At 46.3% G+C, this 126,868-nt stretch overlaps 1 protein-coding gene across 1 annotated transcript; it reads right to left on the bottom strand.

The window, feature by feature from the left end:
- Positions 1-5,176: 5,176 nt before the first annotated feature.
- Positions 5,177-86,372, bottom strand: LOC141258598 (uncharacterized). The gene is made up of 17 exons (XM_073673566.1): positions 86,209-86,372; positions 86,002-86,125; positions 85,784-85,881; positions 82,188-82,245; positions 80,098-81,571; positions 79,756-79,840; positions 73,164-73,626; positions 73,006-73,061; positions 72,722-72,853; positions 71,528-71,685; positions 71,023-71,116; positions 40,758-40,868; positions 40,479-40,646; positions 40,272-40,395; positions 40,054-40,151; positions 8,816-8,873; positions 5,177-8,197 (listed from the first exon to the last, which is right to left on the bottom strand). The coding sequence occupies exons 2-17, from the start codon at positions 86,084-86,086 to the stop codon at positions 6,618-6,620; spliced, it is 4,842 nt and encodes a 1,613-aa protein (XP_073529667.1). The 5' UTR covers positions 86,087-86,125; positions 86,209-86,372; the 3' UTR covers positions 5,177-6,617.
- Between the last annotated feature and the right edge of the window lie 40,496 nt (positions 86,373-126,868).

Below are 126,868 nucleotides of genomic sequence, written 5' to 3'. Positions count from 1 at the left end.
CTATGGGTCTCGGAAAATGGTGCCAATTTTTTCTTACAAACTTCGGAATTTTTTTTCACCACTTAAAGAAAAAATAACCTATACATCTGTGGCGGCCCTGAGGGTTCAGTCGCCACAGGGGTACTGCACCTCAGATAGAGGTGTGGTATCTCCTCTTCCAGGTAAGGATGGAGCATCTCACAGGACCCCACTTCACCACTCAACACTACACCACTCCTGTCCTGAAAGGGGGCCTAAATGCACCAGGGTGCTGCCCCGGCCCCGGATAGAGGAGATGGGGGGGAACCAAAGATAGGGGGAACCATGTAGTGGGTGAGGGTGGAGAACACACTTTTAGGAAACACATATTCTTTCATATTTAATCTACGGCCATCTTAAGTTCAAGGTTTTTATTTGTTGTCTTCGTCTTTGATTGTTGTCTTCTGCCAAAGTCCAGCGGAAGTCTGCAGCCGACTGAAGATACACGGTCCTCGTACTCTGGCCTTGAGATGAGGAGCGGGTCAGAGTTAACCACTGTCTCTACCTGGTCAAGGTCCTGACCTAAGAAGGCCTTGGAGGGGAGCGGAGGAGATAGGCTCCACAGGCAAAAGGATCCCAGGTGGATACGGACGGAGCGGAGTCGCCACCTGTATTCTTTACTCTGGCCTAGTCAGAGGGATTCCTGCTGAAAAAGGGGTGACCGGCCCCCGATATCTGACTTTGTTACTTCATGTCTAAGTCAGAAAAGCCCGGAGGCTTAGTGGATCCCAGGGGGGTACAAACGGAGCGGCCTACGCCACCTGTATCTCTCACACTGCGTTTATCCAGTGGGACCCAGCCTTACACCACGTTCTAACCACACACAGTCAGGAGAAGACTCAGTGGGAGAACCTACCAAGGAAAGGAACACACACCAGAGGGGTCTCGACAGGTGCTCCTGATCTACCTGGCAAGTGCTGGACCCCCTTCCCCGTGGCCGCAGTACGCCGTGTGTAGCAGAGAGAAGCTTTGCGGCTGAAAGTTAATCTGAAAGTGAGTAAAGCCCCGGATGAATTCACACACCGCCTCAGCCTGTTATTTCCTGCGCGGCACTGCACCCACCATTCCTTCTCACACTGCCCTGAGGCCTGCTCCGCCTGCGGGGAGCCGTCCCATCTTAGCTGCCCGTAACACCGGCCTCAGTGGACTGTAGCAGCGCTGGTGTCCATCACCGGAAACCACAGGTGGCGTAGTCGAAAATACCACTCTTACTTGAAAGCCCAATATTTTTATGTGACGGCCCTGGGCACGGAACGGGTCCAGGCCACGACTGCATCCCCCGTAACACCTACACTTACCCGGCTCCGAGTAACCCAAGCAGCTCAGGGTGGGCTTGAGAGCGTCACACATGTTTGGATTCTGCGTACTCATACTGACCTGGAGAATCATATTACCTGGTCAATTTTAGCATTTAGTGAATATGGTAAATAAAGAAAAACCCCAAAAATTGTGGAATTGAACTTTTTTGGAAATTGTGGAATTGAACGGCCAACTGACTGTGGGGAAGCACAGATGGGCGAGTCTGCAGAGCTGTCCACACATTCTATTCCAGGGCATCAGAGGTCTCATCCAAAGCTTCACAGTATCAAGACGGGGAAAGCATGTGCAGCGATGTCCAAAATTTCAGCTGATCCGGGGCCCGACGAAGTAGGTGCCGAGCAGAATCCAAACCCTCATCACCAGACGTTAATGATGCGCCCCCTGGGCCATGGGGTACTTGGTGACGGGCCGGTCGTTACTAGGGGAGATGTCACAATGGCAGTGACCCGGTCCGTGACCCAGGGCGGTCAATCCAAAGGGGAAGATTTACAGGGGAATTAATAAAGTTTTATATATATAGTTTGTGACGCCACCTGTGGTATGCGGCTAAAGGGAGCCGCCGCTGCGGAGCAGGTCCTCTGGAGTTGATGTTAGTGCAGCAAAGCTGGTGTGGCTCTCCACGGGTAGAGCTTAGCTCCAGGGCAGTGTAGATGTTGTAGATGTTATAGGTGATGCTGGGCATTGTAGTGGAGGGGTGATGGTGCAGATAATAATCACAGAGACAGTGGGGTGCAGTCTTCCGAATTTACTCACAGTTGTTAAGTTCCTCAGGTTGCACTGTACAGATTACAGCCTCCCACGTCGTAATCTATGTGCCTTCCTCAGTCGTCTTCCTGCGCTGGCTCTCGCCCTCCTGTCCTGCGCCTCACAATCAGTGTCCCAATCCGGTAGCCTCGGGTCTTGTCGGGCGACCTGCAGTCCCCTGGACCCTCTGTGGCCACCTTTTCAGTGATGTAATTGTGGTTGTGGCCACTGCACCTTGCAAGTACAGCAGCCTCCGGTTTCTAGCTGAGCCTTGTAGTTCTCCACTAGTTTAGGGGCCGGTCCCCTCTGCGGCTTGATCCCTCCACACCAGGTAGATTCGGGCGTACCGGTGGCCTCCAGCACTGCCTGTACCCCTAGGATCCCCTATTTCCTCCTGGAGCCTTCCTTCTTGCTCCTTTCCTCTCTTCTCTCCTTCTCCTGGGCCTCTCACTAGGCCCGCCTCTGGAGCAGAGCTCCTGCAGTGCCTCTGCTCCCCTCACTTTCCTCCTCCAACTGACCACACTCTCACAAGATGGCTCCTCCTTTTATACAGCTACTGAAGTGCTCCCCTGATCTACGTTCTCCACCCACACCCACTACATGATTCCCCCTCACTTGGTTCCCCTCCACTCCAGCCAGGGACCAGGGACTGTGCTCTCCCTTAGGAGCAATCTCGCCCTGCTCTACTGAAGTGGATGTGTTGAATGCAGCACTCTGTCCTTACCTGAGAGTGGGATACCACACCTCTGGGTGAGATGCAGTACCTCTGTGGCGACTGAACCCGCAGGGGCGCCACATTAACCCCTGGGGGTGGGCATGCATGGGTTGGAGAATGAAACAAATACACACCAGAACATGGAGAACTAAACTAATAGACAACACAGATTGGAAAACTAAACTACTAAACAGCTAGGGTTGGAGAACTAAACTGTTACATACCAGGGGATGGTGTGACAGCAAGAAAACTAGACAGCAAGTGTTGAAATCCCCAAGGCTTGAGGGACAAACCTCTGTATCTAACACTTCCTCCAGTGTTTCTGCTTCCTCCACCTCCTCTAGGCTCTCCACCTGCGCCATCAACCTCTGCCTTAATGAGACACACGTTATGACTGTGCAGATAGAATCCCCTCCACCTCCGTACTGTGCAGCCAGGGCTCACTACAATCAGGCAGTGTTAGAATTAATATGCCTTGGATATTGCAGTCAAATTGAGCAAGAGTTGTGGACAGTATAGTGCGGCGGTGTTCACACTGTGCGGTAATGAGGTAGTGACCCAAGGAAAGTTCAACTTAAATGTCTTTATTTGCAAAAACTCACAACTTAAATGAAAATCATGTCCTTCGAATCGCAGCCGGGTGGTCCAAACAGTCCGTGTAAACTGGTTGCCATGGACGACAGCAGCGCCATTTTGCTCAGAGGTGCACCCGTTACGTTGCCTTCACAGGCCTGTTATGCCTTCATACAGGCTTGCGGTGCACAGAGCCTCTTGCTCTGCAGCTGGCAAACAAACCACTGGCACACCCAAACCTTTGCTGAGGTTTAATGTGAATCCCGGCCATGAGCCAGTTGTAAGACCCGTACTGAAGAGAGTGACCCGCACCACTACCATCCTGTAGATCACTCAAAAAATAAAAGGCCAGGTCAGCTTTTCTTAAATCCAATTTGGTCAAATAGCTTGACCAAGTCCAAACTTTTACTTTTATTTTTCAATGCAAGCACAGCTGTTTCTGTGATTGCAATGCACTCCAGCGGGTTCAATATGCGCATCCTGGGGGATACATACCATCCCTCGCATATGATCCCCCTCACTGCCTCACAACAGCTATCCATGCTGAGTTTGAGCAATGGCGGTCTCCACTGAATCTGGAGCAAGGAAAGGCCGTGTGCGATAACGGTGAAAAACTGGTGGAGGCCCTATGCCAGGGGAACCTTACACACGTGCCTTGAATGGCTCGCATCCTCAACCTGATGGTACAGAAATTTCTTTGCCACTATCCTGGCCTGGATGTGCTGCTGCAGTAACCACGGTCTCTGTGTTCTTACTTAAAGCTATAAAAATGAGCAGTATCTTTATTATAAAAAACAGATTCGCCAACGTGACTCCTTAATCCTTGCAATGCCTTCATCACAATGTACACAAGGTAGACAGCACCGGTTGTCAGTCTCCTAGACAATGAGCTAACTCCTTCATGATGATAGAGGCCACCATCTCTTTAGTTTGCTGGTTGTCAAGAATATTTTGGATATTTGTGGCAGCTCTGGTTATTCTGTAATTTAAATGTATTTTTTTCCTTTTGGTCCAGCAAGGGTTATTATTAGTCTCTTGCTGGCAGCCTTTTGTTAGCGGTCAGCTGATGTTGGTTGGTGCCACTCCCACCTCACTTTAAATAGCCACATGATCCATCAGCTGACTGCCGGTTATAGTTTATTCTATGCTGACCTCTTTGAAGAAGCCAGTCTCTGGAGAAGCTGTGGTATTCGTTGCCACTGCAGCGGTGAAGTTTTCTGTTGGAGAGATAAGTGTATTTTATGTTGTTATCTTCCCATTATTTGTTTTATCTTCCTTGAGATATCCTATTGTAGTGCTGAGACTAGTGTCTTGCTGGCCTGCTCACTAGCCAGGTTAAGTCCAGGGCCAGCGAGGGCTTAGGCATGTGTTCGCACATGGGGGGGGGGAGGACCCGTCCAGGGACGATAGGGGAGCTAAGGGACAGACACAGGTTGGTGTCAGAAGATGTCCCTTCCTTTGTTCCCTACCGCCAAGGCCCTCCTTCCCCCTCTATCTCCCGTTGCATCCGTGTGTTGACACTGGTACTTTTCTGTGGGAATGAGCTTGTCTCCAACAAGCCAGGAATATTTCCAGTGGTTTGGCATTAGCACCAGTATCAGAAGCGAAGCCATCCACAATTTCCTTCTCATGAATTTTATTTGGTAGACTGAGTGGCTGCCCAAACATTAGTTTCTCACAAAGGAGCTGAAGACACTGAGTGGCAATTGGTTGCAAGTTTCTCCAGCATGACCTGTCTGTTAGATAATCCATAATTAAAGAAGGAAAGGACGCCGGGTGTCATAGAAACTGTGCACACCCAGAATAGAAATTTATCAAAAAACTTTATTATAACAATTATATAAACAGCCACAGACACACAAGATAAAAACATTTAAAATAGGCAAAACATTGCACTAAACAATCATAAATAGAGGTTCAGGTATAATAACCAAAGTGGAAGAACCCAATAGCATGCAGGTAAATAATTAGGTACTGTATTTTTCGGACTATGAGATGCACCAGACCATAAGATGCACCTAGGTTTTAGAGGAGGAAAATAGAAAAAAAAATGTAAGCAAAAATATGGTCAAGATGCCCTGTTAACGGTGAGGGGGTCTACTGCTGACACTGTTATAGGGGTAATGTCCCCCAATTCTGTTAATATCCTCCATCCTGGTATATATGATCCTCTCCTTCCTGTTATACATGGCCCTCATCCTCATCCTGATATGCATGGCACCCCAATCCACTATCCTGGTATGCATGGCACCCCAATCACCCATCCTGGTAGGCATGGCACCCTTTATCTTGTTATGTATGGCCCCCCTCACACCCATCCTGGTATGTATGGCACCTTCATCCCTCTTCTTGGTATGTATGGTACCTTCATTCCTCTTCCTGGTATGTATGGCCCCCCCCTAATCCTAGTATGTATGGCCCCCTTCATCCCTGTATGTATAGCCCCCTCATTCTTCATCCCTGTATGTATGGCCCCCCTCATGCCTCATCCCTTTAAGTATGGCCCCCCTCATCCTTGTATGCATGGCCCCTTCATCCCTGTGTGTATGGCCCCCTCATCCTGATAAGCTTGGCACCCCCTGATCCCCATCACGCTGCACAGAAAAAAATAAACAATCATACTCACCTCCGCGCTCCTCCAGTGATGGGGATCAGAGGGTGCCAAGCAAACCAGGATGAGGGGGGCCATACATACAGGGATGAAGGGTGCCATACATACCGGGATGAGGGGGGCCATACATACAGGGATGAAGGGTGCCATACATACCAGGAGCTGCGCTGCGGGGACAGTGTGCCGGTTAATAAGGAAAATTAACATTCACTGCTCCCCACGCCCATGGGTAATAAAGCCTGCTCAGTCTCTCTCTTATTGTGAAATCAATCTTGTTCTTATTTCCATCCTGAAGTGTGAATGAGGCCAAATGTTGTCACACTTGCTTTCGCTCCTCTTATATCCTCTTTTCAGTTTTCTTCTTTGGTTGAAGCTTACAAGAGATAAAATGATGGAGATCATCCATCTCCTTTGTTAGAGCAAATCAATGATGCTCCGCTCCGAATTATAGAGTCACAATTGAAGAGTCTACATGATCAAAATGTCATAAGAGCACAGGTCCCCTTAGGACTCTTGCCTGTACCATTCTTTTTAGAAAGGAATTTTGGAAGGTACGGTAGCTAGGTAGAAGGTGTAGTTAAGCAGCCGATCCCACAGTGAAGCTTCACACATGAAATATTTCATAGAACCTGAACACTATATTGGCTTCTCCTGATTGTGAGTTCTCTGATGTCTAACAAGATTTGATTTTTGGGAAAAACTTTTCCCACATTCTGAACATGAAAATGGCTTCTCCCCTGTATGAATTTTCTGATGTTTAACAAGACCTGATGTGTAAGCAAAACATTTTCCACATTCTAAACATGAAAGTGGCTTCTCCCTTGTGTGAGCTCTCTGTTGATGTTGAACTAGACCAGATTTGTGGCCAAAACCTTTCCCACATTCTTGACAGGAGTATGGCTTCTCCCCTGTGTGAATTCTTAGATGTTCCACAAGATTTGATTTGTAACCATAACACTTTCCACATTCAGGACATGAAAAGGACTTCTCCCCTCCGTGAGTTATACGGTTATGTCTACCAAGACCATATTTGTCTCTGAAATATTTCCCACATTGAGAACAGGGAAATGGCTTCTTCCCTTTCTCCCCTATGTGGGCCTTCTGATGTGCAACGAGACGTGATCTGTAGCCGAAACATTTCCCACATTCTGAACAGGAAAATGGCGTCTCCCCTGTGTGAGTTCTTAGATGTGCAGCAAGGTTTGATTTGTGTCTAAAATATTTTCCACATTCAGAACATGAAAATGGCTTCTCCCCTGTGTGACTTCTTAGATGTTCCACAAGATTGAATTTGTAACTAAAACACTTTCCACATTCAGTACATGAAAAGGACTTCTCCCCTCTGTGAGTTATACGGTTATGTCTATCAAGACCATATTTGTCTCTGAAATATTTCCCACATTGAGAACAGGGAAATGGCTTCTTCCCTTTCTCCCCTATGTGGGCCTTCTGATGTGCAACGAGACGTGATCTGTAGCCGAAGCATTTCCCACATTCTGAACAGGAAAATGGCGTCTCCCCTGTGTGAGTTCTTAGATGTGCAGCAAGGTTTGATTTGTGTCTAAAATATTTTCCACATTCAGAACATGAAAATGGCTTCTCCCCTGTGTGAGTTCTTAGATGTTCCACAAGATGGAATTTGTAACTAAAACACTTTCCACATTCAGAACATGAAAATGGCTTCTCCCCTGTGTGAATTTTCTGATGCATAAATAGAACCGATTTCCGGTTAAAATGTTTCCCACATTCTGAACAAGGAAACGGCTTCTCTCCTGTGTGAGTTCTTAGATGTCTCTCAAGAGTTGCTTTATCACTAAAGCATTTCCCACAATCAGGACATGAATACGGCTTCTCCCCAGAGTGATTTTTCTGATGTTTAACAAAACTAGATTTGTGATAAAAAAATTTCCCACATTCGTAACACGGAAACTTCCCTATATCTTTGTGAACTGTCTCAGGTGAAGAAAGTTTGGATTTCTTCTTAAAATGTTTTCCATGTGGAAATATTTCCCCCTGCTTGCTTCCTGTTACACCCATCAATGATTTTTGATGAGATGAAGGTTTTTTGTGACCAACATCATTTTGGGACAGATTTCTACTGTGATGGACTCCGGATACATTTGGAATCACTAAATTAGCTTGTGTGGTATTGTTATCTTCTACTTCATAGGGAGATAAATGCTGATGTCCATTGGAAGCTCTCGTCTTGTCTTCACCTGTAAAAAGAACAATTATTTCCTATTTTTGTTAACAGAATTTATATATTTTTTGTCAAAGAAGTTCTCCTAGCGTTTTTCCTTGATCCTGACAATGAATGCCGTAAAAACGAAACTCCAAAACACAATGGTGGAATTGTGTTACTTTTCACTATTTCACCAAAATTGGATTTTTTTCCCCCAATCTTTCAGCACATTATATGGTAAAGTGAATAGTGTTGTTTAAAACTGCAACTCATTCTGTAAAAAACAAACCCTCATATGGCTATGTAGTAAAACCTACCAAGTCCTTACTGAGAGTCAAAAAGAAGCCTAATGCTATTCATAGCTCAGGAGTGGCCAATAGAGGGCAGGCTGGCATTAATGAGGGAAAATAGCCAATGTGCAGCCATTATGACCAGGTCCTAAAAGGAAGAGGAAAGACCAAATCTCTGTGAGCCGGCCAAGTATACTTATACTCAAGACCTAGGGGGAGAAATATCCTGGGAAATGGGAAGTGGACACATGATGGACAGATAACTAATTATGGTTTGTGGTCACATTTTTTCTCATCTTCCCATCACTGATCCCAATAATAAAGTAATTTATAGTGAAACAAGATGTAGAAGCTTCTCTTACCAGTCACTGATGCTGATGTGGGAGTTTCGAGTCCAATCGTCGTTCCACTGGAACTTTCCTGAAGAATCCAATATTATATACATGAGAAAAAAAGAAAAGAAAGAAATCCTAGTTTATCCAGGCGAAGGTGAAATTCAACTCATGAATAGAGATGAACTCAGAACATGGACTTCTCCTGGAAGTTCGTTTCACAGTTTGGAGAGTGAGAGAGTGAGTGAGTGTGAGAGAGTGTGAGAGAGAGTGTGTTCGGGTACAGTTCTGGTACGCGAACCGAACTTTGGATTAAAGTTCGGTCAAACCCGACGAACCTAAACTTCCACTGGTCCGATCATCCCTAGTCAAGAACCAATTTGCCAAGATAGAGAAGGATCGCTCGCTTTATAATTCTTGCTATTAATAATAGTTGTGAGCGAACATGCACGGCTAAGGTGTGTAGGGTTTAATCACTCAGCTGTGTTTGAGGTAGGTTCAGGAAACCCGGTTTCTTTAAAATGTCCAAGTCAGGTTTATTAAAACCGCATAAACCACACTTTAGAAGTAAACAAAACACAGCCTTGTTTAGCACAGAGTGACAAGACAGAAAATAAACAGTCCATTCAGTACTGTGGATTCGCCCGCTCACGGTCAGTGTTCTTTAGCACCTCTCCACACCTCCAGCCACAGACAGTGAATGATACACTTGGTCTCCATTTTATTTACAAAACCACACCACCCGAGGTGGGGATATGTGAACCGCCATTCCCTCCCATCTCTTATGACTGCTCGTAAAACCCCACCCGGGTATTCCCTATTAACCCTCTCAGCACTGTATGTGCTTGAGCATGCTTTCCCAGGTTTACATCACCGAAGCTACCAAACTCGATGATACATATCTACCCTCAAAGACCTGTTCAGTGGCCATCTTACATACTCCCCTCTGCCCAAAGCCGGAGGAGGGTTGGCACTTTCCGCTATCAAACAGTGGATCCTTGACAGTGCGTCGGCATGGCCATGCAGTTTCCCAGGGCTATGCTCTACATGGAAGCTAGGAACTACCTGGTCACTTGGGCGTTGTTCTCCTTCTTCTCCCTCATCCATCTTAGTGGGGCATGGTGTGGAACCTGCCTGAACTTCCTGCCTAAGAGGTAGATATTAGAGAGTCCAACACCTACTTGATGGCCAAACATTCCTTCTCCACTATGGAGTAATTCTTCTCACAGGATGTCAGCATCCGACTTAAATACATTATGGGGTGCTCTTCCCCATTCACCTCTTGTGATAGGACAGCACCCGGCCCAACATTTGACGTGTCCGTCTGGACTACAAACTCCTTGTGAAATCCGGTGCCACCAGCACTGGCTGTTTACACCAGTTCCTGGAAAACCATCTCAGCCTCTGGAAACCACTCAGCCAAAGCCGACTTTGTCCCTTTCACCCTAGAACGCATACCTGGGGCCTCGCAGGCCTGCCCTGTTAATTGTTTTCTATTTTCTGCAAGATTACTTTAGTTAGAATTTTGAAACTCTAGGTATTCCTCAGGTATATAGTTGTTTGTCATTTTTGTTTGAGTTATTCCATGTTATTTGCACACAGGCCTAAAAGGTCCCAGGTATCTGAAAATGTAGATATTTATGGTCATGCGTTCTAGGGTTAAGGAGATCTGTCAAAGGGGCGGCTATCATGGCGAAGTTAGGGATAAACCGGCGGTAATAGCCCACAATGTCCAAGAATGCTCTACCTGTTTCTTTGAGAGGGATTGTGGCCAACTCTGGATCGCGTTGACTTTATTTATTTGGGGCTTTATTTCTCCAATGCCTACGACATAGCCCAAGTATTTGGCTTCCTCCATGCCCATGGCACATTTCTTCGGGTTTATGGAAAACCCTGCCTTTCGTAGAGCATCAAATATCGCCTGGAATTTGCTCAGATGGCTTCCCCAATCGTGACTGTAGATCACGATATCATCCAGGTAGGCCGCTGCATACTTCTTGTAGGAAGCTAGGATCCTGTCCATGGCTCTCTAGAAGGTAGCCGGGGTTCCTTGCAACCCAAACGGCATCCTTGTGTACTGGAAACAACCGTCTGGTGTTGAGAAGGCCGTCTTCTTCTTGGCATCTTGGGACATGGGTATTTGCCAATATCCTTTTGTGAGGTCAAGGGTGGTAATGTACCTGGCCCGCCCCAACCCAACCAACCTTTCAATCAGTTCGTCTACCCTGGGCATTGGGTAGGTGTCGAACTTCGAGACCTCGTTGAGCTTCCTATAATCATAGCAAAACCGCCATTTTCCATCTGGTTTCGGAACAAAGACTATGGGACTGGACCAACCACTCTTGGACTCCTCAATGATTCCCAGGCTCAGCATCCGCTTCACCTCTTTCGAGATCACCTCTCGGTGGGCTTCAGGAATCCGATACAGCTTCATGTTTACTCGGACATGAGGCTCTATGATCCGAGTACACCCCAGTAGTCCTGAGAACAGGTCTCTGAAATGTAGCAACTCTCGACACTGTTGCTACTGGGCACGGGACAGCGACTCTGCCACCTTGACTTCCTCCACATTGGCTTCAGTCTTCGCCACCAAACAAGGAACTTCCACAGGCTCCCTATCTCGTCATGACCTAATCAGGTTGACATGGTACACCTGGTAGGGCTTCCTTCTCCACGGTTGGTGGACTCTATAGTTGACGTCGCCAACCTTTTCCACTACTTCATAAGGACCCTGCCAGTTGGCCAGGAATTTGCGCTCCACCGTAGGTACCAGCACTAATATCCGATCCCCAGGGTTGAAGTGTTTCAACCTTACCGATCTATTGTGCACCCTCGACTATGCCTCTTGTGCTTTGAAGAGGTGTTCTTTCATAAAGGGCATCATCTCAACAATCCTCTCTTGGATCTGGGCCACATGTTCGATTACACTCCTGTAGGGTGTAGACTCAGCCTCCCAGGTCTCCTTTGCTACATCCAGGAGTCTGTGGGGGTGTCGGCCATATAACAGCTCAAACGGGGAGAATCCAGTAGAGGCCTGTGGGACTTCTCTAATCGAGAACAGAAGGTATGGAAGTAGATAGTCCCAGTCCTGGTCTTTATGTACGACCTTCAATATGGCCTTCAAGGTTTTATTAAACCTCTTCACTAATCCGTCTATCTGGGGGTGGTAGACTGAAGTACTGAGTCATGTGATTTGCAGGGTTTTGGTCAAATCCCTCATTACCCTTGATAAAAATGGGGCCCCTTGGTCCGTTAGGATCTCCTTAGGCAACCCCGTTCTAAAAAGGATGCGGAGTAGCTCCCGGGCTATGCACTTGACAGAGGAATTTCGTAGTGGTACAGCCTCCGGGTACTGTGTAGCGTAGTCCTTTAACACCAAGATACACTGATGTCCTCTGGTGGACTTGACCAGGGGTCCTACTAGATCCATGGCGATGTGATAGAATAGGACCGCAATGATAGGTAGTGGCACTAAGGGTCTACAGAAGTGAGCCACAGGGAGGGTCAGCTGACAGGTGGGACAGGACCTACAATAAATCACGATCTCTCGGAGACAACCGGGCCAGTAGAACCTCTGGAGGATCGTTTCCTGTTTTTTTTCTACACCCAGATGACCACCTACGACATGTGCATGAGCCATATCTAACACTCTGCGTTTGTACGGCCCTGGCACTAGTAACTGCTCAATTACCTCTCCTCTGAGCTTGGTGACCTGATATAGTAACTCCCCATTTATGGCAAAGTACGGATATCGGGTGTCAGCCCCCAGCTCTTGAGCAACACCATTCAGAACAGTGACATTACTGAATGCCCCTTTAAGAGTAAAGTTCCTCAGCTGGGCGGTTCCAAAGTTTCCCCTAGACACCTCCAGCTCAGGAATGTTGGCCTCCGGGGATGCTGCCTCATCCTCATCCCCAACAAGCACACAAAATGGAAACTCGTCGGCTGCAGCCTGCGATGAGGTTTCTTTAGGAGCAACCTAGTTGTTGTCCGGATAATCTGGCTTCCTCCCTTTCTCCCACAAGTCCCAAAACAAGGCAAAGTCCCGCCCTATTATAACAGGGTGCAACAGGTTCTTGACTATACCCACCTCATGGGGCTCGGTGCCACAGTTTGTGTCTATGACCACTAGTGCCACAGGGTAGTCCTTAGCGTCCCCATGGATACAGCAGGCGCCCACCCTTTTCCCCGGAATCAGACGATGAGGAATTGTGACCCTCACTAGGGTTACCAAACTCCCTGAGTCCAACAGAGCAGTCACTTGCACTCCATTCACTGACACAAAGCATACCTGCAGTCCCTCGCCTGGTTGAGGGACAGCACTGCAGGCAGGATATGCAAAGTACGAACAGCGCCATCCTGTGCTGCAGTCCATTGGCTCGTTGGTCAAGGGACAATGGGAGTCTATGTGACCTGGGGTGTGACATCTCCAACACATTATGTTAGTGGACGGGGCCTTTGGCAGCAACTTAGACTCTTCCTGGGCTCTAGGATGCCCCCCAGATGTGGCTCTAGTTCCTCTCTTTTGGGTGTCCATCACCCTTTGGGAACCCCAGTATGAAGATGCTTCAACCCTGTAACATACCTGGCGGCGTCCTTGCATAGTGGTCCATCTCCCACTGTGCAAGAGCGCGCACTTGATCTCCAATCCAGAATGTCTCTCTGGCTTCCCTCCATGCTGTCTGTTTGCTTCTGTGTGCTGCTGCTTAAGGGCGGCGCCCGATCACTTCCTGCTTTTTGTACCTGCTGCAGGCACACCCCTTGTGCGTCGTCAGCCTATTGCTGTCTGTCACCTGGTATTTAAACCAGCTGCTCCAATTAACCCATGCCTGAGCATTGTGTTTCATTCAGTGTGTGCTTGCACTCTGAAGGTGCCAGGTCCCGTTCTGTGTTCTGTGCCTATCCTGGAGGCTGTATTTCCAGGCCTGTCTGAACACGCTCCTAGCCTGTTCCTCCCGCCTTCTAGGGGCCGATTACCTAGACCCGCTCCTGTATCTTGTCTGTCCTGTCTGAACACGCTCCTTGCCTGTTCGTCCCGCCTCTCTGGGGGCCGTATTCCCAGACCCACTCCTGTATCCCGCTGCAGTGTCGGTCTCCTCCGTACACTCAGTTCCAGTCTGAACTCTCTCCTATCCTTTACCTGTTTTGCCTCTATGTCCATTCCTTTCCTTTTTCTGCAGAGTCTGAACTCGTACCTAACTCCTGCTTGTTGTCTCTGTACTCCCGTTTGTGAGTTTGTGGTCCACTCGCTACTTCACTGCAAGTACCCTGTGAGTATCTGGCTCTGCCTTTCCCTTCCTGTCTGTTCCGTGTGAACAGAGCCTTGTCCCCCCTGCTCTGCCTTGCTCACCGCTCCGGCAGCCTTGCTCCGCTCTGACCCATTTGCTCACCGCTCCGGCAGTCTCGCTCCGCTCTGACTCCTTTGCTCACTGCTCTGGCAGTCTCGCTCTGCTCTGACTCCCTTGCTCACTGCTCCGGCAGTCTCGCTCCGCTCTGACTCCTTTGCTCACTGCTCCGGCAGTCTCGCTCCGCTCTGACTCCTTTGCTCACTGCTCCGGCAGTCTCACTCCGCTCTGACTCCTTTGCTCACTGCTCCGGCAGTCTCGCTCCGCTCTGACTCCTTTGCTCACTGCTCCGGCAGTCTCGCTCCGCTCTGACTCCTTTGCTCACTGCTCCGGCAGTCTCGCTCCGCTCTGACTCCTTTGCTCACTGCTCCGGCAGTCTCGCTCCGCTCTGACTCCTTTGCTCACTGCCCCGGCAGTCTCGCTCTGCTCTGACCTCTTGCTCACTGCTCCAGGCGGCCTTGTCCTGCTCTACTCTTGCTCACCGCCCCAGGCGGCCTCGTCCTGCTCTACTCTTGCTCACCGCTCCAGGCGGCCTCGTCCTGCCCTGCTCTCGCTCACCTCTCTGGGCGGCCTCACTCTGCTGTGTTTGTCCGCCACATCTGTGGTTCTGTTCCTGAGTCCCAGTGTGTACTGGGTCCTATCCCGCCTGTGTTCCTACCTGCTAGTGCCTCCCTGTCTGCACTCTAGCTGTGCTTGCCTGTACCCCTCTGCCTGCATAGTTCCTGAGTCCCAGTGTGTACTGGGTCCTATCATGCCTGTGTTCCTACCTGCTAGTGCCTCCCTGTCTGCACTCTAGCTGTGCTTGCCTGTACCCCCCTGCCTGCATATCCGCCTGCCTGCATACCAGTCGTGCCAGCCTATACCCACCAGTCTGTGCGCCAGCCTAACCAGTCTGTTCCTGTATTCCCCTGTGTGGGTCAACAGCCGTGTCCAGGGTCTGTCCTGGAGTAGCACCTGGTCCCTCTGCTCGGTTCCTCCTTGGTGCACTGGCGTCGTATGCCGTCGTGCGACCCTGGTCGGATCGGGTGAATACCTAGTTACGCCCCTCCAGGCATTCACTCTCCGGCACGGTCCAGTGGAATCACACACACACGCCGCTCAGCCCGGGCGTGTGCATTACAGCATGCTCAGGCCATGGTTTCCGTTGAGCCCCACGGCCTTCGCTCTCTGAGACGTTTTCCAGCAAATACGTGCATTAAAAATGAATAAATATATATTTTTTTTCTCTAGCTGAGTTCCAGGCGAATTACGCACCCGTCCAGATGGATCTATCTGCTCTCGTTCCTGCGGATCCGCCACGTTACTATGGGGATCCAAGACAAAGTCGTGCATTTGTGGAGCAATGCATGCTACACTTCAAGTTCTACCCTCTTTATTTTCCCACTGATCGGGTTAAGGTGGGATTCATGATGTCTTACCTAGCGGGTGATGCCTTGAATTGGATCACCCCCCTATGGGACGCACAGGATCCTATCGTCCTGGACATAATGGCCTTCCTGGTGGCCTTTCTAATGGTCTTCGATGATTCTAACCCGGAGGCTCCTGCTGAAGCTTCACTTCCCAATATCCCGGAGCAGTTCCAATGGGTAATGTGTGTGGGTAGCGCAATAGTCCTCCAGCCCAATGAGACTACTGCCCACCCAGAATCCTCACAGGGTGACTACGCTCTCCGGAATACTTCTCCCAACCTCAAGAGGCAGTCCAGACGTGCTAGACGTAGAGGCAAGCTGTCACGCCAGGGTCTGTCCTCCCTGAGACCTCCTGACCCCAACCTTGAAGTCCCTACTGAAGCTTCATCTCCCTGTATCCCGGAGAAGCCCCAACGGGTAATGTGCGTAGGTAGTGCACCAGTTCTCCTGCCCGAAGAGACTGCTGCCCACCCAGAATCCACACCGGAGGACCCCCTGTTGCCTCCTGAATCCCCCGGGATACCACTTGATGACAATTGGAGAGAGACTTCCCTATACTCTGTACCTGATACCTCGGCTGCTTCATCCAGTGAGTCCGACCTAGTGTACTCCGAAGCAGAGGTTACCCATGAGTCTCTTCACCCCTCCGACCTGGCGGAGGACCTCCAGTTGTCTCCAGAACCCTTCGGGGTGCTACCTGGTAGCAAAAGGACAGAGACTCTCCTATACTCTGTACCTGATACCTCGCTCGCTTCGTCCAGTGAGTCCAACCTAGTGTACTCCGAAGCAGAGGTTACTCCCGAGTCTCTACACCCCTCCGACCGGGTGGAGGACCTCCAGTTGTCTCCAGAACCCTTCGGGGTGCCACCTGGTGGTGAATGGACAGAGACTTTCCTATATCCTGGATCTGATACCTCGCTTGCTTCGTCCAGTGAGTCCGACCTAGTGTACTCTGAACTCTCTCCTATCCTTTACCTGTTTTGCCTCTATGTCCGTTCCTTTCCTTTTTCTGCAGAGTCTGAACTCGTACCTAACTCCTGCTTGTTGTCTCTGTACTACCGTTTGTGAGTTTGTGGTCCACTCGCTACTTCACTGCAAGTACCCTGTGGGTATCTGGCTCTGCCTTTCCCTTCCTGTCTGTTCCGTGTGAACAGAGCCTTGTCCCCCCTGCTCTGCCTTGCTCACCGCTCCGGCGGTTCTAGCCTGCTCTGCCTTGCTTACCGCTCCGGCAGCCTTGCTCCGCTCTGACCCTTTTGCTCACTGCTCCGGCAGTCTCGCTCCGCTCTGACTCCTTTGCTCACTGCTCCGGCAGTCTCGCTCTGCTCTGACTCCCTTGCTCACCGCTCCGGCAGTCTCGCTCCGCTCTGACTCCTTTGCTCACTGCTCCGGCAGTCTCGCTCCGCTCTGACTCCTTTGCTCACTGCTCCGGCAGTCTCGCTCCGCTCTTACTCCTTTGCTCACTGCTCCGGCAGTCTCGCTCCGCTCTGACTCCTTTGCTCACTGCTCCGGCAGTCTCGCTTCACTCTGACTCCTTTGCTCACTGCTCCGGCAGTCTCGCTCCGCTTTGACTCCTTTGCTCACTGCTCCGGCAGTCTCGCTCCACTGTGACTCCTTTTCTCACTGCTCCGGCAGTCTCGCTCCGCTCTGACTCCTTTGCTCACTGCTCCGGCAGTCTCGCTCCGCTCTGACTCCTTTGCTCACTACTCCGGCAGTCTCGCTCCGCTCTGACTCCTTTGCTCACTGCCCCGGCAGTCTCGCTCTGCTCTGACCTCTTGCTCACTGCTCCAGGCGGCCTTGTCCTGCTCTACTCTTGCTCACCGCTCCAGGCGGCCTCGTCTTGTTCTACTCTTGCTCACCGCTCTAGGCGGCCTCGTCCTGCCCTGCTCTCGCTCACCTCTCTGGGCGGCCTCACTCTGCTGTGTTTGTCCGCCACATCTGTGGTTCTGTTCCTGAGTCCCAGTGTGTACTGGGTCCTATCCCGCCTGTGTTCCTACCTGCTAGTGCCTCCCTGTCTGCACTCTAGCTGTGCTTGCCTGTACCCCTCTGCCTGCATAGTTCCTGAGTCCCAGTGTGTACTGGGTCCTATCCCGCCTGTGTTCCTACCTGCTAGTGCCTCCCTGTCTGCACTCTAGCTGTGCTTGCCTGTACCCCCCTGCCTGCATACCCGCCTGCCTGCATACCAGTCGTGCCTGCCTATACCCACCAGTCTGTGCGCCAGCCTAACCAGTCTGTTCCTGTATTCCCCTGTGTGGGTCAACAGCCGTGTCCGGGGTCTGTCCTGGAGTAGCACCTGGTCCCTCTGCTCGGTTCCTCCTTGGTGCACTGGCGTCGTATGCCGTCGTGCGACCCTGGTCGGATCTGGTGAATACCTAGTTACGCCCCTCCAGGCATTCACTCTCCGGCACGGTCCAGTGGAATCACACACACACGCCGCTCAGCCCGGGCGTGTGCATTACAGCATGCTCAGGCCATGGTTCCCGTTGAGCCCCACAGCCTTCGCTCTCTGAGACGTTTTCCAGCAAATACGTGCATTAAAAATGAATAAATAATTTTTTTTTTCTCTAGCTGAGTTCCAGGCGAATTACGCACCCGTCCAGATGGATCTATCTGCTCTCGTTCCTGCGGATCCGCCACGTTACTATGGGGATCCAAGACAGAGTCGTGCATTTGTGGAGCAATGCATGCTACACTTCAAGTTCTACCCTCTTTATTTTCCCACCGATCGGGTTAAGGTGGGATTCATGATGTCTTACCTAGCGGGTGATGCCTTGAATTGGATCACCCCCCTATGGGACGCACAGGATCCTATCGTCCTGGACATAATGGCCTTCCTGGTGGCCTTTCTAATGGTCTTCGATGATTCTAACCCAGAGGCTCCTGCTGAAGCTTCACTTCCCAATATCCCGGAGCAGCCCCAATGGGTAATGTGTGTGGGTAGCGCAATAGTCCTCCAGCCCAATGAGACTACTGTCCACCCAGAATCCTCACAGGGTGATTACGCTCTCCGGAATACTTCTCCCAACCTCAAGAGGCAGTCCAGACGTGCTAGACGTAGAGACAAGCCGTCACGCCAGGGTCTGTCCTCCCTGAGACCTCCTGACCCCAACCTTGAAGTCCCTACTGAAGCTTCATCTCCCTGTATCCCGGAGAAGCCCCAACGGGTAATGTGCGTAGGTAGTGCACCAGTTCTCTTGCCCGAAGAGACTGCTGCCCACCCAGAATCCACACCGGAGGACCCCCTGTTGCCTCCTGAATCCCCCGGGATACCACTTGATGACAATTGGAGAGAGACTTCCCTATACTCTGTACCTGATACCTCGGCTGCTTCATCCAGTGAGTCCGACCTAGTGTACTCCGAAGCAGAGGTTACCCATGAGTCTCTTCACCCCTCCGACCTGGCGGAGGACATCCAGTTGTCTCCAGAGCCCTTCGGGGTGCTACCTGGTAGCGAAAGGACAGAGACTCTCCTATACTCTGTAGCTGATACCTCGCTCGCTTCGTCCAGTGAGTCCAACCTAGTGTACTCCGAAGCAGAGGTTACCCATGAGTCTCTACACCCCTCTGACCAGGCGGAGGACCTCCAGTTGTCTCCAGAACCCTTCGGGGTGCCACCTGGTGGTGAATGGACAGAGACTTTCCTATACTCGGTACCCGATACCTCGCCTGCTTCGTCCAGTGAGTCCGACCTAGTGTACTCTGAAGCAGATGTTTTTTCCGAGCCTCTGCACTCTTCTGACCCGGCGGAGGACCTCCAGTTGTTTCCTGAATCCTCCGGGGTACCACCAGATAACAAAGAGACAGTGACTGTTCCTCATCCTGTAACTGATAACCCGTCTATTTCTTCCTGTGAGCTTGACAAGATGTACCTCGAAGCAGAAATTACCCCCAAGTCTCTGCTCCCCTCCAACCCGGTGGAGGACTTCCAGTTGTCTCCTGTACCCTCTGGGGTGCCACCTGAAAGTATGTGGAGAGAGACTTCCTTGTGTGCTGTTCCTGGTACTCCACCCATTTCGTCTGTTGCTAAGGATGGCTGGATGGGAGGTAGCATCCTAGCTACCCAGAGGAGACCAGTTTTTCCGGTGGACAGTGGAAGTGATCTCCTTGAAGTGAAGAATTGGCCCTCGAATTCCCTGCGGAACATTCTGGCAGGCCTGAAGAAGAGGGGGCGTAAGGGGGGGGTACTGTAACATACCTGGCGGCGTCCTTGCATAGTGGTCCATCTCCCACTGTGCAAGAGCGCGCACTTGATCTCCAATCCAGAATGTCTCTCTGGCTTCCCTCCATGCTGTCTGTTTGCTTCTGTGTGCTGCTGCTTAAGGGCGGCGCCCATTCACTTCCTGCTTTTTGTACCTGCTGCAGGCACACCCCTTGTGCGTCCTCAGCCTATTGCTGTCTGTCACCTGGTATTTAAACCAGCTGCTCCAATTAACCCATGCCTGAGCATTGTGTTTCATTCAGTGTGTGCTTGCACTCTGAAGGTGCCAGGTCCCGTTCAGTGTTCTCTAGTCTGCCTATCCTGGAGGCTGTATTTCCAGGCCTGTCTGAACACGCTCCTAGCCTGTTCCTTCCGCCTTCTAGGGGCCGATTACCTAGACCCGCTCCTGTATCTTGTCTGTCCTGTCTGAACACGCTCCTAGCCTGTTCCTCCCGCCTTCTAGGGGCCGATTACCTAGACCCGCTCCTGTATCTTGTCTGTCCTGTCTGAACACGCTCCTTGCCTGTTCGTCCCGCCTCTCTGGGGGCCGTATTCCCAGACCCGCTCCTGTATCCCGCTGCAGTGTCGGTCTCCTCCGTACACTCAGTTCCAGTCTGAACTCTCTCCTATCCTTTACCTGTTTAGCCTCTATGTCCGTTCCTTTCCTTTTTCTGCAGAGTCTGAACTCGTACCTAACTCCTGCTTGTTGTCTCTGTACTCCCGTTTGTGAGTTTGTGGTCCACTCGCTACTTCACTGCAAGTACCCTGTGGGTATCTGGCTCTGCCTTTCCCTTCCTGTCTGTTCCGTGTGAACAGAGCCTTGTCCCCCCTGCTCTGCCTTGCTCATCGCTCCGGCGGTTCTAGCCTGCTCTGCCTTGCTCACCGCTCCGGCAGCCTTGCTCCGCTCTGACCCTTTTGCTCACTGCTCCGGCAGTCTCGCTCCGCTCTGACTCCTTTGCTCACTGCTCCGGCAGTCTCGCTCTGCTCTGACTCCCTTGCTCACTGCTCCGGCAGTCTCGCTCCGCTCTGACTCCTTTGCTCACTGCTCCGGCAGTCTCGCTCCGCTCTGACTCCTTTGCTCACTGCTCCGGCAGTCTCGCTCCGCTCTTACTCCTTTGCTCACTGCTCCGGCAGTCTCGCTCCGCTCTGACTCCTTTGCTCACTGCTCCGGCAGTCTCGCTTCGCTCTGACTCCTTTGCTCAGTGCTCCGGCAGTCTCGCTCCGCTCTGACTCCTTTGCTCACTGCTCCGGCAGTCTCGCTCCGCTCTGACTCCTTTTCTCACTGCTCCGGCAGTCTCGCTCCGCTCTGACTCCTTTGCTCACTGCTCCGGCAGTCTCGCTCCGCTTTGACTCCTTTGCTCACTACTCCGGCAGTCTCGCTCTGCTCTGACCTCTTGCTCACTGCTCCAGGCGGCCTTGTCCTGCTCTACTCTTGCTCACCGCCCCAGGCGGCCTCGTCCTGTTCTACTCTTGCTCACCGCTCCAGGCGGCCTCGTCCTGCCCTGCTCTCGCTCACCTCTCTGGGCGGCCTCACTCTGCTGTGTTTGTCAGCCACATCTGTGGTTCTGTTCCTGAGTCCCAGTGTGTACTGGGTCCTATCCCGCCTGTGTTCCTACCTGCTAGTGCCTCCCTGTCTGCACTCTAGCTGTGCTTGCCTGTACCCCCCTGCCTGCATACCCGCCTGCCTGCATACCAGTCGTGCCTGCCTATACCCACCAGTCTGTGCGCCAGCCTAACCAGTCTGTTCCTGTATTCCCCTGTGTGGGTCAACAGCCGTGTCCGGGGTCTGTCCTGGAGTAGCACCTGGTCCCTCTGCTCGGTTCCTCCTTGGTGCACTGGCGTCGTATGCCGTCGTGCGACCCTGGTCGGATCGGGTGAATGCCTAGTTACGCCCCTCCAGGCATTCACTCTCCGGCACGGTCCAGTGGAATCACACGCACACGCCGCTCAGCCCGGGCGTGTGCATTACAAACCCCTTGCTTCCTCAGGGAACTTTCTACCGCCTGGTATCTTTCCACCAACTCCACCAGGTCATCAGCATTACGGGGATCTCCCTTGGCAACCCAGGATTGTACAGACCTTGGATGGGAGTGTATGAACCTGTCCATGACAACTTTCTCCACCATCTATGCTGGGGAGGAAGATTCAGGTTGCAACATCTTTTGGACCAGGTGTAGGAGGTCGAACATTTGGGACCGGGAAGGTTTGTCACTGCAATAGGCCCAGTGGTGCACCCTTTGCATCCTGACAGTCAGAGTCACTCCCAAGAGCACCAAGATCTCCGTTTTCAATTTAGCGTACTCTTTTACGTCCTGCAAGGCCAGGTCATAATAGGCCTTCTGTGGTTCCACTAATAAACATGGCACCAGATCCTCCGCCCACTTCTCCGGAGGCAATTTCTCCCGCTTCACCACTCTCTCAGAAACCGTCCGGAACGCCTCAACGTCATCACCTGGGGTCATCTTTTGTAAGGCTCTTCTTACCGTCTTCCTCACGTGTGAATCATCACCTGGATGTTATGCTTACGCCCGGACTGACTGGCGTGAGCGTGGTTTGTGGTCCCACTGGGCCACGAACCGAGAAGTGCCTGGCGGGGCGTGACTAGGGGCTTCGCCAGATCCGACCATAAACACACGGCGGTTTAATCGACTCCGTGGTCTGAGGAGGTACGTGGGAGGTGGCCCAGGTGCTACTCCAGGTCAGACCCCGGTCAAAGCTGTTGACCCACACCGGGGAATGCAGGAACAGGCAGGCCCGGCTGGTATTCAGACAGGTGGGTACTGGCAGGCATGGCTGGTATGCAGACAGGCGGGTACTGGCAGGCACGGCTGGTATGAAGACAGGCGGGTCCTGGCAAGCACGGCTGGTATGCAGACGGGCAGATACTGGCAGGTAGGAACGCAGGCTGGATAGGGACCAGCACAGACTGGGATCCAGGAACAGAGCCACAGGTGCGCTGGACAAGCAGAGCTGAACCGCAGGTGCGGAGGACAAGCGGAGCAGAGCAGAGCGAAACCGCAGGTGTGGAGGACAAGCAGAGCAGAGCGAAACCGCATGTGCAGTGGACAGGCAGAGCAGAGCGAAACCGCAGGTGCGGTGGACAAGCAGAGCAGAGCGAAACCGCAGGTGCGGTGGACAAGCAGAGCACAGCGAAACCGCAGGTGCGGTGGACAAGCAGAGCAGAGCGAAACCGCAGGTGCGGTGGACAAGCAGAGCAGAGCAAAACTGCAGGTGCAGTGGACAAGCAGAGCAGAGCAAAACCGCAGGTGCGGTGGACAAACAGAGCGGAGCAAAACCTGTAGGTGCGGAGGACAAGCAAAGCAGAGCAAAACCGCAGGTGTGGAGGACAAATGAAGCAGAACAGAGCAGATCAAAACCGCAGGTGCGGAGGAGCAAGTGGAGTAGAAAAGAGTAGAGTGAAACCGCAGAGCAGAAGGTGCAGGCAGACAGGACAGGGCTCTGTTCACATGGAACAGACTGGGAAACACAGGAAGATAGTTAGAACACAGGAGGTAGATACAGAGGCAGGGAAACGGGAAACAGGACAAGCAGAACCAGATACACACAAGGTACTTACAATGAAGTAGCGACTGAACACAAAACTCACAAACAGAAGTACAGAGACAACGAGTTGGAGTTAGGTGCAGGTTCAGACACTGCAGGAAAAGGGAAGGTACGGACATAGAGACAAACAGGTAACGGGCTAGGACAAAGTTCAGACAGGAACTGAACCCGGAAAAAGATATAGGAACGAGCCTGGGAACACAGCCCCCAGAGTGGCGGAAACAGACTAGAAGTCACAGATGCAGATAACAGGCCTGGGTATACAGCCCCCAGGGTGGCAGAACAGACTAGAAGTTACAGATACAAGTAACAGGCCTGGGTATACTGCCTCCAGGGTGGCGGCAGCAGACAAGATACAGGAAAGGACCTGGCAACTCAGTTGCACAGAACACACTGAAAGAAAGTGTTGCTCAGGCACCTTCTACTGGGTGGAGGGGGTTTAAGTATCCAGTGACTCACAGCAATAGGCTGGGGACACATTAGGAGTGCGCACACTGTAACTTTAAGAATCAGGCAGTAACTGCACTGCTGCCCTAAGCAATCAGACAAGAGACATGCACACAGCAAGTACTGGAACAAAGTGTGCAGCCTGGACTGATAGGTAAGTCGGCGGTCTTGCATGGTGGGAGATGGTAAGCCATGCCAGCATGCTGCTGATTGTGCTGTTGCATCTGCAGTTGCTGCTGCCAGAGGTTAGCCTGCACAAATTTCTTTATCAGCTCCTCCATGCTGCCGGATGTCTCTTGCTGGCTGACGGCCTTCACCCAGGACATACAGTAGAGACCAAAAGTTTGGACACACCTTCTCATTTAAAGATTTTTCTGTATTTTCATGATTTTGAAAATTGTACATTCACACTGAAGGCATCAAAACTATGAATTAACACATGTGGAATTATATACTTAACAAAAAAGTGTGAAACAACTGAAAATATGTCTTATATTCTAGGATTTTCAAAGCAGCCACCTTTTGCTTTGATGACTGCTTTGCACACTCTTGGCATTCTCTTGATGAGCTTCAAGAGGTAGTCACCGGAAATGGTTTTCACTTCACAGGTGTGCCCTGTCAGGTTTAATAAGTGGGATTTCTTGCCTTACAAAGGGGGTTGGGACCATCAGTTGTGTTGTGCAGAAGTCAGGTGGATACACAGCTGATAGTCCTACTGAATAGACTGTTAGAATTTGTATTATGGCAAGAAAAAAGCAGCTAAGTAAAGAAAAATGAGTGGCCATCATTTCTTTAAGAAATGAAGGTCAGTCAGTCTGAAAAATTGGGCAAACTTTGAAAGTGTCCCCAAGTGCAGATGCAAAAACCATCAAGCGCTATAAAGAAACTGGCTCACATGAGGACCGCCCCAGGAAAGGAAGACCAAGAGTCACCTCTGCTTCTGAGGATAAGTTTATCCGAGTCATCAGCCTCAGAAATCGCAGGTTAACAGCAGCTCAGATTAGAGACCAGGTCAATGCCACACAGAGTTCTAGCAGCCGACACATCTCTTCAACAACTGTTAAGAGGAGACTTTGGGCAGCAGGCCTTCATGGTAAAATAGCTGCTAGGAAACCACTGCTAAGGACAGGCAACAAGCAGAAGAGACTTGTTTGGGCTAAAGAACACAAGGAATGGACATTAGACCAGTGGAAATCTGTGCTTTGGTCTGATGAGTCCAAATTTGAGATCTTTGGTTCCAACCACCGTGTCTTTGTGCGACGCAGAAAAGGTGAACGGATGGACTCTACATGCCTGGTTCCCACCGTGAAGTATGGAGGAGGAGGTGTGATGGTGTGGGGGGGCTTTGCTGGTGACACTGTTGGGGATTTATTCAAAATTGAAGGCATACTGAACCAGCATGGCTACCACAGCATCTTGCAGCGGCATGCTATTCCATCTGGTTTGTGTTTAGTGTGACCATCATTTATTTTTCAACAGGACAATGACCCCAAACACACCTCCAGGCTGTGTAAGGGCTATTTGACCAAGAAGGAGAGTGATTGGGTGCTACGCCAGATGACCTGGCCTCCACAGTCACCAGACCTGAACCCAATCAAGATGGTTTGGGGTGAGCTGGACCGCAGAGTGAAGGCAAAAGGGCCAACAAGTGCTAAGCATCTCTGGGAACTCCTTCAAGATTGTTGGAAGATCATTTCCAGGGACTACCTCTTGTAGCTCATCAAGAGAATGCCAAGAGTGTGCAAAGCAGTCATCAAAGCAAAAGGTGGCTACTTTGAAGAACCTAGAATATAAGACATATTTTCAGTTGTTTCACACTTTTTTGTTAACTATATAATTCCACATGTGTTAATTCATAGTTTTGATGCCTTCAGTGTGAATATACAATTTTCAAAGTCATGAAAATTCAGAAAAATCTTTACATGAGAAGATGTGTCCAAACTTTTGGTCTGTACTGTATACGGTTTCCTTTAGCAGTCACACTGCCTCTTGGGATTCGTGCCCGTGCTTCTAGCACCAATTGTAGAGTTTACTCACTCTGCTGCATTTGAGGTAGGCACAGGAAACCTGGGTTTCTTTAAAATGTCCAAGTCAGGTTTATTAAAACTGCACAAACAGCACTATCAGCGACGACACCGGGGATACCACGCAACATCTCACCATTGCCGTCACTTGGTCATGGGTTTCGTAAGGGATCCTCGAAGGTGGTAACAGACAGTCCTTGGACCCACTGCTCAAAGTTGGTTGTGAGCCCATCCACCACATCACTGTAGCTATCATGTGGTCCACGTTGGAGGGCTCTGAACTTTATCGGGTAAACCTCCGGCATCAGCTGGTACTTTTTTATCAGGGCCTGCTTGATGGCCTCGTAGTCTCCATCTTGTTCTCGAGGGAGAGAAGCAAACACCTCCAGGGCTTTTCCTCTGAGCCCTGGAGTTAAGTACCTTTCCCACTGGTCTGTGGGCATCGGATACTGCCGGCAGGCCTTTTCAAAGCCTTGCAGCAATATGTCCAAGTCTCCATCCTTTTCTATTACAGCTGTTAGTGCTGTTGGACTCACGGGTCTGTGTGGTGGAGGTCTGCAGCTGGATTCGGGCTAACTCCAGCTGGTGCCGCTGCTCATCTTGCCACTTTCGCTCAGCAGCCTGTCGGTCAGCTTGGGCCTGGCGCTCACCAGCCTCTCGGTCAGCTCGGGCCTGGCGCTCAGCTCTCTCAGCCTCTCGCTCCTGGAATTTCAGGATCAGCTGCAGTCGTCCATCATGATCGTCTGCGGCGAGCAGCTCCAAGGCCATATGCAGATGGGGGTCCACACTACCCTGGCTGCTGGTATGGCTGGCAATCTCAGGTGGGACCCCTGCAGCAGCGCCATCCGGGCCTTGGCTGGCCGCCCTATCATCAGGGCTCTGCAGCACCTTGCAACAGTTCACCAATCATTCGGGCATTGTTCTTACCTGTGGGGTCAATCTGTGGCAGCTCACAGAGGGCAGTGATAGTGGCCTTCGCCTGCTGTTGATACTAGGACTCTCCACGTGTTGCCATCATTACCAAATAAAAGATAAAACAGAAAAACAAGAGAAGGGAGGGGATGTTACTGCTATACGTACAGTAATGTCCCAGATAAAAAAATATAAAACACTAATTCTGATTTCTTAAAACTTTGCACAGAATTCTCGCAAGAACCGTGCAAGTTTCAGTGACAGGAGTGATTGCTCAATCCAGCCACTGATGTTCTGTAATATCCCACCGCTGCCACCAATTTGTCAGGGACGCCACAGCGACGACACCGGGTAGACCACGCAATATCTCTCCGTTGCCGGCACTCGTCATGGGTTTCGTCAGGGATCCGCGAGCACACAGTCCCCACTACTCACTATGGAGTTATCGGTAAGCGACCAGTGAGCGTATGGCGTCACACCTCTGGATATCATCGCATGGAATATGTGTTTAAGTCCTCCGTACAGTCACTGTCAGCTTCACGATAGCCCAATTATTAATATTATTCGCTGCTACCACCGTCCAGATTTGAAATATAATACAGGCCTGGGCAGACACCTGCTTAAAGTAGCGTATAGCTTCGGGGGAGGGAACGATTACAGAGCAAAAGAAACAGAATTATTAAATTTTATATTTAATCCAAAAGGGAGGCAGTTTTTAGGAAAAATGTGTACAAGGATTTTACAAAGGAGACAATACAATACATAAGCAGTTACACAAAATAAAAAGGATTAAAGAAGAAACTTACTCTATACAATTCGCAGGGACGAATCAGCATAGGTGGAGGAGGGGCTCCCCAGTTTGATTTGAGCGTTATCGAACGCGATCCGTTGCTTATAGTATCTATACCACCCTGGCAAAGAATACTACCCCATCCTCAGCAAACTATTTTATGCTGAAAAGATAGACCAGTACACAACCCCTGTGCTGACATCATGGTGTTGGTCTCTAGCCTGTACATTTTTATTAAAAACGCTAACTTCTGCGATAACTTATCCCTGGTTGTTTGCAGAATCTTGCAAGCAATGCCATTTTTTCCATTATGAATTTGCCTTTCTGTAGAGACCACGCATGGCGTAGCTGTGCTCTGCTATTTTGTTACTTTTCCACCACAGCCCCCTGGAGGGGATTAGGGCTATGGAAAAATAAGCATATTGCTCCTTGGCTGACCCTGCCACTAAAAATATAGGTCCCGTTATTATCGGAATTATGGAACGCACAATATTCCATATTCCGTATCGGTGCCGGCCTGACTATAGACTTCCTTTTGAAGCTCGGGAGTACATTTTCCTCATCTCACTGTAAATTATTGCAAGCCTGTGTCTAATCATCCCCTGCCTTTGCCAGGGAGACAGACTCTCGCATTTTAATTAGGTTGTAGTTTTATAAGTCACTTCTACTGTAGGTGATAATTTGCAGAGAGACAGATGCTGGACTGTTAGCTCTCCTATGACAAATGGGGATAAGAGAGGGATGAAGAGGGGCTTGGGAGAAATGGTCAATATTCTCTTGACATCTATGACAGGGGAGAAGAAAAGATTTTAAATTTTTCGATGACACACTTTAGAAGTAAACAAAACACAGCCTTATCCGGGCACAGAGTGACAAAACAGAAAATAAACAGTCCATACAGTAGTGCATGTTCGCCTGCTCACAGTCAGGTGTCCTTTAGCAAAAACACCCTGGATGTCTCCACACCTCCAGCCACAGACAGTGAATGAGACTTGGTCTCCATTTTATTTACAAAACCACACCCCCCGGGGTGGGGATATGTGAGCAGCCATTCCCTCCCATCTCTTATGACTGCTCGTAAAACCGGCCTTAGTACGCTCTATTAACCCTCTCAGCACTATATGTACTGGAGCATGTTTTCGCAGGTTTACATAACCAAAGCTATCAACCTTGATGATACATATCTCCCCTCAAGGATCTGTCCGGCGGCCATCTTACAGGTGTTAACCCAGCATGCTCGGGTGTTATCCGAGTATTTCGGGCGTGTTTGGATAATATGTTCGAGTCCCTGCGGCTGCTTGTTTTACAGATGTTAGACAGCCACAACATATGCGGGGATTCCTCGTTTGTTAGGCAATCTCCGCATGTATTGAGACTATCTAACAGCTGCAAAACATGCAGCCGCAGGGACTCGAACATGTTATCCGAGCACGCCCGAGATACTTGGATAACAGGATAACAACTTATTAGAGCACGTTCGCTCATCACTAATTATTATATATTTATGCAATAGCTGCTGTGACAGAAAATAATGAAAACATTACTGCTGGCTATGACAAAAAGGTGTCATGACATGCAGAGCATCGCAGCTATGACAGAAAGATGCCAGGACACGCAGAGCATCACAGCTATGATAGAAAGATGTCAGGACACGTAGAGATCGCAGCTATGATAGAAAGATGCCAGGACACGCAGAGCATCACAGCTATGATAGAAAGATGTCAGGACACGTAGAGATCGCAGCTATGATAGAAAGATGCCAGGAGACGTAGAGATCGCAGCTATGATAGAAAGATGTCAGGACACGTAGAGATTGCAGCTATGATAGAAAGATGTCAGGACATGCAGAGCATCGCAGCTAAGATAGAAAGATGTCAGGACACGTAGAGATCGCAGCTATGACAGAAAGATGCCAGGACACGTAGAGATCGCAGCTATGATAGAAAGATGTCAGGACTAGAGATAAGCGTTGTTCTACTCGAACTGTTCGCCAATCTCAAATTCGAGCTGTTTTGGGCGGTGTTCGAGCCGTTCGGCGAACACGAACAATTTGAGAAAAATTCGGCTGTTCGAGGTTATGTTCGATAACTGTTCGTGCACCAAAATCATAACTGGATTTTTTCTCAGTAATGATGAAAATTAATGTTAATACGCAGTTTGAGTGTACAGCAGGGCGGGGGGAGGGGCAGGGGATGGATCTCTGCAGGAACAATGAAGATTTCCATTTTTTTTTTCTCTTTCCCGCATTTGCAGTGGGGAGGTGCAATCTGTCAGCCTATCAGCAGCGCACACACGGAGCGAAGTGCTTTTTTTCACACAAGCAAGGGCATGTGTGATTGGCAGTGTATGTCACATGTCCTTGCCCTATAAGACCAAGCCATTTTCCCCGTCGCCACCATTTTCTCACTGCTGCAGCTGCGTGTTAGACGGCACCGCTGTTGCTGTGTGCGCTATACCTTGTTAATTTCAAGCCAATTTTCGCACAAATATACAGATAGCTTGGGAGTAGGGAATAGTTGTGATTGCAGTCCTTTTAAGGACTAGGTTACAGCATTTCCTACGACTTTTATCAGGGAGGTCTGTGCTCTTAAATAGATAGATTGTGGGAGTAAAGACTAATTGTAATTGCAGTCCTTTTCAGGACTAGGTTACATCAGTTCCTATCAGTTTTTGCCAGGCAGATCTGTGCCAGTGCTGTGCAAGTTTTTTTCACAGCATTTGGCTGAATCTAGCAAAGCTAATCCTTTTTGGCCTATTGCAGAGTGTGTTAGTCAGTGGAGTAGCCTATCTGTGTTGCAAGATATACCACCTGTGTATAGAATACCAATTTTTTTACTGCACCTAGTGAAGTAAAATCTTTTGGGCATAGCATCATTCTATTAGTCCATCTATACTGACCTCCATCAGGTTGCAAACTGAATATAATTTTTTTCTGCATCTAGCTCTGAAAAAATATTTGGGCTTCTAGCCGTGTGTGGGACTTTCTCTATTAGTCCATCTATACTGACCTCCATCAGGTTGCAAATTAAAAATAATTTTTATCTGCATCTACAGTACCTCTGAAAAAATATTTGGCCTTCTAGCTGTGTGTGGGACTTGTTGTATTAGTCCATCTATACTGACCTCCATCAGGTTGCAAACTGAATATATTTTTTTCTGCATCTACCTCTGAAAAAATATTTGGGCTTCTAGCTGTGTGTGGGACTTGTTGTATTAGTCCATCTATACTGACCTCCATCAGGTTGCAAACTGAATATATTTTTTTCTGCATCTACCTCTGAAAAAATATTTGGGCTTCTAGCTGTGTGTGGGACTTGTTGTATTAGTCCATCTATACTGACCTCCATCAGGTTGCAAACTGAATATATTTTTTTCTGCATCTACCTCTGAAAAAATATTGGGCTTCTAGCTGTGTGTGGGACTTGTTGTATTAGTCCATCTATATTGACCTCCATCAGGTTGCAAACTGAATATATTTTTTTCTGCATCTACCTCTGAAAAAATATTGGGCTTCTAGCTGTGTGTGGGTCTTGTTCTATTAATCCATCTATACAGACCTCCATCAGGTTGCAAACTGAATATAATTTTTTTCTGCATCTAACCCAGCCAATAGTTTTGGCCTAATACCACAGTTTGGCCACTCAGCTCTGCTCGGTTCCCATCATTTGTTTTTTTGTGCAAACAACTCCAGAGTTGTGAATTAGTTAACCACCAAAATGAGTGGAAAAAGGCCTGCTGCTGGTGGAAAGGGGAATAGGCGTGTTGGGAAGGGGAAAAAAGGTTGTGTCCGTGGGGTAGGTGTTAAAGCAACAGTAACATCTGCAGAAGAAAGACCATCTTACAGCCAAACTAAAATGTCTACTTCTTTTAGCGGACAATGTGATAAGATCCCTTTCTTACGGCCACGCCAATCGCTACAAATTCCAGATGAGGCACAAAAACAGCAGGTGCTTCAACGGATATCAAGTGCTCCTTTAAGTGGGCTCTCCTCCACATCAACTTCAACATCACAAATACTCCAGTCCTCAAAGGTGTCACCCCAATCGCACTTGCTTCCTCACAGCTCCCAAATCTCCAGCTGCCCGTCTGAGTATGAGGTAGAACAGATGGTTGAGTCTGCAGAGCTGTTTACTCCTACTATAGCCTGGGAATCAGAGGTCGACTCCAGCGCTTCTGTGAATCCAGACGAGGAAATGATCTGCACTGATGCCCAGAATCTTTATGAGTCGGATCCAGGACCAGACGCAGAAGGTTCTGACCATAATGTAGACCCTCATTCCCAAACTGTAACTCCTGTTGGTGGAGACAATGAGGAAGACGATGATAAGACTCAAATACCTGATTGGAGCGACAACTTTAGTTTTTTGTCAGGGCAGGAACAGGTTGGCTCTGAGGACGACGGGTGTGATAACACACAGGGTGATGATGATGAGGTTGGAGATCCCACTTACTGTCAACCCACAGTCAGCCAAGAGATGAGGTCAGCAGAGGAGGTGGAGGAAGATGCTAGTGACGACGAGGTCAGGTTGCGCCTTCCTGGACAGAGACGTAGTACTGGAAGCACGTCAACAACTGCATCCTCAAACACAACTCTGCCTCTCACCACAAGTCGTGGTGGCTCTTCAGGTCGCATGGGTGCTAAGCCTTGCATAGCCTGGGCATTTTTTCAGATCGATAAAGATGACCCAACTCGTGTTATCTGTAACATTTGTCAGCAAAAGCTAAGTAGAGGCCAAAAAATACATAGTTTGAGTACTTCATGCATGAACCGGCACATGGACATGAAGCATAAGTTGCAGTGGGAAGCTCAGTGTGCTACAATGCGGCCTAGCCGGCCGGGCCAACCACCGTCTGCCATATATTGTGCATCCGCGGCCTCTTCATCCTCTGTGACTGGGGGGACAGCAGTCACACCTGTTTTGGGGCGCAGACCTGCCACCTCTTTACCCGCAACAGCCAGCGTGATTGGCAGGTCATCATTTTCTTTGGAGGCGGGAACACCAGCTGGTGTTGAGCGCTGTCCGACATCGATAGCACCACCTTTGGATCAAGGCAACCTAACATGTCCGCCTGCATCTTCCTCACAGACCGGCAGTTTGCCGGGGACAACCTTATCAACCCCGTCTAAGCACAATAGCCAGCCCTCGGTCCCTCAGATGTGGACAAGTAAAAGACCATTTCCTCCTAGCCATGAGAAAGCTAAGAGGTTGAATTTCACCATCTGCAAGCTCTTGGCTACAGAAATGCTGCCTTTCCGCCTGGTGGACACAGAGGATTTTCGAGACCTTATGTCCGTCGCAGTGCCCCAGTACCAGATGCCCAGTCGGCACTACTTCTCAAAGAAAGGTGTGTCTGCGCTCCACCAGCATGTCGCACACAACATCACCGCTTCTTTGAGAAACTCTGTGTGTGACAGGGTGCATTTCACCACAGACACTTGGACGAGTAGGCATGGACAGGGGCGTTACATGTCGCTGACTGGGCACTGGGTAACTATGGTGACAGCAGGACAAGGGGCTGCTGTCCAAGTCTTGCCGTCACCACGAGTTGTGCGTCAATCCTCTTTATGTCAAAGTTCCTCCACTGCTTCTGCCTCCTCAACCTCCTCTCGGTCTTCCACCTGCACCCAAAGCCTGTCTGGTCATGCCACAAGCTTTCTAACTGCGCAGAAGGGATCCTGCACACCTCTTTACTATGCTGGCAGTAGGGCTCAACGTCATCAGGCGGTTTTTACATTGAAATGTCTGGGAAATGTGAGTCACACAGCTGAGGAGTTGTGGTCAGCTCTGGAGAACCAATTTCATGAATGGTTGTCTCCACTGGACCTGAAACCAGGGAAGGCCGTGTGCGACAATGCTGCAAACCTGGGTGCGGCCCTTCGCCGGGGCAATGTCACACACGTGCCTTGTATGGCTCACGTGTTGAACCTGGTTGTCCAGCAATTTTTAGCCCACTATCCCAGACTAGATGGCCTTCTGCAGAGGGCACGGTTGCTGTGTGCTCACTTCCGCCGTTCGCATCCCGCAGCTCAGCGACTTACATCTCTACAGAAGTCGTTGGGCCTGCCACTTCACCGGCTAAAATGCGATGTGCCTACCCGGTGGAATTCAACTCTGCACATGTTGCAGCGACTGTGGCAGCACCGACAAGCCCTGGTGCAATACGTTCTGACGTATAGCCTGGGCCAACGAGATTCAGAGGTGGGGCAAATCACGCTGGAGGAGTGGTCTCAGATCAGGGACCTATGCACCCTTCTGCACAGTTTTGAAATGGCGACGAAGATGTTTAGTGCTGACGATGCCATTATCAGCATGACTATTCCGGTGATTTACATGCTGGAGCACATGTTAAACAGAATTCGGAGTCAGGTGGTGGCACAAGAGGAGGTGTAGGAAGTAGAGGAGGAGGAGTTGTATGCGGAAGGGCTAACATCTGCAAGGTCCAGACGGTCGGCAGCACCAAGGCGGCAGGCATGTGATTGTGGGGGAGATGGTTTTACCAGGGCGCATGGTAGCAGCCAAACTAGTGAGGAAGGTGCAGGAGCCCAGGAAGAAGTGGAGGACGAACTGATGGAAGACTCATCAGATGAGGGAGACCTTGATCACATTTCTGTTGTGCGAGGTTGGGGGGAGAGGACAGAGGAAGGAAGCATGATTGTTACCTCGCCACCAACACAACAGGGACTTGGTGCTCCTGGATGCGCAACACACATGAGTGCCTTCTTGCTGCACTACCTGCAACATGACCCTCGAATTGTGAGAATTAGACATAATCCTGACTACTGGGTTGCCACACTGTTAGATCCCCGGTACAAAAGTAAATTTGCAGAAATTATTCCTGCCATAGAAAGGGATGCACGCATGCAGGAGTATCAGCAGAGACTGTTGCAGAATCTTACATGTGCTTTTCCACAAAATACCAGTGGTGCACGTAGTGAATCTCACAGTTCCAACTTGCCAACCGTGGGACCGTCAAGTGTTCAGCACTCAAACCGTAACAGAACCACAGTATCTGCTGGTAACATCAATTTTGCGGAATCATTTCACCACTTTTTTAGCCCATCCTTTGCAAGGCCACAGGAGACAAGAAGTCTGACACATAGTCAACGCCTAGAGACGATGGTACAGGAGTATCTCCAAGTAAACATTGAAGCCACGACTGTGTCACTGGACCCTTGCTCTTTTTGGGCTTCCAATCTGGATAAATGGCCGGAGCTAGCCACTTACGCCTTGGAGATCTTGTCATGCCCCGCAGCCAGCGTTCTGTCTGAACGTGTGTTCAGCGCTGCTGGTGGTGTGCTGACAGATAAGCGCACGCGGCTCTCCACTGATAATGTAGACAGACTCACGTTCATAAAGATGAACAAATCATGGATCCGAAACGACTTTTCTACCCCTGTGTCATCCTGGGGAGAGTAAAAGCTTGATGATTGGTTAAAATCACCCTACCAACCGTTTTAAGCTTTCAAATTACTAATCATGTTTATCTGTATCTTGACTGGAAAATAATTTGGGCTTTGTAGCAGTGTGCAGCACTGATCCTATTAGGCCATCTATACTAAAGCTTCACCAGATTTAAAATTAAAAATAATTTTTAGCTGCATCTAGCCCGGAAAATAATTTTGGGGCTCCGAGATGCGCAAGACACATAAGTGCCTTCTTGCTGCACTACCTGCAGCATGACCCTCATATTGTCAGAATTCGAAGTAATCATGACTACTGGGTTGCCACACTCTTAGATCCCCCAAACTTTTCGATCAACCTTTTCATTTTAATAAAGACCAAAAAAATGGTCATTTTTGAAATTATAAGCATTAGCAGGTTATTAGAAACTGAAATCAAACAGTTTTCAACTCAAAACTTTATTCTAGGTGATGTTACATTTTCACATAGGACCCCTTGTTCGAAAGGAGCTTCTGAACTCTCTCGTCCATTGAATTTGTCAGGTTTTGGATGGTTTCTGCTTCAATTGTTTTGCATGAGGACAGAATACCCTCCCAGAGCTGTTGCTTAGATGTGAACTGCCTCCCGCCATCATAGACACTCCTTTTAATGATGCTCCAAAGGTTCTGAATGGGGTAGAGGTCAGGGGAGCATGGGGGTCACACCATAAGTTTGTCCCCTTTTATGCCCATATCAGCCAGAGATGCAGATGTTTTATGTGCAGCATGAGATGGTGCATTATCATGCAGAAAAATGATCTTGCTGTGAAATACACGGTTCTTCTTCTTGAACCATGGCAGGAAGTGCTGTTTGAGAAAATCCACATACATTATGGAGTTCATCTTTAGCGCCTTCAGGGATCCTAAAGGGGCCGACAATCTCTCTCCCCATGATTCCAGCCCAAAACATTACTCCACCTCCTCCTTGTTGGCGCTGTAGCCGTGTTTGCGTGGGGTGTCCATCAACCAGCCATCCTCCACTCCATCCATCTGGACCATCGAGTGCTGCACGGCACTCATCCGTGAACAAAACTGTTTTGAAATCAGTCTTCATGTAATGTTTGGCCCACTGGAGCCGTTTCTGCTTGTGTGAAGTGGATAGAGGAGGTCGACAGGATGGCGTATGCACAGCTGCAAACCTCTGAAGGACCCTGCATCTTGTTGTTCGGGGGATGTTGGAGGCACAAGCAGCTTCAAAAACTTGTCTGCTGCTATGACAAGGCTTTTTTGCCGCTGCTCTTTCAACCTGACGTAATTGCCTGTAGGAAAGAGTCCTCAATTTGCCCTTATCAGCACGCACACGTGTGTACTGTGAATCAGCTACATACTTCTTGATTGCCAAGACACTTCATCCTGATCATCGCACAATGTTGATTGTAGTCATGCCTTGACCTAAACACTCCACAATTTGTTGCTTCTCAGCAGCCGACACATCCTTTTTCTTTCCCATTTTGGCAGAAAATGTAGGCTGCTTAATAATGTGAGAGAGCCTTCTTAAGTAGTCTTGCCTTTCATTGGACACACCTGCCAAACTAATTAGCACAGGTGTCTGCAATTGCTTACAGTGATATAAAGAGCCCTGACACACATCACCATCAATGAGTTTAACTGACAAACAAACAAATTCTTCCCTTATCACTCCTAAACACTTTTTGTATAATAATTTGGAACGCAGTGTACATGTGCTTTTCCACAAAACACCAGTGGTTCACGTAGTGAATCTTACAGTTCTAACTTGCCAACCGTGGTCTGTATGGAGTTGTTCAATAAAGGGCCCAAAATTAAGATAACATAGATGGGAGAGGTCTCTATGAATAGGAATTCCTAAGTATTTGATACCCTGTGAGGGCCAGGCAAAGGGAAAGTTGTACTGGATGGAATCCTATATGGATTTGGGGAGGGAGACATCGAGGGCCTCAGACTTCGCTGCATTGATTTTAAAATTTGACCATGTAACAAAGTGATCTATTTCAGCCATAACAGCATGGATGGATATATGTGATTGAGTGATATATACTAGGACATCATCAGCAAATAGAGAGCACTTGTACTCGGTGCCTCCCACCTCAATCCACCTAATATTGGGGTTATGGCGAATTGATGAGAGCAGGTGCTCCGTCACTAGGATGTATAAGAGAGGGGACAGAGGACATCCCTGCCTTGTCCCATTGGTGATTGTGAAAGGTGATGAAAATGTTCTGACGCACCCCCTGGGCCTTGGGACACCCGGAGCCGGACCCTTTTTGGTGGATGCTGGTGGTTGTAGTCTCCGTGGCGGCGACCCGGTTCCGTGGCTCAGGGCGGTCAAACCAGTGGCGGAACTATTTATGTGGTTTTGATGTTTAAATGTACGACTACGCCACCCGTGGATTGCGGTCAGAGTGAACCGCCGCTACAGGGCAGACCGCTGAGGCTGGTGTTGTGGGTGCAGCAGAGCGTAGCATAACTCCCCACGGGAGGAGTATAGCCTCAGGGCAGTGTATGCGGAGGATGGGGGTGATGGTGCAGGGCAGCAGCAGTAACGACACGGAGTCAGTGATGCAGTTCAGGGCCTTTACTCACAGTTCTTATTATCCAGACCACGTCTGCAGGTAACGGCTGCCCACGTCGTACTGTGCTCACCAGGTGAGGGGCTCAGACAACTCCCAGATAACTTTGGAGTGCTTCACAGGACCCCCTTTGTGTGTCCTTTGTCTGGCCTTTCTTACCAACCCTTCTGTCCGGCTGCCTCGGGCCTCCTCTTGGTAAACTTGGCGCCAGTTTCCCTGACCCTATGTGGTGCCTTCCTAGCGGGTGTAGCGAGGGGCTGCGCCACATAAAATGTCAGAGCCTCCGGTTTCTAGCTGAGGGTCGTTTCCTGCCTCCACTAGTTCGGGGACCGGTCTCCCCCTTTGGCCTGACCCCTCCACGCAGGTGGATTCGGGCGTGCGGTGGCGACTCGCCCGTCCGCACCCCTGGGATCCCTTCATTCCTCGTTCCTGGAGCCTTCTCCGCCCCTCTTCCTTCCTTCTCCCTCTTCCAGGCCTGGGCCTCTGTTACTAGGCCCGCCTCCGGAGCAGAGCTCATGCAGAGCCCCTGCTCCCTGCCACTTCTGCTCAGACTTCTCTGCACTGAACTAAGATGGTGCCCACCTTTTATACTCCCTTCTCAATGCACCCAGGAACTGCTTCCTCCCTGCTCCTGCACTACAGGGTTCCCCTTCCTCAGTGTTCCCTCCCCCCACTCCAGCCAGGGACAGGGACTGTCGTGCCCATCTCAGGGGCATATTGGTCGCCCTGCCCCACGGCAATGTGGTGTAATGCATGCAGGTGTCGGGTCCTGATCCACACTCCATCCTTACCTGAGAGTGAGATATCACACCTCTGGGTGAGGTGCAATACGTCTGTAGCAACCGAGCCCTCAGGGTGCTACAGTTCCATTTATCTTCAGCCTAGGTGACGTATTGTGATACAGGGCCGTGATTTTGGCTATAAAAGGGTCCCCTAGACCCCTACCCCAAGCTTTTTAAGAGAATCATATATGGCGTGCCAGGAGACTCTATGGAATGCTTTCTCAGCATCCAACGAGAGTATCTAATTACAAATTTTTAACTGCATCTAGCCCAGGAAATACTTTGTGCCTAGTAGCAGTGTCTGCTAGTCAGCGGATTATCCCGGCTGTTAAGCAAGCTACACCACCTGTAGTTTAGACACTTAATTTTTTCAAAGGAAATGCTTCGGGACCATGGGATACTTAGTGAAGAGCATCAGGAGGCACCCCAAGGCATAGGGGCTGGGACTGGCAGTAGGATGCCTTGCGGTGGACAGCCGAGCTCGATCCTTATAAAAGCTTTTTAACTGCAGCAGCTTTAGTGGACGCTACTGGAGCTGGAATTACGCGGCTGCTGGCATGAGACTTGCCCTCCAATAGATCCTTGTAAATGGATTTAAAGTGTATTCATTCAAATTAGAGAGACAATTTAAATTAAAAAGCTTAGAGCTGCCTCCACCACAGGGGGGCTCGCTCGACCCACCAGCGGACAGGCACCAGTATTGGGAGAGGGGGGCTGGCCATCAGGGTTCACCGCGGCTCTGGCACAAACCCGGCGACACGGAGGTGGCACGGGCAGGAGCGGACTGGCCGTGTCGGCTTCTCACTTTTTGGATTTTAGAAGGGCATGACATGCCTATATCTGTGTCTCCCCCTCCTTTTACTCCTCCACCTCTTTTATTTTCGCATGACTATATGTACTTGTCACTTTTCCATGTGTTAGTTGTGTCTTCTGAGCAGTTTGTCAGCTTTTGGACACCTTTGAAGGTGTTTTCTATGTGTTTCTATGTGTTTTTGTTTGCCTGCCATTGGTTTTAACGGTGTTCGAAGGTGTTCGACGAACAGTTCGACGAACAGTTCGGCGAACACACGGGTGTTCAACGAACCGAACCGAACTCGAACACTACGGGGGTGGCTCAACACTAGTCAGGACACGTAGAGATCGCAGCTATGATAGAAAGATGCCAGGACACGCAGAGCATCACAGCTATGATAGAAAGATGTCAGGACACGTAGAGATCGCAGCTATAATAGAAAGATGCTAGGACACGCAGAGCATCACAGCTATGATAGAAAGATGTCAGGACACACACGTAGAGATCGCAGCTATGATAGAAAGATGTCAGGACACGTAGAGATCGCAGCTATGATAGAAAGATGTCAGGACAAGCAGAGCATCACAGCTATGATAGAAAGATGTCAGGACAAGCAGAGCATCACAGCTATGATAGAAAGATGCCAGAACATGCAGAGCATCACAGCTATGATAGAAAGGTGTCTATGGTAACAGTATTTGCTAATGCGAGTTACCATTCAAGGAGCTGCTATCTCACAACCTACAAGACTTATAGGATCTACTGCAAACATCCTAATGTCAGATATCACAGGAACCTTCAGATGCTTTGTAGACTCCATAACCTGATGGGACAGAGCTGCTTTGGTAACATGGAGGGGAAACTATAGAATATCAGGCAGGTGGTTTTATTGTTATGTCTGATCAGTGTATATATTTTAAGACTGCCTGGTGTATACTCCATGGCGGCCGGAGGAGATTAGTAGAAGCTTCACTACAACAATCTATAGATGATTTACAGAAATCTCATCTCATCTACCTGATGATCCCGGGGGACATTTTCCTCCTTTTCTGGCCGATCCTGGGAATATAGAGGACTGGGACATCTCTCCGGGGGATTTCTCGGACTGGATCCATCTATAGAAAATAACCGCAGTGTCTGAATACATTGTCTATATGTGATGAGCAGATGATGGGGAATCTAGACGACTCTCAGACCTGTTCTCTCCTCCACAACCCAGGAAGGTCTCCTCTTACCCGGAGATGTGATGGACGGGTGATTCTCCACCATGACGTCCTTGTACAGATCCTTGTGTCCTTCTAGATACTCCCACTCCTCCATGGAGAAATAGATGGTGACGTCCTGACACCTTATAGGAACCTGACACACACAATGACCCGTCATTAGGAGACCCCTCCCCCGGCGTTATTGTACAATGTCCCAGCATTCCCGGCAGCGCTCACCTCTCCGCTCAGCAGCTCAGTGATCCTGGTGGTCAGTTCTAGGATCTTCTGCTCATGTATCAGTGAATGAGATGGAGGCTCGGTGATGGCACTGGGGGTCCTGCTCCGCCCTCCTGACACACGGGGGGTCACACACTCCCCAGACGACGTCTTCACTACTGTGTGATCCTGTGTATGGGGAGACGCCGATCACTACACAGAGGCTGAGAATCCTTCACCTTTCCCGTCATCTCCGGCTTTATTACTAGAGATCAGAGTGATGTGATGTGAAGCTCTCACCTCTCCAGTGATCCAGTAGATTATCTCCAGGGTGAGGTCTAATATCCGAGCCGCCATGTGGTCTCTGTCCTGCTCCATCCTCGGGGGGTCACTGATGGAAAGGACCATCGTCTATTAAGGGAAAAGAGTCCTGAACATAAGGAACAAGGAGGAATAAGCGCAAAATCACATTTGAAATAACATTTAAAGGGGTTGTGCCACAAACAAAAGTATATTTTAATCAACAGATTTTGGAATAAAAATGAACTTCACAATTAGATGTGGTTAACCCCTTCACCCTCGGTCCATTTTCCGTTTTTGCGCTTTCATTTTTTGCTCCCCTTCTTCCCAGAGCCATAACTCTTTTATTTTTCTGCCAATATGGCCATGTGAGGGCTTATGTTTTGCGGGGCAAGTTGTACTTTTCAACGCCACCATTGGCTTTACCATATCGCGTACTGGAAAACTGGAAAAAACTCTAAGTGCGGTGAAATTGCAAAAAAAAGTGCAATTCCACAGTTTGTTTGTTTTTTTACCACGTTCACTATATGATAAAACTGACCTGACAATATGATTCTCCAGGTCATTACAAGTTCGTAGATACCAAACATGTATAGATTATTTTTTATTTCAGTGATGAAAAAACAATCCAAAGTTTGTTAAAAAAAAAAATTGCTTGCACAACGAGCTGACGTTTTTATTGATACCATTTTGGGGTAGATACAATGATTTGATCACCCGTTATTGCTTTTTATTGCAATATTGCGGCGACCAAAAAAAAACGTAATTCTGGCGTTTTGATTCTTTTTACTGATTGAATTAATTATTTATATTGATAGTCCAAGCGATTCTAAATATGTGTATATTTGATTTTTTTTATTGTCTTATTTTGAATGGGGCGAAAGGGGGGTGATTTCAACTTTTAGATTTTTTTAATTTATTTAATATTTTTTAAAAACAGGAAGTGAAATGTTTTACTCACAAAAAGAATCAGCTGCGATCCCCGGCTGTAACGTCTGGATCTTGTTTCAATTTTCCATTATTTTCAGATCAGTAACGTCTCCATCCTGGGATTTCCAAACTTCACAACTTTTCCTTCTTGGTGTTGCAATTTCATGGTGGAGAAATGTAATAATAATAATTTTAATTTCTATAGCACCTACATATTCGGCAGCACTTTACATTACAGAATCTAAACCTACAACTTGCAAAGTGGAGTAAAAACTGCCAAAATAATAAAAAATTCAAATTTTTATTAACAGAAGGTCAAGTCTCCTCTTTACTCTCCAAATCACACCTCATCACCTGCGAACTTGACCCAATCCCATCCCACCTCATCACTAACCTCACCACAGTCTTCATCCCAACCCTAACCCACCTCTTCAATCTATCACTAATAACCGGAGTCTTCCCCTCATGTTTCAAACATGCCGCAATCACACCCATCCTCAAAAAGCCCTCCCTTGACCCTTCCTCTCTGACTAGCTACCGCCCCATATCACTCCTCCCCTTTGCCTGAAAACTTCTAGAACAACATGTCCACCTTGAACTGTCCTCCCACCTCTCCTCCTGCTCCCTCTTCGACCGTCTACAATCTGGCTTCCGACCGCATCACTCGACTGAAACTGCCCTGACCAAAGTCACCAACGACCTACTAAATGCCAAATCCAAGCAACACTACTCCATCCTCCTCCTTCTGGACCTGTCATCTGCCTTTGACACAGGGGACCATTCCCTCTTACTCCAGATTCTCTCATCTCTTGGCATCACGGACTTGGCTCTATCTTGGATCTCCTCATACTTAACAGACAGGACATTCAGCGTCTCCCACTCACGCACCACCTCCTCATCTCGCCCCCTTTCTGTCGGTGTCCCCCAAGGTTCAGTTCTAGGACCTCTGCTCTTCTCCATCTACACCTTCGGCTTGGGACAGCTCATAGAGTCTCATGGCTTTCAGTATCACCTCTATGCTGACGACACACAGATCTACCTCTCTGGACCCGATATCTCCTCCCTACTAACCAGAATCCCACAATGTCTGTCCGCCATCTCATCCTTCTTCTCCGACAGATTTCTAAAACTCAACATGGATAAAACAGAGTTCATTATCTTTCCACCCTCTCATTCACATCCCCCATCCTACCTATCCATCAACATCAATGGCTGTTCACTCTCCCCAGTCCCACAAGCTCGCTGCCTTGGGGTAACCCTGGACTCTGATCTCTCCTTCAAGCCACATATCCAAGCCCTTTCCACCTCCTGCCGACTCCAACTCAAAAACATCTCCCGGATCCGTGCATTCCTAAACCATGAATCTGCAAAAACACTAGTGCATGCCCTCATCATATCCCGCATCGACTACTGCAACCTCCTGCTCCGTGGCCTCCCTTCCAACACTCTTGCACCTCTCCAATCTATCCTAAACTCTGCTGCTCGACTAATCCACCTGTCCCCCCGCTATTCCCCGGCCTCTCCTCTCTGTCAATCCCTTCACTGGCTCCCCATTGCCCAGAGAATTCAGTTCAAAACCCTAACCATGGCATACAAAGCCATCCACAACCTGTCTCCCCCATACATCTGTGACCTAGTCTCCCGGTACTTACCTGCACGCAACCTCCGATCCTCACAAGATCTCCTTCTCTACTCCCCTCTTATCTCCTCCTCCCACAATCGTATACAAGATTTCTCCCGTGCTTCCCCCCTACTCTGGAACTCTCTACCCCAACATATCAGACTCTCTCCGACCGTGGAAACCTTCAAAAGGAACCTGAAGACCCACCTCTTCCGACAAGCCTACAACCTGCAGTAAACACCACTGCACGACCAGCTCTACCCTCACCTAATGTATTGTCACCCATCCCTTGTAGACTGTGAGCCCTCGCGGGCAGGGTCCTCGCTCCTCCTGTACCAGTCACTGACTCGTTTTGTTAAGATTATGTAAATGCTTTTGTTATGTATATCCCTATCACATGTAAAGCGCCATGGAATAAATGGCGCTATAATAATAAATAATAATAATAATAATTAACATCAATATAAAAGGAGACATCACACAAACAAAAACACTATACAGATCAGCTCCAATCTTCAACAAGTACAGCAGGGATGACTACAAAACCCTGTCAAAAATCGAAACCAATAAGGCATAAATTTCCATCAGTATATGCCACACAATTGTACAGACATATATAAATAACATGCTTAGTCAGAATTGACATTAGTCCTATATACCCTTGGATACCCCGTTGGAAGAAGCAATAGGCGAAACGCGCGTCAGGGTTTTCCTGGGCCCATACAGGTTGTTGTATCCTTCAAACACATGCTATTTATCTTTGTCTCTCTTTCGCCTAATGTTTCTCCCATCTAGGGAAATGTACTAATGGCTTTACAGTGCCTAGCAGGATCCTTTATGTCCATGTAAACATTACTATTATGTTATAGGACTGCCATCTTTCTGCTTCATGTAGCCCTATATGTCCCACACAGATTGATATAGGACTAATGTCCATTCTGACTATATGTCTGTGCAATTGTGTGGCATATACTGATGGAAATGTATGTTATGTCTTATGCATGGGGTTTAGATTTTTGACAGGGTTTTGTAGTCATCCCTGCTGTACTTGTTCAAGATTGGAACTGATCTGTATAGTGTTTTTGTTTGTCTGATGTCTCTTTTTATATTGTATTTTATATTGATGTTAATAAAGATTTGAATTTTTAATTATTTTGGCAGTTTTTACTCCACTTTGCAAGTTGTAGGTTTAGATTTTGTTAGGAGTAGCCACCTATACTATAGGTCATTTATAGGTAACTTTACATTACAGAGGGGACTTGTACAGACAATAAAGACATTACAGAGTAACACGTAAATCACCAGATACAGGAGGAACGAGGGCCCTGCTGCTCGCCACCTACAATCTATGAGGAAATGGGGGAGACACGAAAGGTGGATGGTAACAAGTGCTTATATTGTACGGTCCGGTCATTAGTATAATAAATAGGGTCTTCACAAAACACTGCATGAACCGGTCACCAGCCATTGTGTACAGTACAGACACAGAGGAGGCATGTAGGGTGTGAACAGATGAGAGAAGGGACAGATTCTGAGGAAAATGTTGGAAGGGCAAAACGAGAATAGTTACGTAAGTGAGGTGATAGGCCAGTCTAAACAAATGTGATTTTAGGCCACACTTAAAACTGTGGGTATTGGGATTAATGGAATTGTCCTGGGTAGCGCATTCCAGAGAATTAGTACAGCATGAGAGAAGTCCTGGAGACAGGAGTGGGAGGTTCGGATGATTGAGGATGTTAGTCTTAGGTCATTAGCAGAACAGGGGACACAGGTAGGGTGGTAGACTGAGACGAGGGAGGTGATGTAGGGCGGTGCTGAACAGTGGAGCGCTTTGTGGGTGAGAGTAATAAGTTTAGATTGGACTCTGTAGGGGAAGGGTTAAATAGTGCAACAACTGTCACAAGATGGAGGCATCAGTGTAACAGCTGGAGAGGAATATGATCCTGGCTGCCGGATTCAGGACGGATTGGAGAGGGGAGAGTTTAGTAAGAAGGAGATCGATCAGTAGAGAGATGTAATAGTCCAGACGAGAATGAATAAGAGCAACAGTAAGAGTCTGAAGAGTCAAAGGTAAGAAAAGGTCGGATTTTGGAGATGTTTTTGAGGTGTAGATGACATGAGCGAGAGATCGGATGTGAGGAGTGAAGGAAAGATCTGAGACAAATATAACCCCAAGACAGCGGTCGTGCTGCTGGGGAGTAATGGTGGAGCCACACACGGAAATGGCAATATCGGGCACAGGTAGGTGAGAGGAGGAGGAAACACAAGGGGGTCCGGTTTTGGCAGATTCAGTTTTCGATAGAAGGAGGACATGATGTTACAGACGGCGGAAAGACAATCACTGGTGTCTGTAATAATGCAGGGTGATGTCAGGTAGTATATAGATATACTGTACATATGTACATACTGTATATATATATATATATATATACATCACCGCACTATATCTGGTATATAATCACTGCACTATAATAAAGAAGGAGAGAAGATCAGCGACTACCAGTCTCACGTACCGGAGCGATCGCTGCTCTGCAGATGTCTCCTCCTGGTGTATACAGGACCTGCGGTGATGTCACAGTCATGTGATCAGTTACATGGGAGAGGCACAGTAAATGTTAGAGACTTTAGGACCTTCGATATCACATGGTCACATGACAGGAAGTCCCACTGCTTTACTCCTCCCCTCATATGGGAAGTACAATTGGGGGAGAAGGGTTGAACTTGATGGACCTAGGTCTCTATTCAACCTAGGTTACTATGTCTGATCACATGACCATGACATCACCAAAGGTCCTGTGGTGACCGGGATACAACAAAGACCCCGCAAATCCCGTTAACCCCTTAATGCAGCAGCTTGTACGGGATGATCGGTCGCAGACACTTCACTCACATCTGACATTTTACACAGTAATAACATAGGAATGTCTTTAATAGCAATGAGCGGGCATGATCGTCACTACTCGTTACTCGAATGAGCACAGTTCTCGAGGTGCTCGTTACTCGGCGAGTATTTTTTCAATGTTCGGGCGGGAGCTCGAGTCCCCGTCCTGCATGTTTAGCGCATGTTAGGCAGCCAATAAACATGCAGGAATTGCCTGCCACTCACTGTAATGCTGTAGCCATGTTGGTTGTGGCATTACAGTGATTGGCTGGCCGCACAGGGTCATCAGGTCTATATAAGACCCGGGACCCTATACTTGTCACAGTGCACCCCGGGAGTAGGGAGAGCTGCTGCTGAGTCAGGGAGAGATTTGGCGGCGGTTATCTTAAACTGTGATTCCACACCACTGTTATTAATCTACTCTAACAGTCCTTGTAAGGGCTCATTTTGATGAATATTAATGCTGCTGATGGCACTAGTTAGGCAGAGTTTATGGAAACCTAGTATAGTGCAGAATAGGGTCCATTGCACATTGTTTCTGCTGGAACTCATATCCATAGCCCTAGATATCAGGGATAATAATATTTTTAATCCGGACATTTTTTGCAAGGTGCAAAATATTATACTCCATTTAAAGTCTGCCAGTTGTGCGTTCAAAACATATCCACACTTTGTCACTGACCAATAGCATCGCTATACCGGCACTGCATAAAAATTGGTCATCATGCGTGATCAAATATTGCTGCGATAACAATCCGGACATTGTTTGCAAGCTGCAAAATATTATACTCCATTTAAAATGGGCAAGGCGAGTGGTAAGGGATGGGGAAGTAGACGTGATGCTGATGGTGCACGCAGAGGCCAAGCCGTGGGCAAGATGAAACTGTGCCTGTTGAGGGAGCACAACAAGCACCCACATCATGTCAACCTGCTTTCCTGTCCCACTTTCTAGGGGGCCGCGGAACACCACTCTTGAAGCCAGACCAGTGTGAAAAGGTTGTTGGTTGGATAGCAGATAATGCTTCCAGTCAGTTTGCCACCACCCTGTCTTCTACACAGTCCAGTCTTAGTAGCTGTGAGTCTGGACCACATATTCCTCACCCTGATCCTCCTTCCTCCCACCATGCCAAGTGCCCGGAGACAAGTGATCCCACACTTGGACACTCCGAAGAACTGTTCACATTTCCATTTATAGATTCTGACCTCATATCATCAGAGTGACCATCATGCAACTCCCACAATTTTTTTTTTAGTGTGTTGATGATGCCCATAGGAACTATTTTTAGAGGCCTACCTCTAACTTTCTATAAAATATATATGTATACTCCCAGGGGTAAATGTTTTTCAGCCCATGCACTTGGTGCATGGGCATTACCAGTCTAGAAGGCCCACGCCTTAAAAATAAAAATTTTTTGACTGAGGCCCTTCACTACGTCTCTTCAAAGGGGTATTGCAGTGCATCCTAATTTTTGGCAGCCCTTCAACTTACTGCATATGCAATACCAGTATAGGAGACCCACTCCTTAATAATTTTTTAATTTTTTTTCTGAGGCCCTTCACTACGTCTCTTCAAATTGGTATTGGAGTGCGTCCTAATTTTTGGCAGCCCTTGCACTTACTGCATACGCAATAACAGTATAGGAGACCCACTCCTTAATAATGGGAAGGAAAATTCTAATGGATTTTATATTCTACAATGTTGCCTCTCTTATCTGAAATTTGTGTACGCGTGAGCTATTGCAGTATGGATAGCATATTACACAGATCCAGCCAGGGATTATTGCCTTATACCCCTTGCTGCTGCAACCAAACAAAAAAAAAGAAAAAAAAAAGTCTATTCCCTATTAATACCGCTGTTAGCTGCTTTTAGAATATGGATAGGTGCTATGTATCATCAGTTGGAAATGAGTGTTCATTCTGGTTGCATACATCTCTATAACAGTCCATAATTTGATTGCTTTTTTCAAAAAATCATTGACAGATTCATGTTTTTTAATATAGTTTGCACTAAGAAATTCATCAAAGCAGGCAGAGTTGCTTGCTGCCACATACCAAAAAAACTCTTCAGAGCCAATTAAAATGTATTTTTATCCTACAATATTACCTCTCTTATCTGAAATTCTTGTACGAGTGAGCACCCAGCACTGCAAAGCAACATTGCTAACCACTGAGCCACCGTGCTGCCATCACTTCATGCTCTTGGTAGACGAGTGTGACGGCACAACATTTAATCATAATTATACCAGACAAATATTATCAGTAGGTCAAGAAACAGACTATTGTTCATATTGTCTGAACATTGACTTTTGAATTGATGTTTGTGAATTGCTGAATGGCTGCTGTCTACTTATTATATCATCCCCCTATAATTTATTGTGTTGCAATCTTTGGAGTACAGTGACTTAGAGTCTTTGAACAATCAATGTTTGCTAATATGTTGATTACCCATTGTATAAGTACATGTACCTTGTTGACCTGCAAAAAAGTGAAGGCCAAACTATGCAGATTGATTAAATACTCAAACAATGTGAGTTGATCTCATCCCACCTTCCCACTGACCTGTGGATGATGACCTGATCCACAGATGTGGGTATAAAAAGGGATCTATATCCTTATGCAGAGAGGCTCTACAGAACTGCAGCTAGGACACCATGGCTCCATCAAGAGGGACACAGATTTGACATTCTATAGGATGCCAGCCTAAGGGACCACGGCCCTAGCTGGAAGAATACAGATCTGTTCCATTGACCATCACTGAACTCATGGAGACATTTAGGGAAGCCAGGTTGGGACCCTCCAGTCATCTGGCCCCATGGAGACGTTTAAGGGAGCCAGATTGGGACCTTCTGGCCACCTTGCCCCATGGAGATGTTTGAGGAAAATGGCCCCATGGAGACGGTCAGGTTGGGACCCTCCGGTCACCTGGTCACGTACCTCAATGGACTGTAAGCTTATTAAGCTTGTTGTTACCTCTTCTCTGTGGGTGCCTGCCAAAATCGGGTCCCACTGGTGGGGGTAGACGACCCTGGAAGCCCCAAAGTCGCAGCTGCTCTAATTCCGGCCAGTCAGCGGAAGGATGAGATTCTAATTTTCACCATCTTGGGTATTTACTGGGATTGTTCTATAGGGTTTTTTGTCTGTTGGTGGTTCAATAAAGTATTGCCACATTGTTTTACCCTCACCCTGTTTTGTCTGAGTAGTATTATTCCCATGGGAAAGAAGAGAGGGCTTTCAGTGGGATGAGCCCTGGTCCATGCGGTCTCAGGCCAGTGGACGAGAGCACCCAATGAGCCCTGGGTTTCCACAACGAGCACTTTTCCAACATGACAATGATACAAAACACATATATGTTGCATTTTTGAAGAAGAAACGGCTAACAGAGATTCATTGGTCAAGTGTCTCTGATTTGACCCAACCGGACACCTATGGGGAGATCTGAAGAGACAAGTTGTCATCACTCCCTATCCAGCATCCAGACTCTACAAGAGCTTGATCAGAAAAATGGAGAAAGATCAATGTTGCAATATGTCGCAAACTTGTTCATTCCAGGCCTAGAAGACTTGGTGCCTTCCTTACAAATCATGGGGGTCGTACAATATACCATATTTTTCGGACTATAAGATGCACTGGACCATAATACACACCTAGGTTTTAGAGGAGGAAAATAGAAAAAAAATGTAAGCAAAAAATGTGGTCAAGATGCCCTGTTATGAGGTAGGGGGTCTGCTGCTAACATTGTTATAGGGGTAGTGTCCCGTCCCTTCCTGATATACGTAGCTCGCATCCTCATCCTGGTATGCATGACACCCTTCATCCCTCATCCTGGTATGCATGGCACCCCTCATCCTGGTATACATGACACCCCTCATCCTGGTATGTATGGCACCCTTCATCCCTCATCCTGGTATGCATGGCACCCCTCATCCTGATATGCTGGGCACCCCTTATCCTGGTATGCATGACACCCTTTATCCTGGTATGCATGGCACCCTTTATCCTGGTATGCATGGTACCCCTCATCCTGTTATGCTTGGCACCACTCATCCCCATCACACTGTACTGAAAAAATAAATGATTCTACTCACCTTTCTTCCTTCTGCTCCAGCACTGGGTCTTGTTCTGCTGGCAGCAGCTGATTTCACCATTTGAGCAGCGCATGACGTCAATGCCATGTGCCCTCACAAGGTGAGATGAGCTGCCGGAATAGTCACTGCTCCCCATGCCTGGACTATTGGAGTGTCCGAAGCAGCCTCGGCTTCTGCAGCGGCTCAGCAGTCACCTGTGCCTGCTATTAAAGAGCATGAATATTCAATCCTCTCCATGCCCATGGGCGTGGGGAGTAGTGAATATTCATTCTCCTTAATAGCAGGCACAGGAGACCGCTGAGCAGCTGCAGGAGCCGAGGCTGCTGCTGACACTGTATGCCTGCTATTAAGGAAAATGAATATTCACTACTCCCCCTTAATAGCAGGCATACAGTGTCCGAAGCAGACTCGGCTTCTGCAGCGGCTCAGCGCTCACCTGTGCCTGCTATTAAGGAGAATGAATATTCACTACTCCCCACGCCCATGGGCATGGAGAGGATTGAATATTCATGCTCTTTAATAGCAAGCACAGGTGACTGCTGAGCCGCTGCAGAAGCCGAGGCTGCTTCGGACACTATATGCCTATTAAGGAGAATGAATATTCACTGCTCCCCATGCCCATGGGCATGGGGAGCAGTGGTTATTAATTTTCTTTAGCAGCGGGCACACGCAAGAGCTGCAGAAGCCGGCTCCTGTCTCCTGTGCCCGCTATCCCCACACCCCCACTACCCAAAGCAACAGTACAGTGTATAGTAGATTCGGACTATAAGATGCACCCCCCACTTTCCTCCAAAATTTTGGAGGAATAAGTGTGTCTTATAGTCCGAAAAAATACAGTACTATATGTAGTGACGCGCCCCTGGGCCTGTGTCGCGCTGCGTTGCGCACGCGGGAGCTTACCCGGAACCGGATCTCTTGAGGGTTGTAGTCTCGTGGCGGTGACCCGGTCCGTGCCCAGGGAGTCAAACTGAGCGGCGATGTAACAGCGGTAGATGTAGGACGACTACACCACCCGTTGAATGCAGCTATGGAGCTGCCGCTGAAGGACAGTCCGCTGAGGCCGGTGGATGGATGGTGCAGCGTAGATGGTATAACCCCCAACGGGAGGGGTATGGCCTCAGGGCAGCAGACGTGGATGATGGGGGTAGCAGGAACCACTCAGAGACGGTGTGGTGTAATTCAGGGTCTTTACTGGTAACAACGATAGACCCTCCCGGAGTACTTGCTAGTGAACGGGGCCTGGTCAGTCCTTGAGCAGATGGGATCTCCCCTGGCCAGGCGGAGTTGTAGGCCTCCCAAACTGACTGTACTCTTCTGGCTACCTTGCTAGAAGCGGATATAAGTAGCCCACGTCCCTGAGTGTACCGTGTGGTGCTCACCCGTATGGCCGGTGACTCGGGGCCTTCTAATGGCTTCCGCTCCACGATGGCGGTGCTGGTCCCACGCGTGTGACCGTGCCTTCGGGTTTCTGGGCCTGAGGACCTGAAATCCCCTGCCGGTCGGCTTCTGCTGCTGGGTAAGAGTTAGTCCCCACAGCCTCGGACGCCGGGTCCGGTAAGAAAGCTTCTCAGTCAGGGCGAGCTCTGCAGCTGCCAGCCCCTGACTCGTAGTAGTATTGCTTCTGCTGTTTCTTGTCTCTACTCTCCTTGACTGCTCACCCTGCTTCAGCCCCGGGTTTATATAGGGGAAGTTCTTCCCCTCCCAAGACTGGGCAGGAGGTGTGGCATGCACAGGATCCCTGACCAAAGGACCTCCCACCTGCTCTCAGACATAATATCTCTATCACTGTGGCAACCAGACCCCTGGGGTGTCACATTCCCCACTAGTGAAATTTAGTACTCCGGGACTAAACATATTTTAGAAAAACATAACAAGATATAACAATAACAATACAATAAAGAAACACATAAAGGTGGTCACGGCATGTCCGTAACCGGGTGCAGTCTTTGAAGAAAGCAAGGTGTCCATTTCACCAAAACAGGGAGACGTAACCAGGTAGGGGTCTGTCCTACCCCGAGTCCTTAACAGTCTCTAGTCCATCCTGGGTTACGCTCCAACTATGTACAAGGATTCCCGGTAAATCCACCAAGGATTCCTAAAAATAACTGGAAACACAAAATTATACACAAGCAACAATACACAGATAAACATAAATAAAACAATTTATACACTTCAAATCCTCCAGCGTGCGGGTAACTGGCCTCTAGTGGCCCTAGTGGACCTACGGAGCTGACTGTCTGGCCCTGAACTACAGGGTGTAGGAGCTGTCAAGGGTAAACTGGGCAGCTGTCTACCGGCTCTTTGTCTCACTAGGGGTACGGCAGGCTCACTATAAACAGAGGGTTGATCCTCCTGTTCTGCTTGTGTGGAGTCTTCTGCCTCCTGGACCGGCTGTTCTTCCAGCTCTACCTGTTGCTCTGTAGGTGCTTGGGATGCTGGTTGGAGGAAGGTGAGTACGGGTACCACAACTGCACCATTGACTTGAGTCCAAGACCGAGGGAAGTCCCCGAGCACAGTACTAACCATATCTTCCCTTTCCTCTACGGGTCGATGGTCTTCTTGTTCCTCTTCAGGGTTCCTCAGTTGTTCGGGACACTTCTTCAGGTGGTCCCGGGATACAATAGCTGTGGTTTCCCCTCCGTCTTTACTGATGGTACAAACCTTCGGGTTCTCGTGGCTTGAGGGCAGTACGGTGTACGGGTCCTTTTCCCACTGGTCGTCCAACTTGTGGAGCCGTCTCTTCCTCTTCAAGACCTGCTCTCCGGGTACCAGGGGAACAGCGGGAGCATACTGGTTGTAAGTTTTCTCTTGTCTTTCCCTAGCCTGACAGAGACTTCGCTCCACGCTCTCCTGTACTCTCCGGTACTGCTGCTGCCTCTCTGTGTCCCAGTCTGTTTCTGGTGAAGTGTCCTCGGGTGTCAGGACTCCCATTTCCAGGTCAACAGGTAACTTACCAGGTCTTGCCCTCATTAGGTAAGCCGGGGTACAGTTGGTGGAACCTACCGGGATGTGGTTGTATAGGTCCACCAGATCGGGCAACTTCTCAGGCCACAGACTGCGTTCTTCCAGGGGCAACGTTTTTAAAAGATCCATTACCACCTGGTTCATTTTCTCACAAAGTCCATTAGTTTGCGGATGGTAGGGTATCGTCCTTATCTTCCGGCAGCCATACAGATTGCAGAATTCCTGGAAGACCTCCGCTTCAAAGGCAGGTCCCTGGTCCGTCAGCACTTGGTCCGGGTACCCGTGTGGACGGCAAAAGTGCTGCTGGAAGGCTCTAGCTGCTGTTTGAGCCGTTAAGTCCTTGACGGGGACGACAACCAGAAACCGGGAGTAATGATCCACGATGGTTAACGCGTAGACGTAGCCACTTCTGCTTGGGGTCAGTTTTACATGATCCAAGGCTACCAGTTCCAACGGTTGCCGGGTGACGATGGACTGCAGGGGAGTCTTCTGGATGGCACGGTCCTTCCTTCTCAGATTGCACGGGCCACAGTCTCTGCACCACTTCTCGATGGTTCCCCTCATGCCTACCCAGTGGAACCGCTCGCGCAGCAGGAACTCCAGCTTCTTCCACCCGAAGTGTCCAGCTCCGTCGTGGTATGCCTCCATCACCATGGCTGCGTCTCTTCGTGGCACCACTACTTGCCAGAGTAATTCATGCGTCCGGGAGTTAACCATTCTGCGGCACAACTTCCCTTTGTAAAGGAACAGTCGACTCTTCTCTGCCCATAGTTGTTTGGCTTCCTCCGGAGCGTCTGGTTCAAGGCGAGCCTCCGGCCGAGTCAGCATCTCCTTCACCAGTCGGACGGCAGGGTCGTTGTCTTGCGTTTCCGCCCAGTTGTAGTGGGGTAAGGGGTTCAACGTAGCAGCCTGCTTACTCCTTACCCGGTGGGAATACTGGATAGTCCCATGACGGTGGAACGCAGGGAGTTCAACTTCTTCCAATCCCTCCGGATCTTCTCCTCCGTCCGGCAGGTTGGGCATCCTGGACAGGGCGTCCGCGTTGGTATTGGAGCGCCCTGCCCGGTATTTGATTGTGAACTCGTAGTTGGACAGACGGGCCATCCACCTCTGCTCCAGGGCACCGAGTCTTGCCGTGTCCAGGTGTGTCAACGGGTTGTTATCCGTGTACACGGTGAACCGGGAAGAAGCGAGGTAATGCTTAAAGCGCTCGGTGACTGCCCATACTACGGCCAGGAACTCTAACTTAAATGAGCTGTAATTCTCGGGGTTCCTTTCGGTGGGTCGCAGTTTTCGGCTGGCGTAGGCGATTACTCGTTCCTTCCCCTGCTGGATCTGGGACAGTACGGCTCCTAGACCGATGTTACTGGCGTCGGTGTAGAGGATAAAGGGCTGGCTATAATCCGGGTACGCCAGGATTTCGTCCCCCGTGAGGGCCATCTTCAGCTGGCGGAAGGACTCTTCTTCCAGCTCCTCCCATTTGAAGGGCGGCTTCTGGTTCTTGGCCTTCCGGGACTGGCCTATCAGGAGGTCCTGCATAGGTGCTGCCTTTTTGGTGAAACCGGGAATAAACCTTCGGTAGTAGCCTACCAACCCGAGGAACTGCCGCACTTCTTTTACGCTGGAGGGGCTTGGCCATTCCTTAATTGCGGTGATCTTATCAGGGTCGGGAGCCACTCCGTCAGCGCTCACCACGTGTCCCAGGTACTGCACGTTTGGTTTCAGGAGGTGACACTTGGAGGGTTTCACCTTTAGGCCGTAACTTGCCAGAGCTTCGAACACTTCCGCCAGGTGTTTCAGGTGGTCCTCATACGTCTTGGAATATACGATGACATCGTCCAGGTACAACAGGACCGTCTCGAAGTTTCTGTGGCCCAGACAACACTCCATTAGTCGTTGGAAGGTTCCCGGTGCGTTGCAGAGTCCGAACGGCATGCAGGTGAACTCGCTAAGTCCCATCGGGGTGGTGAATGCGGTCTTCTCCCGGTCCGCCTCTGCTACAGGAACCTGCCAGTACCCGCTAGTGAGATCCAAGGTAGAGAAGAAGTTAGCAGATCTTAAAGCAGCCAACGACTCCTCTATCCTTGGTAAGGGGTACGCCTCCTTGTGTGTGATACGATTGATTTTCCGGTAATCTACACACATCCTCATGGTGTTGTCTTTCTTTCGGACTAAGACTAGTGGAGCTGCCCAGGGGCTACAGCTATCCCTGATCACCCCAGAATCCTTCATGTCTCTAAGCATCCCCTTGGCGTGTTGGTAGTGGGCAGGGGGTACGGGTCGATACCTCTCTTTTATAGGAGGATGGTCTCCCGTGGGGATGTGGTGTTCTACCCCCTTGACTCGCCCGAAGTCTAACGGGTGTTTACTGAACACTCTCTCGTACTCCTGAACCACCCGATAGACTCCTTGTTTCTGGTGTGCGGGAGTGGAGTCAGTACCCAGATGTAGTTGCTGACACCAGTCCTCAATGTTTTTCTTAGAGCCGTTACCTTCCTCCGGGTGAGATGGAGGCAAGGGTTCCACAGATTGTATAGAATTTTGGTTAATGGTATATAATTTGGCTAGCGTGGCATACCGGGGCAGGTACACTTCCCTCTCCCCGATATTTATTATGCGAACGGGCACCCTCCCATGGCGTACATCAACCACCCCCCGTGCTGTCAAAATGGTGGGCCTACTGTCCGAGTAAACTGGTTCTACCATTGCCTGGTAATCTCTACCTCTCAGACCAATAGCTGCCCGGCACCAAATCATCATTTCACTTTTTGGGGGCATGGCAATAGGAAAAGGGTCACACATTCTTACGCTACCAATCTCACCGCCGGAGAGTTCCACCTGTTGCCGTCGCATCAATGCCCGGATCTCTTTCTGGAGCACCCGCTGCTCGCCGGAGCTGGCGTTCTTGGCAACCTGCTGTAAAAGGAAAATCACCTCTGCAAGACAATTTTCAATTACATTAGTTCCTAGAGTTATTTTTGGGTGACTCTCATGTTTGTCAATATCTACAATGATCAGTCCCTGTGCTGCCAGTTCGACTCTACCGATTTTGATGGTCACCTCTTTAAATCCGATCTGTGGCACGGGCTGGCCATTGCTGGCGATGATACTCAAGTCGTCGTCAGGGTAGCGGGTAATATCCGAGTCATTCCAGTACTGCTTAAAGAGCACGTATGGGATGGTGGTGACCTGTGACCCGGTGTCCAGTAGGGCACTCATGGGAATGCCATCCAGTACCACAGGCAAGACTGGACGTTCTCCCACATATCTGTCGCGCCAGTTCGATGGGCCTGGTGATCTTTTTCCTGGGGGTTGGCCCTCTACCCCAGGTTGTGCCCGTTTAAAGAACAGTACCTTGCCATATGTCCAGGTTGATTGCAGTGGCGGCAGATGGGTCGTCCGTCCTCGCTGTATCGGTCACTGGGTCTTCCTCTGGCCGGTGGGGTCCTCCTTGGTCGACGCCACGGGATGTCCTCCGGTCCGGATGCCAGCTGGATCTTCCCTGGGGTGGAAGCCTGTAAAGACTGCACAGTTCGGGTTAGCGCAGCAACGCTCTTAGCTAGCTCTTGGACCTGATGGTGTAGGTCTGGAGCCGGGTCATTGTCCAAAGCCTGCGCATCAGCTCCCACAGGCCCTGCCGACAAGGGCGCCGCCCCCTGGTGGTAAGTGATAGCAGGGCGCTTGTGGGTCACAACGCCACCCGGTGCCGGTTCTCGGAGCACCCGGATGGCTCTGTCCTTGAACTGTGCAAAGCCCAGATGGGGATCCTGTAAGGCCATTGCCCGCAACTGGGTTCGGTGGGTATTACAATACAGTCCCTCTATAAACTGTTCGGTCAACAGCCTGTCCTCGTTTCCCACTCCATCAGGGTCGGTCTGCTTAATGGCCCTCAGGGCCTCTTGTAGGTTTAGTGCATAGTCCCTTATACTCTCATGCGCTCGCTGCTTGCACCCGTAGAATCTAAGCTTAATCTCGGCTGAGGTGCGGGTATCAAAGGTGTCCTTCAGCCGGGTTAGTATCCCTGCGACAGTCTTCCTCCCAGGTGGCCAGGATTTTACTTCCCTTTTGGCTGCCCCGGTTAGTTGGGCCACCAGGATGCTCACTTTTTGCTCTTCTGTGAGGGGGTACACCTGGAAGAGGCTATCCAGCTTTTCTCTAAAGTCATGCAGGGTATGTGACTCCCCTGAGTACTGGGGTAGCCAAGCTGCTCCCGGGATATAGGGCATGGTGAAGGGCATAACTGCAGCAGCGGTAGCGCTGGCGGGGGTTGAGGCAGTGAAGCTCTCCTCCGTATCCGACATCTTCCTCCCCCCTAGTGGACCGTGGCCTACCTTGCGATGATCCTGTTCCGTAGGCCGCGGCTCCGCAGTGGATCGTCAGGGTTGAGGACCTTCCGTCGCGCTCCTGTGACGTCGGCGTCTGCTGGGCTCCTTCCAGGACCTTACGCAACGTCCGGACGTGAGGCGGGGCTTCAGTTCTCGCGCGCTTTCGGAGTCCACGCCCCTCTTCTTCCCGCGCGGCGTCCTCAAGATGGCGTCCAATGGCGGGAAAGCTCCACGGATGGCGGGAAGAAGGCAGAAGATGGCGCCGGATGGCGGGAAACTTCACCGATGGCGGGAAGAAGGCTGAAGATGGCGCCGGATGGCGGGAATCTTCACCACAGGTAAGTTTGAAAAGTCTCTTTTTCAGGCACGCAGTACCCGGTGGTTGCGGGCACGAAATCCTGCCGACTACGCCAAAGTTGACGCGCCCCTGGGCCTGTGTCGCGCTGCGTTGCGCACGCGGGAGCTTACCCGGAGCCGGATCTCTTGAGGGTTGTAGTCTCGTGGCGGTGACCCGGTCCGTGCCCAGGGAGTCAAACTGAGCGGCGATGTAACAGCGGTAGATGTAGGACGACTACGCCACCTGTTGAATGCAGCTATGGAGCTGCCGCTGCAGGACAGTCCGCTGAGGCCGGTGGATGGATGGTGCAGCGTAGATGGTATAACCCCCAACGGGAGGGGTATGGCCTCAGGGCAGCAGACGTGGATGATGGGGGTAGCAGGAACCACTCAGAGACGGTGCGGTGTAATTCAGGGTCTTTACTGGTAACAACGATAGACCCTCCCGGAGTACTTGCTAGTGAACGGGGCCTGGTCAGTCCTTGAGCAGATGGGATCTCCCCTGGCCAGGCGGAGTTGTAGGCCTCCCAAACTGACTGTACTCTTCTGGCTACCTTGCTAGAAGCGGATATAAGTAGCCCACGTCCCTGAGTCTACCGTGTGGTGCTCACCCGTATGGCCGGTGACTCGGGGCCTTCTAATGGCTTCCGCTCCACGATGGCGGTGCTGGTCCCACGCGTGTGACCGTGCCTTCGGGTTTCTGGGCCTGAGGACCTGAAATCCCCTGCCGGTCGGCTTCTGCTGCTGGGTAAGAGTTAGTCCCCACAGCCTCGGACGCCGGGTCCGGTAAGAAAGCTTCTCAGTCAGGGCGAGCTCTGCAGCTGCCAGCCCCTGACTCGTAGTAGTATTGCTTCTGCTGTTTCTTGTCTCTACTCTCCTTGACTGCTCACCCTGCTTCAGCCCCGGGTTTATATAGGGGAAGTTCTTCCCCTCCCAAGACTGGGCAGGAGGTGTGGCATGCACAGGATCCCTGACCAAAGGACCTCCCACCTGCTCTCAGACATAATATCTCTATCACTGTGGCAACCAGACCCCTGGGGTGTCACAGTAGTAGTTGTTGATCTGGGGTGTATTAAGTTTTGCATCAACTAATTTGAGTAAAACTGAAGATTTTGTAATGAAAATCTATTATTAACCTCAGTCATGTTAAAAAATGTTCTACGAAACTGTTAAAATTTTTTACATTTTTCTTGTGTTGATTAACCCCTTAATAACATCTGACGTACTAATACGCGTCTGTGCCCTGGGACTTAAGAGCCAGACCCGTATTAGTACGTCATGGCGATCGCGCGCGCACACAGGCTGTGCGGGCGCGATCGCCGCCGGGTGTCAGCTGATTGTCACAGCTGACACCCGGTACTATGTGCAGGGAGCGGTCACGCACCGCTCCCAGCACATTAACCCCCGCGATGCTGCGATCGAAGTCGATCGAAGTCGATCGCGGCATTGCGGGGGCAAGGGGAGGTGATCGCCGATACTCACCTCCTCTTCCGGCTTCCAGCGCAGTCTGCAAAGGCTTCCCGGGTGTTGCCATGACGACCCGATGTCGTCATGACAACATCCGGGTCACCAGAGAGCAGGAAGATTGCTTGGACATGCGCAGTGCATCTCCAAGCAATCTTCACACTGTGCACTTCTGACAGCCTTCATGGCATAGGGATGGTGCTCCATTCCTGTGCCATGCAGGCGATCAGAAAAAAAAAAGTGAAAGTCCCAGAGTGGGACAAAGTAATAAAGTGTATAAACTGTGTGAAAGTGGAAAAAAAAAAAAAAAAAAAATGTGCAAAAATATTATAAAAAAATAAAAAAAATAATACACCAAAAATAAAAATATAATGTACCCATCAATAAATATTATTATAAAAAAAATAAAAAAAAAACAATAAAAGTACACATATTTGGTATCGCCGCGTCCGGAACAACCTGACCTATAAAACTGTCCCACTAGTTAACCCCTTCAGTGAACACGGTAAAAAAAAAAAAAAAAAAAACAAGCAAAAAACAATGCTTTATCACCATACCGCCAAACAAAAAGTGGAATAACACGCGATCAAAAAGACGCATATAAATAAAAATGATACCGCTGAAAACGTCATCTCGTCCCGCAAAAAACAAGCCGCCATATAGCTCCATCAGCCGAAAAATAAAAAAGTTATAGCTCTCAGAATAAAGCGATACTAAAAAATATTTTTTTCTATAAAATAGCTTTTATTGTGTATAAGCGCCAAAACATAGAAAAATTATACAAATGTGGTACCGCTGTAAACGTACTGACCCGAAGAGTAAAGCTGCCTCATCAATTTTACCACACGCGGAACAGAATAAAAAAAAAAAAAAAAAAACAATTCCTGAATTGTTGGTTTTTGTTTATTCTGCCTCCCAAAAATCGGAATAGAAAGCGATCAAAAAATGTCACGTGCCTGAAAATGGCACCAATAACAACGTCAAGTCATCCCGCAAAAAACGAGCCGTCACATGACTGTCTGCCAAAATTTGGAAAAATTATAGCTCTCAAAATATGGCGATGCAAAAACTAGATTTTACAAAAAATGCGTCTTTTAGTGTGTGACAGCTGTCAGTCATAAAAACCCCATATGATTCTGGCATTGCTGTAATCACACCGACCCGAAGAATAAAGTCGTCTAATCACTTATACCGCACAAGGAACGGCGTCAAAAATAAACTCTTGAGTTAGGATTGGGCTAGGGTTAGGGCTGGGTTTGGGGCTAGGGTTGTGCTGGGGCTAGGGTTGTGCTGGGGCTAGGGTTGTGCTGGGGCTAGGGTTGTGCTGGGGCTAGGGTTGTGCTAGGGTTAGGGCTGGGGTTGGGATTTTTTTCAAAAGTAAGAAAAAAAGATGACGATATGGCGACTAGTGTTGAGAGCAAGTGCTCGCTACTTGAGTTTGCATCGGGTGCTCTGGTATGCATTTAGTATCGTGGGTATTTGAGTGACATGCTCGAGTCTCTGCCCCATATGCTTCGCGGCCAAAAAACTTTACGGGGATTGCCTGCCATGCACGAGCGATCCCCGCATGTTTTTTTTTGGGTGTCTAATAACCGTGAAACATGCGGAGCAGGGACTCGAGCATGTCACTCGAGCACACGCTGTACATGGTGCATACCTGAGTACCCGATGCAAACTCAAGTAGCGAGCACTTGCGCTCAAGAATAATGAAAACTTATTCAATATGATGACCTAATGTAAACAAATAATGTGCCGTACCTCTGGGTTCAAAATGTTCACTATACACCTTAATAAAATCTTTGAGGGGTATAGTTTCCAAAATGGGGACACTTGTGGGGGAGCTCCACTGTTTAGGCACATCACGGGCTCTCCAAACGCGACATGGTGTCCGCTAACAAATTGAATGGAAAATCGGCTCAAATTGTTAGCAGACGCCATGTTGCGTTTGGAGAGCCCCTGTGTGTCCAAACATTGGAGCTCCCCCACAAGTGACCCCATTTTGGAAACTAGACCCCCCAAGGCACCTATCTAGATGCATAGTGAGCACTTAGAACCCCCAGGTGCTTCACAAATTGATTCGTAAAAATGAAAAAGTGAAAATAAAACACTTTTTCATTTTTATGAATCAATTTGTGAAGCACCTGGGGTTCCAAGTGCTCACTATGAATCTAGATAGGTGCCTTGGGGGGTCTAGTTTCCAAAATGGGGTCACTTGTGGGGGAGCTCCAATGTTTGGGCACACAGGGACTCTCTAAATGCAACATGGTATCCGCTAACAAATTGAATGGAAAATCGGCTCAAATTGTTAGCGGACACCACATTGCGTTTGGAGAGCCCCTCTGTGCCCAAACTTTGGAGCTCCCCCACAAGTGACCCCATTTTGGAAACTAGACCCCCCAAGGCACCTTTCTAGATGCATAGTGAGCACTTGGAACCCCCAGGTGCTTCACAAATTGATTCGTAAAAATGAAAAAGTGAAAAAAAAAACACTTTTTCATTTTTATGAATCAATTTGTGAAGCACCTGGGGTTCCAAGTGCTCACTATGAATCTAGATAGGTGCCTTGGGGGGTCTAGTTTCCAAAATGGGGTCACTTGTGGGGGAGCTCCAATGTTTGAGCACACAGGGACTCTCCAAATGCAACATGATATCCGCTAACAAATTGTCGGCTCAAATTGTTAGCGGATATCATGTTGCATTTGGAGAGTCCCTGTGTGCCCAAACATTGGAGCTCCTCCACAAGTGACCCCATTTTGGAAACTAGACCCCCCAAGGCACCTATCTAGATGCATAGTGAGCACTTGGAACCCCTAGGTGCTTCACAAATTAATTCGTAAAAATGAAAAAGTGTTTTTTTTTTCACTTTTTCATTATTACGAATCAATTTGTGAAGCACCTGGGGGTTCCAAGTGCTCACTATGCATCTAGAAAGGTGCCTTGGGGGGTCTAGTTTCCAAAATGGGGTCACTTGTGGGGGAGCTCCAAAGTTTGGGCACAGAGGGGCTCTCCAAACGCAATGTGGCGTCCGCTAACAATTTGAGCCGATTTTCCATTCAATTTGTTAGCGGATACCATGTTGCATTTAGAGAGTCCCTGTGTGCCCAAACATTGGAGCTCCCCCACAAGTGACCCCATTTTGGAAACTAGACCCCCCAAGGCACCTATCTAGATGCATAGTGAGCACTTGGAACCCCTAGGTGCTTCACAAATTGATTCGTAAAAATGAAAAAGTGTTTTTTTTTTCACTTTTTCATTATTACGAATCAATTTGTGAAGCACCTGGGGGTTCCAAGTGCTCACTATGCATCTAGAAAGGTGCCTTGGGGGGTCTAGTTTCCAAAATGGGGTCACTTGTGGGGGAGCTCCAAAGTTTGGGCACAGAGAAGCTCTCCAAACGCAATGTGGTGTCCGCTAACAATTTGAGCCGATTTTCCATTCAATTTGTTAGCGGATACCATGTTGCATTTAGAGAGTCCCTGTGTGCCCAAACATTGGAGCTCTCCCACAAGTGACCCCATTTTGGAAACTAGACCCCCCAAGGCACCTATCTAGATGCATAGTGAGCAGTTGGAACCCCCAGGTGCTTCACAAATTGATTCATAAAAATGAAAAAGTGTTTTTTTTTTCACTTTTTCATTGTTACGAATCAATTTGTGAAGCACCTGGGGGTTCCAAGTGCTCACTATGCATCTAGATAGGTGCCTTGGGGGGTCTAGTTTCCAAAATGGGGTCACTTGTGGGGGAGCTCCAATGTTTGGGCACACAGCAGCTCTCCAAACGCAACATGGTGTCGCTAACAATTTGAGCCAATTTTGCGTTAAATTTGTTAGCGGACACCATGTTGCATTTAGAGAGCCGCTGTGTGCCCAAATATTGGAGCTCCCCCACAAGTGACCCCATTTTGGAAACTAGACCACCCAAGGCACCTATCTAGATGCATACTGAGCACTTGGAACCCTCAGGTGCTTCACAAATTGATTCATACAAATGAAAAAGTGTTTTTTTTTTCACTTTTTCATTGTTACGAATCAATTTGTGAAGCACCTGGGGGTTCCAAGTGCTCACTATGCATCTAGATAGGTGCCTTGGGGGGTCTAGTTTCCAAAATGGGGTCACTTGTGGGGGAGCTCCAATGTTTGGGCACACAGGGACTCTCTAAATGCAACATGGTGTCCTCTAACAAATTTAACGGAAAATCGGCTCAAATTGTTAGCGACACCATGTTGCGTTTGGAGAGCCGCTGTGTGCCCAAACATTGGAGCTCCCCCACAAGTTACCCCATTTTGGAAACTAGACCCCCCAAGGCACCTATCTAGATGCATTGTGAGCACTTGGAACACTCAGGTGCTTCACAAATTGATTCATAAAAATGAAAAAGTGTTTTTTTTCTTCACTTTTTCATTGTTACGAATCAATTTGTGAAGCACCTGGGGGTTCCAAGTGCTCACTATGCATCTAGAAAGGTGCCTTGGGGGGTCTAGTTTCCAAAATGGGGTCACTTGTGGGGGAGCTCCAAAGTTTGGGCACACATGGGCTCTCCAAACACAACATGGCGTCCGCTAATTATTCAAGCAAATTTTACAATCAAAAAGTCAAATAGCGCTCCTTCCCTTCCGAGCCCTGCCGTGCGCCCAAACAGTATTTTTTCCCCAAATATTGGGTATCTGCGTGCCCAGGGGAAATTGCACAACAAATTTTGGGGTCCATTTTTTCTTGTTACCCCTGTGAAAATAAAAAAAATTGGGTCTAAATTAACATTTTTGTGAAAAAAGTTAAATGTTCATTTTTTTCTTCCACATTCAAAAAATTCCTGTGAAGCACCTGAAGGGTTAATAAAGTTCTTGAATGTGGTTTTGAGCACCTTGAGGGGTGCAGTTTTTAGAATGGTGTCACTTTTGGGTATTTTCTGTCATAAAGACCTCTCAAAGTGACTTCAAATGTGATGTGGTCCCTAAAAAAATGGTTTTGTAAATTTTGTTGGAAAAATGAGAAATCGCTGGTCAACTTTTAACCCTTATAGCTCCCTAACAAAAAAAAATTTTGGTTCCAAAATTGTGCTGATGTAAAGTAGACATGTGGTAAATGTTATTTATTAACTCTTTTGTGTGACATATCGCTCTGATTTCAGGGCTTAAAAATTCAAATTTTGAAAATTGCAAAATTTTCAAAATTTTCGCCAAATTTCCGTTTTTTTCACAAATAAACGCAAGTGATATCGAAGAAATTTTTCCACAATCATGAAGTACAATATGTCACGAAAAAACAATCTCAGAATCAGGGGGATCCGTTGAAGCGTTCGAGAGTAATTACCTCATAAAGTGACAGTGGTCAGAATTGTAAAAATTGGCCCGGTCATTAACGTGCAAACCACCCGCGGGGCTTAAGGGGTTAACCCCTTTACGACCTTGGACGTATACGTACGTCCAAGGTAGACTCCGATGCGCCGGAGCCTGCTTCTTTCGCGGCACATGACAGCTGATTAAATCAGCTGGCATGTGCCTCTAACAGCTGCGGGTGGAATTGTCATCCACCAGCAGCTGTTAAAATGTTAAATCTCTGAAAGCGACATTTAACTTACACCCTGCGGAAGCACGTCACAAAACACACCCATCGGCGCCCATGTCACGTGATCGCGGGGCGCCGATGGGCTGTCATGATAGCCGGAGGTCTGCTGCAGATCTCGTATGAATGCTGGCCCGTGTCCGGCGTTCATAAGAGATGATGATTTCTGCTACAGGGCTGGAGCCCTGCTATGTGCAGCACAACCGATCGGATGTTCACAGCTTCCCTTGCTTTTTACTTGCTTCAAGGGACTATTGAAGCAAGTAAAAAGTTAAAAAAAAAATGTTGTAAAAATTCTAAAATTTCAAATCAGCCCCCTTTTGCCCCGTTCAAAATAAAACAATAAAAAAAATAAAAAATACACGGTTAGTATCTCTGAGTTCAGAAATGTCCGATCTATCAAAATCTAAAGATTTTTTTGGCTCCAAAAAATAAGTCCTCACAAATGGAGACGCTTCGGGTCTCGGAAAATAGTGCCAATTTTTTCTTACAAACTTTGGAATTTTTTTTCACCCCTTAAAGAAAAAATTACCTATACATGTTTGGAATCTGCGTACTCATACTGACCTGGAGAATCATATAACCTGGTCAATTTTAGCATTTAGTGAATATGGTAAATAAAGAAAAAAAAAAAAAATTGTGGAATTGAACTTTTTTTTGCAATTTAACCGCACTTTGAACACTTTGAATGTTTTTCCGGTTTTCCAGTACACTATATGGTAAAATCAATAGTGCCGTTCAAAAGTACAACTTGTCCTGCAAAAAAAAACAAGCCTATATTGATGGAAAAATAAAAAAGTTATGGCTCTGGGAAGAAGGGGAGCAAAAAAACACAAAATTGGAAAATTGCAAGGTGGTGAAGGGGTTAAGATATTACTATCTTGCTTTTCAAACGAGGTGTACTCATTTGTGCTGAGCACTGAATATACTGCTCTATAGTTGTATTGTATTATATAGAACAAGCGATGGTTCGTGTCACTTATAAAAAAAAAGTTTTAAAAAATATAAACAAATAAGAAAAAAAACATAAAAAATGAAATTGTCCTCCCTCTTTTAGATGTATCCCTTTATTGGCTCCCTGACTCTATCATGTCTTTTCAAGTACACTGGAAAATGACATTTCCATGTTGCATACTGAAACACAATGTCCCAATAGCCAGTAAAGGACAATTTTACATTCCCAGATCCCATGAAGTGAGCTAAAAGCACCTACATAGTCCCCTACATACAATATGAGCCCCTACATAGCCTCCTAGATACAATATGAGCCCCCACATAGCCCCCTCAATCAACAACCAAATCAATCAACCTATGGGGCCCTCATACAGTGGTGGCCAAAAGTATTGGCACCCCTGCAATTCTGTCTGATAATATTCAGTTTCTTCCTGAAAATTATTGCAATCACAAATTCTTTGGTCTTATTATCTTCATTTAATTTGCTTGCAAAGAAAAAACACAAAAGAGAATGAAGCAAAAATCAAATCATTGATCATTTCATACAAAATTCCAAAAATGGGCCAGACAAAAGTATTGGCACCCTCAGCCTAATACTTGGTAGCACAACCTTTAGCCAAAATAACTGCGAACAACCGCTTCCGGTAACCATCAATGAGTTTCTTACAATGCTCTGCTGGAATTGTAGACCATTCTTCTTAGGCAAACTGCTCCAGGTCCCTGATATTTGAAGGGTGCCTTCTCCAAACTGCCATTTTGAGATCTCTCCACAGGAGTTCTATGGGATTCAGGTCTGGACTCATTGCTGGCCACCTTAGAAGTCTCCAGTGCTTTCTCTCAAACCATTTTATAGTGCTTTTGGAAGTGTGTTTTGGGTCATTGTCCTGCTGGAAGACCCATGACCTCTGAGGGAGACCCAGCTTTCTCAAACTGGGCCCTACATTATGCTGCAAAATTTGTTGGTAGTCTTCAGACTTCATAATGCCATGCACACGGTCAAGCAGTCCAGTGCCAGAGGCAGCAAAGCAACCCCAAAACATCAGGGAACCTCCGCCATGTTTGACTGTAGGGACCGTGTTCTTTTCTTTAAATGCCTCTTTTTTTTTCCTGTACACTCTATGTTGATGCTTTTTCCCAAAAAGCTCTACTTTTGTCTCATCTGACCAGAGAACATTCTTCCAAAACGTTTTAGGCTTTCTCAGGTAAGTTTTGGCAAACTCCAGCCTGGCTTTTTTGTCTCGGGGTAAGAAGTGGGGTCTTCCTGGGTATCCTACCATACAGTCCCTTTTCATTCAGACGCCGACAGATAGTACGGGTTGACACTGTTGTACCCTCGGACTGCAGGGCAGCTTGAACTTGTTTGGATGTTAGTCGAGGTTCTTTATCCACCATCCGCACAATCTTGCGTTGAAATCTCTCATCAATTTTTCTTTTCCGTCCACATCTAGGGAGGTTAGCCACAGTGCCATGGACTTTAACCACTTCGTGCCAGAGCCTGTTTTTGCCTTTGTGACCGGGCCAAATTTTTTAATTCTGACCACTGTCACTTTATGAGGTAATTACTCTGGAATGCTTCAACGGATCCCGCTGATTCTGAGAATGTTTTTTCGTGACATATTGTACTTCATGATAGTGGTAATATTTCTTCGATATCACTTGCGTTTATTTGTGAAAAAATCGGAAATTTGGCGAAAATTTTGAAAATTTTGCAATTTTCAAACTTTGAATTTTCATGCTTTTAAATCAGAGAGATATTTCACACAAAATAGTTAATAAATAACATTTCCCACATGTCTACTTTACATCAGCACAATTTTGGAACCAACATTTTTTTTTGTTAGGAAACTATAAGGGTTAAAAGTTGACCAGCGATTTCTCATTTTTACAACAAAATTTACAAAAAAAATTTTTTTAGGGACCACATCATATTTGAAGTTACTTTGAGGGGTCTTTATGACAGAAAATACCCAAAAGTGACACCATTCTAAAAACTGCACCCCTCAAGGTGCTCAAAACCACATTCAAGAACTTTATTAACCCTTTAGGTGCTTCACAGGAATTTTTGGAATGTGGAAGAAAAAAATTAACATTTAACTTTTTTCACAAAAATGTTACTTTAGACCCAATTTTTTTTATTTTCGCAGGGGTAACAGGAAAAAATGGACCCCAAAATTTTTTGTGCAATTTCTCTTGAGCGCGCTGATACCCCATATGTGACGGAAAAACACTGTTTGGGCGCACAGCAGGGTTTGGAAGGGAAGGAGCGCCATTTGACTTTTTGAATGTAAAATTTGCTTGAATAATTAGAGGACGCCATGTTGCATTTGGAGAGCCCCTGATGTGCCTAAACAGTGGAAACCCCCCACAAGTGACACCATTTTGGAAACTAGACCCCTTAGGGAACTTATCTAGATGTGTGGTGAGCACCTTGCACCCCCAGGTGCATCACAGAAGTTTATAATATTGAGCCGTAAAAATAAAATTTTCACATTTTTCCCACAAAAAATGTTTTTCATCCCCTAATTTTGCATTATCATAAGGGTAACAGGAGATATTGCACCATTAAATTTGCTGTGCAATTTCTCCTGAGTATGCCGATACCCCATATGTGGGGGAAAACCACTATTTGGGTACACTGCAGGGTTCGGAAGGGAAGGAGCGCCATTTGACTTTTTGAATGTAAAATTTGTTTGAATAATTAGAGGACGCCATGTCGCATTTGGGGAGCCCCTAATGTGCCTAAACAGTGGAAACCCCCCACAAGTGACACCATTTTGTAAACTAGACCCCTTAGGGAACTTATCTAGATGTGTGGTGAGCACATTGGGAGACATAATAAACAAATCAGTAGCAGGTGAAGAATTGGTTTTATTTATTTTTTACGCCGTTCCTCGTGCGGTATAAGTGATGAGATTACTTTATTCTTCGGGTCGGAGCGATTACAGAGATACCAGATTTATATCGGGTTTGTATGACTGACAGGTGTCACACACTAAGAGACGCTTTTTTTTGCAAAATCTAGTTTTTGCAGTGCCATATTTTGAGAGCTATAATTTTTCCATATTTCGGCCTACAGAGTCATGTGGAGTCATGTTTTTTGCGGGACGAGTTGACATTTTTATTGGTACCATTTTTGGGTACGTGACATTTTTTGATCACTTTCTATTCCGTTTTTTGGGAGGTAAAATTAACAAAAACCAACAATTCAGGAATTGTTTTTTGAGGGTTTTTTTATGCCGTTCTGCGAGTGGTAAAAGTGATCAGGCAGCGTTATTCTTCGGGTCAGTATGTTTACAGCGATACTACACTTACTGTATATTTTTTTATGTTTTGGCGCTTTTACACAATAAAACAATTTTATAGAAAAAATATTTTTTTTGCATTGCTTTATTCTGAGAGGTATAACTTTTTTTATTTTTCGGCTGATGGAGCTGTATGGTGGCTTGATTTTTTGCGGAACAAGATGACGTTTTCAGCGGTACCATTTTTATTTCCATTTTGCTTTTTGATCGCATTTTTTTCCACTTTTTATTTGGCGATATGAGGAAAAAGCATAGTTTTTTGCTCCGTTTTTTATTTATTTTTATTACGGTGTGCACAGAAGGAGTTAATTAGTTTGACAGTTTTATAGCTCGGGTTGTTTCAGACGCGGCGATACCAAATATGTGTACTTTTTTTATTTTTGCATAAATATACGGATTTATCGGTTTAATATTTTATTTATTTATTTTGTAATTTTTTTTTAACAGTTTCAAAACATTTTTTTTACATTTTTACTTAGTCCCTGTATGGGACATTAATTTTTATTTTTCTGATCACTGATCTCATGTAATGTAATGCAATAGACATGTATTACATTACATGAGATCTTCGCTGACTGTTTCACAGTCAGAGTCTCCTGCCAGGCTTCAGCTGCAGGCTGACCCTGGCAGGACACCATATATGGCAGATCTGGAGGTGGTCATGTGACCATGTGACCTCCAGCTGCCATAGCAACGTCAGGTCCTGGAAGGTATCAGGGGTCTTCGGAGAGGTAAGTATACGACCCCCTCTCCTCCTGCTGTCTTCTATATGCCGCGATCACTATAGATCGCGGCATATAGAAGACAGCAAAGGGTTAACATCACTGGGACCTGATCCAATCAGGTCCCAATGATGTTCCCTGTCAGAGCTATCGCTCTGCACTGCTCCCGCAGAGCTTGCAGGACCCTGGGGGTCCTGAGCGCTGCGGGACCACCCACCGTTTTTAAATGTCCGCGCTGCACAGAGCCCAGGCAGCGCGGACGTTTATCTACAGTGGGCGGTCGGGAAGCGGTTAAAAGAGGGAAAAATCTGAACATATATAATATTTTAGGAAGAATAATAGTTTTGACTACTAAATTCCTCCCTATCCATGAAAGTTCAATGTTACGGAAAGAATTCAAATCTTTAATTACAACTTTATTTAATTGTTGACAATTAGATGTAATAATATTATAAAAAAAAAATTGTAATAGTAATACCTAAATAGATAAAATCTCTATCGGCTTTACAAAAAGATGATATATTTTCTATTTCGTCTGCTAACTCTTTTTTAATGTTCAAGTAAAGTATTTTGGATTTGTTATTATTTTTTTTTTTTTTATAACTGTAATTTTTATTAAAATTTTTCACATATTTTAGCAAACATAGAACACAGAAAAGTCATTCACATTTTCATATCAGAGAAAACACTTAGGCCTCCAACAGGCCGGCCCATTAGAGATCACTTTAAAGCTTTCAAACTCAAATATCTGATATGACATCCATTTTAAATAACAGTCCATGAAACACAAAGAAAAAAAAAGAAAAAAAAAAAAAAGACAACACAGAGAGAAGGGAAAGGAAGAACGATATAGACAAAAGATCAAGAAGCAGTTGATCATTCACTACGCTGCACCCAATAGTAGTCCCATGGGGCCCATACTGTCTCGAACAGGTCCATCTTTGCATTAAGACTTGCAGTCAAGGACTCCATCCGCCTCACATCACAGACCCTAGCGTAGTACTCTTGTCTAGAGGGTGGTGAGTCCCTTTTCCAGCAAAGAGCAATCATGCATCTCGCTGCTGTCAACAAGTGGAGGAGCAATTTGGAAGAATGTCTACCCATTCCCCCAGGGGTCACATTGAGAAGGAAAACAGAGGGCTCCAGAGAAATCTCTGTAAATAGCACCTCCTGAACCAGTTTTCTAATTGTTTCCCAAAAGGGAACTATTTTGCTGCAGGACCAGAAAACATGTGTCAGAGTGCCGACAGATGATCCACATCTCCAGCACATACTCGGGACCTGCGGGTTCATTTTATTCAGGACATCCGGCGTGTGGTACCAATGCATTAAAATTTTAGATTGGTTCTCCTTGTATAGGGTACAGATTGATGTCTTAGCTGCTTTAGACCATATTGTCTGCCATGTCTGAGGGGAAAGCCTCCTTCCCAAGAATCCCTCCCACTTAGACATATAAGGGTGCTGGAAGATGGGTCCACCCACCGGTGAATTGTTTATTTTATATATATCCGAGATCAACCCCTTGGTAGAGGGACCTCTCCTGCACAGCCTCTCAAACTCAGTGGGGATGGACACTTTATATGAGCCAAACAGGGATCTTGCAAAATACTGAATCTGTATGTACTGATAGAATTCCCGGTTAGTGATGTTAAAACTTTCTTTTAAATAATCAAACTGATGTATTACTAAGGTGTTTCTGTCCACTATATCCGCAAATCTAAACAATCCCGCGTTGATCCAGGAATGAGCCATCGATGATTCTTGGCTCTGAGGGAGCAAAGGCTGAAAGACAAACGATATCATCGGGGAGTGTTTAGAAGAAAGATAAAATCTCCTCCTACAGGTGTCCCTTATGTCTCTAGTGAATTGCATAGGGCCCAGTAAAGTGGTTTGGAGTTTAACAGATTTCTCAGACCATAGTAGTGAATTCGGATGAACTGGGGCTATCCATAATTTTTCAATTTCTGTCCACTTATTATATGCCCAAAGGGATGACCACGAGGGAATCCTTCTCAAGTGAGCCGCCCAATAGTATTTAACCACATCCGGGACCGATAACCCCCCCTGCTCCCTCCCCGAGATCAGTACCTGCTTGGAGATTCTATGCCTCCCATTATTCCATATAAACTTCATTATACAGGATTGGAGAGCCCTCAACTACCCCATAGGAACCCAACAGGCAGAGTTTCAAAATAGTAGTTGAGTTTAGGAATAAGGGACATTTTCACCGCCGATATACGCCCCAAAAATGAGATATGAAGATTGGCCTACTTGACCATAAGACCCTTCAATTCTTTAAAAAGGGGCGGAAAATTATAAGCAAACAGGGTCACATAGTCTGACGTTATGTTAATCCCCAGATATTTTATACTCTCTGACTTCCACCGGAATTTGTAATTCAGCTTAAGATGATCTAATTCTTCATGGGGAAGGTTTAGTGGAAGTGCCTCTGTTTTTTTTTAGAATTAATCTTATATCCTGAGATCATGCCATATTCCCAAAGTGTCACTTTAAGATTAGGGAGGATGATATGCAGATTCGTGAGGGTCAGTAGCACATCGTCTGCAAATAGGGAAATTTTAAATACTTTACCCCTTACCTCCACCCCCGATATGTCAGGATTGACTCTTATTGCTGCCGCTAGAGGCTCGATACACATGGCGAACAAGAGTGGGGATAAAGGACAGCCTTGCCTTGTACCATTTGCTATAGAGAAACTGGGTGATACACAATGGGAAAGTTTAATTGACGCCGTGGGAGAAGAATAAAGGGCCTTTAGTGCTGTTAGAAAAGCACCCGATATCCCAAAAGTCTTCACTGTCTCAAACATAAAGGGCCAATTAAGGCGATCAAAAGCCTTTTCCGCATCAAGACTGAGGAGCAGCGCCCGAGACTTATTCCTATTGACCACATCCACCAGGTCCACAGCCCTCCTTGTGTTGTCTCCTCCCTGCCTGAAGGGCACAAACCCCACCTGATCCTTATGAATCATGTGCGGAAGCCAGACATTCAGTCTATTTGCAAGGAGACAGGTAAATATTTTTAAATCCGAGTTCAAGAGGGCTATGGGCCCATAGTTGGCGCAGTCAAGGGGATCTCTACCAGCTTGTGAATTAACACCAAATATGAATGAGACAGCGAGCTAGGAATCGGGGTTCCTGTCAGGAAGGAGTTAAAAAGGTCAACTATATAGGGGAGTAGTATATCCGCAAAAGTTTTATAATATAGATAGGTCAAACCGTCCGGGCCTGGTGACTTACCTAGGGGCAAATCTTTCAAAATGTCAGTTAATTCCTCAAGAGTGATCTGTTTGTTAACGGACTCTTGTGCCTCCGTGGAAAGAACTGGCAAACTAATCCTCCGAAAAAAGCTGTCTATCTCTGATCGCCTATATTCTGGATTGCCTGCCAGTGGGTCCTGAAGATTATATAATTTCTTATAAAATTTATAAAAGATATTTGACAATTCCCCCGGGTCATAGTGGGTAGTTCCCTCATCGTCTCTAAGAGCCTGAGGAGCCGCGGCCACAGAGCGATCCTGCAATTGCCTAGCCAACAGGGTATGGGCCTTGTTCCCTTTTTCATAATATCTCTTTTTTGAAAATACAAGCATCTTCTCCACTTTACGGATGGAGAGATCCTTCAATTTGTCCCTAGTGGCCAACAGCTTCCTCAGAGTCCCAGTCGACGGAGAAGAGGCAAATCTACGTTCCAGAAGGCGAAACTGAGAATTAAGATTCGAGAAAAGTTGAATTTTTTTTAAGCCTCGCTCCCTCTGCAATACAACACCCTCTTATTACCGCCTTATGCGCTTCCCACAAAATAGGAAGGGAGGGCACAGATCCCAAATTTAGTTCAAAATACTGGGTTAAATGATTTGATAAAGATTTTTGAATACAGGGATCCTTTACCAGAAATTCATTCAGTCGCCAGTGACAGACTCTGGAGGAACTGAGACCCAACTTTAAATTTAATATTACCGGCGCATGATCCGACCATGTTATGGACCCCACCTCCACATTCTCTAGCATTCTAAGTGTGACAATATTAGCAAAAAAGTAATCGATTCTGGTATGAGTCTGATGCGGATTTGAATAAAAAGTGTAAGCTTTTTCTTTGGGATGATCTATTCTCCACATATCAAAAAGGGAATTTGCCCGGATCAATTTTCTAAATTCCAATGATAATCGGGACGAACCAGCAGATGGTGGGTTCCCCCTCAAAGCAAGCCTATCATTTATTTCTGAGAACGGGATATTAAAGTCCCCCCCCCACCAACAATGCCCCAGGCTGCAGCCGTCGAAGGCTAGTTAGAACCTTGCGAATAAAGGGTATTTGGCTCGAATTTGGGGCGTAAATGTTGCACAATATTATTGCTTTGCCCTGAAAAAAGCCCTCGAGTATCAAGAATCTACCTGCTTGGTCCTCATGAGATTTAGAGATTTGAATTGGACATAAAGATGATATAACTATGGCCACTCCACCCTTTTTATTATTATTATAGGCAGAGTGGGCAGAAGGGCAAAGATGGGCCGCAAATCTAAACGTCCCACTCCGGTCATAATGGGTCTCCTGTAAAAAGGCAATGTCCGCGCTCTGAGCCTTCAACTCCTGCAGTGTGAGCCCTCTTTTTCTAGGGGAATTAAGCCCCTTTACATTCAAAGTGATCAACTTAACCATTGCTAGTGAGAAAAGGTGAACTACTGCTTATAATCATACTCACTGACAATCGTTGCAGCCTCCAGCCCCATAATGACCTGCCATGGAGCTTCATGAATGACCCCTGCTCTCTTGATAAGGAAAAGAAAAGGTAAAAAGGAGGGAGGGGAAAGACAGTGGGATGTGGGGGAGACACAGACTGAAGCAAACCAACATAAAGAGAAAACATGTACAAATATCAAAACAGATCAGAACAATTTTCCCAAGAGTAAAGGCCCCGTCACACTAAGCGATATCGCTAGCGAGATCGCTGCTGTGTCACGGTTTTGGTGACTCACCAGCGACCTCACCAGCGATGTCGCTATGTGTGACACTTTGCAACGATCAGGCCCCTGCTGTGAGGTCGCTGATCGTTGCAAAGTGTCCTGGACCATTTTTTGGTCGTTGGCCTCCCGCTGGCCAGCACACATCGCTGTGTGTGACCAGCGGGACCAACGATCTGGCTGGTAACCATGGTAAATATCGGGTTACTAGGGGCACGCGCGCACTTAGTAAACCGCTGTTTACCATAGATACCACTCTGCTACGGTGCGCGGAGGCTCCAGCGCACCGTAGCAGAGTGGTATCTATGGTAAACAGCGGGTTACTAGGGGCACACGCGCACTTAGTAACCCGATATTTACCATAGTTACCAGCCTGCTCCTGCTTCAGCAGCAGGCTGGTAACGGGAGCAGGACATCGTGGAACGATTCTTTCCATGATGTCGCTGCTCCCCTCATCGCTGGTGAGCCTGCCTGTTTGACAGCTCACCAGCGATGTATTAGCGATGCAGCAACGATCCCTGACAGGTCGTATCGTTGTCGGGATCGCTGCTGCATCGCTTAGTGTGACGGGGCCTTAACTCTTGGAGAAGGGTTGTTACTGTGGCACAAGGTGAGCCCACTAAGTTTTAAAAACGTACTATGCAGTTAAGGGAAATCACAATGTTCTTGCTGTCCAACAACCCTTTGGAAAAATATATTGGAGGGAGTCCAGAAAAAGGGAAAAAAAAACCTTCCTGTGAGAAGAAAAACAATAACCAAAATCCTTGTCCCAAAACCCAAGGAACCCCACTGAGCATTTATAAACAGGTTGTCAAAGTGACACTTTAAAATATTCATTCATTTAAGGCATAGAAAAATATCAAACATAAGTATTTCAGAACTTGACGTCGAGTACCGGCTTGTAAGTGAAAAAGAGCGATAAAGACAAAAAGTAAACCCTCAAGCGAAGCCGCTTATGCTCCAGGTTTTACAGTCAACCATAGATATTCTCATGCACTCCGGAGGGCGGGCCCTGCTCTCCAGGCCTGCGAGGTGTCGTTCCCTCTTTGCCCCGCCTCCCCACCTTTTGCCATACGGGAGGTGGGGCCTCCAGGGGGAGAAGATAGTCCCATTCCGGAATATTCGGTGCTGTTAGATGGAGGTCCCCACAAAACTTGGCCAAATCCCCCATAGAACGGAGCACTGCCGACACCCCATCCCTGCGAGCCATTAAAGCAAAGGGGAAGCCCTACCTGTAGGGAATCTTCTTATCCAGGAGCATGCTGAGCAGAGGTTTAAGATGCTTTCTCTTCTGCAGGGTAATTCTAGACAGGTCCGGGAAGAGCTGGATGTCCGCCCCCCTATACTTTATGGCTTTCTGGGCCCGTGCCTTGGCCATTTTCTTTTCTTTCAGCTCAAAGTCATGCAAGCAGCATATTACATCCCTCGGAAATGCTGTAGTACCCTTTGGCTTCAAGGCTCTGTGAGCCCTATCAAATTTGATCGAGGCAGGCTGACTATCACCCAGGATAGAGTTAAAGATCTCCTGAAGTATAGCTCTGAGATCCTCCACCCCCTCTGACTCGGGGAGACCCCTCACTCGTATATTGCTCCTTCTTCCCCTATTATCAAGATCTTCAATGTGGGCATGCATATCCTGCTTCATTTTTGCTGGGTGGTCACTTGTTGTAGTTTGGTTACATGAGCTCTAGTAGTATTATGATCATCCTCCAGTATTTCTATACGATTTGCTCAGTGCCTCAGGTCTTGTCTCACACAAGCAATCTCTGACCTGCAGGTATCCTTGACTTCCTTTATAAGGTTTTTGAAGTCTGTCTTGGAGGGTAAATGCTCTAGGTAACTCTGCCATGCAGGGGCACAGGGATGCAGGCTCCCAATCCCCCATTCATCCTCAGTACAGCCAGGGGAAGAGGACAAGTCTCCACCCCCTTTACCATGGACAGTGAAAATATTCCCCTCTCCCTCAGTCTCCCCGGCTGCCTCTCCGTCTTCTGATGGGGGCTGGGGATGATCAGCAGCACATGCTGTTATCTGTGCAATTGTCTGTGGGGAGGAGGGGGAGGCGGGCTCTGATGTGCACCTCGTGTGAGCTGTAACAGTCTTATTTGCAGAGGAGACTACTCTCACAGCTCTGCCTCGGCTTTTTGCTGTTATGTGCCCCTGCAAATCCACATCAGCAGGGGCCACAAGCTGAGATTGGTTCCCACTCCCCTCACCTCTGTGATCTGTCTGAGGCCGCTGCAGCCCGGTCTGCTCCAGCCAAGCTGGCTCCGGGACACCATGAGGTGCTGAGTCCTTCTGAAGAAAGGTGTCCAGTGCGGTCGCTATCACTGGCCCTGGAGTGGATGCCGGTGTCCTAGCACGTCATGGCCCCATGTGTGCTGTAATTGAGGTGAAAATGCCGGCACTCTGCCTCTTCTATGCCTCTACTGTGTTCAGCTCAGCAGGAGCTCCTCACACACACTTCTTCTCACATTGAGGTCCTGGCCATGCCCCCCCGTTATTATTTATTTTAAAATAAGAGATATCTGAGAATTGGTGTAATATATTAATTAATTCTTTAATAGAATTTAAGGGATCTGTAAGGGACAGTAAAAGATCATCTGCGAATAAACTCACTTTAAAATGACGGGAAGGGGTAGATATTCCAGTTATCTGATAATGTTCTCTACTTTTTTGCGCTAAAGGTTCAATGGCCAAAATAAAAAGAAGGGGAGAGAGGGGACAGCCTTGCCTAGTGCCATTAGAAATTTGAAAAGAACCAGATAAATGATTATTTATATAGATCTTTGCACAGGGACTTGTGTATAAAGCGCTAATATAGGATAAAAATTGATTATCAAAGCCAAATTTTAATATGGTTCGTCTTAAAAAATCCCAATTTAGCCTGTCAAAGGCTTTTTCCACGTCTAGGGTTACTAGGATGGAAGGTATTTTAGAGGCATTAATAAACTTTATAGTATTAATAACCCTTCTTATTCCATCCGTGGATTGTCTGCCCTTGACAAAACCAATTTGGTCATTATTTTCTAAATAGGAGATTATTTCACTTAATCTATTAGCTATTAATTTTGAGTAAATTTTAATATCAGAATTAATTAGTGATATGGGACTATAATTTTTAACTCTATCAAGATCACAATTAGGTTTTGGAATTAATATTATAGTTGCTTCCAGCATTTCTTTAGGGAAAAAACCTTGATGGGAAGCCAAATTAAACATTTGAGATAAATGTGGGGTTAAAATCTCATTAAAAGTTTTATAATATTCACTACTAAAACCATCCGGACCTGTGGATTTAAAAGATTTTAAATTTTGTATAATATTTTCAATTTCTTTAGGTAAAAACGGAGCGTTAAAAGTGGATAAGTCTTCTGAATTGATTTTTGGGAGATTAATAGAGTCTAGAAATTTCCTTATAGTATTTATTTCAGGTTGTATAAATGAGGGTTGACCATCAATGTTATAGAGGTTATGATAAAATTTAGCAAACGCATTTGCTATATCCTTAGGGTGTGAGAGGAGAGTACCATCATCTGAGATAATTCTATCTATTCTATTATGAGATCTTTTTTGTTTGATGCGATTCATCATAAACCTCGTAGGCTTATTAATTGCGGAATAGCATTTAAATTTAGTATTTTTAATCATGTTATCATAAGTAGAAAAGATTTCTGTTTTAAGAGCTTGTCTCAACCTAAGAATGTCTTGATGAATTATATTTGATGGATAAGGAAGAGTAATTTGTTGTTGTTCTTTATCTTTAATTTGAGTCTGGATTTTCATTACTTTTAATCTACTTTCTTTTTTATTTCTCGAGGAAACTTGCATTAAAATGCCTCTCATATACGCCTTATGTGCGTTCCAACAAACAAAGGGATTAACAGAATCAGAACAATTTTCTAAAAAATAATTTTTTAAGGCCATTTCAATCTCTAACTTATATTTGGGATGTTGCAGCAAAAAAAGAATTGCACTTCCATAAAAAATCATTTTTAATTGGCGTACCAAGAAATATTTATTCCTACAACCGGAGAATGATCTGAAATTGATTTGTCTCTGATTGTAACTTTATTAAATTTTGATAACGTAAATACATCAGTAATTATCAAATCAATTCTTGATGCTGAATGATGAGCATCAGAAAAATGGGTGGAAGTGTTCAAACACCTAAAGACATCAAATAATTCATTTCTATAAATCCAATTGTTTAGAGAAGCAGATAAATGGCGATTATTTGATGACGAATCTAAGTAAGGATCTGGGACTATATTAAAATCACCGAGTAAGATTAACTCTACTTTTTTAATTGACAGTACATTTTTTTAATAATTTATCAAGAAATATTGTATGGCCTCTATTGGGGGCATATAAATTTACAATATTACAGAATTGTGAGTTTATTTGGCAAATCAAAATATGGTACCTCCCTTGTGTATCTTTAAATTCCTCTATAAATGAAAAGGAATAGTGCTTTTCATTAAAGTTGCAACATCTGCTTTTTTCTTCGCATTTAAGGATTCATAAATCTGTGGGAAGCATTGGTGTTGGAATTTGGGATGTCTAGGATCTATGAATTTTGTTTCCTGTAAGGAAACGATATCTACTTTAGAATGTATTTTTCAGCATGCCAAACTATTGTCCCAATTTTTGTGCCTTTTGAAAAAGTCACATTTTTTACTTTGCACAAAATTCATGAATTGAATGCGCCATTTTGATGAATTTGGTGTCAAAACAGCAACTAATACGACAAAGGAAAGGGACTTAAAAAAATGGAAATGAAGGATCAGAGACTGAGTCTCCGGTGTAGGGTAATAAAGCCTGCTCAGTCTCTGTCTTATTGTGAAATCAGTCTTGTTCTTATTTCCAACCTGAAGTGTGAATGAGGCCAAATGTTGACACACTTGCTTTTCTCTGCTCTTATATCTTCTTTTCAGTTTTCTTCTTTGGTTGAAGCTTACAAGACATAAAATGATGAAGAAAATCAATCTCCTTTGCGAGCAAATCAATGATGCTCCGCTCCGAACTGTAGAGTCTACATGATCAAAATGTCATAAGAGCACAGGTCCTCTTGAGACACTTGCCTGTACCATTCTTTTTAGAAAGTAATTTTGGAAGGTACGGTAGCTAGGTAGAAGGTGTAGTTAAGCAGCCGATCCCACAGTGAAGCTTCACACATGAAATATTTCATAGAACCTGAACACTATATTGACTTCTCCTGTTTGTGAGTTCTCTGATGTCTAACAAGATTTGATTTTCGGGAAAAACTTTTCCCACATTCTGAACATGAAAATGGATTCTCACCTGTGTGAATTTTCTGATGGTTAACAAGACTTGATGTATAAGCAAAACATTTTCCACATTCTAAACATGAAAATGGCTTCTCCATTGTGTGAGTTCTTCGATGTGCAATAAGGTATGATTTGCGTCTAAAATATTTTCCACATTCAAAACATGAGAGTGGCTTCTCCCTTGTGTGAGCTCTCTGTTGATGTTTAACTAGACCAGATTTGTGGACAAAACATTTCCCACATTCTTGACAGGAGTGTGGCTTCTCCCCTGTGTGAGTTCTTAGATGTTCCACAAGATTGAATTTGTAACTAAAACACTTTCCACATTCAGTACATGAAAAGGACTTCTCCCCTCCGTGAGTTATACGGTTATGTCTACCAAGACCATATTTGTCTCTGAAATATTTCCCACATTGAGAACATGGAAATGGCTTCTTCCCTTTCTCCCCTATGTGGGCCTTCTGATGTGCAACGAGATGTGATCTGTAGCTGAAGCATTTCCCACATTCTGAACAGGAAAATGGTTTCTCCCCTGTGTGAGTTCTTAGATGTGCAGCAAGGTTTGATTGGCGTCCAAAATATTTTCCACATTCAGAACATGAAAATGGCTTCTCCCCTGTGTGAATTCTCTGATGCATAAAAAGAACCGATTTCCTGTTAAAATGTTTCCCACATTCTGAACATGGAAACGGCTTCTCCCCTGTGTGAGTTCTTAGATGTTCAGCAAGGTTTGATTGGTGTCTAAAATATTTTCCACATTCAGAACATGAAAATGGCTTCTCCCCTGTGTGAATTCTCTGATGCATAAACAGAACCGATTTCCGTTTAAAATGTTTCCCACATTCTGAACATGGAAACGGCTTCTCTCCTGTGTGAGTTCTTAGATGTGCAGCAAGGTTTGATTTGTAACTAAAATATTTCCCACATTCTGAACATGGAAATGGCTTCTCTCCTGTGTGAGTTCTTAGATGTCTCTCAAGAGTTGATTCATCACTAAAGCATTTTGCACAATCAGGACATGAATACGGCTTTTCCCCCGAGTGATTTTTCTGATGTTTAACAAAACTAGATTTGTGATAAAAAATGTTCCCACATTCGTAACACGGAAATTTCCCTATATCTTTGTGAACTGTCTCAGGTGAAGAAAGTTTGGATTTCTTCTTAAAATGTTTTCCATGTGGAAATATCTCCCCCTGCCTGCTTCCTGTTACACCCATCAATGATTTTTGATGAGATGAAGGTTTTTTGTGACCAACATCATTTTGGGACAGATCTCTACTGTGATGGACTGCAGATACATTTGGAATCACTAAATTAGCTTGTGTGGTATTGTTATCTTCTACTTCATAAGGAGATAAATGCTGATGTCCATTGGAAGCTCTCGTCTTGTCTTCACCTGGAAAAAGAACAAATATTTCCTATTTTTGTTAACAGGATTTATATATTTTTTGTCAAAGAAGTTCTCCTAGCGTTTTTCCTTGATCCTGACAATGAATGCCGTAAAAACGAAACTCCAAAATACAATGGAGGAATTGTGTTACTTTTCACTATTTCACCCAACTTGGAATTTTTTTCCCCAATATTTCAGCACATTATATGGTAAAGTGAATAGTGTCTTTAAAACTGCAACTCGTTCTGAAAAGAACAAACCCTCATACTGCTATGTAGTAAAACCTACCAAGTCCTTACTGAGAGTCAAAAAGAACCCTAATGCTATCATAGCTCAGGAGTGGCCAATAGAGGGCAGGCTGGCATTAATGAGGGAAAATAGCCAATGTGCAGCCATTATGACCAGGCCCTAAAAGGAAGAGGAAAGACCAAATCTCTGTGAGTCGGCCAAGTATACTTATACTCAAGACCTAGGGGGAGAAATACCCCGGGAAATGGGAAGTGGACACATAATGGACAGATAATGAATTTTTGTTTGTGGTGACATTTTTTCTGATCTTCCCATCACTGATCCCAATAATAAAGTCATTTATAGTGAAACAAGATATAGAAGTGGCTCTTACCGCTCACTGATGCTGATGTGGGCGCTTTGAGTCCAATCGTTGTTCCACCAGAACTTTCCTGAAGAAACCAACATTATAGGCATGAGTAAAAAGAAAAGAAAGAAATCCTAGTTTATCTTATATCCAGGCGAAGGTGAAAAATCGCTACAAGTCATGAATAGACGTACAAGAACATTAATATGCAAGACGTACAAAGTTTATTATTAATGCAAAGTTTAAAAATGACATACATAGTGAAAAAAACGGCATAAATACATTGGTAGTAAGCTATAAGAAAAATACCGAGGACCGAAGCAACCACATGGTACAAAGATTGTATTAAGAGTCACTAAATGGAGTGGGTGCAAGCATGGATATGTCAAACATATACCATAACCCAGCTGATAACGTGTGAAATGTCAAAGAGGCTCCAATGAGCCACTAAGGTGCACAGTGCATAACTAAGTGAAAGAAAAAATACATCCATTTAGCATTCAAGGGTAAATAGAGAATTCGTATTACTCACATGTGTATTTGTCAGTGTGACAGAAGAAGGCACAGCGCCGAAACGCGCGTAGGGGTGACGGTACCTGGACTGATACACAGACAAATACACATGTGAGTAATACGAATTCTCTATTTACCCTTGAATGCTAAATGGATGTATTTTTTCTTTCACTTAGTTATGCACTGTGCACCTTAGTGGCTCATTGGAGCCTCTTTGACATTTCACACGCTATCAGCTGGGTTATGGTATACTAGATGGTGGCCCGATTCTAACGCATCGGGTATTCTAGAATATGTATGCGGCCGACCGGGCGCAATTAGCAGAGCAGTGTTTAAATTTGGCGCCAAAATCGCTGATTGGTCGTGTTCGGCAACCGCGGCCAATCAGCAAAGCGGTGTTTAAATTTGGCGGCAATATCGGAGATTGGTCGCGGGCGGCGGCCGCGACCAATCAGCAAACCGTGTTAGTGAGAACTGGAGAGCGTGTTTAAATTTGGCACCAAAATCGCTGATTAGTCGCGACCAATCAGCAGAGCGGTTTTTAAATTTGGCGCCAATACTGCTGATTGGTCACGACCGCCGACCGCGACCAATCAGCAGAGCGATGCAGAGCGTTGTTTAAATTTGGCACCAAAATCGCTGATTGGCCGCGGATGGTGGCCGCGACCAATCAGCAGAGCGGTGTTTAAATTTTGCGCCAATACTGCTGATTGATCTCGGCCAGCGACCGCGATCAATCAGCAGAGCGTTGCTTAAATTTGGTGCCAATCTCGTTGATTGGTCGCGGCTGGAGTCCGCACAGGCAGCGCCGCTCCCCGGTCCTCACCAAGACGATTCGATGGTTGGTCGCGGTCAATCACTGATCTTAGCGCAAAACTTAAACATCGCTGTGCTGATTGGTTGCCGACGCTGCCCGCGACCAATCACCGATTTGGGCGCCAAATTTAAATATCGGCCGCGACCAATCACCGATCTTGGCTCCACATTTAAACACCGCTGTGCTGATTGGTCGCGGCCGATATTTGAATTTGGCGCCCAAATCGGTGATTGGTCGTGGGCAGCGTCGGCGACCAATCAGCACAGCGATGTTTAAGTTTTGCGCTAAGATCAGTGATTGACCGCGACCAACCATCGAATCGTCTTGGTGAGGACCGGGGAGCGGCGCTGCCTGTGCGGGTAGTAACGCTGCGAGAACCCGGAACATAGCGGGTGCTCGCAGCAGAAGTATCCCGACCAGCAGCGCCGCTCCCCGGTCCTTCCTTCTGCATGGAGGTCAGCGGCGCCGGCGGTCCTTCCGCTGCTACCGGCCGGGAGATGAGCGCCTCGCGCCGCTCATCTCCCGGCTGCATCTCCGTCCTGCAGATGGGTCCGGCGGTCGGGTACCTTCTGCTGTTGCCGGCCGGGAGATGAGCGCCTCGCCATCTTTTTTCAGAAATCCCGCGGCGCTGATTGGCCGCTGCCGGACCAATGAGCGACGCGGGATTTCCTGGAGAGACAGACGGGATAAGACGATTATATATATAGATGTTTGACATATCCATGCTTGCACCCACTCCATTTAGTGACTCCTAATACAATCTTTGTACCATGTGGTTGCTTCAGTCCTCGGTATTTTTCTTATAGCTTACTACCAATGTATTTATGCCGTTTTTTTTCACTATGTATGTCATTTTTAAACTTTGCATTAATAATAAACTTTGTACGTCTTGCATATTAATGTTCTTGTACGTCATTTCTTCTATATGAGCTGCCCTTGGAGATGTTGAACAGACTTTGATTGTTCCATTGTAGAGAATTAACTTTGCATGTGACCTTGGTGGTCAATGATTTTGTCTCAAGTCATGAATAGAGATGAGCGAACCCGAACTGTTAAGTTCAGCATTTGTACCACACACTACGGTGCTGAACTCCGAACATGGACATCTCCTGGAAGATCGTGTCACAGTTTGGAAAATGAGTGTGAGATAGAGAGTGTGAGAGTGAGAGTGTGTGAGAGAGGAAAGAGAGGAGAGAGAAGTGAGAGTGAGTGAGAGTGTGTTCGGGTACAGTTCTGGTACCCAAACCAAACTTTGGACTAAAGTTCGGTCAAACCCAACGGACCTGAACTTCCAAGGGTCCGCTCATCCCTAGTCATGAACCAATCTGCCAAGATAGAGAAGTATTGCTCGCTTTTAGAATTCTTGCTATTAATATTAGTGATGAGAGAACATGCTCGGGTGTTATCCGAGTATCTCGGGCGTGCTCGGACAATATGTTCGAGTCCCTGCGGCTGCATGTTTTGTGGCTGTAAGACAGCCGCAACACATGTAGGGATTTCCTGTTTGTTAGGCAATCCCCTGTCTAACATCCACAAAACATTCAGCTGCAGGGACTCGAACATATTGTCCGAGCACGCCCGAGATACTCGGATAACACATGAGCATGCTGGGATAACAACTTATCAGAGCACGTTCGCTCATCACTAATTATCATATATTTATGTAATAGCTGCTGTGACAGAAAATAATGAAAACATTACTGCTGGCTATGACAAAAAGGTGTCATGACATGCAGAGCATCGCAGCTATGACAGAAAGATGTCAGGACAAGCAGAGCATCACAGCTATGATAGAAAGATGCCAGAACATGCAGAGCATCGCAGCTATGACAGAAAGATGTCAGGACAAGCAGAGCATCGCAGCTATGATAGAAAGATGCCAGAACATGCAGAGCATCACAGCTATGACAGAAAGATGCAAGAACATGCAGAGCATCGCAGCTATGATAGAAAGGTGTCTATGGTAACTGTAGTTGCTAACACCAGTTATCATCCATGGAGCTACTATCTCACAACCTACAAGACTTATAGGATCTACTGCAAACATCCTAGTGTCAGATATCACAGGAACCTTCAGAGGCTTTGTAGACTCCATATCCTGATGGGACAGAGCTGCTTTGGTAACATGGAGGGGAAACTATAGAATATCAAGTAGGTGGTTTTATTGTTATGTCTGATCAGTGTATATATTGTTAGGACTGCCTGGTGTATACTCCATGGCGGCCGGAGGAGGTCAGAGGAAGCCTCATTACATCAATCTATAGAAGATTTACAGAAATCTCATCTCATCTACCTGATGATCCCGGGGGACATTTTCCTCCTTTTCTGGCCGATCCTGGGAATATAGAGGACTGGGACATCTCTCCGGGGGATTTCTCGGACTGGATCCATCTATAGGAAATAACCGCAGTGTCTGAATACATTGTCTATATGTGATGAGCAGATGATGGGGAATCTAGACGACTCTCAGACCTGTTCTCTCCTCCACAACCCAGGAAGGTCTCCTCTTACCCGGAGATGTGATGGACGGGTGATTCTCCACCATGACGTCCTTGTACAGATCCTTGTGTCCTTCTAGATACTCCCACTCCTCCATGGAGAAATAGACGGTGACATCCTGACACCTTATAGGAACCTGACACACACAATGACCCGTCATTAGCAGACCCCTCCCCCGGCGTTATTGTATAATGTCCCAGCATTCCCGGCAGCGCTCACCTCTCCGCTCAGCAGCTCAGTGATCCTGGTGGTCAGTTCTAGGATCTTCTGCTCATGTATCAGTGAATGAGGTGGAGGCTCGGTGATGTCACTGGGGGTCCTGCTCCGCCCTCCTGACACACGGGGGGTCACACACTCCCCAGACGACGTCTTCACTACTGTGTGATCCTGTGTATGGGGAGACGCCGATCACTACACAGAGGCCGAGAATCCTTCACCTTTCCCGTCATTTCCGGCTTTATTACTAGAGATCAGAGTGATGTGATGTGAAGCTCTCACCTCTCCAGTGATCCAGTAGATTATCTCCAGGGTGAGGTCTAATATCCGAGCCGCCATGTGGTCTCTGTCCTGCTCCATCCTCGGGGGGTCCCTGGTGGAAAGGACCATCGACTATTAAAGGAAAAGAGTCCTGAACATAAGGAACAAGGAGGAATAAGCGCAAAATCACATTTGAAATAACATTTAAAGGGGTTGTGCCACGAACAAAAGTATATTTTAATCAACAGATTTTGGAATAAAAAATACTCCACAATTAGATGTGTTTAAAGAGGTTGTCCACTACTATTAACATTGCCCCCGTGGAATTAAATTGCGGCATAAAGTGTTTTTGTAAATACCTTGTGTGTTCGTTATTGCCTGTGAGCGGCGCTATCGAAACCCCACTCACAGCCCATCCATCAGTGGGGAGAGCGTCACTGAGTCACACCCAGTTGAAGCTGGTACTTGACGTGACATCAGTGGATGCCAGAGCCGGCTGCACCGGGGGTCACGTGATGCCTGTGAGCGCCCAGCGATAGCGCCTCTCACAGGCAATAAAGAACACACAAGGTATTTACAAAAACACTTTATGCCGCAATTTAAATCCACGAGGGCAATGTTATTATTAGTAGTGGAAAATCTCTTTAACCCTTCACCCCCGGGCCATTTTCCGTCTTCGCACTTTTGTTTTTTGCTCCCCTTCTTCCTAGAGCCATAACTTTTTTATTTTACTGTTAATATGGCCATGTGAGGACTTATTATTTGCGTGACGAGTTGTAATTTTGAAGGCACCATTGGTTTTACCATATCGTGTACTGGAAAACAGGAAAAATTTCTAAGTGCGGTGAAATTGCAAAAAAAGTGCAATTTTACAGTTGTCTTTTGTTTTTTACCACGTTCACTAAATGGTAAAACTGACCAGCCATTATGATTCTTCAGGTCATTACAAGTTCGTAGACACCAAACATGTATAGGTTCTCTTTTATTTCAGTGGTGAAAAAAAACAAACAAAGTTTGTTAAAAAAATAAAGAAAATGGCGCCATTTTCCAAAACCCGTAGCGTCTCCATTTTTCGGGATCTGGGGCCGGGTGAGGGCTTATTTTTTGTGCGCCGAGCTGATGTTTTTATTGATACTATTTTGGGGTAGATATGATGTTTTGATTACCCGTTATTGTATTTTATTACAATGTTGCGGTGACCAAAAAAAATTAATTCTGGCGTGTTGATTTTTTCTCATTACGCCATTTAACGATCAGATTAATTTTTTTACATTGATAGATCGGGCAATTCTGACCACGGCGCTACCAAATATGTGTATATTTGATTTTTTTATTGTTTCATTTTGAATGGGGCGAAAGGGGGATGATTTAAACTTTTATATTTTTTGAATATTTTTTGAAACCTTTTTTTTTTTTAATTTTAACTTACTTCAATAAGTCTGCATGGGAGACTAGAAGCTGCGATCATGAGATCGCCATTGTGTAGCAGAAATACTCACTTGATATGTGCGCCGACCTCATAGCATTCAGGCAATGACAACCGCAGAGATCTCTTGTAGACCCTGGGTTGTCATACCGACCCATGTGACACAAGCGGCAATAAGTGGGACTAGTGACATCCTTCTGTCGCGGCCATGTTAAATGCCGCTGTCAGGGATTGACATCGGCATTTAACTAGTTAACAGCCGCGGATGGATCGCGATTCCACCCACGGCTGTTAGAGGCACATGACAGCTGATCAGATCAGCTGTCATGTCCGCAAAAAGGTGCAGGCTCAGCCGCGGAGCCCGCGCCAAAGGGAGAAACACGCCATGTGCCGTACATGTATATGTCGGTAAGGGGTTAAGAAAAATGTTCCTGTCCTGAGATAATCTTGTAAATGTTTCCCAGTGTAATGGCCGTGTCTGACCCTGCAGGAACCGGGTGGATATTCCACAGCTCCTGGGCAGGGGAGGAAGCAAAAGACTATACAGACATTACAGCCGGGATCACAGCGGATTCTTTCTTTGAGGTGAAATATTTTTTAAAAACAGGAAGTGAAATGTTTTACTCACAAAAAGAATCAGCTGCGATCCCCGGCTGTAACGTCTGGATCTTGTTTCAATATTCCATTATTTTCAGATCAGTAATGTCTCCATTCTGGGATTTCCAGACTCTGAGTGCATGTAGGGTGTGAACAGATGAGAGAAGTGACAGATTCTGAGGAAAATGTTAGAAGGGCAAAACGAGAATAGTTACGTAAGGTGAGATGATAGGAAAGTCTAAAGAAATGCGTTTTTAGACCACGCTTAAAACTCTGGGTATTGGGAATTAATTGACTTGTCCTGGGTAACGCATTCCAGAAAATTGGTGCAGTATGAGAAAAGTCTTGAAGACAGGAGTGGGAGCTTCGGATTATTGAGGATGTTAGTCTTAAGTCATTAGCAGAACGGAGAGCACGGGGAGGGTGGTAAAGAGATAAGGGAGGACATGTAGGGGGGTGCTGAACCGTGGAGAGCTTTGTGGCTCAGAGTGATGAGTTTATATTGGACTCTGTAGCGGAAGGGTAACCAGTGCAACGACTGGCACAGGGTGGAGGCATCGGTGTATTGGTTGGGGAGTAATATGATCCTGGCTGCCGGATTCAGGACGGATTGGAGAGGGGAGAGTTTAGTAAGAGGGAGACTGATCAGTAGAGAGATGTAATAGTCCAGACAAGAATGAATGAGAGCGACAGTAAGAGTCTGAAGAGTCAAAGGTGAGAAAAGGTCAAAATTCTAGAGATGTTATTGAGATATAGATGACACGAGCGGGCGAGAGATCGGATGTGGGGAGCGAAGGAAAGATCTGAGTCAAATATAACCCCAAGACAGCAGCGTGCCGCAGGGGAGTAATAGTGGAGCCACACACGGAGATGACAATATCAGATATAGGAAGGTTAATGGAGGAGGAAATGTTAGAACTCTCCTGTTAGGTTTTTTCTATCTTGCTGGTCACATGACCTTGTTTGCCTATTTAATCCTGCTCCGCCCTCCTGGCCTTGCTGGACTTCATTGTAATTTCTACTCTTAAGTTAGCCTGGTGCTTAGTTACCTTTCTCAGTCTGTTTAGCGTGGTCTTTGGACCTTTATGTTCTATGTTGTGTGTTCGTCTTTTACTGCTACAATTTCTGCTAGGAGGTGCCCAACTTTATCCCAGTCCCTAGTTCTTGTAGGGATCCCTCCCTTGCATCTATAGGTCTTCGTACAGACTAGCCGAGGACTTTAGCGGGTCTGATCGCAGGATCAGGTTCCCCGTTACATCGTAGGGATCTAGCTTAGTTCTATTGTAGGGAAAGATCTCCTTTCTTTCCTTAGTGCTTGTAGCAGATCATAACAAGAAACACAATGAGGTCCGGTCTGGAGAGATTCAGTGTCAGATAGAGGGAGGACATGATGATAGAGACAGCGGAAAGACAATCACTGGTATCTGTAGTAATGCAGGGTGATGTCAGGTAGTATATATATACAGTTAGGTCCATATATATTTGGACAGAAACAACATTTTTCTAATTTTGGTTCTAGACATTACCACAATGAATTTTAAGCAAAATAATTCAGATGCAGTTGAAGTTCAGACTTTCAGCTTTCATTTGAGGGTATCCACATTAAAATTGGATGAAGGGTTTAGGAGTTTCAGCTCCTTAACATGTTCCACCCTGTTTTTAAAGGGACCAAAAGTAATTGGACAGATTAAATATTTGTAAATAAAATGTTCATTTCTAGTACTTGGTTGAAAACCCTTTGTTGGCAATGACTGCCTGAAGTCGTGAACTCATGGACATCACCAGACGCTGTGTTTCCTCCTTTTTGATGCTCTGCCAGGCCTTCACTGTGGTGGTTTTCAGTTGCTGTTTGTTTGTGGGCCTTTCTGTCTGAAGTTTAGTCTTTAACAAGTGAAATGCACGCTCAATTAGGTTGAGATCAGGTGACTGACTTGGCCATTGAAGAATATTCCACTTCTTTGCTTTAATAAACTCCTGGGTTGCTTTGGCTTTATGCTTTGGGTCATTGTCCATCTGTAGTATGAAACAACGACCAATCAGTTTGGCTGCATTTGGCTGGATCTGAGCACACAGTATGGCTCTGAATACATCAGAATTCATTCGGCTGCTTCTGTCCTGTGTCACATCATCAATAAACACTAGTGACCCAGTGCCACTGGCAGCCATGCATGCCCAAGCCATCACACTGCCTCCGCCGTGTTTTACAGATGATGTGGTATGCTTTGGATCATGAGCTGTACCACGCCTTCGCCATACTTTTCTCTTTCCATCATTCTGGTAGAGGTTGATCTTGGTTTCATCTGTCCAAAGAATGTTCTTCCAGAACTGTGCTGGCTTTTTTAGATGTTTTTTAGCAAAGTCCAGTCTAGCCTTTTTATTCTTGATGCTTATGAGTGGCTTGCACCGTGCAGTGAACCCTCTGTATTTACTTTCATGCAGTCTTCTCTTTATGGTAGATTTGGATATTGATACACCTACCTCCTGGAGAGTGTTGTTCACTTGGTTGGCTGTTGTGAAGGGGTTTCTCTTCACCATGGAGATTATTCTGTGATCATCCACCACTGTTGTCTTCCGTGGGCGTCCAGGTCTTTTTGCATTGATGAGTTCACCAGTGCTTTCTTTCTCAGGATGTACCAAACTGTAGATTTTGCCACTCCTAATATTGTAGCAATTTCTCGGATGGGTTTTTTCTGTTTTTGCAGCTTAAGGATGGCTTGTTTCACCTACATGGAGAGCTTCTTTGACCGCATGTTTACTTCACAGCAAAACCTTCCAAATGCAAGCACCACACCTCACATCAACTCCAGGCCTTTTATCTGCTTAATTGAGAATGACATAACGAAGGGATTGCCCACACCTGTGCACGAAATAGCCTTGGAGTCAATTGTCCAATTCCTTTTGGTCCCTTTAAAAACAGGGTGGCACATGTTAAGGAGCTGAAACTCCTAAACCCTTCATCCAATTTTAATGTGGATACCCTCAAATGAAAGCTGAAAGTCTGAACTTCAACTGCATCTGAATTGTTTTGTTTAAAATTCATTGTGGTAATGTCTAGAACCAAAATTAGAAAAATGTTGTCTCTGTCCAAATATATATGGACCTAACTGTGTGTGTATGTATATATATATATATATATATATATATATATATATATACACACACACATATATATACAGAACAGACCAAAAGTTTGGACACACCTTCTCATTTAAAGCTTTTTCTGTATTTTCATGACTATGAAAATTGTACATTCACACTGAAGGCATCAAAACTATGAATTACCACACGTGGAATTATATACTTAACAAAAAAGTGTGAAACAACTGAAAATATGTCTTATATTCTAGGTTCTTCAAAGTAGCCACCTTTTGCTTTGATGACTGCTTTGCACACTCTTGGCATTCTCTTGATGAGCTTCAAGAGGTAGTCACCGGAAATGGTTTTCACTTCACAGGTGTGCCCTGTCAGGTTTAATAAGTGGGATTTCTTGCCTTATAAATGGAGTTGGGACCATCAGTTGTGTTGTGCAGAAGTCAGGTGGATACACAGCTGATAGTCCTACTGAATAGACTGTTAGAATTTGTATTATGGCAAGAAAAAAGCAGCTACGTAAAGAAAAACGAGTGGCCATCATTACTTTAAGAAATGAAGGTCAGTCAGTTCGAAAAATTGGGAAAACTTTGAAAGTGTCCCCAAGTGCAGTTGCAAAAACCATCAAGCACTACAAAGAAACTGGCTCACATGAGGACCGCCCCAGGAAAGGAAGACCAAGAGTCACCTCTGCTTCTGAGGATAAGTTTATCGAGTCACCAGCCTCAGAAATCGCCGGTTAACAGCAGCTCAGATTAGAGACCAGGTCAATGCCACACAGAGTTCTAGCAGCAGACACATCTCTTCAACAACTGTTAAGAGGAGACTTTGGGCAGCAGGCCTTCATGGTAAAATAGCTGCTAGGAAACCACTGCTAAGGACAGGCAACAAGCAGAAGAGACTTGTTTGGGCTAAATAACACAAGGAATGGACATTAGACCAGTGGAAATCTGTGCTTTGGTCTGATGAGTCCAAATTTGAGATCTTTGATTCCAACCACCGTGTCTTTGTGCGACGCAGAAAAGGTGAACGGATGGACTCTACATGCCTGGTTCCCATCGTGAAGCATGGAGGAGGAGGTGTAATGGTGTGGGGGGGCTTTGCTGGTGACACTGTTGGGGATTTATTCAAAATTGAAGGCATACTGAACCAGCATGGCTACCACAGCATCTTGCAGCGGCATGCTATTCCATCTGGTTTGCGTTTAGTTGGACCATCATTTATTTTTCAACAGGACAATGACCCCAAACACACCTCCAGGCTGTGTAAGGGCTATTTGACCAAGAAGGAGAGTGATGGGGTGCTACGCCAGATGACCTGGCCTCCACAGTCGCCAGACCTGAACCCAATCGAGATGGTTTGGGGTGAGCTGGACCGCAGAGTGAAGGCAAAAGGGCCAACAAGTGCTAAGCATCTCTGGGAACTCCTTCAAGATTGTTGGAAGACCATTTCCGGTGACTACCTCTTGAAGCTCATCAAGAGAATGCCAAGAGTGTGCAAAGCAGTCATCAAAGCAAAAGGTGGCTACTTTGAAGAACCTAGAATATAAGACATATTTTCTGTTGTTTCACACTTTTTTGTTAAGTATATAATTCCACATGTGTAAATTCATAGTTTTGATGCCTTCAGTGTGAATGTACAATTTTCATAGTCAAGAAAATACAGAAAAATCTTTAAATGAGAAGGTGTGTCCAAACTTTTGGCCTGTACATATATATATATATATACACACACATATACATAGGCGGATTATAATGAGGGCCCAAGGCACCGGGAAGGGGGGGGGGCCATGAATTGCTCCCATTATAATGCGCTTGTTTTTTTCTGTCACCGCCGCGCTGGCTGAAGGTTTAGATGGTCACCTGCGGGCCCGCAGCTGCAAACGGCTTGAATCATGCTGTGTCGCCCCGCCCTGCCAGTGCCACATGACACTCCCATCTGGCCGCCACAGCTGTATATTCACTAGCGCGGGCGTGCAGTTTAAATGCTGTTGGGACCGCCCTGCCTGACGTCATGTGGCAGGTCTGTCCCAAGATCATCTAAACTGCCCGCCCGCGCTAGTGAATATACAGTCTTGGCGGCAAGATGGGAGTGGCTGCTTTGAACTTTGGGACCACCCTGCCTGACGTCATGTGGCTGGGCGGTCCCAAGTTACATAATTTAAACTGCCCGCCGGCGCTAGGGAGTATACAGGGCTGCGTGATGCGTGATGCAGCCAGCCAGCGTGTCTGTGAGTGGCTGCTTTGAACTTTAGGCCCTGCCCTGCTTGACGTCATGTGACATTACGTCAGGCAGGGCAGGACCCAAATTTCAAAGCAGTCACTCACAGACCGCGCCCATCCGGCCAGCTGCAGATCCACCAGGGCGGGCAGTTTACATGATACTGGAAACGCCCGGCTACATGACATCAGGCAGGGCCCAGAATACACAGGGGCGCGGGGTCTATAATTTGTCTGCAGCCTGCCTGGTCTCCTGCTGAGCCCCGCTGCTTCAGTCTCAAAGTGTGTATTCTGTCTAAAAAGTATGCTTTTTGTATATATCAATGAATAATGGTCCCCTGCAGTTTTATACAGAGTGCTTGCTAGCTGCCTTCTAGTGTTCCTGCCACTTGCCACAGACAAGCATTAGCTTATATCATCGTGTGTCTCAGACAGTGTCTGTGGCAGTGGAACGGGGTAGGCAGCCAGCAGCACTTTGTATGAAAGGGCAGGGGATCATTGTCATTTTTAAAATTTGTAAATAATGTTGGGGATGGGAGAGGAGTGGACTGAAACTACATAAAGACAAATGCCCCTGCACACTATCTACTCCCTCCCCTCATCATCTTAGAAATTTTGCTTGCATCATGTAGTGAGTGGCAGCTGAAACTGCGGCCCAGCATTGACTTAAAGCGGGCTGGATCTGTCTCTTGCAGCTATGGGTGGAGCTGAGCTTTGTGCGGCCTCCTGCTGTGTATAGATGGCTACATGCGGCCTCCCGCTGTGTATAGATGGCTACGTGCGGCATCCCGCTGTGTATAGAAGGCTACATGCGGCATCCCACTGTGTATAGATGGCTACGTGTGGCCTCCCGCTGTGTATACATGGCTACGTGCGCCTACCGCTGTGCATACATGGCTATGTGCAGCCTCCCGCTGTGTATACATGGCTACGTGCGGCCTCCCGCTGTGTATAGACGGCTATGTGCGGCCTCCCGCTGTGTATAGTTGGCGCAGTGCAGCCTCCCACTGTGTATAGTTGGCGCAGTGCGGCCTCCCGCTGTGTATAGTTGGCGTAGTGCGGCCTCCCGCTGTGTATAGTTGGCGCAGTGCGGCCTCCCGCTGTGTATAGTTGGCGTAGTGTGGCCTCCCGCTATGTATAGTTGGCGCAGTGCGGCCTCCGGCTGTGTATAGTTGGCGCAGTGCGGCCTCCCGCTGTGTATAGTTGGCGCAGTGCGGCCTCCCGCTGTGTATAGTTGGAGCAGTGCGGCCTCCCGCTGTGTATAGTTGGCGCAGTGCGGCCTCCTGTTGTGTATAGATGGCTACGCGCGGTCTCCTGCTGTGTATAGTTGGCGCAGTGCGGCCTCCCGCTATGTATAGTTGGTGCAGTGCGGACTCCCGCTGTGTATAGTTGGCGTAGTGCAGCCTCCCGCTGTGTAGAGTTGGCGCAGTGCGGCCTCCCGCTGTGTATAGTTGGCGTAGTGCAGCCTCCTGCTGTGTATAGATGGCTACGTGTGGCCTCCTGCTGTGTAGATGGCTACGTGCAGCCTCCCGCTGTATATAGATGGCGCTGTGCGGCCTCCTGCTGTGTTTAGATGGCTACGTGCGGCCTCCTGCTGTGTATAGATGGCTATGTGCGGCCTCCCGCTGTGTATAGATGGCTACGTGCGGCCTCCCGCTGTGTATAGATGGCTACATGCGGCCTCCTGCTGTGTATAGATGGCTACGTGCGGCCTCCTGCTGTGTATAGATGGCTACGTGCGGCCTCCTGCTGTGTATAGATGGTTACGTGCGGCCTCCTGCTGTGTATAGATGGCTACGTGTGGCCTCCTGCTGTGTATAGATGGCTACGTGCGGCATCCTGCTGTGTATAGATGGCTACGTGCGGCCTCCTGCTGTGTATAGATGGCTACGTGCGGCCTCCTGCTGTGTATAGATGGCTACGTGCGGCCTCCTACTGTGTATAGATGGCTACGTGCGGCCTCCCGCTGTGTATAGATGGCTACGTGCGGCTTCCCGCTGTGTATAGATGGCTACATGCGGCCTCCTGCTGTGTATAGATGGCTACGTGCGGCCTCCTGCTGTGTATAGATGGCTACGTGCGGCCTCCTGCTGTGTATGGGAGGATTGTGGCAGCTCATATTGTGTGTAGGGTTTCATACTATATAAAGGGGATGTCAGCATACTTAATTGAGCTCAATATTAAGTCATACAATTAATGTAAAAAAATTATAATTAATATTAATATTGTGCCAACTTAATTTTACGTGAACTATCACATGATCTATCACAGGGGATCATGTGACATGTCACGTGATACATCTGGTGTGTGTGTGTGGGGGGGACCCACGCCTTCTAAACTGCCTGGGGCCCTTGCTACTATTAATCCACCCCTGTATATGTGTGTTTATGTGCATATATATATATATATATCACCGCACTATATCTCGTATATAATCACTGCACTGTAATAAAGAAGGAGAGAAGATCAGCGACTACAAGTCTCACGTACCTGAGCGATCGCTGCTCTGCAAATGGTTAGAAACTAAATCCAAGTCTGCTAAAGGACCTCTGCTGACGTCATGCCCATGTGACCATGGAATTTGATGATGTCACCAGAAGAGGCGTGGCCTCTTTCTCCATGTAAACCTGATACAAGGAAGCCGCGCTCTGCTGCTCAATCTGTGGAGAGGGTACAGCCTAAACTCTACGGGCTCCTTCCAGGTCCTGACTGCAGCTCATACATTCTACTGTAGCTACTCACTAGTGAAGACACTACAATCTATGGGCTCCTGTCAGGTATATATTATTGGAGGCAGGAGAATGTATGGGCTCCTGTCAGGTATATATTATTGGAGGCAGCAGAATCTATGGGCTCCTGTCAGGTATATATTATTGGAGGCAGCAGAATGTATGGGCTCCTGTCAGGTATATATTATTGGAGGCAGGAGAATGTATGGGCTCCTGTCAGGTATATATTATTGGAGGCAGGAGAATGTATGGGCTCCTGTCAGGTACATATTATTGGAGGCAGGAGAATGTATGGGCTCCTGTCAGGTATATATTATTGGATGCAGGAGAATGTATGGGCTCCAGTCAGATATATATTATTGGAGGCAGCAGAATCTATGGGCTCCTGTCAGGTATATATTATTGGAGGCAGCAGAATGTATGGGCTCCTGTCAGGTATATATTATTGGAGGCAGGAGAATGTATGGGCTCCTGTCAGGTATATAATATTGGAGCCAGCAGAATGTATGGGCTCCTGTCAGGTATATATTATTGGAGGCAGCAGAATGTATGGGCTCCTGTCAGGTATATATTATTGGAGGCAGGAGAATGTATGGGCTCCTGTCAGGTATATATTATTGGAGGCAGCAGAATCTATGGGCTCCTGTCAGGTATATATTATTGGAGGCAGCAGAATGTATGGGCTCCTGTCAGGTATATATTATTGGAGGCAGGAGAATGTATGGGCTCCTGTCAGGTATATAATATTGGAGCCAGCAGAATGTATGGGCTCCTGTCAGGTATATATTATTGGAGGCAGCAGAATGTATGGGCTCCTGTCAGGTATATATTATTGGAGGCAGGAGAATGTATGGGCTCCTGTCAGGTATATATTATTGGAGGCAGGAGAATCTATGGGCTCCTGTCAGGTATATAATATTGGAGCCAGCAGAATGTATGGGCTCCTGTCAGGTATATATTATTGGAGGCAGCAGAATCTATGGGCTCCTGTCAGGTATATATTATTGGAGGCTGGAGAATGTATGGGCTCCTGTCAGGTATATATTATTGGAGGCAGGAGAATGTATGGGCTCCTGTCAGGTATATATTATTGGAGGCAGGAGAATGTATGGGCTCCTGTCAGGTATATATTATTGGAGGCAGGAGAATGTATGGGCTCCTGTCAGGTATATATTATTGGAGGCAGCAGAATGTATGGGCTCCTGTCAGGTATATATTATTGGAGGCAGGAGAATGTATGGGCTCCTGTCAGGTATATATTATTGGAGGCAGGAGAATGTATGGGCTCCAGTCCGATATATATTATTGGGGGCAGCAGAATCTATGGGCTCCTGTCAGGTATATATTATTGGAGGCAGGAGAATCTATGGGCTTCTGTCAGGTATATATTATTGGAGCCAGCAGAATGTATGGGCTTCTGTCAGGTATATATTATTGGAGGTAGGAGAATCTATAGGCTCCTGTCACGTATATATTATTGGAGGCAGCAGAATGTATGGGCTCCTGTCACGTATATATTATTGGAGGCAGCAGAATCTATGGGCTCCTGTCAGGTATATATTATTGGAGGCAGCAGAATCTATGGGCTCCTGTCAGGTATATATTATTGGAGGCAGGAGAATCTATGGGCTCCTGTCAGGTATATATTATTGGAGGCTGGAGAATGTATGGGCTCCTGTCAGGTATATATTATTGGAGGCAGCAGAATGTATGGGCTCCTGTCAGGTATATATTATTGGAGGCAGCAGAATGTATGGGCTCCTGTCAGGTATATATTATTGGAGGCAGCAGAATCTATGGGCTCCTGTCAGGTATATATTATTGGAGGCAGGAGAATGTATGGGCTCCTGTCAGGTATATATTATTGGAGGCAGCAGAATGTATGGGCTCCTGTCAGGTATATATTATTGGAGGCAGCAGAATCTATGGGCTCCTGTCAGGTATATATTATTGGAGGCTGGAGAATGTATGGGCTCCTGTCAGGTATATATTATTGGAGGCAGCAGAATGTATGGGCTCCTGTCAGGTATATATTATTGGAGGCAGCAGAATGTATGGGCTCCTGTCAGGTATATATTATTGGAGGCAGCAGAATCTATGGGCTCCTGTCAGGTATATATTATTGGAGGCAGGAGAATGTATGGGCTCCTGTCAGGTATATATTATTGGAGGCAGCAGAATGTATGGGCACCTGTCAGGTATATATTATTGGAGGCAGCAGAATGTATGGGCTCCTGTCAGGTATATATTATTGGAGGCAGCAGAATCTATGGGCTCCTGTCAGGTATATATTATTGGAGGCAGCAGAATCTATGGGCTCCTGTCAGGTGTATATTATTGGAGGCAGCAGAATGTATGGGCTCCTGTCAGGTATATATTATTGGAGGCAGCAGAATCTATGGGCTCCTGTCAGGTATATATTATTGGAGGCAGCAGAATGTATGGGCTCCTGTCAGGTATATATTATTGGAGGCAGCAGAATCTATGGGCTCCTGTCAGGTATATATTATTGGAGGCAGGAGAATGTATGGGCTCCTGTCAGGTATATATTATTGGTGGCAGGAGAATGTATGGGCTCCTGTCAGGTATATATTATTGGAGGCAGGAGAATGTATGGGCTCCTGTCAGGTATATAGTATTGGAGGCAGCAGAATGTATGGGCTCCTGTCAGGTATATATTATTGGAGGCAGCAGAATGTATGGGCTCCTGTCAGATATATATTATTGGAGGCAGCAGAATGTATGGGCTCCTGTCAGATATATATTATTGGAGGCAGCAGAATGTATGGGCTCCTGTCAGGTATATATTATTGGAGCCAGCAGAATCTATGGGCTCCTGTCAGGTATATATTATTGGAGGCAGGAGAATGTATGGGCTCCTGTCAGGTATATATTATTGAAGGCAGCAGAATGTATGGGCTCCTGTCAGGTATATATTATTGGAGGCAGCAGAATGTATGGGCTCCTGTCAGGTATATATTATTGGAGGCAGGAGAATGTATGGGCTCCTGTCAGGTATATATTATTGGAGGCAGGAGAATGTATGGGCTCCTGTCAGGTATATATTATTGGAGGCAGGAGAATCTATGGGCTCTTGTCAGGTATATATTATTGGAGGCAGCAGAATGTATGGGCTCCTGTCAGGTATATATTATTGGAGGCAGGAGAATGTATGGGCTCCTGTCAGATATATATTATTGGAGGCAGCAGAATGTATGGGCTCCTGTCAGGTATATATTATTAGAGGCAGGAGAATGTATGGGCTCCTGTCAGGTATATATTATTGGAGGCAGGAGAATGTATGGGCTCCTGTCAGGTATATATTATTGGAGGCAGCAGAATCTATGGGCTCCTGTCAGGTATATATTATTGGAGGCAGGAGAATGTATGGGCTCCTGTCAGATATATATTATTGGAGGCAGCAGAATGTATGGGCTCCTGTCAGGTATATATTATTAGAGGCAGGAGAATGTATGGGCTCCTGTCAGGTATATATTATTGGAGGCAGCAGAATGTATGGGCTCCTGTCAGGTATATATTATTGGAGGCAGCAGAATCTATGGGCTCCTGTCAGGTATATATTATTGGAGGCAGGAGAATGTATGGGCTCCTGTCAGGTATATATTATTGGAGGCAGCAGAATCTATGGGCTCCTGTCAGGTATATATTATTGGAGGCAGGAGAATGTATTGGCTCTTGTCAGGTATATATTATTGGAGGCAGGAGAATGTATGGGCTCCTGTCAGGTATATATTATTGGAGGCAGGAGAATGTATGGGCTCCTGTCAGGTATATATTATTGGAGGCAGCAGAATCTATGGGCTCCTGTCAGGTATATATTATTGGAGGCAGGAGAATCTATGGGCTCTTGTCAGGTATATATTATTGGAGGCAGCAGAATGTATGGGCTCCTGTCAGGTATATATTATTGGAGGCAGGAGAATGTATGGGCTCCTGTCAGATATATATTATTGGAGGCAGCAGAATGTATGGGCTCCTGTCAGGTATATATTATTAGAGGCAGGAGAATGTATGGGCTCCTGTCAGGTATATATTATTGGAGGCAGCAGAATCTATGGGCTCCTGTCAGGTATATATTATCGGAGGCAGCAGAATGTATGGGCTCCTGCCAGGTATATATTATTGGAGGCAGCAGAATGTATGGGCTCCTGTCAGGTATATATTATTAGAGGCAGGAGAATGTATGGGCTCCTGTCAGGTATATATTATTGGAGGCAGGAGAATGTATGGGCTCCTGTCAGGTATATATTATTGGAGGCAGGAGAATGTATGGGCTCCTGTCAGGTATATATTATTGGAGGCAGGAGAATGTATGGGCTCCTGTCAGGTATATATTATTGGAGGCAGGAGAATGTATGGGCTCCTGTCAGGTATATATTATTGGAGGCAGCAGAATCTATGGGCTCCTGTCAGGTATATATTATTGGAGGCAGCAGAATCTATGGGCTCCTGTCAGGTATATATTATTGGAGGCAGGAGAATGTATGGGCTCCTGTCAGGTATATATTATTGGAGGCAGCAGAATGTATGGGCTCCTGTCAGGTATATATTATTGGAGGCAGGAGAATGTATGGGCTCCTGTTAGGTATATATTATTGGAGCCAGGAGAATGTATGGGCTCCTGTCAGGTATATATTATTGGAGCCAGGAGAATGTATGGGCTCCTGTCATTTATATATTATTGGAGGCTGGAGAATCTATGGGCTCCTGTCAGGTATATATTATTGGAGGCAGCAGAATCTATGGACTCCTGTCAGGTATATATTATTGGAGGCAGGAGAATGTATGGGCTCCTGTCAGTTATATATTATTGGAGGCAGGAGAATCTATGGGCTCCTGTCAGGTATATATTATTGGAGGCCGCAGAATCTATGGGCTCCTGTCAGTTATATATTATTGGAGGCTGGAGAATGTATGGGCTCCTGTAAGGTATATATTATTGGAGGCAGCAGAATGTATGGGGTCCTGTCAGGTATATATTATTGGAGGCAGGAGAATCTATGGGCTCCTGACAGGTATATATTATTGGAGGCAGGAGAATGTATGGGCTCCTGTCAGGTATATATTATTGGAGGCAGCAGAATCTATGGGCTCCTGTCAGGTATATATTATTGGAGGCAGGAGAATGTATGGGCTCCTGTCAGGTATATATTATTGGAGGCAGCAGAATCTATGGGCTCCTGTCAGGTATATATTATTGGAGGCAGCAGAATGTATGGGCTCCTGCCAGGTATATATTATTGGAGGCAGCAGAATGTATGGGCTCCTGTCAGGTATATATTATTAGAGGCAGGAGAATGTATGGGCTCCTGTCAGGTATATATTATTGGAGGCAGGAGAATGTATGGGCTCCTGTCAGGTATATATTATTGGAGGCAGGAGAATGTATGGGCTCCTGTCAGGTATATATTATTGGAGGCAGGAGAATGTATGGGCTCCTGTCAGGTATATATTATTGGAGGCAGGAGAATGTATGGGCTCCTGTCAGGTATATATTATTGGAGGCAGCAGAATCTATGGGCTCCTGTCAGGTATATATTATTGGAGGCAGCAGAATCTATGGGCTCCTGTCAGGTATATATTATTGGAGGCAGGAGAATGTATGGGCTCCTGTCAGGTATATATTATTGGAGGCAGCAGAATGTATGGGCTCCTGTCAGGTATATATTATTGGAGGCAGGAGAATGTATGGGCTCCTGTTAGGTATATATTATTGGAGCCAGGAGAATGTATGGGCTCCTGTCAGGTATATATTATTGGAGCCAGGAGAATGTATGGGCTCCTGTCATTTATATATTATTGGAGGCTGGAGAATCTATGGGCTCCTGTCAGGTATATATTATTGGAGGCAGCAGAATCTATGGACTCCTGTCAGGTATATATTATTGGAGGCAGGAGAATGTATGGGCTCCTGTCAGTTATATATTATTGGAGGCAGGAGAATCTATGGGCTCCTGTCAGGTATATATTATTGGAGGCCGCAGAATCTATGGGCTCCTGTCAGTTATATATTATTGGAGGCTGGAGAATGTATGGGCTCCTGTCAGGTATATATTATTGGAGGCAGCAGAATGTATGGGGTCCTGTCAGGTATATATTATTGGAGGCAGGAGAATCTATGGGCTCCTGACAGGTATATATTATTGGAGGCAGGAGAATGTATGGGCTCCTGTCAGGTATATATTAATGGACGCAGCAGAATCTATGGGCTCCTGTCAGGTATATATTATTGGAGGCAGTAGATTGTATGAGCTCCTGTCAGTTATATATTATTGGAGGCAGGAGAATGTATGGGCTCCTGTCAGGTATATATTATTGGAGGCAGGAGAATGTATGGGCTCCTGTCAGGTATATATTATTGGAGGCAGCAGAATGTATGGGCTCCTGTCAGGTATATATTATTGGAGGCAGCAGAATGTATGGGCTCCTGTCGGGAATATATTATTGGAGGTAGCAGAATCTTTGGGCTCCTGTCAGGTATATATTATTGGAGGCAGCAGAATCTATGGGCTCCTGTCAGGTATATATTATTGGAGCCAGCAGAATGTATAGGCTCCTGTCAGGTATATATTATTGGAGGCAGCAGAAAGTATGGGCTCCTGTCAGTTATATATTATTGGAGGCAGGAGAATGTATGGGCTCCTGTCAGGTATATATTATTGGAGGCAGGAGAATGTATGGGCTCCTGTCAGGTATATATTATTGGAGGCAGCAGAATGTATGGGCTCCTGTCAGGTATATATTATTGGAGGCAGCAGAATGTATGGACTTCTGACAGGTATATATTATTGGAGGCAGCAGAATGTATGGGCTCCTGTCGGGTATATATTATTGGAGGTAGCAGAATCTTTGGGCTCCTGTCAGGTATATATTATTGGAGGCAGCAGAATGTATGGGCTCCTGTCAGGTATATATTATTGGAGGCAGCAGAATCTATGGGCTCCTGTCAGGTATATATTATTGGAGCCAGCAGAATGTATGGGCTCCTGTCAGGTATATATTATTGGAGCCAGCAGAATCTATGGGCTCCTGTCAGGTATATATTATTGGAGGCAGCAGAATCTATGGACTCCTGTCAGGTATATAGTATTGGAGGCAGCAGAATGTATTGGCTCCTGTCAGGTATATATTATTGGGGGCAGGAGAATGTATGGGCTCCTGTCAGGTATATATTATTGGAGGCAGCAGAATCTATGGGCTCCTGTCAGGTATATATTATTGGAGGCAGCAGAATGTATGGGCTCCTGTCAGGTATATATTATTGGAGGCAGCAGAATCTATGGGCTCCTGTCAGGTATATATTATTGGGGGCAGCAGAATGTATGGGCTCCTGTCAGGTATATATTATTGGAGGCAGGCGAATGTATGGGCTCCTGTCAGGTATATATTATTGGAGGCAGCAGAATCTATGGGCTCCTGTCAGGTATATATTATTGGAGGCAGGAGAATGTATGGGCTCCTGTCAGGTATATATTATTGGAGGCAGCAGAATGTATGGGCTCCTGTCAGGTATATATTATTGGAGGCAGGAGAATGTATGGGCTCCTGTTAGGTATATATTATTGGAGCCAGTAGAATGTATGGGCTCCTGTCAGGTATATATTATTGGAGCCAGGAGAATGTATGGGCTCCTGTCATTTATATATTATTGGAGGCTGGAGAATCTATGGGCTCCTGTCAGGTATATATTATTGGAGGCAGCAGAATCTATGGACTCCTGTCAGGTATATATTATTGGAGGCAGGAGAATGTATGGGCTCCTGTCAGTTATATATTATTGGAGGCAGGAGAATCTATGGGCTCCTGTCAGGTATATATTATTGGAGGCCGCAGAATCTATGGGCTCCTGTCAGTTATATATTATTGGAGGCTGGAGAATGTATGGGCTCCTGTCAGGTATATATTATTGGAGGCAGCAGAATGTATGGGGTCCTGTCAGGTATATATTATTGGAGGCAGGAGAATCTATGGGCTCCTGACAGGTATATATTATTGGAGGCAGGAGAATGTATGGGCTCCTGTCAGGTATATATTAATGGACGCAGCAGAATCTATGGGCTCCTGTCAGGTATATATTATTGGAGGCAGCAGAATGTATGGGCTCCTGTCAGGTATATATTATTGGAGGCAGGAGAATGTATGGGCTCCTGTCAGGTATATATTATTGGAGCCAGCAGAATGTATGGGCTCCTGTCAGGTATATATTATTGGAGGCAGCAGAATCCATGGGTTCCCGTCAGGTATATATTATTGGAGGCAGGAGAATGTATGGGCTCCTGTCAGGTATATATTATTGGAGGCAGCAGAATGTATGTGCTCCTGTCAGGTATATATTATTGGAGGCAGAAGAATCCATGGGTTCCTGTCAGGTATATATTATTGGAGGCAGGAGAATGTATGGGCTCTTGTCAGGTATATATTATTGGAGGCAGCAGAATCTATGGGCTCCTGTCAGGTATATATTATTGGAGGTAGGAGAATGTATTGGCTCCTGTCAGGTATATATTATTGGAGGCAGGAGAATGTATGGGCTCCTGTCAGGTATATATTATTGGGGGCAGGAGAATGTATGGGCTCCTGTCAGGTATATATTATTGGAGGCAGGAGAATGTATGGGCTCCTGTCAGGTATATATTATTGGAGGCAGGAGAATGTATGGGCTCCTGTCAGGTATATATTATTGGAGGCAGCAGAATCTATGGGCTCCTGTCAGGTATATATTATTGGGGGCAGCAGAATGTATGGGCTCCTGTCAGGTATATATTATTGGAGGCAGGCGAATGTATGGGCTCCTGTCAGGTATATATTATTGGAGGCAGCAGAATGTATTGGCTCCTGTCAGGTATATATTATTGGAGGCAGGAGAATGTATGGGCTCCTGTCAGGTATATATTATTGGAGCCAGCAGAATGTATGGGCTCCTGTCAGGTATATATTATTGGAGGCAGCAGAATCCATGGGTTCCCGTCAGGTATATATTATTGGAGGCAGGAGAATGTATGGGCTCCTGTCAGGTATATATTATTGGAGGCAGCAGAATGTATGTGCTCCTGTGAGGTATATATTATTGGAGGCAGCAGAATCCATGGGTTCCTGTCAGGTATATATTATTGGAGGCAGGAGAATGTATGGGCTCTTGTCAGGTATATATTATTGGAGGCAGGAGAATGTATGGGCTCCTGTTAGGTATATATTATTGGAGGCAGCAGAATGTATGGGCTCCTGTCAGGTATATATTATTGGAGGCAGGAGAATGTATGGGCTCCTGTCAGGTATATATTATTGGAGGCAGCAGAATCCATGGGTTCCTGTCAGGTATATATTATTGGAGGCAGGAGAATGTATGGGCTCCTGTCAGGTATATATTAATGGAGGCAGCAGAATCCATGGGTTCCTGTCAGGTATATATTATTGGAGGCAGCAGACTGTATGGCCTTCTGTCAGGTATATATTATTGGAGGCAGCAGAATCTATGGGCTCCTGTCAGGTATATATTATTGGAGGTAGGAGAATGTATGGGCTCCTGTCAGGTATATATTATTGGCGGCAGCAGAATCTATGGGCTCCTGTCAGGTATATATTATTGGAGGCAGCAGAATGTATGGGCTCCTGTCAGGTATATATTATTGGAGGCAGGAGAATGTATGGGCTCCTGTCAGTTATATATTATTGGAGGCAGGAGAATGTATGGGCTCCTGTGAGGTATATATTATTGGAGGCAGCAGAATGTATGGGCTCCTGTCAGGTATATATTATTGGAGGCAGGAGAATGTATGGGCTCCTGTTAGGTATATATTATTGGAGCCAGCAGAATCTATGGGCTCCTGTCATTTATATATTATTGGAGGCTGGAGAATCTATGGGCTCCTGTCAGGTATATATTATTGGAGGCAGCAGAATCTATGGACTCCTGTCAGGTATATATTATTGGAGGCAGGAGAATGTATGGGCTCCTGTCAGTTATATATTATTGGAGGCAGGAGAATCTATGGGCTCCTGTCAGGTATATATTATTGGAGGCCGCAGAATCTATGGGCTCCTGTCAGTTATATATTATTGGAGGCTGGAGAATGTATGGGCTCCTGTCAGGTATATATTATTGGAGGCAGGAGAATGTATGGGCTCCTGTCAGGTATATATTATTGGAGGCAGTAGAATCTATGGACTCCTGTCAGGTATATATTATTGGAGGCAGCAGAATGTATGGGCTCCTGTCAGGTATATATTATTCGAGGCAGGAGAATGTATGGGCTCCTGTCAGGTATATATTATTGGAGGCAGGAGAATGTATGGGCTCCTGTCAGGTATATATTATTGGAGGCAGCAGAATATATGGGCTCCTGTCAGGTATATAATATTGGAGGCAGCAGAATGTATAGGCTCCTGTCGGATATATATTATTGGAGGTAGCAGAATGTTTGGGCTCCTGTCAGGTATATATTATTGGAGGCAGCAGAATGTATGGGCTCCTGTCGGGTATATATTATTGGAGGCAGCAGAATGTATGGGCTCCTGTCAGGTATATATTATTGGAGGCAGCAGAATGTATGGGCTCCTGTCAGGTATACATTATTGGAGGTAGCAGAATGTTTGGGCTCCTGTCAGGTATATATTATTGGAGGCAGCAGAATCTATGGGTTCCTGTCAGGTATATATTATTGAAGCCAGCAGAATGTATGGGCTCCTGTCAGGTATATATTATTGGAGCCAGCAGAATGTATGGGCTCCTGTCAGGTATATATTATTGGAGGCAGCAGAATCTATGGACTCCTGTCAGGTATATAGTATTGGAGGCAGCAGAATCTATGGGCTCCTGTCAGGTATATATTATTGGAGGCAGGAGAATGTATGGGCTCCTGTCAGGTATATATTATTGGAGGCAGGAGAATGTATGGGCTCCTGTCAGGTATATATTATTGGAGGCAGCAGAATCTATAGGCTCCTGTCAGGTATATATTATTGGAGGCAGCAGAATCTATGGGCTCCTGTCAGGTATATATTATTGGGGGCAGGAGAATGTATGGGCTCCTGTCAGGTATATATTATTGGAGGAAGCAGAATGTATGGGCTCCTGTCAGGTATATATTATTGGAGGCCGCAGAATCTATGGGCTCCTGTCAGTTATATATTATTGGAGGCTGGAGAATGTATGGGCTCCTGTCAGGTACATATTATTGGAGGCAGTAGAATGTATGGGCTCCTGTCAGGTATATATTATTGGAGGCAGCAGAATCTATGGGCTCCTGTCAGGTATATATTATTGGAGGCAGCAGAATCTATGGGCTCCTGTCAGGTATATATTATTGGAGGCAGGAGAATGTATGAGCTCCTGTCAGGTATATATTATTGGAGGCAGGAGAATGTATGGGCTCCTGTCAGGTATATATTATTGGGGGCAGGAGAATGTATGGGCTCCTGTCAGGTATATATTATTGGAGGCAGGAGAATGTATGGGCTCCTGTCAGGTATATATTATTGGAGGCAGCAGAATCTATGGGCTCCTGTCAGGTATATATTATTGGAGGCAGGAGAATGTATGGGCTCCTGTCAGGTATATATTATTGGAGGCAGGAGAATGTATTGGCTCCTGTCAGGTATATATTATTGGGGGCAGGAGAATGTATGGGCTCCTGTCAGGTATATATTATTGGAGGCAGCAGAATCTATGGGCTCCTGTCAGGTATATATTATTGGAGGCAGGAGAATGTATGGGCTCCTGTCAGGTATATATTATTGGAGGCAGGAGAATGTATGGGCTCCTGTCAGGTATATATTAATGGAGGCAGCAGAATCTATGGGCTCCTGTCAGGTATATATTATTGGAGGCAGCAGAATGTATGGGCTCCTGTCAGGTATATATTATTGGAGGCAGCAGAATCTATGGGCTCCTGTCAGGTATATATTATTGGGGGCAGGAGAATGTATGGGCTCCTGTCAGGTATATATTATTGGAGGCAGCAGAATGTATGGGCTCCTGTCAGGTATATATTATTGGAGGCAGGAGAATATATGGGCTCCTGTCACGTATATATTATTGGAGGCAGGAGAATCTATAGGCTCCTGTCAGGTATATATTATTAGAGGCAGCAGAATGTATGGGCTCCTGTCAGGTATATATTATTGTAGGCAGCAGAATCTATGGGCTCCTGTCAGGTATATATTATTGGAGGCAGCAGAATCTATGGGCTCCTGTCAGGTATATATTATTGGGGGCAGGAGAATGTATGGGCTCCTGTCAGGTATATATTATTGGAGGCAGCAGAATGTATGGGCTCCTGTCAGGTATATATTATTGGAGGCCGCAGAATCTATGGGCTCCTGTCAGTTATATATTATTGGAGGCTGGAGAATGTATGGGCTCCTGTCAGGTACATATTATTGGAGGCAGGAGAATGTATGGGCTCCTGTCAGGTATATATTATTGGAGGCAGCAGAATCTATGGGCTCCTGTCAGGTATATATTATTGGAGGCAGGAAAATCTATGGGCTCCTGTCAGGTATATATTATTGGAGGCAGGAGAATGCATGGGCTCCTGTCAGGTATATATTATTGGAGGCAGCAGAATGTATGGGCTCCTGTCAGGTATATATTATTGGAGGCAGCAGAATCTATGGGCTCCTGTCAGATATATATTATTGGAGGTAGGAGAATCTATGGGCTCCTGTCAGGTATATATTATTGGAGGCAGCAGAATCTATGGGCTCCTGTCAGATATATATTATTGGAGGTAGGAGAATGTATGGGCTCCTGTCAGGTATATATTATTGGAGGCAGGAGAATCTATGGGCTCCTGTCAGGTATATATTATTGGAGGCAGGAGAATGTATGGGCTCCTGTTAGGTATATATTATTGGAGCCAGGAGAATGTATGGGCTCCTGTCAGGTATATATTATTGGAGCCAGCAGAATCTATGGGCTCCTGTCATTTATATATTATTGGAGGCTGGAGAATCTATGGGCTCCTGTCAGGTATATATTATTGAAGGCAGCAGAATCTTTGGACTCCTTTCAGGTATATATTATTGGAGGCAGGAGAATGTATGGGCTCCTGTCAGTTATATATTATTGGAGGCAGGAGAATGTATGGGCTCCTGTCAGGTATATATTATTGGAGGCAGCAGAATCTATGGGCTCCTGTCAGATATATATTATTGGAGGTAGGAGAATCTATGGGCTCCTGTCAGGTATATATTATTGGAGGCCGCAGAATCTATGGGCTCCTCTCAGTTATATATTATTGGAGGCTGGAGAATGTATGGGCTCCTGTCAGGTATATATTATTGGAGGCAGGAGAATGTATGGGCTCCTGTCAGGTATATATTATTGGAGGCAGCAGAATCTATGGACTCCTGTCAGGTATATATTATTGGAGGCAGCAGAATGTATGGGCTCCTGTCAGGTATATATTATTGGAGGCAGCAGAATCTATGGACTCCTGTCAGGTATATATCATTTTAGGCAGGAGAATGTATGGGCTCCTGTCAGTTATATATTATTGGAGGCAGGAGAATCTATGGGCTCCTGTCAGGTATATATTATTGGAGGCCGCAGAATCCATGGGCTCCTGTCAGTTATATATTATTGGAGGCTGGAGAATGTATGGGCTCCTGTCAGGTATATATTATTGGAGGCAGGAGAATGTATGGGCTCCTGTCAGGTATATATTATTGGAGGCAGCAGAATGTATGGGCTCCTGTCAGGTATATATTATTGGAGGCAGGAGAATGTATGGGCCCCTGTCAGGTATATATTATTGGAGCCAGCAGAATGTATGGGCTCCTGTCAGGTATATATTATTGGGGGCAGGAGAATGTATGGGCTCCTGTCAGGTATATATTATTGGAGGCAGCAGAATCTATGGGTTCCTGTCAGGTATATATTATTGGAGGCAGAAGAATGTATGGGCTCCTGTCAGGTATATATTATTGGAGGCAGCAGAATGTATGGGCTCCTGTCAGGTATATATTATTGGAGGCAGAAGAATGTATGGGCTCCTGTCAGGTATATATTATTGGAGGCAGGAGAATGTATGGGCTCCTGTCAGGTATATATTATTGGAGGCAGCAGAATCTATGGGCTCCTGTCAGGTATATATTATTGGAGGCAGGAGAATGTATGGGCTCCTGTCAGGTATATATTATTGGAGGCAGCACAATGTATGGGCTCCTGTCAGGTATATATTATTGGAGGCAGGAGAATCTATGGGCTCCTGTCAGGTATATATTATTGGAGGCAGCAGAATCTATGGGCTCCTGTCAGGTATATATTATTGGAGGCAGCAGAATGTATGGGCTCCTGTCAGGTATATATTATTGGAGGCAGCAGAATCTATGGGCTCCTGTCAGGTATATATTATTGGGGGCAAGAGAATGTATGGGCTCCTGTCAGGTATATATTATTGGAGGCAGCAGAATGTATGGGCTCCTGTCAGGTATATATTATTGGAGGCAGGAGAATCTATGGGCTCCTGTCAGGTATATGTTATTGGAGGCATGAGAATATATGGGCTTCTGTCAGGTATATATTATTGGAGGCAGGAGAATCTATGGGCTCCTGTCAGGTATATATTATTAGAGGCAGCAGAATCTATGGGCTCCTGTCAGGTATATATTATTGTAGGCAGCAGAATCTATGGGCTCCTGTCAGGTATATATTATTGGAGGCAGCAGAATCTTTGGGCTCCTGTCAGGTATATATTATTGGGGGCAGGAGAATGTATGGGCTCCTGTCAGGTATATATTATTGGAGGCAGCAGAATGTATGGGCTCCTGTCAGATATATATTATTGGAGGCTGCAGAATCTATGGGCTCCTGTCAGTTATATATTATTGGAGGCTGGAGAATGTATGGGCTCCTGTCAGGTACATATTATTGGAGGCAGGAGAATGTATGGGCTCCTGTCAGGTATATATTATTGGAGGCAGGAGAATGTATTGGCTCCTGTCAGGTATATATTATTGGAGGCAGCAGAATCTATGGGCTCCTGTCAGATATATATTATTGGAGGCAGGAAAATCTATGGGCTCCTGTCAGGTATATATTATTGGAGGCAGGAGAATGTATGGGCTCCTGTCAGTTATATATTATTGGAGGCTGGAGAATGTATGGGCTCCTGTCAGGTATATATTATTGGAGGCTGGAGAATGTATGGGCTCCTGTCAGGTATATATTATTGGAGGCAGCAAAATCTATGGACTCCTGTCAGGTATATATTATTGGAGGCAGCAGAATGTATGGGCTCCTGTCAGGTATATATTATTGGAGGCAGGAGAATGTATGGGCTCCTGTCAGGTATATATTATTGGAGGCAGCAGAATGTATGGGCTCCTGTCAGGTATATATTATTGGAGGCAGGAGAATGTATGGGCTCTTGTCAGGTATATATTATTGGAGGCTGGAGAATGTATGGGCTCCTGTCAGGTATATATTATTGGAGCCAGCAGAATCTATGGGCTCCTGTCAGGTATATATTATTGGAGGCAGGAGAATGTATGGGCTCCTGTCAGGTATATATTATTGGAGCCAGCAGAATCTATGGGCTCCTGTCAGGTATATATTATTGGAGGCAGGAGAATGTATGGGCTCCTGTCAGATATATATTGTTGGAGGCAGCAGAATGTATGGGCTCCTGTCAGGTATATATTATTGGAGCCAGCAGAATCTATGGGCTCCTGTCAGGTATATATTATTGGAGGCAGGAGAATGTATGGGCTCCTCTCAGGTATATATTATTGAAGGCAGCAGAATGTATGGGCTCCTGTCAGGTATATATTATTGGAGGCAGCAGAATGTATGGGCTCCTGTCAGATATATATTATTGGAGGCAGCAGAATGTATGGGCTCCTGTCAGGTATATATTATTGGAGCCAGCAGAATCTATGGGCTCCTGTCAGGTATATATTATTGGAGGCAGGAGAATGTATGGGCTCCTGTCAGGTACATATTATTGAAGGCAGCAGAATGTATGGGCTCCTGTCAGGTATATATTATTGGAGGCAGGAGAATCTATGGGCTCCTGTCAGGTATATATTATTATAGGCAGCAGAATGTATGGGCTCCTGTCAGGTATATATTATTGGAGGCAGGAGAATGTATGGGCTCCTGTCAGGTATATATTATTGGAGGCAGGAGAATGTATGGGCTCCTGTCAGGTATATATTATTGGAGGCAGGAGAATCTATGGGCTCTTGTCAGGTATATATTATTGGAGGCAGCAGAATGTATGGCCTCCTGTCAGATATATATTATTGGAGGCAGCAGAATGTATGGGCTCCTGTCAGATATATATTATTGGAGGCAGCAGAATGTATGGGCTCCTGTCAGGTATATATTATTGGAGCCAGCAGAATCTATGGGCTCCTGTCAGGTATATATTATTGGAGGCAGGAGAATGTATGGGCTCCTGTCAGGTATATATTATTGAAGGCAGCAGAATGTATGGGCTCCTGTCAGGTATATATTATTGGAGGCAGCAGAATGTATGGGCTCCTGTCAGGTATATATTATTGGAGGCAGGAGAATGTATGGGCTCCTGTCAGGTATATATTATTGGAGGCAGGAGAATGTATGGGCTCCTGTCAGGTATATATTATTGGAGGCAGCAGAATCTATGGACTCCTGCCAGGTATATATTATTGGAGGCAGCAGAATGTATGGGCTCCTGTCAGGTATATATTATTGGAGGCAGCAGAATCTATGGGCTCCTGTCAGGTATATATTATTGGAGGCAGGAGAATGTATGGGCTCCTGTCAGGTATATATTATTGGAGGCAGCAGAATCTATGGGCTCCTGTCAGGTATATATTATTGGAGGCAGGAGAATGTATGGGCTCCTGTCAGATATATATTATTGGAGGCAGCAGAATCTATGGGCTCCTGTCAGGTATATATTATTGGAGGCAGCAGAATGTATGGGCTCCTGCCAGGTATATATTATTGGAGGCAGCAGAATGTATGGGCTCCTGTCAGGTATATATTATTGGAGGCAGGAGAATGTATGGGCTCCTGTCAGGTATATATTATTGGAGGCAGCAGAATGTATAGGCTCCTGTCAGGTATATATTATTAGAGGCAGGAGAATGTATGGGCTCCTGTCAGGTATATATTATTGGAGGCAGGAGAATGTATGGGATCCTGTCAGGTATATATTATTGGAGGCAGGAGAATGTATGGGCTCCTGTCAGGTATATATTATTGGAGGCAGGAGAATGTATGGGCTCCTGTCAGGTATATATTATTGGAGGCAGGAGAATGTATGGGCTCCTGTCAGGTATATATTATTGGAGGCAGCAGAATCTATGGGCTCCTGTCAGGTATATATTATTGGAGGCAGCAGAATCTATGGGCTCCTGTCAGGTATATATTATTGGAGGCAGGAGAATATATGGGCTCCTGTCAGGTATATATTATTGGAGGCAGGAGAATGTATGGGCTCCTGTCAGGTATATATTATTGGAGGCAGCAGAATCTATGGGCTCCTGTCAGGTATATATTATTGGAGGCAGCAGAATGTATGGGCTCCTGCCAGGTATATATTATTGGAGGCAGCAGAATCTATGGGCTCCTGTCAGGTATATATTATTGGGGGCAGCAGAATGTATGGGCTCCTGTCAGGTATATATTATTGGAGGCAGGCGAATGTATGGGCTCCTGTCAGGTATATATTATTGGAGGCAGCAGAATGTATGGGCTCCTGTCAGGTATATATTATTGGAGGCAGGAGAATGTATGGGCTCCTGTCAGGTATATATTATTGGAGCCAGCAGAATGTATGGGCTCCTGTCAGGTATATATTATTGGAGGCAGCAGAATCCATGGGTTCCCGTCAGGTATATATTATTGGAGGCAGGAGAATGTATGGGCTCCTGTCAGGTATATATTATTGGAGGCAGCAGAATGTATGTGCTCCTGTCAGGTATATATTATTGGAGGCAGCAGAATCCATGGGTTCCCGTCAGGTATATATTATTGGAGGCAGGAGAATGTATGGGCTCCTGTCAGGTATATATTATTGGAGGCAGCAGAATGTATGTGCTCCTGTCAGGTATATATTATTGGAGGCAGCAGAATCCATGGGTTCCTGTCAGGTATATATTATTGGAGGCAGGAGAATGTATGGGCTCCTGTCAGGTATATATTATTGGAGGCAGGAGAATGTATGGGCTCCTGTCAGGTATATATTATTGGAGGCAGCAGAATCTATGGGCTCCTGTCAGGTATATATTATTGGAGGCAGCAGAATGTATGGGCTCCTGTCAGGTATATATTATTGGAGGCAGCAGAATCTATGGGCTCCTGTCAGGTATATATTATTGGGGGCAGCAGAATGTATGGGTTCCTGTCAGGTATATATTATTGGAGGCAGGCGAATGTATGGGCTCCTGTCAGGTATATATTATTGGAGGCAGCAGAATGTATGGGCTCCTGTCAGGTATATATTATTGGAGGTAGGAGAATGTATGGGCTCCTGTCAGGTATATATTATTGGAGCCAGCAGAATGTATGGGCTCCTGTCAGGTATATATTATTGGAGGCAGCAGAATCCATGGGTTCCCGTCAGGTATATATTATTGGAGGCAGGAGAATGTATGGGCTCCTGTCAGGTATATATTATTGGAGGCAGCAGAATGTAAGTGCTCCTGTCAGGTATATATTATTGGAGGCAGCAGAATCCATGGATTCCTGTCAGGTATATATCATTGGAGGCAGGAGAATGTATGGGCTCTTGTAAGGTATATATTATTGGAGGCAGGAGAATGTATGAGCTCCTGTCAGGTATATATTATTGGAGGCAGCAGAATGTATGGGCTCCTGTCAGGTATATATTATTGGAGGCAGGAGAATGTATGGGCTCCTGTCAGGTATATATTATTGGAGGCAGCAGAATCCATGGGTTCCTGTCAGGTATATATTATTGGAGGCAGGAGAATGTATGGGCTCCTGTCAGGTATATATTATTGGAGGCAGCAGAATCCATGGGTTCCTGTCAGGTCTATATTATTGGAGGCAGCAGACTGTATGGCCTTCTGTCAGGTATATATTATTGGAGGCAGCAGAATCCATGGGTTCCCGTCAGGTATATATTATTGGAGGCAGGAGAATGTATGGGCTCCTGTCAGGTATATATTATTGGAGGCAGCAGAATGTATGTGCTCCTGTCAGGTATATATTATTGGAGGCAGCAGAATCCATGGGTTCCTGTCAGGTATATATTATTGGAGGCAGGAGAATGTATGGGCTCCTGTCAGGTATATATTATTGGAGGCAGGAGAATGTATGGGCTCCTGTCAGGTATATATTATTGGAGGCAGCAGAATCTATGGGCTCCTGTCAGGTATATATTATTGGAGGCAGCAGAATGTATGGGCTCCTGTCAGGTATATATTACTGGAGGCAGCAGAATCTATGGGCTCCTGTCAGGTATATATTATTGGGGGCAGCAGAATGTATGGGTTCCTGTCAGGTATATATTATTGGAGGCAGGCGAATGTATGGGCTCCTGTCAGGTATATATTATTGGAGGCAGCAGAATGTATGGGCTCCTGTCAGGTATATATTATTGGAGGTAGGAGAATGTATGGGCTCCTGTCAGGTATATATTATTGGAGCCAGCAGAATGTATGGGCTCCTGTCAGGTATATATTATTGGAGGCAGCAGAATCCATGGGTTCCCGTCAGGTATATATTATTGGAGGCAGGAGAATGTATGGGCTCCTGTCAGGTATATATTATTGGAGGCAGCAGAATGTAAGTGCTCCTGTCAGGTATATATTATTGGAGGCAGCAGAATCCATGGATTCCTGTCAGGTATATATCATTGGAGGCAGGAGAATGTATGGGCTCTTGTAAGGTATATATTATTGGAGGCAGGAGAATGTATGGGCTCCTGTCAGGTATATATTATTGGAGGCAGCAGAATGTATGGGCTCCTGTCAGGTATATATTATTGGAGGCAGGAGAATGTATGGGCTCCTGTCAGGTATATATTATTGGAGGCAGCAGAATCCATGGGTTCCTGTCAGGTATATATTATTGGAGGCAGGAGAATGTATGGGCTCCTGTCAGGTATATATTATTGGAGGCAGCAGAATCCATGGGTTCCTGTCAGGTCTATATTATTGGAGGCAGCAGACTGTATGGCCTTCTGTCAGGTATATATTATTGGAGGCAGCAGAATCTATGGGCTCCTGTCAGGTATATATTATTGGAGGCAGGAGAATGTATGGGCTCCTGTCAGGTATATATTATTGGCGGCAGCAGAATCTATGGGCTCCTGTCAGGTATATATTATTGGAGTCAGCAGAATGTATGGGCTCCTGTCAGGTATATATTATTGGAGGCAGCAGAATGTATGGGCTCCTGTCAGGTATATATTATTGGAGGCAGGAGAATGTATGGGCTCCTGTTAGGTATATATTATTGGAGCCAGGAGAATGTATGGGCTCCTGTCAGGTATATATTATTAGAGGCAGCAGAATCCATGGGTTCCTGTCAGGTATATATTATTGGAGGCAGCAGAATCTATGGGCTCCTGTCAGGTATATATTATTGGAGCCAGCAGAATGTATGGGCTCCTGTCAGGTATATATTATTGGAGGCAGGAGAATGTATGGTCTCCTGTTAGGTATATATTATTGGAGGCAGGAGAATGTATGGGCTCCTGTCAGTTATATATTATTGGAGGCAGGAGAATGTATGGGCTCCTGTCAGGTATATATTATTGGAGGCAGCAGAATGTATGGGCTCCTGTCAGGTATATATTATTGGAGGCAGGAGAATGTATGGGCTCCTGTCAGGTATATATTATTGGAGCCAGCAGAATCTATGGGCTCCTGTCATTTATATATTATTGGAGGCTGGAGAATCTATGGGCTCCTGTCAGGTATATATTATTGGAGGCAGCAGAATCTATGGACTCCTGTCAGGTATATATTATTGGAGGCAGGAGAATGTATGGGCTCCTGTCAGTTATATATTATTGGAGGCAGGAGAATCTATGGGCTCCTGTCAGGTATATATTATTGGAGGCAGCAGAATGTATAGGCTCCTGTCAGGTATATATTATTCGAGGCAGGAGAATGTATGGGCTACTGTCAGGTATATATTATTGGAGGCAGGAGAATGTATGGGCTCCTGTCAGGTATATATTATTGGAGGCAGCAGAATGTATGGGCTCCTGTCAGGTATATATTATTGGAGGCAGCTGAATGTATGGGTTCCTGTCGGGTATATATTATTGGAGGTAGCAGAATGTTTGGGCTCCTGTCAGGTATATATTATTGGAGGCAGCAGAATGTATGGGCTCCTGTCGGGTATATATTATTGGAGGCAGCAGAATGTATGGGCTCCTGTCAGGTATATATTATTGGAGGCAGCAGAATGTATGGGCTCCTGTCAGGTATATATTATTGGAGGTAGCAGAATGTATGGGCTCCTGTCAGGTATATATTATTGGAGGCAGCAGAATCTATGGGCTCCTGTCAGGTATATATTATTGGAGCCAGCAGAATGTATGGGCTCCTGTCAGGTATATATTATTGGAGCCAGCAGAATGTATGGGCTCCTGTCAGGTATATATTATTGGAGGCAGCAGAATCTATGGACTCCTGTCAGGTATATAGTATTGGAGGCAGCAGAATCTATGGGCTCCTGTCAGGTATATATTATTGGAGGCAGGAGAATGTATGGGCTCCTGTCAGGTATATATTATTGGAGGCAGGAGAATGTATGGGCTCCTGTCAGGTATATATTATTGGAGGCAGCAGAATGTATGGGCTCCTCTCAGGTATATATTATTGGAGGCAGCAGAATCTATGGGCTCCTGTCAGGTATATATTATTGGAGGCAGCAGAATGTATGGGCTCCTGTCAGGTATATATTATTGGAGGCAGGAGAATGTATGGGCTCCTGTCAGGTATATATTATTGGAGGCAGCAGAATCTATGGGCTCCTGTCAGGTATATATTATTGGAGGCAGGAGAATGTATGGGCTCCTGTCAGGTATATATTATTGGAGGCAGGAGAATGTATGGGCTCCTGTCAGGTATATATTATTGGAGGCAGCAGAATCTATGGGCTCCTGTCAGGTATATATTATTGGAGGCAGGAGAATGTATGGGCTCCTGTCAGGTATATATTATTGGAGGCAGGAGAATGTATGGGCTCCTGTCAGGTATATATTATTGGGGGCAGGAGAATGTATGGGCTCCTGTCAGGTATATATTATTGGAGGCAGGAGAATGTATGGACTCCTGTCAGGTATATATTATTGGAGGCAGCAGAATCTATGGGCTCCTGTCAGGTATATATTATTGGAGGCAGGAGAATGTATGGGCTCCTGTCAGGTATATATTATTGGAGGCAGGAGAATGTATTGGCTCCTTTCAGGTATATATTATTGGGGGCAGGAGAATGTATGGGCTCCTGTCAGGTATATATTATTGGAGGCAGCAGAATCTATGGGCTCCTGTCAGGTATATATTATTGGAGGCAGCAGAATGTATGGGCTCCTGTCAGGTATATAGTATTGGAGGCAGCAGAATCTATGGGCTCCTGTCAGGTATATATTATTGGGGGCAGGAGAATGTATGGACTCCTGTCAGGTATATATTATTGGAGGCAGCAGAATGTATGGGCTCCTGTCAGGTATATATTATTGGAGGCAGGAGAATATATGGGCTCCTGTCAGGTATATATTATTGGAGGCAGGAGAATCTATAGGCTCCTGTCAGGTATATATTATTAGAGGCAGCAGAATGTATGGGCTCCTGTCAGGTATATATTATTGTAGGCAGCAGAATCTATGGGCTCCTGTCAGGTATATATTATTGGAGGCAGCAGAATCTATGGGCTCCTGTCAGGTATATATTATTGGGGGCAGGAGAATGTATGGGCTCCTGTCAGGTATATATTATTGGAGGCAGCAGAATGTATGGGCTCCTGTCAGGTATATATTATTGGAGGCCGCAGAATCTATGGGCTCCTGTCAGTTATATATTATTGGAGGCTGGAGAATGTATGGGCTCCTTTCAGGTACATATTATTGGAGGCAGGAGAATGTATGGGCTCCTGTCAGGTATATATTATTGGAGGCAGCAGAATCTATGGGCTCCTGTCAGGTATATATTACTGGAGGCAGGAAAATCTATGGGCTCCTGTCAGGTATATATTATTGGAGGCAGGAGAATGCATGGGCTCCTGTCAGGTATATATTATTGGAGGCAGCAGAATGTATGGGCTCCTGTCAGGTATATATTATTGGAGGCAGCAGAATCTATGGGCTCCTGTCAGATATATATTATTGGAGGTAGGAGAATCTATGGGCTCCTGTCAGGTATATATTATTGGAGGCAGCAGAATGTATGGGCTCCTGTCAGGTATATATTATTGGAGGCAGCAGAATGTATGGGCTCCTGTCAGGTATATATTATTGGAGGCAGGAGAATCTATGGGCTCCTGTCAGGTATATATTATTGGAGGCAGGAGAATGTATGGGCTCCTGTTAGGTATATATTATTGGAGCCAGGAGAATGTATGGGCTCCTGTCAGGTATATATTATTGGAGGCAGCAGAATCTATGGGCTACTTTTATTTATATATTATTGGAGGCTGGAGAATGTATGGGCTCCTGTCAGGTATATATTATTGGAGCCAGCAGAATCTATGGGCTCCTTTTATTTATATATTATTGGAGGCTGGAGAATGTATGGGCTCCTGTCAGGTATATATTATTGAAGGCAGCAGAATCTTTGGACTCCTGTCAGGTATATATTATTGGAGGCAGGAGAATGTATGGGCTCCTGTCAGTTATATATTATTGGAGGCAGGAGAATCTATGGGCTCCTGTCAGGTATATATTATTGGAGGCCGCAGAATCTATGGGCTCCTGTCAGTTATATATTATTGGAGGCTGGAGAATGTATGGGCTCCTGTCAGGTATATATTATTGGAGGCAGGAGAATGTATGGGCTCCTGTCAGGTATATATTATTGGAGGCAGCAAAATCTATGGACTCCTGTCAGGTATATATTATTGGAGGCAGCAGAATGTATGGGCTCCTGTCAGGTATATATTATTGGAGGCAGCAGAATCTATGGACTCCTGTCAGGTATATATTATTGGAGGCAGCAGAATGTATGGGCTCCTGTCAGTTATATATTATTGGAGGCAGGAGAATCTATGGGCTCCTGTCAGGTATATATTATTGGAGGCAGCAGAATGTATGGGCTCCTGTCAGGTATATATTATTGGAGGCAGGAGAATGTATGGGCCCCTGTCAGGTATATATTATTGGAGGCAGCAGAATGTATGGGCTCCTGTCAGTTATATATTATTGGAGGCAGCAGAATGTATGGGCTCCTGTCAGGTATATATTATTGGAGGCCGCAGAATCCATGGGCTCCTGTCAGTTATATATTATTGGAGGCTCTAGAATGTATGGGCTCCTGTCAGGTATATCTTATTGGAGGCAGAAGAATGTATGGGCTCCTGTCAGGTATATATTATTGGAGGCAGGAGAATGTATGGGCTCCTGTCAGGTATATATTATTGGAGGCAGCAGAATCTATGGGCTCCTGTCAGGTATATATTATTAGAGGCAGGAGAATGTATGGGCTCCTGTCAGGTATATATTATTGGAGGCAGCAGAATGTATGGGCTCCTGTCAGGTATATATTATTGGAGGCAGGAGAATCTATGGGCTCCTGTCAGGTATATATTATTGGAGGCAGCAGAATCTATGGGCTCCTGTCAGGTATATATTATTGAAGGCAGCAGAATGTATGGGCTCCTGTCAGGTATATATTATTGGAGGCAGCAGAATCTATGGGCTCCTGTCAGGTATATATTATTGGGGGCAGGAGTATGTATGGGCTCCTGTCAGGTATATATTATTGGGGGCAGGAGTATGTATGGGCTCCTGTCAGGTATATATTATTGGAGGCAGGAGAATCTATGGGCTCCTGTCAGGTATATATTATTGGAGGCAGGAGAATCTATGGGCTCCTGTCAGGTATATATTATTGGAGGCAGCAGAATCTATGGGCTCCTGTCAGGTATATATTATTGGAGGCAGAGTCTATGGGCTTCTGTCAGGTATATATTATTGGAGGCAGGAGAATCTATGGGCTCCTGTCAGGTATATATTATTAGAGGCAGCAGAATCTATGGGCTCCTGTCAGGTATATATTATTGTAGGCAGCAAAATCTATGGGCTCCTGTCAGGTATATATTATTGGAGGCAGCAGAATCTATGGGCTCCTGTCAGGTATATATTATTGGGGTCAGGAGAATGTATGGGCTCCTGTCAGGTATATATTATTGGAGGCAGCAGAATGTAGGGGCTCCTGTCAGGTATATATTATTGGAGGCTGCAGAATCTATGGGCTCCTGTCAGTTATATATTATTGGAGGCTGGAGAATGTATGGGCTCCTGTCAGGTACATATTATTGGAGGCAGGAGAATGTATGGGCTCCTGTCAGGTATATATTATTGGAGGCAGGAGAATGTATTGGCTCCTGTCAGGTATATATTATTGGAGGCAGCAGAATCTATGGGCTCCTGTCAGGTATATATTATTGGAGGCAGGAAAATCTATGGGCTCCTGTCAGGTATATATTATTGGAGGCAGGAGAATGTATGGGCTCCTGTCAGGTATATATTATTGGAGGCAGCAGAATGTATGGGCTCCTGTCAGGTATATATTATTGGAGGCAGCAGAATCTATGGGCTCCTGTCAGATATATATTATTGGAGGTAGGAGAATCTATGGGCTCCTGTCAGGTATATATTATTGGAGGCAGCAGAATCTATGGGCTCCTGTCAGATATATATTATTGGAGGTAGGAGAATCTATGGGTTCCTGTCAGGTATATATTATTGGAGGCAGGAGAATCTATGGGCTCCTGTCAGGTATATATTATTGGAGGCAGGAGAATGTATGGGCTCCTGTCAGGTATATATTATTGGAGGCTGGAGAATCTATGGGCTCCTGTCAGGTATACATTATTGGAGGCAGGAGAATGTATGGGCTCCTGTCAGGTATATATTATTGGAGGCAGGAGAATGTATGGGCTCCTGTCAGGTATATATTATTGGAGGCAGGAGAATGTATGGGCTCCTGTCAGGTATATATTATTGGAGGCAGGAGAATGTATGGGCTCCTGTCAGGTATATATTATTGGAGGCAGGAAAATGTATGGGCTCCTGTCAGGTATATATTATTGGAGGCAGCAGAGTGTATGGGCTCCTGTCAGGTATATATTATTGGAGGCAGGAGAATGTATGGGCTCCTGTCAGGTATATATTATTGGAGGCAGGAGAATGTATGGGCTCCTGTCAGGTAAATATTATTGGAGGCAGGAGAATGTATGGGCTCCTGTCAGGTATATATTATTGGAGGCAGGAGAATCTATGGGCTCCTGTCAGGTATATATTATTGGAGGCAGCAGAATGTATGGGCTCCTGTCAGGTATATATTATTGGAGGCAGGAGAATCCATGGGCTCCTGTCAGGTATATATTATTGGAGGCAGCAGAATCTATGGGCTCCTGTCAGGTATATATTTTTGGAGGCAGAGTCTATGGGCTTCTGTCAGGTATATATTATTGGAGGCAGGAGAATCCATGGGCTCCTGTCAGGTATATATTATTAGAGGCAGCAGAATCTTTGGGCTCCTGTCAGGTATATATTATTGTAGGCAGCAGAATCTATGGGCTCCTGTCAGGTATATATTATTGGAGGCAGCAGAATGTATGGGCTCCTGTCAGGTATATATTATTGGGGTCAGGAGAATGTATGGGCTCCTGTCAGGTATATATTATTGGAGGCAGCAGAATGTAGGGGCTCCTGTCAGGTATATATTATTGGAGGCTGCAGAATCTATGGGCTCCTGTCAGTTATATATTATTGGAGGCTGGATAATGTATGGGCGCCTGTCAGGTACATATTATTGGAGGCAGGAGAATGTATGGGCTCCTGTCAGGTATATATTATTGGAGGCAGGAGAATGTATTGGCTCCTGTCAGGTATATATTATTGGAGGCAGCAGAATCTATGGGCTCCTGTCAGGTATATATTATTGGAGGCAGGAAAATCTATGGGCTCCTGTCAGGTATATATTATTGGAGGCAGGAGAATGTATGTGCTCCTGTCAGGTATATATTATTGGAGGCAGCAGAATGTATGGGCTCCTGTCAGGTATATATTATTGGAGGCAGCAGAATCTATGGGCTCCTGTCAGATATATATTATTGGAGGTAGGAGAATCTATGGGCTCCTGTCAGGTATATATTATTGGAGGCAGCAGAATGTATGGGCTCCTGTCAGGTATATATTATTGGAGGCCGCAGAATCCATGGGCTCCTGTCAGTTATATATTATTGGAGGCTCTAGAATGTATGGTCTCCTGTCAGGTATATATTATTGGAGGCAGGAGAAAGTATGGGCTCCTGTCAGGTATATATTATTGGAGGCAGGAGAATGTATGGGCCCCTGTCAGGTATATATTATTGGAGCCAACAGAATGTATGGGCTCCTGTCAGGTATATATTATTGGGGGCAGGAGAATGTATGGGCTCCTGTCAGGTATATATTATTGGAGGCAGCAGAATCTATGGGCTCCTGTCAGGTATATATTATTGAAGGCAGGAGAATGTATGGGCTCCTGTCAGGTATATATTATTGGAGGCAGCAGAATGTATGTGCTCCTGTCAGGTATATATTATTGGAGGCAGAAGAATGTATGGGCTCCTGTCAGGTATATATTATTGGAGGCAGGAGAATGTATGGGCTCCTGTCAGGTATATATTATTGGAGGCAGCAGAATCTATGGGCTCCTGTCAGGTATATATTATTAGAGGCAGGAGAATGTATGGGCTCCTGTCAGGTATATATTATTGGAGGCAGCAGAATGTATGGGCTCCTGTCAGGTATATATTATTGGAGGCAGGAGAATCTATGGGCTCCTGTCAGGTATATATTATTGGAGGCAGCAGAATCTATGGGCTCCTGTCAGGTATATATTATTGGAGGCAGCAGAATGTATGGGCTCCTGTCAGGTATATATTATTGGAGGCAGCAGAATCTATGGGTTCCTGTCAGGTATATATTATTGGGGGCAGGAGAATGTATGGGCTCCTGTCAGGTATATATTATTGGAGGCAGCAGAATGTATGGGCTCCTGTCAGGTATATATTATTGGAGGCAGGAGAATCTATGGTCTCCTGTCAGGTATATATTATTGGAGGCAGGAGAATCTATGGGCTCCTGTCAGGTATATATTATTGGAGGCAGGAGAATCTATGGGCTCCTGTCAGGTATATATTATTGGAGGCAGCAGAATCTATGGGCTCCTGTCAGGTATATATTATTGGAGGCAGAGTCTATGGGCTTCTGTCAGGTATATATTATTGGAGGCAGGAGAATCTATGGGCTCCTGTCAGGTATATATTATTAGAGGCAGCAGGATCTATGGGCTCCTGTCAGGTATATATTATTGTAGGCAGCAAAATCTATGGGCTCCTGTCAGGTATATATTATTGGAGGCAGCAGAATCTATGGGCTCCTGTCAGGTATATATTATTGGAGGCAGGAGAATGTATGGGCTCCTGTCAGGTATATATTATTGGAGGCAGCAGAATGTATGTGCTCCTGTCAGGTATATATTATTGGAGGCAGAAGAATGTATGGGCTCCTGTCAGGTATATATTATTGGAGGCAGGAGAATGTATGGGCTCCTGTCAGGTATATATTATTGGAGGCAGCAGAATCTATGGGCTCCTGTCAGGTATATATTATTAGAGGCAGGAGAATGTATGGGCTCCTGTCAGGTATATATTATTGGAGGCAGCAGAATGTATGGGCTCCTGTCAGGTATATATTATTGGAGGCAGGAGAATCTATGGGCTCCTGTCAGGTATATATTATTGGAGGCAGCAGAATCTATGGGCTCCTGTCAGGTATATATTATTGGAGGCAGCAGAATGTATGGGCTCCTGTCAGGTATATATTATTGGAGGCAGCAGAATCTATGGGTTCCTGTCAGGTATATATTATTGGGGGCAGGAGAATGTATGGGCTCCTGTCAGGTATATATTATTGGAGGCAGCAGAATGTATGGGCTCCTGTCAGGTATATATTATTGGAGGCAGGAGAATCTATGGTCTCCTGTCAGGTATATATTATTGGAGGCAGGAGAATCTATGGGCTCCTGTCAGGTATATATTATTGGAGGCAGGAGAATCTATGGGCTCCTGTCAGGTATATATTATTGGAGGCAGCAGAATCTATGGGCTCCTGTCAGGTATATATTATTGGAGGCAGAGTCTATGGGCTTCTGTCAGGTATATATTATTGGAGGCAGGAGAATCTATGGGCTCCTGTCAGGTATATATTATTAGAGGCAGCAGGATCTATGGGCTCCTGTCAGGTATATATTATTGTAGGCAGCAAAATCTATGGGCTCCTGTCAGGTATATATTATTGGAGGCAGCAGAATCTATGGGCTCCTGTCAGGTATATATTATTGGGGTCAGGAGAATGTATGGGCTCCTGTCAGGTATATATTATTGGAGGCAGCAGAATCTAGGGGCTCCTGTCAGGTATATATTATTGGAGGCTGCAGAATCTATGGGCTCCTGTCAGTTATATATTATTGAAGGCTGGAGAATGTATGGGCTCCTGTCAGGTACATATTATTGGAGGCAGGAGAATGTATGGGCTCCTGTCAGGTATATATTATTGGAGGCAGGAGAATGTATTGGCTCCTGTCAGGTATATATTATTGGAGGCAGCAGAATCTATGGGCTCCTGTCAGGTATATATTATTGGAGGCAGGAAAATCTATGGGCTCCTGTCAGGTATATATTATTGGAGGCAGGAGAATGTATGGGCTCCTGTCAGGTATATATTATTGGAGGCAGGAGAATGTATGGGCTCCTGTCAGGTATATATTATTGGAGGCAGGAGAATGTATGGGCTCCTGTCAGGTATATATTATTGGAGGCAGGAGAATGTATGGGCTCCTGTCAGGTATATATTATTGGAGGCAGGAGAATGTATGGGCTCCTGTCAGGTATATATTATTGGAGGCAGGAGAATGTATGGGCTCCTGTCAGGTATATATTATTGGAGGCAGCAGAATGTATGGGCTCCTGTCAGGTATATATTATTGGAGGCAGGAGAATCTATGGGCTCCTGTCAGGTATATATTATTGGAGGCAGCAGAATCTATGGGCTCCTGTCAGGTATATATTATTGGAGGCAGCAGAATGTATGGGCTCCTGTCAGGTATATATTATTGGAGGCAGCAGAATCTATGGG

This window comes from Phyllobates terribilis, unplaced genomic scaffold (assembly GCF_046119375.1).
Source record: "Phyllobates terribilis strain yellow unplaced genomic scaffold, ASM4611937v1 Scaffold_3__8_contigs__length_932513732, whole genome shotgun sequence".
In the NCBI taxonomy this organism is placed as follows: Eukaryota; Metazoa; Chordata; class Amphibia; order Anura; family Dendrobatidae; genus Phyllobates; species Phyllobates terribilis.
This window is presented reverse-complemented; position numbering and strand designations above follow the sequence as displayed.

Bases quoted from the DNA above. Each gene is read 5' to 3' on its own strand.
- LOC141258598 (XM_073673566.1), bottom strand. From the start codon at position 86,086: ATGGAGGAGTGGGAGTATCTAGAAGGACACAAGGATCTGTACAAGGAC. The intron at 71,686-72,721 runs GTGAAGACTTTT...TTTGTCTTTCAG, and splicing joins GGCCCTTTATGTTTGAGACA to CCTTTGCTCCCTCAGAGCCA. The intron at 40,647-40,757 runs GTGAGAGCTTCA...CCCCATACACAG, and splicing joins TCTACTGGATCACTGGAGAG to GATCACACAGTAGTGAAGAC.